General features: G+C 35.0%; 2 protein-coding genes and 2 long non-coding RNA genes across 4 annotated transcripts; 2 read left to right on the forward strand and 2 right to left on the reverse strand.

The window, feature by feature from the left end:
- Window positions 1-5496: 5496 nt before the first annotated feature.
- LOC143055307 (zinc metalloproteinase dpy-31-like) lies at window positions 5497-74810 on the forward strand. The gene is made up of 16 exons (XM_076228445.1): window positions 5497-6186; window positions 29718-29825; window positions 31222-31399; window positions 33045-33186; window positions 34353-34422; window positions 35055-35258; window positions 36074-36209; window positions 36751-36885; window positions 37353-37450; window positions 38591-38742; window positions 39370-39488; window positions 40827-40986; window positions 41781-41869; window positions 42853-43066; window positions 43667-43792; window positions 72592-74810. The coding sequence occupies exons 1-16, from the start codon at window positions 5983-5985 to the stop codon at window positions 72683-72685; spliced, it is 2229 nt and encodes a 742-aa protein (XP_076084560.1). The 5' UTR covers window positions 5497-5982; the 3' UTR covers window positions 72686-74810.
- A 1693-nt stretch (window positions 74811-76503) lies between these two features.
- LOC143055309 (uncharacterized) lies at window positions 76504-78586 on the forward strand. The gene is made up of 2 exons (XR_012971979.1): window positions 76504-77134; window positions 78292-78586. It is a non-coding gene; the product is annotated as an uncharacterized LOC143055309 (long non-coding RNA).
- On the reverse strand, window positions 78289-111934 carry LOC143055308 (neo-calmodulin-like). The gene is made up of 5 exons (XM_076228446.1): window positions 111776-111934; window positions 106015-106042; window positions 105244-105387; window positions 82599-82853; window positions 78289-79225 (listed from the first exon to the last, which is right to left on the reverse strand). Exons 1-5 carry the CDS (start codon window positions 111776-111778, stop codon window positions 79137-79139), a joined length of 519 nt encoding a protein of 172 aa, XP_076084561.1. The 5' UTR covers window positions 111779-111934; the 3' UTR covers window positions 78289-79136.
- A 1225-nt stretch (window positions 111935-113159) lies between these two features.
- Window positions 113160-118839, reverse strand: LOC143054321 (uncharacterized). Its single transcript, XR_012971641.1, has 3 exons — window positions 118744-118839; window positions 116703-116787; window positions 113160-114523 (listed from the first exon to the last, which is right to left on the reverse strand). It is a non-coding gene; the product is annotated as an uncharacterized LOC143054321 (long non-coding RNA).
- Between the last annotated feature and the right edge of the window lie 25340 nt (window positions 118840-144179).

The following is a 144179-nucleotide window of genomic DNA, read 5'->3' on the forward strand; positions in this document are numbered from 1 at the left end:
GTGCAAGTGAAAGGAACTTTGGACTGTTACCATCAATATACAATGGTCCGAGTAGTCGTCTTATGAAAATATAAGAACAGAAACGAAGATGGGGTTCAGGAAGAGTTAGAAGATGACCGAACGAGTCATAAACTGCCATTTGGGCTCAAGTTATAATATACTGAAATTTGTGCGTTTTAACACATTCATCATTTTCCTAATAGATATAAATAAATTAAGCCATATTTGAGTACCTTTTTTATTATTCGAAGGTATAATCCTTTGAAAATCAAGTTTATACTAAAACGTAATTGCTATGTTCGTCTTACCATTTGCCATTTCGGGGTCTTTCATAGCTGACTATCCGGTATGGGTTTTGCTCATTTTTGAAAGCCGTACGGTGACCCGTAGTTGTTAAATTTTGTGTAATTTGGTCTCCTGTGGAGAGTTGTCTCATTGTCAATCATACCACATCTTCTTTTATATAAAAGATAAAGAAATCATTAACCTTTTTATTTTGAAATACGTCACTTTTACCGATGTTGCCAAAATTCTGACTTCAAGACGTTATCAATTTAAATTATAGTCATGACATGGAATTTTAATACAATCATCGACCAGGTGTCTCAACATACCGTAAATGAAGCGTCTGGTATTAGTCAATAGGTGAATATGAGAAATAAGTTCTAAGTACAACATAGAATGCTATTTCTAGAACTTATATTACCCTTTTTGTATTTTGCAAAATAATAACATTCCTTTTTAGTATGATCATTTTACAATGATGACAGATGACGTAGTTAGAAAGCCTACGACACATCATTTTAATACGCCATATAACAGCGGTGCTCCATAAGCAGGAGTCTAAAAAAGCAACGCTATCTTCCCACGGCTGACGTTTTTTATAACCAGATGTTGAAGGCGTTTGATTTATACCTGTTTTTTTACTATCTCGTAATGGTACCGAAGCAAATTAAGCTGCGTATAATTGAATATTCATTACTTTCATAACTACATTTTTACTTGTACTAATTTGCGACAAGACACTGACGAAGTCGCTGACTCAGACGCCATATTAAATCAATAATAATGTAGTAGAATAAATGGCGAGTTTATCGCCGAAAATAAATAATTTATGTACCTTCTGTTTTAATTAATACTTTAGATGCTAATATTGGTTTTCAATTGGTTATTTCGTGTTTAAATGTATATAAAAAAAAATACAATCCGAAGGAATAAATATGCAATTTGCATCAGTACATTTATATATGAGTGTTATGTCATTGCATATTGTTTAACATCATTAGTCTTTACATGATAACATCATTCCATTTTGATATAAATAATGATTAAGTTCTTTTCTAGCAAACCATTTCATTTTCTATTCTAAATCTTAGCTCAAGAGTTGGAAACGAACCAATTGTAAAAGATCGTAAAATCGATTAAAACAACACATGCAAAGCTAGTTAAAAAAAAAATATTGTAAAAATGTATATTCTATAATAAAATTAGCGGTACCAATTTTCTTGCACCAGATTCGCATTTCGACAATTCATGTCTCTTCAGTGATGCTATAAACTGTATTGCTTCTGAATAAAAGTATTATTGTAGTTTTCAACCGCTCTTTTTAATACAAAAGAACCACACACACGATATGTCAAATTGTTGTGTGTTCTCTTTAAAAAAAAAAAAAAAATATACAGCTATAAGCAGTACAAAATAACTGATTTTGGAAGTTATGCTGCATTTGTTTGCACCTGTCCTAAGTCAGGAATATGATGGTCGTTTGTTGATGTGGTTCATAAGTGGTTTTTTTTTATATAGATTATACCTTTTGGTTTTCCCGTTTAAATTGTTTTACACATGTTATTTTTGGGACCCTTCATATAGCTTCCTGTTCGATGTGAGCCAACTTGAAGTGTTGAAGATCGTACTTTCACATATAACGGTTTACTTTTACAAATTGTGACTTGGATGAGAGAGTTGTCTCATTGGCACTCATACCACATCTTCTTATACCTATGATATTCAAATACAAATGAATATCTATTACACAAATTCTATTTTCGACATTTGTGCCATGCAAGCTTATAAACACACACGCACAAGTATATACAACAACCACAAACAAGGCAATATATTATCCTAAAAGTACGATAAAAGAAAAGATCATTGTTTTGAAAAAGACCTTTACTTGATTTGTTTTTATCTGGTCAAAAAATATAAGAATTGTTGCATGTGTTTGTATATTCAACGACCTTTTTGACTACCTTAGAAAAATGTAAACAGCTAAATATAAACAGGCAGGGGCAGATCTTTTAATTTTTAAAATGGAGTTCTAACCATATATCCCCATTCAAAAGCATCGATTGTGAACACACTATGTATTCTAGTTTGTTAATATAAATGTGGTATAAGTATAAACAAGAAGATGTGGTATGATTGCCAATGAGACAACTCTCCACAAGAGACCAAAATGATACAGAAATTAACAACTATAGGTCACCGTATGACCTTCAACAATGAGCAAAGCCCATACCGCATAGTCAGCTATAAAAGGCCCCAAAATGACAACATCAAACAATTCAAACGAAAAAACTAACGGCCTTATTTATATATAAAAAAAATTTAACGAGAAACAAATATGTAACACATAAACAAACGACAACCACTGAATTACAGGCCCCATACCTGGGACAGGCACATACATATGAGTGCCAGTGAGACATGTCTTCATGAAAGTCACAATGTATAAAAAGGGTTGTGCTTTAGATCCAAAAAATGCAATAAATCTAACAGAAAGAACGAATGAAATCGAAGATACCTAGTATAAATCATATACGTGTAAATTCGAAGATACCTAGTATATATACTGTAAATTCGAAGATACCTAGTATATATACGTGTAAATTCGAAGATACCTAGTATACATACGTGTAAATTCGAAGATACCTAGTATATATACGTGTAAATTCGAAGATACCTAGTATAAATTATATACGTGTAAATTCGAAGATACCTAGTATATATACTGTACGTGTTTGCGGTCATCATGACAGATATATTGACTGATTCAATGTTTCTGTGTCTTTTTAAGATAGCGACATGTTTTCTCGGTGATATTATTAAGATGACAGAATAGTTGTCTAATCTAATTCATTATCGTTTACAAGGATTTATTAATAATGATAAATAATAAATCCTTGTATACGGAAATAAAAAAAATATATTATAAATTCAGTACAATAAGGACATCAAACGTTTATTGCATACATCACACGTAAGAAGTCTAAGCTAAACATGGTACTAAAAAAAATAAAACAAGAGTGTGTCCATAGTTCACGAATACATGTACATGTACCTCACTCGCACAATCGTTTTCTATGTCCAGTAAATTTTGTCCAATTTGTCATCAAAATTAGAAAGATCATATCATACGGTACATGTGTACTAAGTGTCAAGTTGATTGGACTTCAACTTCATCAAAAACTACCTTGACCAAAATTTTAACCTGAAGCGGAACAGACGAACGGACGAACGAACGGACGCAGAGACTGAAAAAAATAATGTTCATAAATGGGCCCGCATAACAATGTGAGGGATGAGACTGACTGCGTTCGAACGGTATCTATTTCTTCCGCGCATGCATTATTCGTTCGTAAGAGTAGAAAATACAGTAGTTGCTATATCGCTGTTAACGTCTATGTCGTGTTGATATCTGTTTGAGAGTTGTCTTATTGGAAATCGTACCACATCTTCTAATGCTTATACATGTATCTAGACCAGAAACACGAAAAATGTGCTAATCAGGGCAAAAGCATAATATTAGTGTAGTAAAAACTATTATTGCATAGCAATATAATATTTCCCACAGAAAGTAAGCGTGCAATAAATTCCAATATTGCACTAGTGCAATACATCTTCAAAATTAATGACGACATAAACGACAAAATCTTAGTTTAAACCAATTTTTACATTCAAATATTATATTGCTATATACAATAAAAGGGTTATTGCATGCATATTGGGGAATATTGTCCCTCGTAAAAATATATTGCACTCGCAAGCTCGTGCAATATAAAATTCTACTCGGGACATTATTCCCCAATATTCTTGCAATAACCCCATATTCTCGCATTCGTTTACTACACACGCGTTCCTTATTTATAAGATTTCGCCGCTAATACCTTTAATAACTTTAAAGCAGGGGAAAATGGATGCTTTGTTTTCTGACTGGACTTGTCAATAGCGACGGTACATTCAGATTTAGACCGGGATACTAGGCTAAAAATATAAGTTTCCCTTAGAACTAAAACAGCTAAGAAGTATGTTTTGATATACATTTACAAAATTAAGATTATTAGTTCATTATGAACAATGCGTGGGTACCTCTTTATAAATAGTTTATCCTACCTTGTTTAAGAAATATGCTTTGGAATCTTTCAATAGATTACTGAATCTCGAATTTAAGTTGGCCTATTACAATTAAACTATTATATTCTAATATTTGTGCGTTCATTTCAACTAGTTTAATAGTTGCACAAATAGAATTTTACCTGGATTAATATCTTTTAACTGGTACCTTAAAATGCAAAACAGAGTACCAGTTATGAAGCGGCAAAGTTTAACGTTCAAAATACATATTACTTGTAACCTAGGACTGTTTCAATTGTTTTCTAGTAAGTTTTGACCTTATAAGAAAACTGATTGATAACCACTGTTGTTACAAGTGACTAAGCAACTAATTTTCTCAGGTATAATAAAGTTGATATTTTAACTAAGAGAAAATGCTGTTTTCCCTGATCTCTCTATTAAGACAGCTAGGACATCGGTTTACCACACAAGAACCAGTTAACACAACATAGTTTAGGAATCGGATACGGTTTATGAAAACTATCAATTATCCTTGAAAATAACATATAAACTTCGTTTCGACACAATGTGTCAATTTGATTTTAAAAATGTCAGAAAATGATGTAGTCGAATTTATCTTATACAAAGATTTTTCTGTTGTTTAAATTTATGTTAAATTAATGTTAATTTGCAGTGGGTGTGTATAACTTATCTTTAAATAACAACGTAAAAATTCTGTCTTTGATAATTGTCATTAATTAGTTTTCTCTTTCAAAGTTGACAAAAATATTTGTATCTCTATACCTTTAACGTAGGCAAATGTCCCACCTAAAACGATAGCAAAATGAATATGCTATTATGTGGTTTTCTTGTAACTTATGTCATTTTAATGTACATAAATAAATATAGAATAGTAATAACATAATGTGTCGTAAATTATCATTTCAAGATAAAAAAAATAATACATAAATTAGTTACCATCTATGAGGTTTGTATGCCTCTTGTAGGCTGTTTAGGCCTCAAATAAAAGACGAAAATAAGTAACTCTCTGCACCATTCGCAAAAATTCCCGCGAGGATAACTCAACCATAAAATTAAGAAACATTGTGACAATAAGTAATTAATAACTTCAATGCGTTAATTTTCTATCTTACAAGTATACGTAAGAAAAGTTTCTCCAAGACTGAAGACAATGTTAAGAAATGATAGTAAATCGAACACAAGACAAATACATTAATTTTCGGATTTCCGACATGTAAAACTTTCTTGCATAGAAAACTATCCAATCGGAACAGTGGATATAGCTATTGTTTTATGAAAACTATATTGTGGGAGTGGACAAATAACTAATTAATAACCAAATCAGGAGATGGAAAAATTGTTCCGTTAGCTTTGCAGGACGGACTTGTCATCCATTCGTGACCTCCATTGAAAAGGTGTTTCGACTTCCGAATGTTGACTCACAGTCTGTGACGGGCCGAAGGGTAACTTCTGTAGATATATAGATAAAATTCACTTGTTTTATTCCCCAAGCCTAAAACTGATCGAACTGATCTACTACTATATCTTACAACGTGTTTAAAACAACAGAATTTTTTTGTTTTAATATTTTATTGAATATAGTACTATACAACTTATATATATACAACAATGCTGAATTTCATACGAAACTTCTTGCTTAGGAATGGATTATTTTTATTTATTTCAACAATTAACTTTGTGTATCTTGCACCTATATATACATCTTATACAGCAATGAACAATTCTGATGGACAGACAAATTTAGTTTTGTCACGTGAAAATCATACGAACATTTCTACAATTCTGTATCCAAAGGATATCCATCTTTTAAAGGTAAGAACACCTCTTTTGTTGGTCCTTACGTGATAGTTAAAAAAAAGTGCGCCTTCGTTGATGCTTACTTTTGATGATTTTTTTTTTAATTCTGAACATTTGCCAAAAGCATTGATGCATATGCAATTTGTATATTTTTTTTATTGAAATTATTAATGTGATAAATAATGATATGCAGTACTCATCATTTAACACATTAATTATTTCAATGAAAAAAATGTATATGTTTTATCAAATGGCATACTTGATGTATGTATTTTGAAAGTTAAGAGTTCAATGCAATGCTGTCATTTCCGTATAATTGATCAAATAATAGTTTGAATCAATAACTTAGTTATTATAGACAAATTACAAACTGTATGCATTCAGTTGTAATAAGGGAACGAGCAATGCGAAAACAGTACAAAGAACATGACTGGTTCAATTCAATTTATATCAATTGCACGGGTACATTCTACCAATTGCTGAAGGTAAGAAGAGAATCAGATAACAAAATTTTTTTAATGTGGAAAAAGAACACGAAAGAATTAACACACGAAAAAGTTTGTGTGTTCGTGTGAAGAAACCTAAACAGAGAGAAAAAGAGAGCGAGCGAGAGGTGACAGAAAAACAATATACCGGGTAGATTAAAAAAAAAATTAATGAATAATCAAATCATTCACGCATATACATTAATGGGAAGTAAGAATGCATATTCCATTTGAAATAAAAAGAAGTAATATTGAATTTCATCGACTTTAGAAAAACAAAGGCTTTCGTTTTATTGGTGCTACATCTATTTGGTATAAAAATTATAACAAATAAGATCCAATTTTAAAAGATAGGCTAATGTCGAGGGACTTTATAAATCAAAAGAGCCGGTTCTTCTGCATTTACCCTTTCTATACAAATAGCTTCTACTTAATGCAATTAATTTTCAAGCATATTCAGTTCTGTTTACAGGGCTGATATGTATAAAACTGCTTAACTTAAGATATCCAACCGTTATACTATTTTATCGTAGGACATGTAGAAAGGGTCGTCCGTTCGGAACAAATTTGAACTTCGTAGCTTTTGCGTACATGTCCAGATCACTACGTGCAGTTCGTATTTTCAGGCACTTTTTTCTTAAGATTTATCTATCCAAACGATTGTTCAAATGCCCTTTAGAGCGGTATTTTGCTTGGTATCTTCAGTAAATAAATTACAGAAAATAGTCTAAACTTTTCTTTGGAAGACATACATGTAACCAAATGTAAAATCTAGTTGTGAATATCTTTGATCAGTCAACAAGCTTTCAATTGCATTTATAAATTCTATGTATTCAAGCGACACCATTATCATGATTATGGAAAATATAAATCGAAAATAGAGAACGCAAGGCCAATGTTTTTTTTATTTAAAACTATTTGCAATTAAACAATTCTGATATGATATTAACAGATATCTAAATTAAACCAAAATATAGTCTTTTCTAATGCTTGCATCTAAAATCCTTTTTTTTTTTTTTTTTTTTTACAGATATCTAAATTAAACCAAAATATAGTCTTTTCTAATGCTTGCATCTAAAATCCCTTTTTTTTTTTTAACAGATATCTAATTTAAACCAAAATATAGTCTTTTCTAATGCTTGCATCTAAAATCCTTTTTTTTTTCTTAATCTGCAGTTGAATGTTAATAAAATTGCATTAGTTTAATATTATTTTGCACATTCGATATATAAAATTCCATCTATGGTGTCATTATTACAGTATGTAGAATTGTTTTGTTTTTCATCAAAATTTGTTTATACATTTATTTACATTTTGCTGTCATGATATGGACACGCCATCATCCAATGTGACCGAATATTGTGTTGGAATTTGTTTAATTTGCATTAATGCAGTTAAACGAAATATACAAACAAAACTTGTATGGGTAATAAAAACTATTGGAAAATATTTACACTTTAACTAAAACAAAGTTCTTTCTGAAATTCAACACTATTTAAAATCGATAATTGCTAAAATATATGATTTGATTTAATATACATGATAACCAAATTATAAAACTAAAGTTATGTCAAACTGAATTAAAACGGCAAACTGAACGTCTAAACAAAGCTCTTGCTAAAACTCAACACCATTTAGAGTTGATAATTTCAAAAATATAAGATTCGATTCAAAATGTACATGTATGATTACCCAAATATATGTAAAACTAAAATTACTGAAGGTAAAGGAGAACCGACACGACTCCATCTCGACACTTAATGAATAATTTTTGACAAACTTGATTTTGGACATATTTGTGGGTGAAACTTGGACATATATTTGGTTGAAAATTACGTCGAACTGGTCATTTATTCGTGTAACCTTTAGTATGTCAAGATGCTAAATTTACACGTATGTTATCAACACATTTGATCACGTTATCAAAGCGCCATTAACTTAACAAGATTGACAATAAAGATAACTTCTGATAAATATCAGGGTTTACAATTTTTTTTTGTCATAGAAAAGTGTGATTGAGATTAAAAAGAAATAGAAAACCCAACATCATACTAAAATAAAAAACATCTACCTAAAATTTATTATTTTTAACTACACTGATTCATCAGAAAGTAAAGACAGTCTTGACACACTTAGTAAATAAATACACAGCAATAAATGAATATAAAAGAAATGCAAGCTGTTTGGGCAACGATATTTTCTCAGTTAATACATCATTTGATTTTTGGGAATGTTTTTCTTCTTCTCTCCTTAATGTACAGAAAAACATCAACTGGTAGATGACCACTTTCTTTGGTGGTGGCTTTAGGACGTAGGGATAGAGGTTAGTCTTAAGTCAAAATTAAAATAACTTTAAAACATCGGTCAATTGAAGAAAATGTACGATATAGTCGCATTGTAAGTTTCAACATTGCTAACGTAACAAATAACACTGTTTTGCATTTCTACTGCCTAAGAATTTCCACCCACTCAAAATCCAGTGAGATCTAGCAGCCGAAAATATATGTCTTTTAATATCTAACTAACGTTTTTATTTGCCATACTATTATCATCTTTCTTCAGCTCTTGCAACAACTTTTTTGGTGATCTGTGGGTAGCCTGTTGCAAACCAAAATGTCTGGCCCTATCCAATATACCCTATGTTGCAGTGGCAGTCCAAATTTCACGGAAAGCCTCTAATACAAGATCTACCCATTGTATCTAATGTCAATTTATTATCGTCATAAACATGCATGAAATAATTGCAACTAGACTTTGAGCAACCAACAACCAATCAACCAACCTTTCTTCAGATACTATACAGTGAAACCTGACTAAACCAAATCCTACATAAACAGAAAACCTGTCTAAACCAAACATGTTCTTAAGCACCGTCTTATCAAATTGCAAGCGTTCTGAACCTGATAAAACCGAACATTGGCCAAAACCGAGCAAATCGTAAGTCCCGAAGAGGTTCGGTTTAAACAGGTTTCACTGTATTATGAATTTCTGATATTTCCAAGCGTTTCTTGGATGGTTTAAAAATTTAGTGATCGAATCGTCCACGCAAAAGCGTCATTTTAGAACTTTTATTTTTACATTCTGATTTCTAATCCTGACGTTACTTTGTATCCCTCTACAAACTCTTCGGTTGCCTGATTGATCGATATTTGCTTAACGTCCAGTGGCGAATATTTCATGCATATTCAGTTCGTTTTTTTTAGCTTCACGAGTAATTATATAACTAGAGCAACTGCAATTATAGGGTTTGTCCCCCATTAAAAGACATATGATGGGCTCATATTTTCTCTGTTAGTGTGTTTATACATGTACTTGCCGACTTACTTCTATGAAGTAAATTTGTGTTTTGGAGTTGTTTGGTTTCATTACCTAAACTAAAGTTTACGGGAAATAAATATAAAATTAACTTAATGGCGCATTACATTACCTTCGGTATAGTTATATATATCCTTTTACTTATCTTTTAAGGAAATACAAACACTAGCATATTTCAATTCACAAATTTGTTTAATGAATGGATTTTATTTTCATGTCATAATGTACCATTACAATATTTTCATAAAGTTTATTAATAAAACAAAGTAAAAATAATTTAAAATTTCCCTTTTTATTATATACACAATACAAAACGTCAATGATAAGGAAGTACGTGAATGATTATGACGTCATCAGCCGGGATATTGAAATCCCGAAATATCTCGTTATAATCTGGACAAGTTGCATCTTTGCACTTAAGAAAAAAGTCCCTTATCATCAGGGAAGTTAATCTTTGACAAATAGGTGTACTTTTTAGTATAATTACAACCTTAGAACAATTGAAAATTATGTAAATGGTGTGTTCATGTTCCTTCAATAGGGAAGCAATTATTTAAATGTGCACTGTTATGAATCCAGTAAATACGTTGTATCATATATCTCAGCTGGTATGTTGTTATTTTTTTAATTCTAACTAATTGCACTATTGCCGAATGTTATTTTTTCATCGTCTTATGTTGTCCTTTCTTTAAACCATTCATTGTTTTGGTTTGATATTTATCGAGATTTTTTTAAATTTCAAGTATTATTATATTGCACTTTTTGCCACATGTCATTTTTTCATCGTCTTATGTTTTCCTTTCTTTAAACCATTCATTGTTTTGGTTTGATATTTATCGAGATTTTTTTTTTCAATTTCATGTACAAATATATTAACTAGTTGCACTAACGCTACATGTTAGTTTTTCTTCATCTTATTTTTTTTCTTAAAACCATTCATTGTTTGGGTTTTGGTATTTATCGGCTTTGTATTAACATTTAATTTCATGTTCGTTTAATAAAAAGAAAAATGAATGTGGTTGGGTTTTTTTTGCAAGTTACCTGCATGAATTTATTTTATCAAACAAAGCATAAATATGTGTGGGCAGATTGTCAGGCTTGTCCAATTTGGCTTTGTAAACCTTAGCATATATATATATATATATATATTTTTAAATATATTTATTATTGGTGAGCTCGTGGTTGTAAACTATTCTCTAGTGCGAGGAGACGTTGGTTTGAATCCTGAAAGGCTTGCTAATTGCAAGTTCTGGTCGTGATATGTATGATATTTGCCATTGGACATTAAAGCCTTATTTAGTTTTATAGTCGGGTTTTTCTCCTTTTACTTGCACCTTTCCGAGTTAAGTTAAGTTTGTGTACCCTTTGCTTTTATTTGCGGTCTCTCCTTTATTTAGTATTGAGGTTGCATACAAGAAACCTTGCACTCATTGCGCAAACACCGATGTTTATTGATTTACATTTGACCTATGTTTATTTTCGGTCCACCGTGTACTTTTTTACATAATACAATTTATCAACTTTTCGAATCTTACTTGTCCATTTCTGACGTTCAGTTTGAGTACCCTTTGCTTAAAATGTGGTCTTTTTTTAATGAAATTCATAACAGTGTAGCTATGGCCATTCATTGACTGGGGGAAATTAGGTGAACGTTCGTCTGTAATGCCCACTGCTCACGACGTACTTATCACAGAAATTTAAACTGTGAGGTCACCAAAGGTTCTAAACGCCTAAATAAAATAATTAAAAATACTATTCAGGAATAACCTTTGTAATTTGAAAAAAATTAAAAATGGCCTTCAACACGGAGTCTTGGCTCACACCGAACAGCAAGCTATAAAGGTTGAATACTTAAAATTCTTTACTTGATTTTTTGTTATGGTTTGACCATCAATTTTTCTAATATGATATCGCACGTTCTTTCAGATTATTTTTTTTTACTTAATTGGCTTTAAAAATTACAATGCATGATGTCGTCTGTTTATGTAGTTCATATGTGTTTTTCGTTTCTCGTTGGTTTTCCCGTTTGAATGGTTTTACACTAGTAGTTTTGGGGCCCTCTATAACTTGCTGTTCGGTGTGAGCCAAGGCTCCGTGTTGCAGGTCGTACCTTGACCTATAATGGTTTACTTTTATGAATTATTACTTGGGAGGAGAGTTGTCTCATTGGCACTCATACCACATCTTCCTATATCTATCTATATCTATACATTTTTTTTCAACAAAAGAATACATCACAAGAATATAAGTTTTGTAAGAAACGTGAGAAATTGTGTTGGACTTGAAGATAAGGCAAAGTGACAAATATCTGAAAGAATGAATGGTTTTATGGTATTAAACAAAGAAATCAAATGATTTTTTAATTATCAGAACTCTTCACAAACAAAACCCACATGTATACGCATTGAATAAATAGTAGGCCATTCTTAAATGATCACACCGTAGAAGTAGTTGTGCTCTAAATCAATGAGATATTTTGTGAATTAACCCCATCAACTTAATAGTTTTTTTTTACAATGGATAAACCTTTTTTTTTTATTATTATTAAATAATATCATCTCTGAACATTATTATTCTTATAAATGACACGGTTGTATGTGATGATAATAATAAATATTTAAACCAAATTCCTTTCAAGCTTTGTAAAAAGAAAGTTTCATTGCATGTATCGGAATGTGTAACAAGTGAATATTTCAATCCCCACTGGAAGGCCTCTGACAGACTGGGTGAGCATAAAATCATAGCCGTTGACAAACAAGTTACAACCTACAAACGTTTTATTGTCGACCACACTGTTATGCAATTAATTCTAAGCATTGAGATTTCATACAAGAAACCTTGAACTGAATGCGCAAACGCCTTCGTGTATTACTTTACATTTGATGTATACAACAACGTTTCCGCATTGATTTATTTTATTGCTTGACATTTATTATAATTATTAATTATTTCATAATTACACTAATTGTTTTAATTAACCTATCACTTAATTAATGACTTTTCCTTCTGTGTCAACTTCTTACTGACAAGACATGAGAGAATCAATAAACAACATCAAAGTCTGTAGCCATTTTGTTTGATATTTTGACAGGAGTTGTAAATAAGCGTTGGCCATCTTGGAAAGACGGAAGTCAATTTAAATTATTTCCCTTTCATGCTAATTTATACAAGAGGAAAACAAACTTTTTCCTTTTGTATCAGTTGCAAACAGATACAATTTCCAATAATCGACAGTATACAATACTATCATGAATAAAATATTACAGAAAATGATGTAACGGATATATTCATGTTCCACATTCAAATTTCATGGATTGATTGATACTACTATTTCTTTATCTCCTTTTAAGTAAATTTTGACTTTAACAGTTCGATTTCTAGATTCTCGAATAGAGTAATTGATTGGTCGATCGATTGATTATATTAATTGATTGATTGATTGATTGATTGATTGATTGATTGATTGATTGATTTATAGGTTTTAACGTCACTGTCAGTTCAATAGGATCAAACGTGCATGGTGACCATTTGTTTTGTCATTTCTGGAGAAAACCGGAGAACCCAGAGGGAACCGCATCTACCATGCGAAGGGACCGACCGAGTGGGGTTCATACTCACATCTTAAGTGAACGGGCTATAACTAGATCATTTTATGAATATGTGCACGTACTAAAATTTAAAAGTACTTGAAAATTGTTTTTTTGGAACAATCATATTTTTATTAACGGATATCCAGGTGTTACTGACCGCTAGAATTACTAATTAGGCATCAATATTCGACAGGTGCATGCAGTTCTTTGATTTTAAAATGGTCACTTATGTTTTAACCCACATCAAACAAAATGCATAACTTTGTTTATTTATTTTTTTGGCATAATGTACTTCCTAAGTTAAGAGATTATATGCATTTTTAACTATGATATAAAAATATAAGTAGCACTTTTAATACAATAATATTCGATCCCGACCACAACTGTCAAACTTGCTGACAGTTTTGACAATACAATTCCTCATTTACTGCTGTACTAAAGACCTAATTTGCATAAATTTTATGAATGAAAAATACGCATTTGGTTTACATCTGTGGAAAGCCATGAGAAGGAAATCCTAACCTTATATTAATTAGATCAATCAATAAAATAATTAATGGACATTTATAGTACACGACGAACACGAGGTTCATTGGAGTATAGCTTGGAATTATGAATATGTTTTTTATAGTTTCATGTATATATTTTTCTCGAACGTTTACATGATAATAGCCGGATGTGTTTAGTTGTTTACATCCGTGTCCTTGGGTCTGTTGTGGAGTTAAATCATTGGTATTCTTACCACATTTTCATTGTTTATCGATATCTGTCTCATTTGTATTCTTACCTTTTTTCATTGTTTGTCAATAGTTGTCTAATTGGAAATCAAACATGTACCACATCTTCTTTGTTTGTCAATTCTGTAGTTATCTCATTGGCATTCTTACCACATATTCATTATTTGTCGGTTGTTATCTCATTGGCATTCGTACCACATTTTCATTGTGTGTCGATAGTTCTGTTATTAGAAATCATACCAGATTGATTTTGTTTGTTGATAGTTTTGTCAGTCTAAATCATACCACGTCTTCTTTGTTTGTGAATAGTTGTCTCATTGGCATTCTTACCATTTTGTCATTGTTTGTCGATAATTGTCTCATTGTAAATCATACCAGGTCGTCTTTGTTTGTGAATAGTTGTCTCATTGTCATTCTTACCATTTTGTCATTGTTTGTCGATAATTGTCTCATTGTAAATCAAACCAGGTCGTCTTTGTTTGTGGATAGTTGTCTCATTGGTATTCTTATGTTTTTCACTGTTTGTCGATAGTTGTCTCATTTGAAATCATACAAAAGTACGGAGATTTTGTATGGTTGTCATTGAGACACCTAATTCTAAAGTACCTGTACAACCCGTTGGTGTTGTTTCAATGCATTATCCCAAAATAATTTTTACAAAGCTATATCCAGGCGCGGATTCAGGGGGTGGGGTGGGGGGTTCCTAACCCAAGAGGTTTTCAACTACATGTCCCATTCAAATGCATTGATCGTCAAAAAAGGGGGTTCCAACCCCCGGAACCCCCCTTTTTTTGGACGATCAATGCATTTGAATGGGACATGTAGTTGGAACCCTCTTGGGTTAGGAACCCCCTTTTTAAAATGATTGGATCCACCCCTGTATATCTCATTCACTAAGACCATGAAATAAAAGATTTACTTGAATAAACCAGGAAGCAGGTACAATCTAAATTAAATGCTTAGCCAGGTACAAATATACATATGCATATATGACAAAAAACAGTACATAATTTTGGGCGATTTACAAGAATAAATAAATATAATATTTTCAATATTTTCCGTCTTTGAACACATGAAGATTGATAGCATTGGGTGGGCGGTGCATTTACTACAATTTGATATTCCTTTTACATTTACTTATTTGATTTCACAACCATGCTTATAAATCGATTTTGCAGGAACTTCTTTACATAATTTATGTCCACCTAATTTGCTTCAGTTCTTTGTAGGGTTTATGTTGATAAATGTTTAGTTTTCAGTTGTGTGTGCCTTTAAATCCGATGCATTTGTTTGCACCTAAGTCAGGAATCAGATGTTCGGTAGTTGTCGTTTGTTGATGTTGTTCATTTTTACATCTACTTAATACTCATTGTGATTTTCCCCCTTAACTTTAGAATATGTATTGCAAAAAAGTATCTATTTTATTTCAGACTTATCTTGAAGGCTAGATCCGATTTGCTGATATCCCACACTTGACATAAAAGTAAAATTATCAATGGTATACATTTACCTCAGACATCAAGCCATCATCCGGATTCTAAGTTCCAAGTTGATGATGGTTTATTGTAAACATGACCACTAAACAAGACCACAATGAAGTTGTATTTTTTTTTTCATTCAGAACTATAGATACGGATGCAGTATACAAAACTGCGTCAATTAATACATGTAGCACATTTGAAGAGAAAAAAGGATGTACAGTTTCTATCTATAAACGTATTACGAAAGCAACCATGTAAAAAATAAACCAAACACGTCTGACATTTGTAAATAGCAGTTATATAAACCTTGATTAATTACAACTTATGTCGAAATCTATAATAGGGAATTTTTAAAAACCCTTAATATGTAGTATTCATTGTTGTTAAGTACAAATGCGGTTCCTTTAAACTACGTGACACCGACTTTTAGCAATCCGTGCACAAATTGGCAAACGTCATTCAATCGGCAGACTTCGGATCTTTTCGGCAAAGCTCGGAAAGTGTATACACCGGTATAACAGGTACATTTAGATAATATGATAATGCCCATGTATGCTATGAACTAATATCGGCATCTTTAAGGGAATTTAAAGATACATTACACTAAGCATCAACCCTTTTTATAAACAACAGTCTAAATAAATTACAAAGCTTTTCAACATTCAAAAAAAAAAAAAAAAAAAATGTTCGAAACCTGGCTTACGTCTTATATGCTTTGGATAAGAAAAAGCATCTCTAATAAGGTTAATAATATACGAGCAATAAATTGTTATGACAGGAAAAAGATAGCAGCAATACATTAGGACATTTCTCGGTTTGACTACCTACGGTTTATATAATGTAGGTTTAACCTCTTTAATCAACAAAACAGATGCAGTTAGTATTTAAAAAAAAGCACTTGTCAATCTTTCTTTGCATCTTCCATATACAAGAACTCTTGCTTAATACAAAATTATAAAATTCTTATTTTTGTATTTCAAAATTATGTTCAATGAATGCAAAAGTAATTGCTCGTGGTTGCAACATTACATTGAAAAACATTAGAAGAGATGGTGCTTAAAGAGTACTTAAAAATTAACATCAACTCTCAGCTTTTATCAATTATATTATCAATAAAGCTACCAAGTTTAGGAACTGTTCATCAAATCATTTGGCTAACGTTTATGTATTATTCAGGTTTAACCAACTTATGAAGTCTTCTGTTTTACAACCAACATTCAGTGATACATTCATTGATTTACCTTATTAAGTACTGTGGATTCATCATTATTCGTTGGAAACCAATTTTCGTGGGTTTCGTGGGTCCAGTTGAACCACGAATTTAAATGTTCAACGAATATCATATTTTCAATAGGTTTTGCATACAAAGATTAGCAAAATCACGAAATCAAATATCCACGAATATGCAAGTTTTCAGGAATCCACGAAAATTGAGACCCACGAAAATAAATGAATCCACAGTAGTTCACCCCTACTGGCTGTTCTGTGTTCAAAGTTCATTGATGCATTCCGAATAGATGAAGATAACTACATGTATCTTGGACTTTTGTTGATTTCCCTTGACCTGTCATGACATACAAATAGTCTGTGACGTCATACAAATAGTCTGTGACGTCATGTCAAGATAACTATCTTGGACTTTTGTTGATTTCCCTTTCCCTTGACCTGTCATGACATACAAATGGTCTGTGACGTCAAGTCTACTCAGCCTGTCTAGAAAGTAAACCTGTAGCCCTTTTCACAAAAAAATCTTAATAGTAAAATTAATCTTACGATATTTAGTTGAATTGCTAAGGAATATAAGATTTTTTGAGGGCCTCAAATGCCGACCGGCATGAAGAGGATAGGTGAGGGTGAGGTGATAAGATTTTTTGTGAAAAGGGGTACAGACTTGTCCCTTTTTCATGCCACCTATTGAGATTTGTTTGACGGGTTTAATTTAAAGTTATTTGAATATGAAATCAAAATTATGAAAACATAATGATGGTTATGAGTATTTGTTTTTGTTAGAGACATTTGCACAATCATATAAAAGTCTAAGATTTTTCTCTTATATCTATGGACAGCAAATGTTAAACTGTATGGAAAATGCAATAACCATGTTTTTTTCAAATATAATATAATTTATTTTTTTCGAAAAATTGACGGAGAAATTAACGGATAGCTTACGGAGAAATTAACGGATAGCTTTACGGGGGAAATCCAATGCATATAGCCTAAGACAAGTCCAAGTTACACTAATTGAAGCTGCTTTAACAATCCAGAGGAGTTATACAAATTAAAATCTAAAGGAGATATAAATTAAAACAAAGAAGAGCTACAAAAAATTTTCAGGAGTTGTAAAGAGAAAGTGCAGAGGAGTTACAAAGAAAATCTACAGGAGTTACCAACTATAACACACAAGTTTAAAACGTGAGAAACGATCTTTTTCATGGAAAAAAACAACTACTCGACCTTTGATATAAATGTCAATAAGGCATTAATTATATAAATAACATAGCATTACATCACGAGCAAAGTGCTTTAGTAGGTTAAATGCATTGATTTATATTGTCAAACAACCATGGTTTTTTTTGCAATTTATAATATTTTACGCAATAAAATATGTAAAGTTGTTATGTTTGGCACACATTCTTAATGATGTATTATATAGTTAATTTTAAATAGTTTTTTTTCTTTATCTCGGGAGAAAGTGTTTTGATAGAATAAAATAAAGACATGCTATTCTGCCTTTGTAATTAAACTTACAAAATAATTAGGGAAATGAACATATTTTGACAGCTCCTTATGGTTTGACAACTAAACGTACAAAAAATCATGACTTTTTGTGCTAATTGTTAAACATTATTATATTATTATTCAAATTAATTGCATTTATTCTCCAGACACAAACTAAAGTAACGGTTTGCTCCCGAAGGAGGTACTATTATGAAAGCCATGATTAGGCTCCTTAAATCGCAGACACACACAAATAAAAGACTGAATGTATTTGGGAATATGTCAAAGAGACAACAACGTAATTTGGTCATAATTATGCTTACTCGTAGACGCCATCTTCGAAAAAAGAAAACGTCTCATGCAAACGTAAATTATTATCAATGTTCAATTAAAATGCATTCTTTCCTTCATTTGTTCATAAAACAATATGTGTGGTCTTATATTTTCCATTATAAATTAATGATATATCTACTTTTTCTTACTTTAGAAACATTTTTTTCTTTTATATATGTAAACCACTCGTTAATTAAATTATGGTGTGTTTTACGACTTACTGTAATAGGAAACCTATATTCGGGACAACGAATGTCATTGAATCATAAGAAGAACAGATTTTGGTGTTTGTTCAATTTTTACATTTATTAAGCCGTTAGTTTTCTCGTTTGCATTGTTTTACATTGTCATTTCGGGGCCGCTTTTTATAGCTGACTATGCGGTTTGGCTTTGCTCATTGTTGAAGGCCGAACGGTGACCTCTAGTTGTTAATTTCAGTGCTATTTTGGTCTCTTGTGGAGACTTGTCTCATTGGCAATCATACCACATCTTCTTTTTTTTTCTACGCCTGTACCCTATTATTCATGGTACTGGTCAAGCCTCGATAGTTTATTTATATCAACTTTACAATCAAACTTGAAAAAAATGCATCTGCCAGCCTTGCAAATTTAAAATAGCAATATATCAGTAATTTCGTGCGTCCGATTCGCACATCTAAATGTATCCTAATCAGCAACGCGTAAACACTAACATTTGAAAGATAAAGACGTGCAAGATCAAACACGTGAAATGACACAAATAAAAATGAACAAAAATGTAAAAAGCAATATATATATCTATCTCTATGGATACCCATTGACAGAAATACCATAACAAGCAGATAATAATAATAATAATAAATGCTCATATTTTGTGTAAATATATAGTGTTATATATGTTGCAGGTATAAACAACACAATAATTATGAAAAGTTATATATCAGTCTAACTATCCTTGACCTAATAGCGGTAATATCCGGAGTCCACAAGAAAAAACACGGTGATATCAATTTCCGGAGTAACAAAATTGATAATTACCAGTAGAAGTGTGTGACATTTTACAACACATATAAATGTAACATGTCAATCTGTCGTACGACTAACGAGGACATGATATATATGTAGACTAATTAAATCATAATATATTAGTAGTACTGAGACACTTTAAGAATGACATAGGTAAACTAAACAGGAAGAGCAAAAATATAGGGGATTTCATTTTAAACAGTCTGTAAATACAGCCACACAAGCAGAATTGTACAATGTCATGCTACTTATATAGGTATATACATTTATGTATGACAGTCCAAAATGTTTCCTGTACTCTTTTAATGATATTGAAAAACATTGTCAGGGGCATATCCATGTATTTTCCAAAGGGGGTTCCCCCAATCCAAGACACAAAAAGGAAAAAGGGGTTTGGGGGGGGGGGGGTGACATAGCATTGATCGTAAAAAAAAAGAGGGGCTTCAACCCTCGGACTCCCCTCCCCTTTTGCATCCGCCGCTGATTATTGATCTTGAATTTTTTGATAGGAACCAATAGGAGAGGTGGGTAGGAGGGGTCCTGATCCCGAAATCCTGTCTTAAAAACACGTAATCCCTAGGTCCTGAATTTTAATAAATATAAATCCCCACATCCCGAAATTCGATAAAAGAATTCCCAGATCCCGAAAGGGTCAATCACAAATTCCCAAGCTTAAAAACACCCGATCCCGAAGTCCCGATAACGGTCCTATCCCCCTCATAAGATGAGCTACATGTACAGTTAATGTAGAAGACTTCAGTTTCAAATAATTAAATGTGTTATCTCCTCCCCCTTTCTCGATTATCGACCACACACGTTTGACGGATTTGTCGGACGCTAGGCGTCTTTCAAGGGGAGGGGCAATATAGTATGCTATATTCTATATCTTGAAAAATGACCGCCACGAAATATAAAAAAAGTGATAAACACCAAACAATCAATCAATTGTATATATACATATTATTCTGAACTTTTCAGTGTGAAACTTTCACTATTTATTATAGTGATAAATTGAAATAAACACCAAGTTCGTGTATCATCGTACATATATGTGCGGATATAGACGGTACTAACCAAGCGGGCATGATCGAATTTTGAACTGACCCAGGAACGAAAATCTTTGTTTTGATTTATCAGCATTCAGTGTACATTTCTCAACATTCCTGCTCCCAACATATTAGGAGGAAAATGCTATCATTGCTTTAGACCAAATTGTCAATTCATCAGGAGGAAAATGAATATCATTGCTTTTGATCAAATTGACAATTCTAAGAGGGGCGTAAAGGGGGGAAGGTGTATCTGCACCGAAGAACGCGAAATAATATTTCCATTTCACGATGAACGAACAATCAAAAATTTCTTGCACGTTGATCTTTTTACCAAGTTCACAAAAACACGGGGGATAATTAAACTTTTTTACGACTGCACGTGAAATGAAAATGGCAAAACATGTTGCATGAATATAACCCTTTATCACCCTCTTAACAAAAATAAAAAGCAAAGAAGATACGTAATATGAATTAAGACATCAAAGTCAATCGATATAGACTTTAAAGACAGTCAAAACATGTATAGTTTTTAAATATTGTCTTTATTGATGTTTACAATAAAATTAGACTGTTATCTTTACTCAAGGAATTCATGGCCAAAGGGTAGACGAAGGATAGACATAACTGGATTATATCAGCCAAGGCCGTGTTTCTTTATATATATATTTAAAAAATTATTAAACAATAAATCATAGTATATTTGTACTAAATAACGCGAAGCTGCATTTTGACTCAAAATCTTTAAATTGGTATCGCACATCAAATGTTTTCTAATTTGGGTATTCGACAAAATGTGTTTTTACTAGGCATAGCATCTTTGTTGCAGAGGCATTTCTTAGCCTGTTTTGGATGTATAAAAACTCGGACACGTCCTTTCAACTTAAGGTGGTACCTAACACTTTCACTAAAATCAATTTGGCTCGTTTAATATTCATAAAATTTTGAAAAAGAATTTACTTAGACCCTTTGACAAAAATATAAAAATTTCAAAAAATTTGAACCAACCATTTATCAGAAAAATTACACTGGTTATATAGCAGTTTGACAAACATTAATTTTGATCATTGAGAAGCTTAATATCCTCTTAACAACGCAACGTAATTAAAACGTTCAGCTGATTTTACAGAGTTATCTCCCTGTAGTGTTAGGTACCACGTGCACCTTAATTTATGGATTACGACTTTCACTTCGCAGCTTCTTATCTATCCTTAGAGAAAAACACACGATTGTTTTAGTCCCATGGTCAATTTGTAACGCCAAAGTCACATAGTCAAGTTGTACTGAAGTGACATGGTTAAGTTGTATTGAAGACACATGGTCAAGTTGCACACTAATGTAACATGGTGAAGTTGTACTCAAGTCACATGGTCATGTCGTACTCAAGTTGTTCTTAAATCACATTGTCAAATTCAATAAAACTACGATGTAAATTAAATGCAAATGTTTTCAATCTTTGATTGATATCTTGACTGACAAAATTTTGAAGAGGTCAAATCAGAATTAGCCTGAAAACGGAAAACTATAATCACGTGTGCAGTGTTTAATTACCACACTTAATGATTTTATTTCTTTTTTAAATGTCAGTAGACCAATGATTGTATCTTGTATGTTTAAGATGGCAAATCTTTTACTATAATATGTTAAGATTCCGCATACATTATATTTTAATGAAGTAGATATCTTAAATAATATATTTTGAGAACTGAGAATATTAACCTAGTAACTTTGTGTTTGAATGCATGTATTTGAAAGGTTAATTGCGTTTGCACTGAAATAATGACTTTATATAATGTTGTATTTTTTTCTTCAATGATATTTCCTTTTTGGTTAATTTTATAATATTGCTGTCAATCATAAGAATTATTTGGTTTTTCCAGTGTTTATATTTATCTTTAGTTTTCAAAGTGCAAAATAAAGTCTTATCATGGCAGCCATGAAAGAGGATCTGGTTGGGGGTCATTTATTTCTATTTGAGATCTTTAATGTTTTAAGTCATTTTTCTGTATTCTTTATATGTTTTGCCCACTATTCTCTATGTTCTGTACTTTAGCACCCTATTTTCTATGTTCTGTACTTTAGCACCCTATTTTCTATGTTCTGTACTTTAGCACCCTATTCTCTAATATGTTCTTTATTTTAGCACCCTATTATTCTGTATTCGTTATTTTTGTACCCATTTGTCTCTACTCTTTACATTTTTGTCCTTTATTCTCCATTTGTGGCTTATTATTCTGAATTTCTTATTTTTTTTAATCCTAATTTTTTCTATTCTTCATATATTTTGCCAATTATTCTGCACTTGTTGCCTATTATTCTGTTTTTCTAAACTCAATTTTTCTCCTTTCTTTATATTAATTCTCCTTTATTCTGAAATGTTTACCTTTTTACCCTATTTTTCTATATTCTTTATATGTTTTGCCCATTTATTGGAACTTTTTGTCTAATAATCTCTATTCGGTAAACCCCAACTAGACCCTCATAAAAAGCGACTGTTATAAATAAAGAAGACGAATAAAAAAACAAATATGATGTATGCTTTGCTTGCATACAACACGTGTTTTTGCTTTGACCTTCATCAGACACGTTCCAGACCAAAAGTAGGAAAAACCAAAGTTTTTAAACGTTTTTAGATCAAAACTAAAAGGGTATGTAAGTAAAAGTACATATACATTTCAGTGGCGGATCCAGAGGGGGGGGGGTTCCGGGGGTCCACACCCCCCTTTATTTTGGCCGATCAATGCATTTGAATCGGGACATATGTTTTGCACCCCCCTGCACCCCCCCCCCTTTGCCCTGGGCTAGCACCCCCCTTTCGAAAATTCCTGCATCCGCCACTGCATTTAGCGTTCGTAGCGATTTTCTGATGTTAACCAATCGACAAGCTCATCAAACCATTTGAGGGCCAATGATGTCTAAATACCAGAATACACGTGGTCCCACATGACTAAAGGTGGCCTAAAAAATATAGAAAAATAAATCTAAGGTCAACTCTGCCTATGATTTCGAAACTAATTTAACAACAGAGAATTTACTCGGTATGATATCTTGATTGATTGTTATTTCCTGGCGTCCAGTGGCACATTCTGCAAAAATAAATCATGAAAAGAAATAATTTATAAATATTCACCAAATAGTTACGTTTTGCATATTTGAGGGTTTGGATGGGGTTAAATGATTAAAGAATAATGCCCCTTAAAAATAAAGATAGAGAATAACGGGCAAAAAAATGAAGATAAGGGAAATGCGTGGTCAAATTTTTTGAAGATTAGAGAAAAAAAGGGGTTGAAATTAAATGTTTTCTGAATAACAGACCCCCATCCAGACCCTCATATTTACCATTGAAATAACGAACTTTTTGGGGAAATAAAATTCAAAAATTATTAAAAAAAACATGTTGATATGAAGGAGAATTTTTCACGCGATTTGATTATATGAAATAAACACTCATGTATGCCTGACTGATAAAAAGAAACTTGACCTTATTTAGAATTTCTATATTGAGAAACAATGTCTTCATTAGCTAATTTCCTGTTGATATTTGACCGACACCATTTCATATATAGCCCATTTGACACGATCACCAAAAGATGAAGTTTATGATTGATAAAATAGATTATACACCATATATGTATTTCATCCGAACCTCTGTATCATAATAAAATGACGTCACAATGAATGTTTGTCATCATCTCTGCTATGTCTAACATGTATAGTGTAAAAGTCTTATTGATGTTGACCGTATTATACTATATAAAAAGGAACAAAACATATGATTAAAAAGACAAGTGTTGTATACACCAATGGAAGAGTAACATTAAAAAATGCAATATCACAATAGTACACACTTTTATAAGTTTCTTTGTTCATTGTATTAAAAGTGCAAACTTGATTAAATTTTTATGGGTTTTCCAATTGTAAAACACAATCCCACAAAATCAACTAAGGTATGTTAAATGAGATCCTTAAAATAGTTTGTTAAATACCGCGCTCAAAAACCATTCAATTTACACCTTTGAATTATTCGAGCTACTTTTGTAACTGCCTAGAGTCATTACAATGTTACTGCGATGTCCAGGTGACAACCTGTTATCTCTGATATTAGTGTAATGGAAGAGATAGTATCAAGCAATTTGTATATTTAAGCCTAGGAATGTAATGGAGTCTGGTCTTTTATAATTTTGTCCTGAACATGCATGAAATATTTGCCACTGGACGTTATTAAAACATAGATCAATCAACCATCCTTTTTTTTACCATTTGATATAAAAAAAATAAGATGAGGTATGATTGCCAATGATACAACTCTCCACAAGACACCAAAAATGACACAGAAATTAACAACTATAGGTCACCGTACGGCCTTCAACAATGAGCAAAGCCCGTACCGCATTTTGTTAAAGATGATTCTATAATAGTAAAGCATAATATAATTACCATTAATTAATTGCTATGAATAAATGGAGATGTTCGACTGACTCATGAGTGAGACTGCAAACCACTAAAACAACAATCTAGATGAAAAATGTATATATAATATGGCCTTCAACAATGGATATAACACTTCATCGTGAGTTCAAAGCACTTTTATGGATTCTCTTTTATCTCGAATGCTCAAACTTATACATTTGAAAGCCAGGGATGCATAAGTACGCTGCAATGTTGGGATCTATATGATAAAAAAGGGACAAAAATAGACAAAATAATCTACGGTTTAACGTTGAAAGGTGTCATTACATTAATAATTTTGATAATACATTTAAATTAGTATCGATAACATTATGTTTTTATAATAAGGATTATTTCGTAAATTTACACATCTGTTAAAAAGTAAGTCTGAAAACATGTACATCTACTGCTATAGTATAATTACGAAACAAGAATATTCCGGAAAAAACTATCAGAAGTCTGCTGATACAAATATGGACATTTTACAAAATATTATGAAATATAAAATAATATGCTCTTTAAAGTATTATAAATTTAATTTTGCTTCGGAGCCATTCTGAAATCACTTGTTCAGAAGTGTCTAGTATTTAAACGAGCGTTTCTATGAAAAGTTTTATATCAAAACTTCCCGGTTAAGGAAAACCATTTCTGCATACAGGAAAATGATGTGTTTATATTACATCATTTACATATGAGTATAATGTAGTATATTAATACTTTACATCAGTTTTATTTTTTGGACATTGATCTTTGGATAACCAATTGACAAATTGTCCTTTCTGTCACGCCCCTAGTTTTAATAGTCAAAAAATGCAAAGAACTACCATTCGAGAACCATTCGAACTGAATTATTAGTATTTTCTAGTATTTTTTAATGATGGTTATATCTTCGCTGTCACAACAGTTGTTCCAACGCCTCACCATACGCCCAAATTAGTATGTAGAACCGTTCGAACTATTTTCTAGTTTTTCTTTTTGATGGTTTGATCTTTGCTGTCACAACAATTGTTCCATCGCCTCAGCATACGCCCAAATTAATATTTATTTTAAGGTCATTTGTTGGTTCCAGATATTCAGGCGATAAGAGGTCATACGCACTGACGACTTTTGTATTTGTACTGGCTGATTGGTTGTTTCTTACAAATATTTTGATGTTGTGCTGTTCAGTTTGGTCTAAAGGAATCCTAAACATTGTTTGCTCACAAATAAATTAGAAATAATTCTCAATATTGCAATGAATGAAAAGTCAGTTACAAGCGTCATTTTATAATAATAATCTTTATGGTCATATAAACAAATTAAAACATGTTTGAGATTATAATGATCGTCATGACTTTGATTAATGTATCGTGTATTAGGCAATGTCCAAATAGTTGAAAAATGACAGTTTCCAAATTAGTCGAAACAAGGTTTAGGTCTTTATTTGTTTCTTTATTCTTCTTTTTCGTGTTTTTATTAACATTTACTTGAATTTTCCATGCAATAGACAGCTTTCGAGTTCGATGCATTTCCGTCAAAAACTCTGGTTTTAGTGAACGTCATTTGTGCGTTTAGGGGCGTCGTCACTTCCATTCCAATGTTGAGCGAGTGGTTGGAAAACTATAATTCTATATTGTACGAATTATTCGGCAAATTGAATTCTCAAAATTGACAATCAGCATTGCTGTCATTAGGGAATTGTCATTAAGTACCTACAGAACATCCATTATTTCTAGTTTATCCTGCACAATGACGATCACTAAGACGCTTGATGAACGTAAATAGTGCAGGCATACAGGCGACCCCCTCTATCTGGTAAATGACGTCATAAAGGCGCGTATAATTGACGAGTTTTTTCCGGTGACGGATGAACTCGAAAGTGGTCTATTTCCTGCATTTGGTGCATTTAATTTCATTGTAAGAAAGGTAATTTTGTATATAATGGATGATTTAACATCTTTGTAATAAAAACGACTGATTATCAGGAAAGCACTTGTTTTAATGATTTATAAAAGATAAAGTGGTGTACCTTGAACTTCGTTTCCAAGAGTTAAAAAAAAAAGATGTTGCCCTAAGCAGGTAAAATCAGGTCATTGGAATATTTATCTGTTGCAAACAGTTTTGTAAGTTTACGTGCACAATTGATTTATATCTAGAGTTTTCCTTATTTTTTTACCATTGTTTAAGATGTATAAAAAATGAGAAGTTAATAAGGACTTAATAGAATAAATAATTATAAGTGCCGCCCACTTTTTTGATTTTCGAACTCTTGTTTATGTTTTATAAAAGATAAAGTGGTTTACATTCATTTCCAAGAGTGAATAATGTTGCCTTAAGCATATAAAAATCAGGTCATTGGAATATTGGAAAGGCCTATTTATAAGTCTTATTTATCTATTGAGGGTGTGAGATCTTTAGATGACAAGATTTATAGATATTTGTGGTGTTAGATCTATTATCTGATCTGTCTTATTTGACACGTAGATAGAGTGGGGGAGTGCATAGATTTAGTGTATGTGATGACAGATTGGGAGGATTTATCATCTTAAAACAGAAGTTAAATGGGAGATTAATGAAAATATGACACTTTGATATTGAAGGGTTTTTTTTATAAATGTTTCGCTCGAGAGAGTGATCGCGACTAGTATCATCATTTAACTAAATAGCGAAATACATGTAGGAATGACAAGTGGTTCATTGTCATGATTTGGTTTACTTGTTGTCCTTTTTAGGTAATAGCTCTTCATCTTTTTAATAAGCTTTGGATTTTCAAAAAGTTTGGTCTCGAGCACCACTGAAGAGACATAGACTATAGAAATGCGAATCTGATGCAAACAAATGCAACATGATAGTCCAATGACTGTTCCTTGACCTCAAATGTGTTCTTTTGTATTGAGCTTGTCTTTGATTTTTATTCCATTGTTTCTTAAAACTATCATATTAGATAGATGTGGGAGTGCATATATTTAGTGTATGTGATGACAGCATTGGAGGATTTATCACTGTAAAACAGTTAAAGGGAGATTAATGAACATATTACACTTTGACATTGATGTTTTTTTTATATAAATTTGTTTTAAAATGTCGCGCGAGAGAGTGATCGCGACTAATATGATTATTAGATAAAGGTAACATGGTCGTGTTCAAGAGGAACACACCGCAATAACAGAACGTTGAAGTACAAAAAAAAAAAAAAAAAAAAAAAAAAAAAACAATATTAAACGTATAATAACGAAATACATGTAGGAATGTAAAGTGCTTGCTTTTGTCCTAGTGTGTTGATATAAAAAGAAGTGTGGTATGATTGCCAATGAGACAACTCTCCACAAGAGACCAAAATGACACAGAAATTAACAACTATAGGTCACCGTATGGCCTTGTCTTTGATTTGTATTCAACTGTGACGTGTGTTTCTTCAAACTCTGAATGGGGAGATTGTTATTCATATACTAAAACATAGGTTTTAACATATAACATATACATAAATTACATGTTCTATAAAGAGTTTTTGATTTTGCATTTCGACATATTTTCAACAATCATTTGATCATTTATAGTATAAAGTAGAATCACTAAAATACTGAACTCCGAGGAAAATTCTGAACGGAAAGTTCCTAATCAAATGGCAAAATCAAATGAAAAAACACATCAAACGAATGGATTACAACTGTCATATTCCTGACTTGGTACAGGCATTTTCTAATGTAAAAAATGGTGGATTGGACCTAGTTTTATAGCTATCTTAACTTCTCACTTGTATGACAGTCGCATCAAATTCCATTATATTTACAACGATGCTTGAACAAAACAAACAGACATAATAGGTAAAAATGTCAAAAATACAGCAGTCAACATTGTGTCACTAAAAAAAACAAAAACCAAATATAAGTACAAAATGGCATATTGATCAAGCATAATTATTAGCAAAAATTTAAGACAAGAATACACTCTTTCCTTGTATCAAAAGAAAATGCTTAAATAGAGAGAACTAGAATTTATACCACTTTCATCTTTTGTTTAAATTTGTTAAATTGATGCAAAATGTATCATTTTTTTTGAGCATGTAAAATGCTTGAATATGACTCCAATCTTCAATTTTGCCGGTTTTTTTTGCCAAGTACGACTTTTTGAATCTAAGCTGTTTCTGATAATACAACCGTGTCACGTCTTGTAATATTGACGTACAGAATTATGATCTTTTTGACTCGTCTTGTAATATTGTATCAAAATCGGCTTATAAAGTAATGTGTGCTCAGAATATATATTCGTCCTTTTTTCGTCGACCCTACGAGTGAAAAAAACATGCATTGGAAATACTTTGAAATATAAATATTTTTTCCAATAATTAACTTCTTCATGAGACAATATATATACATCAAATTAATGTCAATTTCTTTTTTAAATTATAGGTGTCGCCACTAAATATAACAGATGGACTAACCATACAAGAAAAAATAGTTGTAGTTAATTATTTATCTGCTATAGAGCAGAAAGAAGAGAAGGAGCATCATTTAATTGTAAGTATATGAAAAGTCAGAAAAAAAAAGTAAAATCAAAACGGAAAGTCCCTAATCAAATGACAAAATAAAAAGACAAAACACATCAAACGAATTGACAACAACTGTCATATTCCTGACTTGGTACAGGCATTTTCAAATGTAGAAAATGGTGGATTGAACTTTGTTTTATAGCGCTAAACCTCTCCCTTGTACGACATCAAATTTAATAATATTGATAATAATGCATGAACAAAACAAACAGACATAACAGGTAAACATGTCAAAAATAAAAGGTTATCAGTCTAATTCGGTCTAATATAGTATATTGATTCTTGTGCACTTGCAAAGTACCAAAAAGCAAAAATAAAACACCCCACAAAAAAAAAAAAACACAAAGAAAACCAGCAAAAACGATGACATCGATAATGTTGAAAAAGTTCTTCGTCTAATTTGAAAGTAAAATAGCAAAAATATCGAACTCTAAGGAAAATATAAAACGGAAAGTGCTTCAGAAAAATTGGCTAAATCAAAAGCTCAAACACATCAAACGCATTGCAAACAACTTTCAGGATCCGTGGTACCGGCATTTTCTTTTTGTAGAAAATGGTGTGTTAAACCTGCTTTTCATAAGTTAACTTGAAAATTTGATTTATAGCTAGATTTTTTTTATTGTTTATATGTGATGTACGAATTGAGAAGTTATTGAGGGCTTGAAAAGATAAATTATGATTGGGGACGCCCACTTCTTTTAATATTTGACTTCTCAAAAAGTTTGGCTAGATATTGCGCAATATATCAGTAAAACCACATGCAAAACAAACCGCACATGGGGATCGTTATGACTGTGGTATGCGTTAATGATTTGCTCGTCATAACGATGTAGGATATAATTTTACGGGATGATTCTAATCTTTAATAAAAGCATGAGCGCTTTTGTGCGTAAATTGCAGAGGCAGGTAACCGGGAAAACAACAGAAGAAGCATTCTTTATCTCTATACCTACGGCAATTTTTTATCTTTATACAGAGGTTTTAAAAATGCCTTATTGCATGCGTAATTAAGTATTTGTCAATACTTAAGAACCCGGAAATACAATATTTACACAACAAAATAATAATTCTCTTTGAAGGTGATGCATCATATTTTGAAACCCACAACAAAGCATTTTTGTATACGCAACTCCTATTATTTTAGTAAATATTTGAATTACTAATTTGATTGATATAAACTGTAAAACAATTTCTAGGATCTTCCGTTTGACGTGCTCGCTTCTCCGGAAGTTATTCTATCCTTTCAATGTTTTCTTTATACATTTTATCTGGTGGCGACAGGTCCCAAGTTTGCCCTTTAGAATGTTGAATAAATATAAAAACATAAATATAAAAAAAATGCTACAACTTTATTCTTCTTTTAGACGAAATCCACAACAGATAATACAGTTCCATATGTTTTTGAAGAAGATATAATATTGACTCCAAAACAAGCTCAAATTATTTATGAAAGTAGAAATCCTCGACAAAAACGAAAGTTAAATACAGATTTACATCGACATTGGCAGCTACCGATACAGTATGCATTTGACGGATCTCACAGTAAGTAACAGCTAACTGTACAGTTTGTATTCATTTGGTAGCAAGAGTAACAACTAGCTGTACAGTAGGAATTCAATTGATATCAAGATTAACAGCTACCCGCATAGTATGAATTGAATTGAATCGAAGTTACAGCTGACTGTACAGTATGTATTCAATTGATATCAAAAGTAACAGCTAACTGTACAGTACGAATTCAATTGATATCAAAAGTAATAGCGAATAATACAGCGTGCATTCAATTGATATCAAAATTAACACCTTACTGTCAATATGCATTTAATTGATTTCACAAGTAACAGTAAGATATACAGCGAACATGTAATGGATCTCTGAGTAAATACACCCTATCTGTATACTAGAATGCATGTGATTTATTGCGATTTTAAACGTATACAGTATATGCAATTAAGATGGTACCCAACACCTTGACTAAAATTTATTTGGCTCGTTTATTTTCATAAAATTTTGACAAAATATTTACTTTGACCCTTTAACAAAAATATAAAAATTTCAAAAAATTTGAACCAACCGTTTTATCAGAAAAATTACACTGGTTATATAGCAGTTTGACAAACAGTAATTTTGATCATTGAGAAGCTTAAAATTCCTTTTACAACACAACGTAATTAAAACGTTTAGCTGACTTTACAGAATTATCTCCCTGTAGTGTTAGGTACCACCTTAAAGGATACCAAAATCAGAAAGTTTTCCTATGCACTTGCTATATTTCATTCATTCGGCAATCCTCGGTAGAATCCGCTAATCTCCTTGTTAGGTAAGGGTACGGAATCGGCCGAGTTGAGACGAATGATATTTCATTATACACTATACACACAATGAATTCCATAGTTAGACACTGTAACGTATACAGTATGTATATAAAAGATCTGATAGTAAAATTCACCTAGTAAATTTGTTTGTTTTGTTCACACATCGTTGTCAATATAATGGAATTTGATGCGACTGTCATACAAGTGAGAGGTTTAGCTAGCTTTAAAACCAGGTTCAATCCACCATTTTCTACATAAGAAAATGCCTGTACCAAGTCAGGAATATGACAGTTGTTATCCATTCGTTTGATGTGTTTGAACTTTTGATTTGGCCATTTGGTTGGGGACTTTCCTTTTTGAATTTTACTTGGAGTTCAGTATTTTTGTGATTTTACTTTTTTCTAGTATGAAGCAGCAAACTGTTGCAAAATAAGTAACGTTACATTTAACTATACAGTATACGCATTTAATGTATCTCAGTTAGTAACCGTCACCTTTACAAAAAACAATGATTGATATCGTGATAATAACAAGAACATTATAAAATTATAATATACATTCGATAGACCACATACTTAGTAATTCATTTTTCGTAACAAATTCGAAATGTACGTGTACCTCCAGCTGTGTTGCCAAGCTTTTTTTTTTTTTATTTTACTTTGAAACTTCTAAAGTAGGCGTATGCTCCACATTGGTTTTATTCGTAAACGAGTTTGAAAAATTAAAAGAATAAAGAACAGTCATGCTTTAAGCTAAGCAGTATAATATTTTTTTTAACTAACACACCTAAATTTTTATTTCATTTTTTTATTCTCCAAAATTAATTTTACAAAACAATATTTAATTTAAAAATTTTTTTTTTTTTATTTTAGACGAATCTGAAAAAAGTATTATAAGACGTGCTTTAAGTTACTGGGAGAGTTATACCTGTATTACTTTCGAAGAAATAACATATAAAGACAACTCAAGTGTGAATGAAAACAAAGTTTACATTGTTTTCACAAGCAACGAAGGGTGAGTATTTTGATTTATGATAGACGTATGTATTTAAGAATTTTGGAAGAATCAATTAATACAAGAATTTTACCCATTTGATTTGTAAGCAAAAAATCCCCTCCCCCCCCCCCCCCAAAAAAAAAGAGCAAACAACACTCGCTAAAATCACTACATTTATATGACAATGAGTTTATTTTTCGTGCTCTTAGGCCTGGTTACTAATAAAGACCGTAAGTCTTTTTTTTACCAAAAAAAAAAAAAACTTAAACAAATTGGCAAGTAAGAGTTATTTCCCTTCTTTGAAACTAAAATCTCCCTTTATGTACCAAATGTCAATGAATACCACAAACATTCCAAAATCACTGAAGCATTAATGACTTCTATATTTCTCACATTTGAGATGGATAGATTTATGAAATATCATTGACCTATTAGTAAAATATTTAGCTTTTATAATGATAAAAAATCAGGTGACGACGATGACGCTGAATGCGTGTTTTAAATCATTAGATATTATCAATGGTCTGCCATCCGCGACATTCTTTGCAGGCTAGACAAATAAAAAACAAAAACAAAAACAAAACAGATTAAAACAAAGCAAAATGTTGTTAACATACATGCAAGCGGTATAAAAATCCTGAAAGTAAATTTGTCAATTCATTTGCAATTAAATTCGACATTTGTCTCGTTGTGTCGAATATATAATTATAGACATTATGCCTGTAGGTGTTATCCAATATTGAGAGCATTTTTTGCACTGATTATTTATATTGTAAATATAACTTACTTGTGGTATATGAAGATATTTTAAACAGTTACACTGTAACGTACCTGTTTGTTTTACCTTTTTCATAGTTGTCATTAAAAATATAGTTATATTTGTTAATTTTTTACCTTGAAAATAAGAGATATGATGTGCTAATTTATTACACTTAAAAAAAAATAGTCTGATATAGACTTAATTTATTTATTCTTTACTTTATTTAAACAAGTTTAATCTATTCTTTATTAGTTTTGCCCATTATCCTTACATTCAAGTACCCCATTTTTCTCTATTATTTTTTATTTTTGCCTTGTTTTAATTCTATTATTTTACCATTTATTCGACAAGAAGCCCATTCACATCTATTTTGTAAACACCATCCAAACCCTCATTAAAGTCCATTAAAACTGTACAATTTCAGTTGCTGGTCATTTGTTGGAAGAAGTACGTATCGAGAGCAAAAAGTTTCCATTTTTGAAGACTGTATATATGTAAGTGACAGTTATATAAACGATAACAAAGAGATCAAATTGTGTTATGAATTCTTGTGACATTATGAAACATCGAGAAATCGTTGCAATGTATATCCAAACACTAATTTCAATAGAAAAGGGACAAACATATGAACCGCGTCAGTAAATATAGACAATTTTTTTACCATATATAATATGAAATAATGTTATTGTGCTTAAATCTGTGTTCCTAATATTTGATTTAGCCTATATAGACCACACAAGAAGCAAACATGATAGCCATTTGATATTTGTTTTGATGTTTAGATGAGGAGGAGAATTTGTTGATGTGCTATAAATATGAACCACGTTAAAATTATACAGAATCATGATATGATAGTTCTCCATGTAGCGGTACACACGATAATTCTTCTTTTTATTATTATTATGCCCAAATTTATCATCGGAATTAATTTAAAAACATCTGTTTGATAAACAGATAATTTTGATAGCGGTTTTGTTTGACAAACATGCAATATATTACAATACTTATAATCAGTGTTAGATATATAGATTAGACCGTTGGTGGAGAGTTGTCTTATTGGCACACGTACCACATCCTCCTATATGTAATTAGAACTATGTCATATATTAACTGTCTTATATTTTAGGAAGGCCATGTTCTTCACGAAATTGGTCACGTGATAGGGTTTTGGCATGAACATGCCCGACCTGACAGGGAGGAACATATACAGGTACAACAGAATGCCATCCAATATGGAAAACAATACAACTTTTTACACATCTCTTGGAAGGATCTAGACAACAAAAATATGCCTTATGATGTTGGATCTATAATGCATTATGGTTCGAGAGTAAGTTAAAACTACACGATATATACAACAAATTGTTTTAGTTCATTAAAAATTTCACTAGTAAATAAGTTTTAGTCTTAAAATGGCCACGCTTTTGTCTATCTAAAAGTAATCTAGAAACTCTGATCCAATTAAAAATATACAAGACGTTTTGGAAATTAATTTTTGCGATTTTGTTATTGTTGTAAATTCAGTACTGTTCAGCAATTTGGCTTGCAGTCATTTCTACACCGTCAAGCTTTTCAGACAATTCAAAATGTTAATGTTTTAAACATGTAAAAACAAGTATCCGAATGTTCGGAAGAAAAAAAAAATTGACTGCAATACTGAATATGGTTTACTCATATATCATTTACAGGGGACACTGACTCTTTAATGCAACCTGTCTCGCTACTTTTGAGTTCATGCAATTTCTCAGTTTATATGTGTTGCATTGATTTGTCTATTTAATCAATTAATGACACTTAAGCATCGATGAACTACTTCCATCCTTAAATTATTGAACAGTCTTCAGATCTAAAAGACCGGTTCAGTTCAAAATTGGTTTTATATCTTAGGAATATATTGCACTAGATATATTTGGCAAAACGTCTCGGAATTTTAGGTCCTCAAAGCTTTTTAACTTCGTAGTTTATTGGCCTTATTGTAACGTGTTTTGATTCGAGCGACACTGAAGTGACTTTTGTAGACAATATATGTGTCTGGCGTATAAAATATTTATCCTGATATCTATGTTGAGTTTTTTTAAGTTCAAAAATTGCTATTATATAATGTATAATGTTTTAACTGTCTATAAACTCATGGTAACATTGTAGGCGTATGCTGTTGACAATCAAACTCCAGTCCCACCAACAATTATTACAAAAGATCCATTATTACAAAGAGCACTCGGACAGAGATTCCAACTTTCGTTTTACGACGTAAAGTTAGCAAATGCTGCCTACTGCGCGGGTAAGTAAAATCCCTAATCAAATGGCAAAATGAAAAGCTCAAACACATCAAACGAATGGATAACAACTGTCATATTCTGGTACAGGCATGTTCTTATGTAGAAAGTGGTTGATTGAACCTCGTTATAAAGCTAGCTAAACCTCTAACTTGTATGACAATCGCATCAATTCCATTATGTTGACAGCTATGTGTGTACAACAAAGACACAATAGGTAAAAATGTCACAGATAGGGGAACAACGGCAACACGAACCCCACCAAAAACTTTGGTGATCTCAGATAACACAATTATTGAAATAAATTGAATTTTCGAAAACAAAAATTGACAACTGACTTTAAAATGTACTTAATGAAAACCCAAACCGTGTTATTTTAAATTCAGTCAATTACAGTATTAATTGACATGAAATGTTTATGTAAAATATGGCTATCGTTTATCATTTATAACATAGGTTCATTGTTTTTCGATTTTTGTCTATGATGTTTGAATCGTGTTTTTGAGCTTATTATATAATATTTATTATTTTAATTCTGTATTTCAGACAAATGTAACAATACCAAATTGGCACAACCATGTCAACATGATGGCTACCAAGATCCCAAGTTATGTTCTAGATGTCGTTGCACAGAGGGGCTGGGAGGAAATTACTGTGAAACAGCTGCGCCATCTATCGGAGGTTAGTTTGATGTGTAGATTGAGAGAATGTCTTAAACATTCTCCTTAAGAGCACTTTTGCGAATTTTAGATCCGCGTTATTCTTGTTTTTGTATCGACCCCTTCATGTTTCTCATTTCCTGTTGTATTCTATGTTTTAATTCGCCGTTTCAGAATCTAATGCATCCTAGGTTATATTTTCAAAAGTGTACACCAAAACGTCCCGATTGGATAAAAATGTCATAAACAATGGAAATTTAACCAATGACGTGACGTTATTTTCATTTTTGGGTACGAACAATGAAATAACCCATGATACTTTTAGATTCTGAAACAACCAATTGGTCTATATGGTTCTAATATGCAAATAGATTTACGAATCATAAATTTCTACTTGAACTGTAACCTGTAACTTCCATCACTGCTTCTATACTTACTTGTGAAATTAATGTAAATAAAACTATCTACGACTTAATTCAATAATTTCAGATACGTGTGGTGGCGTTATAAATCTGACTGGTTCCCCAGTACCGATTGGATATCCTACGTCCTATCGTTTCGGACAACAGTGTAATTGGTATATAAAGGTACGTCTTCTCTTAGAATTCTATTTAGGGAACCAATATGTACACCTAACTGCTTTATATGTTGTGATGTTATGTTATTATTTCAGAAAAGGGAGAAGGTTTGGTACCATTAAAACGTTAAATCCAGCTGCAAGTGTTTGCACCTGTCCTAAGTCAGGAATCTGATGTACAGTAGTTGTCGTCTGTTTACGTAGTTCATACGTGTTTCTCGTTTCTCCCATGCATACTACATATCCTTTTGGCGGATAGTTCAACAATGTTATGCAAAGCTCTATTCTTACGGTATGAAACTATCAAACGCTAAACTTGACTGCAGTTTAGTGTAGTCTTGATACTTTTCTTAGTGTAAATTTCCATGATGGGTGATTCCTGACATTTATCTTGTCGAAGCATGCCGTCTCGCCCATTTTGGAAGTGTTGCAATTCCACCAGTTTCTGCTTTTAACTTTGGTTAGTTTCTTTCCGGTTTGTTTGTGGTATTTGAACATCGGTTAACTACTGTTGCCTTAATTTTTTACCAGATGATAAGGCATTAAAAAGCGATCTATAAGGAACTTGATTTTGATTTAGATATTTTGCATTGATTAAAGAAAAATATATACGTCAAAATCGTACGTAGAATAGTGAATTTAGCATTGTTTGTCAGTTAAGTATTATATAATAATCTTGTTTCTGTAAACGGTTTGGCTTAATGAGACATAATTTTCACTTACATTTTATAAACTTATATCTTTTTTTATATCCTATATATCAATGAATGCTTCGTATCCGTATGTTTGTCGCATATTAAAATCATAACCTGTTTCAATAAGCGATTGGTCTTTTTCAGTCATAATTTTCACATACATTTGATGAACTTGTGTCTTTTTTAACATATATAGCAATTACTCCTTTGTAACCACTTTATGTATATAGATGATTGATATAGTTAAATATAACAAATTTTGTAAGACTGCAAAGATTATTTTAACAATGATAATGAAGTGTTCATTTAAATTTAAAAATGTAAAAACTTTTGAATCAACTGCTGGCTTTATATAAACTAGCAAAGCTTTGTTTATTTTTATTTCACATTCCAATAAAGACATACTAGACAAATACCAAATCAAAATTTTATGAATCAACAATTCTATTCTTCAGGCACCGAAAAATTCCAGAGTATTTTTCACGATAACCCCTCCTCGTATCATGGAATATCCGCAGTGTGTGAGTGATACCAATAATAAGTATGTCGAATGTCTGAACTACCTAGAAGTTAGATATTCGCACAACATTGCTACAACAGGTGCACGGTAAGACATATATGCATAGTGGGATATAATGATATATGTAAAATAACAAAAATATCGAGCTCCAATAAAACGTCAAAACAGAATGTCCCTTAACAAATGGCAAAATCAAAATCTCATACACATCACACGAATGGAAACAACTGTCATTTTCCAGATTTTGTACAGGCATTTCCTTGTGTGGAAAATGGTGGATTAAGACTGGTTTTATAGCTAGCTTGACCTCTTACTTGTATGACAGTCGAATAAGACACCCCGTATATGATAGGTGCGTTCAATCTTAATTGACTAGGATTGTCAGTTCTTCTGCCGAAGGTCCGTATTTTTCTCTGCACTTCGAATTCCTCTACCAGTAAAAATTAACCGCAACGAATTAGTTATAGATGAATACGATGCTAAATAATTAAAATTTTGCCTTAAAAGGTTGCCAAAAAATATTAGAAGAGTAGTGGTTACAAACATTATGATAAACGTTTACTTTCAATTTTATTCTGGGAAATATATAATAAAAAATTTAAAAGTAAAAGTATTGTTATATCATAAATAACATATGAATTACACAGGTTTTTATACATACATCTTTAGTTTGTTCAGTTTCTTTTTAAATTAACTAATAAAAATTAATTTCAGAATTTGCTGTTCCTATTTAGAATCTACAAAACCTATTATATCGGAAGGTAACGAGATGCTGGTGCTATTACGGGCAAATGCAGCAGGATCGTATGGATTCCAGGCTAAAATATGGGCAGGTATTTACATTTAGAAATATACTAACTTAAAGGCTTTTCTTATCCTATGCATCAATTACCTCAGCCGTATTTTGCAAAACCTTTTGTTTCTTTTGGGTCCCCAATGCTCTTCAACTTTTTACTTGTTTGGCTTTCTAACATTTTTGATTTGAGCGTCACTGATAAATCTTGTGTAAACGAAACGCGCGTCTGGCGTATTAAATTATAAGCCTGATTCCTTTGATAAATAATTAGAGCTGTTTATAGCATTCAAATGACAAAAAAGAAAACATTTGCACTTTGGAATCACTTGTCTACTGTATAAATCTTTTGGAGAATTAGAGCTTTGTTACTCCGAGATAAATTCAAAAAGGAAAGCCCCTAATCAAATGACAAACTCAAAACCTCAAACACATCAAACAAATCGAAAACAACTCTCATATTCCTGACTTGATACAGGCATTTTCTTTAAATAGAAAATGTTTGATTAAGATAGTTCTTGAGGCATGATATCGTGCAGTGAGTTTTGAAGTTTGATACACCTGATAAGAATCTATGAATGATAAAATTGGAAACAAAAATACCAATAAGTTAAACGTAACTTGATAGATGTCTCCTTGGCACTCATACCACGTCTTCTTATATCTATTAATAAGTCAATAGGAGTTCAGCCGAGGTTACCACAGTTCATTTATAAACAAGACATTTTCATAATTCTTTAAGAATTCAATGAATCTGCTTAACATTGCATACGATAACAATGTTCAGGTAAATGATAAAGTTCTATGTGACTTGGTGAATATGTATTAAGCTAAGTAGAAAACAGTTGCCACAAAACCAGGTTCAACTCACCATTTTTTTCTTAAGATGTCCTATTCCAAGTCAGGGAAATGGCCATTGTTATATTATAGTTCGTTTCTGTGTGTGTTACATTTTAATGTTGTGTTTCTTGTTGTGTCGTATCTCTCTTATATTTGATGCGTTTCCCTCAGTTTTAGTTTGTAACCCGGATTTGTTTTTTTCTCTCGATCGATTGATGAATTTCGAACAGCGGTATACTACTGTTGCTTTTAAGCATAACAATCAAATGAAAATTGTGTTAAAATTTGCGAACACATCTCTTTAATCATGAATACAAAAAGATAGTAAGTGTACATCAATTTTTCAAAACAAGTCGAGAAAATCCTCAGAGTAGTTCAAAACATCATACCAGCCTTATTATAAGTGAATAGATATAAGAAGATGTGGTGATAGTGCCAATAGGACAACTCTCCATTCAAGTCATAATTTATAAAAGTAAACCATTATAGGTCAAAGTACATGAATACTAATTATAACAATAATAACCGACCTTTTCAGAACCATGTGGAGGCTGTGTTACCGGAACAGAGTTAAGTCATCGGCCTTGTTCTAGGAATGTGCCATACGTCTGTGAACGTCAATGGAATTATACAGAGTGGAATCCGTGTCCCAGCGGAAACTGGTGGTGGGCTGATAATAAAGACTGCAATAAACTTGTGTAAGTTAAAAGTTACAAAAAATTAATCTTATATTATAGCACACTGCTGCATGATTTCTAAACACTTGTTATAATTTATCAACATATTTTAATGTAGTGAGACAAATAGTGTCATATGTAAAGCATGATCTATTGTCACTAGCAAAGCACATGAGATCAACTTTGTTTTTGTTGGGGTATTGCTTTTATTTTAATTAATAAGTCTTGTATTAGGAAAACTTTTAAATATAAAGAATAATATAATATATGATATGAGTGCCTATGAGACAATTCTCATATAAAACGTTAACAATTATATGTCGAAGTACTGGCCTTCAACACAGAGCCTTGGTTCACACTAAAGAGGAAGCTATACAAATTAAAATCACAAAAATACTGAACTCCGAAAGACCAACAGATGAATAATAGAACACAACATAGAAAACTAAAGACTTAGCAACACGAACCCCAATAAAATAAAAACTTGTGGTGAACTCCGGTACTCCGAAAGGGTAATCTGATTCTGCTCCACATGTGGCACCCGTCGTATTGCTCATGTTAATACATACCCGGGAAATATTCTTATTCGTTAGGTCACATTCATGAAAAGGGTAGGGGATTGTAGTCTCGACGTAAGGAACATATCCGATATCATCTGTGGAACGGTTATTCCATAACTGTTAAAAAACTCGTGATGGTGTATTCAAATGCTTTATCACTTCTGGTTTTTTTAAGACTGTTGGCTTATTTAAGTACTATAATTCAACACAATTTTTGAAGGAAGTTGAGTATAATTTTGTTTCCTTCTATTACAGGAATAAGACAGCTGTGAGGTCTGGACTTTGCCATAGATCTGAACTTTTCTGCTGTAATGGCTATCAATTAAATGGAACAGATTGCATCAGTAAGAATTCAATACATATAATATTAAGGAAGTGATTTTGTATCATTCTTTACTTTCAACATAGCAATACTTTCAAGTGTTTTTTTTTTAAACTTAGCTTAAATTATATTTGCCGTATTTAGAAAAACATCAAATGAAAAAGAAGGACTATTACTTAGAAATACTATTTATTGACAAGTAAAAAAAATAGTCAAATATAAAATATTCTAGCAGAGACATAAATAATACATTTATTGGTACTGCATGCCAGAGCCGGTCAGAACAAGTATGTAAAACTTGGGTCTGTTCATGTGAACATATTTAAATAAAGGCAACAGTAGTAAATCGTTGTTCGAAAATCATAAATCGATTGAAAGAAAACTAATCCGGGTTGCAAGCTAAAACTGGGGAAACACATAAACTATAAGAGGAAACAAAGGAACAACAGAAACACTGAATGCAACAAAAACAAACGCCAACATACACAGGTACAGATTATTTGATAACAACTGCTATAATCATAACTTGGTACAGGACAAGATAGGATTAGCAAAAATAAAACGCCATATGTTCATCTTAAACTTAAGTTATATAAAAGAAAGATATATTTTGCGTTTTACTGTGCGTATTACTGAGTGTGTTTCTGTATATATTTTGGCTAGAGGTATAGGGAGTTGAGATCTCACAAAACATACTTATCCCCGCCACATTTTTGTCCCTGTCCAAAGTTAGGAGCCTCTGGTCTTTGTTAGTCTTGTATTTTTTAAATTTAAGTTCATTTCTTTGTTTTAGAGTTTATAGTATAACGTTCATTTTCAATGAAGTAGTACATATTTTTATTTAGTGCCAGTTGCGGCCCAACGCCAGGATCGGGATTCTCTCGGTATGTTGAAGACCCATTGGTGGGCTTCGATTGTTTTTTGCTCTTTGGTCGGGTTATTGTCTCTTCGACATATTCCAAATTTCCATTCCCATTTCTATTCTCACTTTTACTATAATTGTAGAATCATCGTCAGTGGCCAATATAAGTATAGTTATCCAACCTGGTGCAGTATCAACAGACTATATTGTACCCACACACGATCCTTCTAAGGATAAAGAGAACGATCCTTCATCGGGATGGGGAAACTGGACCACGTGGTCGAATTGTTCTACTGCATGTGGTGGATGTGGAAATCAAACTCGTCAGCGGCTGTGTTACGATCCACTTTTATGCAGGTAGGCTGAATAAAAATGGCTGTAACGATGAATTTGTACTGCGGGCTGATTTATTGTCTTATTACCTTTTAATGAACCAATAGATTCGTTACTAGTTTATTATCTACTTTAGTTTTTAAAAGGCTACTATATATTGTGATAAATAGAACAATTACGATTGTTCTACAGTTTGCTTCCTTCACATATTTTATAAGTATCAATCTACTAGTCTCAATGAAGCTTAAACAACCAATGTGACTTATAAGATTCAATTCTCCTTCAAGTACCGTATAGCGGGTTATTTTCGCGGGTGTAAAATTTCGCGATTTTACTTGAAAACTGTATACGAAATATTTTTGCGGATTAAAATCTTTTATCAATACCTTTGCATGTACATTTATAGATTGGCAGGATTTATTTTGGCGATTTCGTTCTATCTGCGAAAATAAGCGAAAATTTTCACTCCACGAAAATGAGCGAAAATACTGCTATACGGTATCTTCCGCTTCTTTGTCACGATTATTTCTTATTAATTTGATATCTTTTTTGACCTATGGGATTCGATTCAGTTTAATTATCTTCTGTCACTTTTGTAACTATTAATTGTTTTTTGAATTTCAGTGGAAAATCAATAGAAGTAGAAACGAGAAGCTGTAATAAAAATCCATGTACTCAAGTCAAGTTTGGAACTCGAACCATATCAAAAGTGGTTGTGTGTAATCCCATTACATTACAAAAATGTACAGTGTAAGTATATTAACCTGGCATTCCTTTCGAAAACTGTATAGTGATCTATAGTAGAAAAACTATGGGGTATGGGGTATCCATCCATTAGACAAAAAAGTAAAGGAACAGTGGTTTTATTGCTGTTATTCATCTCAAATTCACAGTGAGGTCTTTCAACACAGAGAAAAAAAAACATTCACCTCATTCCAAGTTTAAGACAAAATATCTGTAATGGAAGACAAAGCTGTATAATCACTCTGCTGGTTTCCTTTTTCATTGTAAAGTTGAATACCTATAATATTAACATTAATGAAAGAAACATAACTCTAAGTTGTATTTTAAAAACAACTGTCGTACACTATTGACTTTAATTCCCCATGCGTGTTCTTGTTGTGTGTGAATTGTATCAATGATAACTGTATATCTTTTGTGTTTCGAGGTATGAATTGAATGTTGGAAAATATTGTTTTCTAGTGATAAAATTTACGTTCTTTTCTTTACCGTACACTATAATTACGAAAACAAAAACTCAAATATGTTAAAAGTGAAAACCAAATAATGTCGTTCTTTCTATCTAAATACCATACATGACATATATTAAGAATACTAAATCTCAAATTAAAATAACCAAATTATTTTCTAAGGATATTTGATGCACTAAAATTAAAATATATAATCTTATTTGTTCTGTTTTGTGAAGTATATGATTTTAACTGTTCTGTTTAAAAAGAAAATAATTGATTGTTCCTAGGTATTTGAATATTTATGTGCAACTAAATCCAAACCTAAATCCTATTAGATATGGAAGGTAACACCTTGCATTTTATTATCTTAAGCTTGTTATAATGGAAAATTGTGCAATTTATTCTCCATGTCAGCTAGAATTATTTATTTAATCTTCGACCTTAATGTCATAAGTGTTTTTCACTGCGATGATTCTGTCAGCAATTCATACCATATCCGAGGGTCTGAATTGCAGGTGTGTGTATGGGGAGGGAGGGTGTCCTTTTATTATGTATTTTTAGATCACCTGGCCCGAAGGGCCACGTGAGCTTTTCCCATCACTTGGCGTCCGGCGTCCGTCGTCGTCGTCGTCCGTCGTCGTCCTGCGTTAACTTTTACAAAAATCTTCTCCTCTGAAACTACGGGGCCAAATTAAACCAAACTTGGCCACAATCATCATTGGGGTATCTAGTTTAAAAAATGTGTCCGGTGACCCGGCCAACCAACCAAAATGGCCGCCATGGCTAAAAATAGAACATAGGGTAAAATGCAGTTTTTGGCTTATAACTCAAAAACCAAAGCATTTAGAGCAAATCTGACATGGGGTAAAATTGTTTATCAGGTCAAGATCTATCTGCCCGAAATTTTCAGATGAATCGGATAACTCGTTGTTGGGTTCGTGCCCCTGAATTGGTAATTTTAAGGAAATTTTACTGTTTTTGGTTATTATCTTGAAAATTATTATAGATAGAAATAAACTGTAAACAGCAATAATGTTCAGCAAAGTAAGATTTACAAATAAGTCAACATGACCGAAATGGTCAGTTGACCCATATAGGAGTTATTGCCCTTTATAGTCAATTTTTAACCATTTTTCGTAAATCTTAGTAATCTTTTACAAAAATCTTCTCCTCTGAAACTACTGGGCCAAATTTATCCAAACTTGGCCACAATTATCTTTGGAGTATCTAGTTTAAAAAATGTGTCCGGTGACCCGGCCAACCAACAAGGATGGCCGCCACGGCTAAAAATAGAACATAGGGGTAAAATGCAGTTTTTGGCTTATAACTTAAAAACCAAAGCATTTAGAGCAAATCTGACATGGGTAAAATTGTTTATCAGGTCAAGATCTATCTACCCTGAAATTTTCAGATGAATCTGACAACCTGTTGTTGGGTTACTGCCCCTGAATTGGTAATTTTAAGGAAATTTTGCTGTTTTTGGTTATTATCTTGTATATTATTATAGATAGAGATAAACTGTAAACAGCCATTATGTTCAGCAAAGTAAGATTTACAAATAAGTCAATATGACCAAAATGGTCAGTTGACTCCTTTAGGTGTTATTGCCCTTTATAGTCAATTTTTAACCATTTTTCGTAAATCTTAGTAATCTTTTACAAAAATCTTCTCCTCTGAAACTACTGAGCCAAATTAATCCAAACTTATCCACAATCATCTTTGGGGTATCTAGTTTAAAAAATGTGTCCGATGACCCAGCCATCCAGCCAAGATGGCCGCCATGGCTAAAAATAGAACATAGGGGTAAAATGCAGTTTTTGGCTTATAACTCAAAAACCAAAGCGTTTAGAGCAAATCTGACAAGGGGCTAAATTGTTTATCAGGTCAAGATCTATCTGCCCTGAAATTTTCAGATAAATCGGACAACCCGTTGTTGGGTTCCTGCCCCTGAATTGGTAATTTTAAGGAAATTTTACTGTTTTTGGTTATTATCTTGAAAATTATTATAGATAGAAATAAACTGTAAACAGCAATAATGTTCAGCAAAGTAAGATTTACAAATAAGTCAACATGACCGAAATGGTCAGTTGACCCATATAGGAGTTATTGCCCTTTATAGTCAATGTTTAACCATTTTTCGTAAATCTTAGTAATCTTTTACAAAAATCTTCTCCTCTGAAACTACTGGGCCAAATTAATCCAAACTTATCCACAATCATCTTTGGGGTATCTAGTTTAAAAAATGTGTCCGGTGACCGGGCCATCCAACCAAGATGGCCGCCATGGCTAAAAATAGAACATAGGGGTAAAATGCAGTTTTTGGCTTATAACTCAAAAATCAAAGCGTTTAGAGCAAATCTGACATGGGGTTAAATTGTTTATCAGGTCAAAATCTATCTGCCCCGAAATTTTCAGATGAATCGGACAACCGGTTGTTGGGTTGCTGCCCCTGAATTGGTAATTTTAAGGAAATTTTGCTGTTTTTGGTTATTGTCTTGAATATTATTATAGATAGGGATAAACTGTAAAAAGCAATAATGTTCAGCAAAGTAAGATTTACAAATAAGTCAACATGACCGAAATGGTCAATTGACCCCTAAGGAGTTATTGTCCTTTATAGTCAATTTTCAACAATTTTTATAAAATTTGTAAATTTTTACTAACATTTTCCACTGAAACTACTGGGCCAAGTTCATTATAGATAGAGATAATTGTAAGCAGCAAGGATGTTCAGTAAAGTAAAATGTACAAACACATCACCATCACCAAAATACAATTTTGTCATGAATCCATCTGCTTCTTTTGTTTAATAGTCACATAGACCAAGGTGAGCGACACAGGCTCTTTAGAGCCTCTAGTTTACTTTTTATGCCTACTATAATTTGTATACTGTGCGCCCATTACTTTTGTTCTTTGTTCTTTATAATTTTGTCTTTCATTATTCTCTATACTTTATTTTTTTTTTACATTTTTCTGTTATCTGTATATTTTTTTCGTATTATTCTCTATAAACCCCAATCCACCTTCCACCTTCATATCCGGCATTAAGTATCCTATAAGCAAATCGAATAAACATAAATGTATATTTTATTATTGAGAAACGTCAAGTGTAAAAACGCATTACAGATGGCTCATAATTTGTTACCGCCAGATTCGTATTTCTTTTGGCCGTAAATGTTGCGTCTTTTCTTTAAATTGGATAAGAAAAGGGCTCTATTTGTCCATTGTGCACTATGGCGGAAATAAACCAGACTCAAGCTAGCGACCAATTCTAGCGACCAATCAAGCTAGCGACCAATTCTATCGACCACTTAAGTTAACACTGAGCATAAACACATAACAGAACCATTTCGAGATATGTCTGAAAATAACAAAATGACATTATACTACAACGTTCTACTAATATTTAATACATGAGGTATCGCTATTGATAGAAAAAATACATACTAAATATACTTTGAAAAGGAAACATTGCAAACTTTAGGAAACACCTATTAATTTTGTTTCAATTTTATTTTGGATTCCAACAAAAAAACATGAGTAGCGTGCTTGCTTGCTGGAGGCTAATATTCTAAATCAGTTATTCAGTTTTTGAAGACTTTATATTACATGGTATTATACATTTATTTCAAATCGAGATTTTTGTTTTAACTAGATATACTGTTTCCAGATTAGATATTTAAAAAGAAAAACCTTTATGGTCCAAATACCTCATATGGTCCAGCCCGTTGATAATAAAACGAATATAATACTAATATGGTCCTATCATACGCGTACGGTCAGACCATATGAGTATACGCATATGGTCATGACCGCACGCATATGGTCCAAATATTGATATGGTTCGGAACATATTCGTAAGTATTGTAAAACAGAATAAAAAAAATTAAGTACAGCCGTTCAAATGTCAACTTACGGTGAGATAAATAAAATGTTTAAGTGAACAAGGAACTAGAAAAATATCGACTTTCAGGTTTGAGGGGAGTGGTTCTCGAAACAGTATAATGGGTATAGTCCAAGGCACTTCAGATAATACTGAAAGCAGTAAAACAAATAAAAATATAATAAGAAAGAAAAAAGAAAATTTATTCAATGCAACATTCATCATCAAGTCAAAACATTTAAACTACGTTCAGCCAGATGCATTTTTTAAAATCTTTAATATTTATATACAACAGATTTATTACATATTACTCAAAAATATCACAAGAATGTTTTAAATATAATGACATATATAATCAACACGAAAATTAGAAAATAAATGTTATGAATCCTTCGGTTGTTCTTTAAAAAGTGTTGCTCAAAAATATTTCTCATACATCTTGCATCACACAAGTATTCATACAGAATAGTTATATAATGTTTTATACTGTATAAGGTCAACTTTACTGTTTAACCTCTTAAGTAAATTCCTTCTGTGAAGATACAACTTTTTTTTTCCAAGTTTCCACCTTTATTCAGACATTATGTAGCATGTTATCAATAAAGTGTCCGATAAAGACAAAATAGTAATAAGTTGTCTAACAGATAACATTTATACATTATTCCTTATTCAATACATTCTTTTTAGATAAATTATTCGTATTTTTTTTATCAATTACACAATGCAATGTCAAGAAATTTTTTTGATTTAATGACAAAAACTAATGTTGTGTGAATATTCTTTCTTATCTTCTCAAATGTAATCAGATTAAGTTTTAAATATAGCTCGTTGAATTTGGGTATCAACTTGTTTTTATGTTACCTTTATTCAATCATTCAACATATATACATTAATAAATCAATTATTATATATTACAACAAATGGAAGTTTTTAACGACCTTGACTGGCTATACAGCCCTTGCACGGTCAGTTTATATTACACATGAAGATACATTTCTAATATTATTATTTCAAGTATTGAAAAAATGGTAAGCAAAAGTAAATAACATTACAAAATTATAACAAACGTCAAATAAAAAAGGATCTGGAATGTCAGTCATGTTCAATTATTGAATATCAATTAGAATGAATAAAATGAAAATATAATATGATATAAGCAAATAAAAAACAGTCGAAAATAATTGATAACTGAAAAGGGAAACAATCTAGTCCTATTACATTAATTTTTATAATAAATTACGATATCGCCCCGATCAAAGTAGTATATCAAACAAAATAGTTACTATGCATATTTAAGTATAATATTTACTAGTAGTTCATTTTGGTATCAAATGAAAGCGTATTCACTTAGGATCACTAAAGACCCGTGTTGAATAATAATCAGAAAAAAATTAATAAAAAACAGGGCATATTCCCCCCGTTGTAGAGTTGGCTTAGTACCTGTTTTTATTCTGGAATTTCTGGGGAACCAGAAGACATCAATACACAGTTAGGATTTTGGTTTCGCATTTTGGCCCCTGTGGATTTTTTTATATATGAAACTTGTTGTGCAATAAAATTCATTTTCAGACAGCTGACTACTAATTTAGCCTTCAAAGATAGTTTATAAAAACATCAATGTTCTTTTTACATGTTTAATAGGCTATTTTCTGTTTGACTTTCCGTATTTTCATAGCTATACCAGCCATAGGTCCAGAAATTAATGTAATATTTCTAGTGCACTTTCCCACCCGGGCATTTTCATGAATAAAAGGGTCTGGGACAAGCTTTCAATCCCACTAGGTGTGGGTAAAAACTTTGCCGTAGGGAACTGTACAGAAAGAGTGTAAACATGAGCCCATACCCATTACTGTATAGGTACCTCAGACTTTGGATGGACAGTGAAGTCTTCAGGTGCACTTTCCCACCCTGGAATTGATACGAGTTGAAGATATGGATAAAATCTATCGATCTAACCACCTGCGGTCAAAAACTTTGCCGTAGGGGGGTAGCAGTAAAGCCACTGCTGCCACCACCCGTAATGGACAAAAATGAGAAATTGGGTATGGGGTTGTCAGCTTCTGGTGCACTTTCCCACCCGGGCATTTTCATGAATAAAAGGGTCTGGGACAAGCTTTCAATCCCACTAGGTGTGGGTAAAAACTTTGCCGTAGGGAACTGTACAGAAAGAGTGTAAACATGAGCCCATACCCATTACTGTATAGGTACCTCAGACTTTGGATAGACAGTGAAGTCTTCAGGTGCACTTTCCCACCCTGGAATTGATACGAGTTGAAGATATGGATAAAATCTATCGATCTAACCACCTGCGGTCAAAAACTTTGCCGTAGGGGGGTAGCAGTAAAGCCACTGCTGCCACCACCCGTAATGGACAAAAATGAGAAATTGGGTATGGGGTTGTCAGCTTCTGGTGCACTTTCCCACCCGGGCATTTTCATGAATAAAAGGGTCTGGGACAAGCTTTCAATCCCACTAGGTGTGGGTAAAAACTTTGCCGTAGGGAACTGTACAGAAAGAGTGTAAACATGAGCCCATACCCATTACTGTATAGGTACCTCAGACTTTGGATGGACAGTGAAGTCTTCAGGTGCACTTTCCCACCCTGGAATTGATACGAGTTGAAGATATGGATAAAATCTATCGATCTAACCACCTGCGGTCAAAAACTTTGCCGTAGGGGGGTAGCAGTAAAGCCACTGCTGCCACCACCCGTAATGGACAAAAATGAGAAATTGGGTATGGGGTTGTCAGCTTCTGGTGCACTTTCCCACCCGGGCATTTTCATGAATAAAAGGGTCTGGGACAAGCTTTCAATCCCACTAGGTGTGGGTAAAAACTTTGCCGTAGGGAACTGTACAGAAAGAGTGTAAACATGAGCCCATACCCATTACTGTATAGGTACCTCAGACTTTGGATGGACAGTGAAGTCTTCAGGTGCACTTTCCCACCCTGGAATTGATACGAGTTGAAGATATGGATAAAATCTATCGATCTAACCACCTGCGGTCAAAAACTTTGCCGTAGGGGGGTAGCAGTAAAGCCACTGCTGCCACCACCCGTAATGGACAAAAATGAGAAATTGGGTATGGGGTTGTCAGCTTCTGGTGCACTTTCCCACCCGGGCATTTTCATGAATAAAAGGGTCTGGGACAAGCTTTCAATCCCACTAGGTGTGGGTAAAAACTTTGCCGTAGGGAACTGTACAGAAAGAGTGTAAACATGAGCCCATACCCATTACTGTATAGGTACCTCAGACTTTGGATGGACAGTGAAGTCTTCAGGTGCACTTTCCCACCCTGGAATTGATACGAGTTGAAGATATGGATAAAATCTATCGATCTAACCACCTGCGGTCAAAAACTTTGCCGTAGGGGGGTAGCAGTAAAGCCACTGCTGCCACCACCCGTAATGGACAAAAATGAGAAATTGGGTATGGGGTTGTCAGCTTCTGGTGCACTTTCCCACCCGGGCATTTTCATGAATAAAAGGGTCTGGGACAAGCTTTCAATCCCACTAGGTGTGGGTAAAAACTTTGCCGTAGGGAACTGTACAGAAAGAGTGTAAACATGAGCCCATACCCATTACTGTATAGGTACCTCAGACTTTGGATGGACAGTGAAGTCTTCAGGTGCACTTTCCCACCCTGGAATTGATACGAGTTGAAGATATGGATAAAATCTATCGATCTAACCACCTGCGGTCAAAAACTTTGCCGTAGGGGGGTAGCAGTAAAGCCACTGCTGCCACCACCCGTAATGGACAAAAATGAGAAATTGGGTATGGGGTTGTCAGCTTCTGGTGCACTTTCCCACCCGGGCATTTTCATGAATAAAAGGGTCTGGGACAAGCTTTCAATCCCACTAGGTGTGGGTAAAAACTTTGCCGTAGGGAACTGTACAGAAAGAGTGTAAACATGAGCCCATACCCATTACTGTATAGGTACCTCAGACTTTGGATGGACAGTGAAGTCTTCAGGTGCACTTTCCCACCCTGGAATTGATACGAGTTGAAGATATGGATAAAATCTATCGATCTAACCACCTGCGGTCAAAAACTTTGCCGTAGGGGGGTAGCAGTAAAGCCACTGCTGCCACCACCCGTAATGGACAAAAATGAGAAATTGGGTATGGGGTTGTCAGCTTCTGGTGCACTTTCCCACCCGGGCATTTTCATGAATAAAAGGGTCTGGGACAAGCTTTCAATCCCACTAGGTGTGGGTAAAAACTTTGCCGTAGGGAACTGTACAGAAAGAGTGTAAACATGAGCCCATACCCATTACTGTATAGGTACCTCAGACTTTGGATGGACAGTGAAGTCTTCAGGTGCACTTTCCCACCCTGGAATTGATACGAGTTGAAGATATGGATAAAATCTATCGATCTAACCACCTGCGGTCAAAAACTTTGCCGTAGGGGGGTAGCAGTAAAGCCACTGCTGCCACCACCCGTAATGGACAAAAATGAGAAATTGGGTATGGGGTTGTCAGCTTCTGGTGCACTTTCCCACCCGGGCATTTTCATGAATAAAAGGGTCTGGGACAAGCTTTCAATCCCACTAGGTGTGGGTAAAAACTTTGCCGTAGGGAACTGTACAGAAAGAGTGTAAACATGAGCCCATACCCATTACTGTATAGGTACCTCAGACTTTGGATGGACAGTGAAGTCTTCAGGTGCACTTTCCCACCCTGGAATTGATACGAGTTGAAGATATGGATAAAATCTATCGATCTAACCACCTGCGGTCAAAAACTTTGCCGTAGGGGGGTAGCAGTAAAGCCACTGCTGCCACCACCCGTAATGGACAAAAATGAGAAATTGGGTATGGGGTTGTCAGCTTCTGGTGCACTTTCCCACCCGGGCATTTTCATGAATAAAAGGGTCTGGGACAAGCTTTCAATCCCACTAGGTGTGGGTAAAAACTTTGCCGTAGGGAACTGTACAGAAAGAGTGTAAACATGAGCCCATACCCATTACTGTATAGGTACCTCAGACTTTGGATGGACAGTGAAGTCTTCAGGTGCACTTTCCCACCCTGGAATTGATACGAGTTGAAGATATGGATAAAATCTATCGATCTAACCACCTGCGGTCAAAAACTTTGCCGTAGGGGGGTAGCAGTAAAGCCACTGCTGCCACCACCCGTAATGGACAAAAATGAGAAATTGGGTATGGGGTTGTCAGCTTCTGGTGCACTTTCCCACCCGGGCATTTTCATGAATAAAAGGGTCTGGGACAAGCTTTCAATCCCACTAGGTGTGGGTAAAAACTTTGCCGTAGGGAACTGTACAGAAAGAGTGTAAACATGAGCCCATACCCATTACTGTATAGGTACCTCAGACTTTGGATGGACAGTGAAGTCTTCAGGTGCACTTTCCCACCCTGGAATTGATACGAGTTGAAGATATGGATAAAATCTATCGATCTAACCACCTGCGGTCAAAAACTTTGCCGTAGGGGGGTAGCAGTAAAGCCACTGCTGCCACCACCCGTAATGGACAAAAATGAGAAATTGGGTATGGGGTTGTCAGCTTCTGGTGCACTTTCCCACCCGGGCTTTTTCATGAATAAAAGGGTCTGGGACAAGCTTTCAATCCCACTAGGTGTGGGTAAAAACTTTGCCGTAGGGAACTGTACAGAAAGAGTGTAAACATGAGCCCATACCCATTACTGTATAGGTACCTCAGACTTTGGATGGACAGTGAAGTCTTCAGGTGCACTTTCCCACCCTGGAATTGATACGAGTTGAAGATATGGATAAAATCTATCGATCTAACCACCTGCGGTCAAAAACTTTGCCGTAGGGGGGTAGCAGTAAAGCCACTGCTGCCACCACCCGTAATGGACAAAAATGAGAAATTGGGTATGGGGTTGTCAGCTTCTGGTGCACTTTCCCACCCGGGCATTTTCATGAATAAAAGGGTCTGGGACAAGCTTTCAATCCCACTAGGTGTGGGTAAAAACTTTGCCGTAGGGAACTGTACAGAAAGAGTGTAAACATGAGCCCATACCCATTACTGTATAGGTACCTCAGACTTTGGATGGACAGTGAAGTCTTCAGGTGCACTTTCCCACCCTGGAATTGATACGAGTTGAAGATATGGATAAAATCTATCGATCTAACCACCTGCGGTCAAAAACTTTGCCGTAGGGGGGTAGCAGTAAAGCCACTGCTGCCACCACCCGTAATGGACAAAAATGAGAAATTGGGTATGGGGTTGTCAGCTTCTGGTGCACTTTCCCACCCGGGCATTTTCATGAATAAAAGGGTCTGGGACAAGCTTTCAATCCCACTAGGTGTGGGTAAAAACTTTGCCGTAGGGAACTGTACAGAAAGAGTGTAAACATGAGCCCATACCCATTACTGTATAGGTACCTCAGACTTTGGATGGACAGTGAAGTCTTCAGGTGCACTTTCCCACCCTGGAATTGATACGAGTTGAAGATATGGATAAAATCTATCGATCTAACCACCTGCGGTCAAAAACTTTGCCGTAGGGGGGTAGCAGTAAAGCCACTGCTGCCACCACCCGTAATGGACAAAAATGAGAAATTGGGTATGGGGTTGTCAGCTTCTGGTGCACTTTCCCACCCAGGGATTGATACGAGTTGAAGATATGGATAATAGCTTTCAATCTAACTACCTGCGGTATCAATCGTATCAATCCCTGGGTGGGAAAGTGCACCTGAAGACTTCACTGGCCATCCAAAGTCTGAGGTACCTATACAGTTATGGGTATGGGCTCATTTTTCAGTCTTTCTGTACAGTTCCCTACGGCAAAGTTTTTTCCCACACCTAGTGGGATTAAAAGCTTGTCCCAGACCCCTTTATTCATGAAAATCCCCAGGTGGGAAAGTGCACCGGAAGCTGACAACAACATACTCAATTTCTCATTTTGGTCCATTATGGGTGGTGGCAGCAGTCGCTTTACTCCCATCCCCCTACGGCAAAGTTCTTTACCGCAGGTAGTTAGATTGAAAGCTAGTATCCATATCTTCAACTCGTATCAATCCCTGGGTGGGAAAGTGCACCTGAAGACTTCACTGGCCATCCAAAGTCTGAGGTACCTATACAGTTATGGGTATAGGCTCATTTTTCAGTCTTTCTGTACAGTTCCCTACGGCAAAGTTTTTTTCCCACACCTAGTGGGATTAAAAGCTTGTCCCAGACCCTTTTATTCATGAAAATCCCCAGGTGGGAAAGTGCACCGGAAGCTGACAACAACATACTCAATTTCTCATTTTGGTCCATTATGGGTGGTGGCAGCAGTCGCTTTACTCCCATCCCCCTACGGCAAAGTTCTTTACCGCAGGTAGTTAGATTGAAAGCTATTATCCATATCTTCAACTCGTATCAATCCCTGGGTGGGAAAGTGCACCTGAAGACTTCACTGGCCATCCAAAGTCTGAGGTACCTATACAGTTATGGGTATGGGCTCATTTTTCAGTCTTTCTGTACAGTTCCCTACGGCAAAGTTTTTTCCCACACCTAGTGGGATTAAAAGCTTGTCCCAGACCCTTTTATTCATGAAAATCCCCAGGTGGGAAAGTGCACCGGAAGCTGACAACAACATACTCAATTTCTCATTTTGGTCCATTATGGGTGGTGGCAGCAGTCGCTTTACTCCCATCCCCCTACGGCAAAGTTCTTTACCGCAGGTAGTTAGATTGAAAGCTATTATCCATATCTTCAACTCGTATCAATCCATGGGTGGGAAAGTGCACCTGAAGACTTCACTGGCCATCCAAAGTCTGAGGTACCTATACAGTTATGGGTATGGGCTCATTTTTCAGTCTTTCTGTACAGTTCCCTACGGCAAAGTTTTTTCCCACACCTAGTGGGATTAAAAGCTTGTCCCAGACCCTTTTATTCATGAAAATCCCCAGGTGGGAAAGTGCACCGGAAGCTGACAACAACATACTCAATTTCTCATTTTGGTCCATTATGGGTGGTGGCAGCAGTCGCTTTACTCCCATCCCCCTACGGCAAAGTTCTTTACCGCAGGTAGTTAGATTGAAAGCTAGTATCCATATCTTCAACTCGTATCAATCCCTGGGTGGGAAAGTGCACCTGAAGACTTCACTGGCCATCCAAAGTCTGAGGTACCTATACAGTTATGGGTATAGGCTCATTTTTCAGTCTTTCTGTACAGTTCCCTACGGCAAAGTTTTTTTCCCACACCTAGTGGGATTAAAAGCTTGTCCCAGACCCTTTTATTCATGAAAATCCCCAGGTGGGAAAGTGCACCGGAAGCTGACAACAACATACTCAATTTCTCATTTTGGTCCATTATGGGTGGTGGCAGCAGTCGCTTTACTCCCATCCCCCTACGGCAAAGTTCTTTACCGCAGGTAGTTAGATTGAAAGCTATTATCCATATCTTCAACTCGTATCAATCCCTGGGTGGGAAAGTGCACCTGAAGACTTCACTGGCCATCCAAAGTCTGAGGTACCTATACAGTTATGGGTATGGGCTCATTTTTCAGTCTTTCTGTACAGTTCCCTACGGCAAAGTTTTTTCCCACACCTAGTGGGATTAAAAGCTTGTCCCAGACCCTTTTATTCATGAAAATCCCCAGGTGGGAAAGTGCACCGGAAGCTGACAACAACATACTCAATTTCTCATTTTGGTCCATTATGGGTGGTGGCAGCAGTCGCTTTACTCCCATCCCCCTACGGCAAAGTTCTTTACCGCAGGTAGTTAGATTGAAAGCTATTATCCATATCTTCAACTCGTATCAATCCATGGGTGGGAAAGTGCACCTGAAGACTTCACTGGCCATCCAAAGTCTGAGGTACCTATACAGTTATGGGTATGGGCTCATTTTTCAGTCTTTCTGTACAGTTCCCTACGGCAAAGTTTTTTCCCACACCTAGTGGGATTAAAAGCTTGTCCCAGACCCTTTTATTCATGAAAATCCCCAGGTGGGAAAGTGCACCGGAAGCTGACAACAACATACTCAATTTCTCATTTTGGTCCATTATGGGTGGTGGCAGCAGTCGCTTTACTCCCATCCCCCTACGGCAAAGTTCTTTACCGCAGGTAGTTAGATTGAAAGCTATTATCCATATCTTCAACTCGTATCAATCCCTGGGTGGGAAAGTGCACCTGAAGACTTCACTGGCCATCCAAAGTCTGAGGTACCTATACAGTTATGGGTATGGGCTCATTTTTCAGTCTTTCTGTACAGTTCCCTACGGCAAAGTTTTTTCCCACACCTAGTGGGATTAAAAGCTTGTCCCAGACCCTTTTATTCATGAAAATCCCCAGGTGGGAAAGTGCACCGGAAGCTGACAACAACATACTCAATTTCTCATTTTGGTCCATTATGGGTGGTGGCAGCAGTCGCTTTACTCCCATCCCCCTACGGCAAAGTTCTTTACCGCAGGTAGTTAGATTGAAAGCTAGTATCCATATCTTCAACTCGTATCAATCCCTGGGTGGGAAAGTGCACCTGAAGACTTCACTGGCCATCCAAAGTCTGAGGTACCTATACAGTTATGGGTATGGGCTCATTTTTCAGTCTTTCTGTACAGTTCCCTACGGCAAAGTTTTTTTCCCACACCTAGTGGGATTAAAAGCTTGTCCCAGACCCTTTTATTCATGAAAATCCCCAGGTGGGAAAGTGCACCGGAAGCTGACAACAACATACTCAATTTCTCATTTTGGTCCATTATGGGTGGTGGCAGCAGTCGCTTTACTCCCATCCCCCTACGGCAAAGTTCTTTACCGCAGGTAGTTAGATTGAAAGCTATTATCCATATCTTCAACTCGTATCAATCCCTGGGTGGGAAAGTGCACCTGAAGACTTCACTGGCCATCCAAAGTCTGAGGTACCTATACAGTTATGGGTATAGGCTCATTTTTCAGTCTTTCTGTACAGTTCCCTACGGCAAAGTTTTTTCCCACACCTAGTGGGATTAAAAGCTTGTCCCAGACCCTTTTATTCATGAAAATCCCCAGGTGGGAAAGTGCACCGGAAGCTGACAACAACATACTCAATTTCTCATTTTGGTCCATTATGGGTGGTGGCAGCAGTCGCTTTACTCCCATCCCCCTACGGCAAAGTTCTTTACCGCAGGTAGTTAGATTGAAAGCTATTATCCATATCTTCAACTCGTATCAATCCATGGGTGGGAAAGTGCACCTGAAGACTTCACTGGCCATCCAAAGTCTGAGGTACCTATACAGTTATGGGTATGGGCTCATTTTTCAGTCTTTCTGTACAGTTCCCTACGGCAAAGTTTTTTCCCACACCTAGTGGGATTAAAAGCTTGTCCCAGACCCCTTTATTCATGAAAATCCCCAGGTGGGAAAGTGCACCGGAAGCTGACAACAACATACTCAATTTCTCATTTTGGTCCATTATGGGTGGTGGCAGCAGTCGCTTTACTCCCATCCCCCTACGGCAAAGTTCTTTACCGCAGGTAGTTAGATTGAAAGCTAGTATCCATATCTTCAACTCGTATCAATCCCTGGGTGGGAAAGTGCACCTGAAGACTTCACTGGCCATCCAAAGTCTGAGGTACCTATACAGTTATGGGTATGGGCTCATTTTTCAGTCTTTCTGTACAGTTCCCTACGGCAAAGTTTTTTTCCCACACCTAGTGGGATTAAAAGCTTGTCCCAGACCCTTTTATTCATGAAAATCCCCAGGTGGGAAAGTGCACCGGAAGCTGACAACAACATACTCAATTTCTCATTTTGGTCCATTATGGGTGGTGGCAGCAGTCGCTTTACTCCCATCCCCCTACGGCAAAGTTCTTTACCGCAGGTAGTTAGATTGAAAGCTATTATCCATATCTTCAACTCGTATCAATCCCTGGGTGGGAAAGTGCACCTGAAGACTTCACTGGCCATCCAAAGTCTGAGGTACCTATACAGTTATGGGTATAGGCTCATTTTTCAGTCTTTCTGTACAGTTCCCTACGGCAAAGTTTTTTCCCACACCTAGTGGGATTAAAAGCTTGTCCCAGACCCTTTTATTCATGAAAATCCCCAGGTGGGAAAGTGCACCGGAAGCTGACAACAACATACTCAATTTCTCATTTTGGTCCATTATGGGTGGTGGCAGCAGTCGCTTTACTCCCATGCCCCTACGGCAAAGTTCTTTACCGCAGGTAGTTAGATTGAAAGCTATTATCCATATCTTCAACTCGTATCAATCCATGGGTGGGAAAGTGCACCTGAAGACTTCACTGGCCATCCAAAGTCTGAGGTACCTATACAGTTATGGGTATGGGCTCATTTTTCAGTCTTTCTGTACAGTTCCCTACGGCAAAGTTTTTTCCCACACCTAGTGGGATTAAAAGCTTGTCCCAGACCCCTTTATTCATGAAAATCCCCAGGTGGGAAAGTGCACCGGAAGCTGACAACAACATACTCAATTTCTCATTTTGGTCCATTATGGGTGGTGGCAGCAGTCGCTTTACTCCCATCCCCCTACGGCAAAGTTCTTTACCGCAGGTAGTTAGATTGAAAGCTAGTATCCATATCTTCAACTCGTATCAATCCCTGGGTGGGAAAGTGCACCTGAAGACTTCACTGGCCATCCAAAGTCTGAGGTACCTATACAGTTATGGGTATGGGCTCATTTTTCAGTCTTTCTGTACAGTTCCCTACGGCAAAGTTTTTTTCCCACACCTAGTGGGATTAAAAGCTTGTCCCAGACCCGTTTATTCATGAAAATCCCCAGGTGGGAAAGTGCACCGGAAGCTGACAACAACATACTCAATTTCTCATTTTGGTCCATTATGGGTGGTGGCAGCAGTCGCTTTACTCCCATCCCCCTACGGCAAAGTTCTTTACTGCAGGTAGTTAGATTGAAAGCTATTATCCATATCTTCAACTCGTATCAATCCCTGGGTGGGAAAGTGCACCTGAAGACTTCACTGGCCATCCAAAGTCTGAGGTACCTATACAGTTATGGGTATAGGCTCATTTTTCAGTCTTTCTGTACAGTTCCCTACGGCAAAGTTTTTTCCCACACCTAGTGGGATTAAAAGCTTGTCCCAGACCCTTTTATTCATGAAAATCCCCAGGTGGGAAAGTGCACCGGAAGCTGACAACAACATACTCAATTTCTCATTTTGGTCCATTATGGGTGGTGGCAGCAGTCGCTTTACTCCCATCCCCCTACGGCAAAGTTCTTTACCGCAGGTAGTTAGATTGAAAGCTATTATCCATATCTTCAACTCGTATCAATCCATGGGTGGGAAAGTGCACCTGAAGACTTCACTGGCCATCCAAAGTCTGAGGTACCTATACAGTTATGGGTATGGGCTCATTTTTCAGTCTTTCTGTACAGTTCCCTACGGCAAAGTTTTTTCCCACACCTAGTGGGATTAAAAGCTTGTCCCAGACCCCTTTATTCATGAAAATCCCCAGGTGGGAAAGTGCACCGGAAGCTGACAACAACATACTCAATTTCTCATTTTGGTCCATTATGGGTGGTGGCAGCAGTCGCTTTACTCCCATCCCCCTACGGCAAAGTTCTTTACCGCAGGTAGTTAGATTGAAAGCTAGTATCCATATCTTCAACTCGTATCAATCCCTGGGTGGGAAAGTGCACCTGAAGACTTCACTGGCCATCCAAAGTCTGAGGTACCTATACAGTTATGGGTATGGGCTCATTTTTCAGTCTTTCTGTACAGTTCCCTACGGCAAAGTTTTTTTCCCACACCTAGTGGGATTAAAAGCTTGTCCCAGACCCTTTTATTCATGAAAATCCCCAGGTGGGAAAGTGCACCGGAAGCTGACAACAACATACTCAATTTCTCATTTTGGTCCATTATGGGTGGTGGCAGCAGTCGCTTTACTCCCATCCCCCTACGGCAAAGTTCTTTACCGCAGGTAGTTAGATTGAAAGCTATTATCCATATCTTCAACTCGTATCAATCCCTGGGTGGGAAAGTGCACCTGAAGACTTCACTGGCCATCCAAAGTCTGAGGTACCTATACAGTTATGGGTATAGGCTCATTTTTCAGTCTTTCTGTACAGTTCCCTACGGCAAAGTTTTTTCCCACACCTAGTGGGATTAAAAGCTTGTCCCAGACCCTTTTATTCATGAAAATCCCCAGGTGGGAAAGTGCACCGGAAGCTGACAACAACATACTCAATTTCTCATTTTGGTCCATTATGGGTGGTGGCAGCAGTCGCTTTACTCCCATCCCCCTACGGCAAAGTTCTTTACCGCAGGTAGTTAGATTGAAAGCTATTATCCATATCTTCAACTCGTATCAATCCATGGGTGGGAAAGTGCACCTGAAGACTTCACTGGCCATCCAAAGTCTGAGGTACCTATACAGTTATGGGTATGGGCTCATTTTTCAGTCTTTCTGTACAGTTCCCTACGGCAAAGTTTTTTCCCACACCTAGTGGGATTAAAAGCTTGTCCCAGACCCCTTTATTCATGAAAATCCCCAGGTGGGAAAGTGCACCGGAAGCTGACAACAACATACTCAATTTCTCATTTTGGTCCATTATGGGTGGTGGCAGCAGTCGCTTTACTCCCATCCCCCTACGGCAAAGTTCTTTACCGCAGGTAGTTAGATTGAAAGCTAGTATCCATATCTTCAACTCGTATCAATCCCTGGGTGGGAAAGTGCACCTGAAGATTTCACTGGCCATCCAAAGTCTGAGGTACCTATACAGTTATGGGTATGGGCTCATTTTTCAGTCTTTCTGTACAGTTCCCTACGGCAAAGTTTTTTTCCCACACCTAGTGGGATTAAAAGCTTGTCCCAGACCCTTTTATTCATGAAAATCCCCAGGTGGGAAAGTGCACCGGAAGCTGACAACAACATACTCAATTTCTCATTTTGGTCCATTATGGGTGGTGGCAGCAGTCGCTTTACTCCCATCCCCCTACGGCAAAGTTCTTTACCGCAGGTAGTTAGATTGAAAGCTATTATCCATATCTTCAACTCGTATCAATCCCTGGGTGGGAAAGTGCACCTGAAGACTTCACTGGCCATCCAAAGTCTGAGGTACCTATACAGTTATGGGTATAGGCTCATTTTTCAGTCTTTCTGTACAGTTCCCTACGGCAAAGTTTTTTCCCACACCTAGTGGGATTAAAAGCTTGTCCCAGACCCTTTTATTCATGAAAATCCCCAGGTGGGAAAGTGCACCGGAAGCTGACAACAACATACTCAATTTCTCATTTTGGTCCATTATGGGTGGTGGCAGCAGTCGCTTTACTCATATCCCCCTACGGCAAAGTTCTTTACCGCAGGTAGTTAGATTGAAAGCTATTATCCATATCTTCAACTCGTATCAATCCATGGGTGGGAAAGTGCACCTGAAGACTTCACTGGCCATCCAAAGTCTGAGGTACCTATACAGTTATGGGTATGGGCTCATTTTTCAGTCTTTCTGTACAGTTCCCTACGGCAAAGTTTTTTCCCACACCTAGTGGGATTAAAAGCTTGTCCCAGACCCCTTTATTCATGAAAATCCCCAGGTGGGAAAGTGCACAGGAAGCTGACAACAACATACTCAATTTCTCATTTTGGTCCATTATGGGTGGTGGCAGCAGTCGCTTTACTCCCATCCCCCTACGGCAAAGTTCTTTACCGCAGGTAGTTAGATTGAAAGCTAGTATCCATATCTTCAACTCGTATCAATCCCTGGGTGGGAAAGTGCACCTGAAGATTTCACTGGCCATCCAAAGTCTGAGGTACCTATACAGTTATGGGTATGGGCTCATTTTTCAGTCTTTCTGTACAGTTCCCTACGGCAAAGTTTTTTTCCCACACCTAGTGGGATTAAAAGCTTGTCCCAGACCCTTTTATTCATGAAAATCCCCAGGTGGGAAAGTGCACCGGAAGCTGACAACAACATACTCAATTTCTCATTTTGGTCCATTATGGGTGGTGGCAGCAGTCGCTTTACTCCCATCCCCCTACGGCAAAGTTCTTTACCGCAGGTAGTTAGATTGAAAGCTATTATCCATATCTTCAACTCGTATCAATCCCTGGGTGGGAAAGTGCACCTGAAGACTTCACTGGCCATCCAAAGTCTGAGGTACCTATACAGTTATGGGTATAGGCTCATTTTTCAGTCTTTCTGTACAGTTCCCTACGGCAAAGTTTTTTCCCACACCTAGTGGGATTAAAAGCTTGTCCCAGACCCTTTTATTCATGAAAATCCCCAGGTGGGAAAGTGCACCGGAAGCTGACAACAACATACTCAATTTCTCATTTTGGTCCATTATGGGTGGTGGCAGCAGTCGCTTTACTCCCATCCCCCTACGGCAAAGTTCTTTACCGCAGGTAGTTAGATTGAAAGCTATTATCCATATCTTCAACTCGTATCAATCCATGGGTGGGAAAGTGCACCTGAAGACTTCACTGGCCATCCAAAGTCTGAGGTACCTATACAGTTATGGGTATGGGCTCATTTTTCAGTCTTTCTGTACAGTTCCCTACGGCAAAGTTTTTTCCCACACCTAGTGGGATTAAAAGCTTGTCCCAGACCCCTTTATTCATGAAAATCCCCAGGTGGGAAAGTGCACCGGAAGCTGACAACAACATACTCAATTTCTCATTTTGGTCCATTATGGGTGGTGGCAGCAGTCGCTTTACTCCCATCCCCCTACGGCAAAGTTCTTTACCGCAGGTAGTTAGATTGAAAGCTAGTATCCATATCTTCAACTCGTATCAATCCCTGGGTGGGAAAGTGCACCTGAAGACTTCACTGGCCATCCAAAGTCTGAGGTACCTATACAGTTATGGGTATGGGCTCATTTTTCAGTCTTTCTGTACAGTTCCCTACGGCAAAGTTTTTTTCCCACACCTAGTGGGATTAAAAGCTTGTCCCAGACCCTTTTATTCATGAAAATCCCCAGGTGGGAAAGTGCACCGGAAGCTGACAACAACATACTCAATTTCTCATTTTGGTCCATTATGGGTGGTGGCAGCAGTCGCTTTACTCCCATCCCCCTACGGCAAAGTTCTTTACCGCAGGTAGTTAGATTGAAAGCTATTATCCATATCTTCAACTCGTATCAATCCCTGGGTGGGAAAGTGCACCTGAAGACTTCACTGGCCATCCAAAGTCTGAGGTACCTATACAGTTATGGGTATAGGCTCATTTTTCAGTCTTTCTGTACAGTTCCCTACGGCAAAGTTTTTTCCCACACCTAGTGGGATTAAAAGCTTGTCCCAGACCCTTTTATTCATGAAAATCCCCAGGTGGGAAAGTGCACCGGAAGCTGACAACAACATACTCAATTTCTCATTTTGGTCCATTATGGGTGGTGGCAGCAGTCGCTTTACTCCCATCCCCCTACGGCAAAGTTCTTTACCGCAGGTAGTTAGATTGAAAGCTATTATCCATATCTTCAACTCGTATCAATCCATGGGTGGGAAAGTGCACCTGAAGACTTCACTGGCCATCCAAAGTCTGAGGTACCTATACAGTTATGGGTATGGGCTCATTTTTCAGTCTTTCTGTACAGTTCCCTACGGCAAAGTTTTTTCCCACACCTAGTGGGATTAAAAGCTTGTCCCAGACCCCTTTATTCATGAAAATCCCCAGGTGGGAAAGTGCACCGGAAGCTGACAACAACATACTCAATTTCTCATTTTGGTCCATTATGGGTGGTGGCAGCAGTCGCTTTACTCCCATCCCCCTACGGCAAAGTTCTTTACCGCAGGTAGTTAGATTGAAAGCTAGTATCCATATCTTCAACTCGTATCAATCCCTGGGTGGGAAAGTGCACCTGAAGACTTCACTGGCCATCCAAAGTCTGAGGTACCTATACAGTTATGGGTATGGGCTCATTTTTCAGTCTTTCTGTACAGTTCCCTACGGCAAAGTTTTTTTCCCACACCTAGTGGGATTAAAAGCTTGTCCCAGACCCTTTTATTCATGAAAATCCCCAGGTGGGAAAGTGCACCGGAAGCTGACAACAACATACTCAATTTCTCATTTTGGTCCATTATGGGTGGTGGCAGCAGTCGCTTTACTCCCATCCCCCTACGGCAAAGTTCTTTACCGCAGGTAGTTAGATTGAAAGCTATTATCCATATCTTCAACTCGTATCAATCCCTGGGTGGGAAAGTGCACCTGAAGACTTCACTGGCCATCCAAAGTCTGAGGTACCTATACAGTTATGGGTATAGGCTCATTTTTCAGTCTTTCTGTACAGTTCCCTACGGCAAAGTTTTTTCCCACACCTAGTGGGATTAAAAGCTTGTCCCAGACCCTTTTATTCATGAAAATCCCCAGGTGGGAAAGTGCACCGGAAGCTGACAACAACATACTCAATTTCTCATTTTGGTCCATTATGGGTGGTGGCAGCAGTCGCTTTACTCCCATCCCCCTACGGCAAAGTTCTTTACCGCAGGTAGTTAGATTGAAAGCTATTATCCATATCTTCAACTCGTATCAATCCATGGGTGGGAAAGTGCACCTGAAGACTTCACTGGCCATCCAAAGTCTGAGGTACCTATACAGTTATGGGTATGGGCTCATTTTTCAGTCTTTCTGTACAGTTCCCTACGGCAAAGTTTTTTCCCACACCTAGTGGGATTAAAAGCTTGTCCCAGACCCCTTTATTCATGAAAATCCCCAGGTGGGAAAGTGCACCGGAAGCTGACAACAACATACTCAATTTCTCATTTTGGTCCATTATGGGTGGTGGCAGCAGTCGCTTTACTCCCATCCCCCTACGGCAAAGTTCTTTACCGCAGGTAGTTAGATTGAAAGCTAGTATCCATATCTTCAACTCGTATCAATCCCTGGGTGGGAAAGTGCACCTGAAGACTTCACTGGCCATCCAAAGTCTGAGGTACCTATACAGTTATGGGTATGGGCTCATTTTTCAGTCTTTCTGTACAGTTCCCTACGGCAAAGTTTTTTTCCCACACCTAGTGGGATTAAAAGCTTGTCCCAGACCCTTTATTCATGAAAATCCCCAGGTGGGAAAGTGCACCGGAAGCTGACAACAACATACTCAATTTCTCATTTTGGTCCATTATGGGTGGTGGCAGCAGTCGCTTTACTCCCATCCCCCTACGGCAAAGTTCTTTACCGCAGGTAGTTAGATTGAAAGCTATTATCCATATCTTCAACTCGTATCAATCCCTGGGTGGGAAAGTGCACCTGAAGACTTCACTGGCCATCCAAAGTCTGAGGTACCTATACAGTTATGGGTATAGGCTCATTTTTCAGTCTTTCTGTACAGTTCCCTACGGCAAAGTTTTTTCCCACACCTAGTGGGATTAAAAGCTTGTCCCAGACCCTTTTATTCATGAAAATCCCCAGGTGGGAAAGTGCACCGGAAGCTGACAACAACATACTCAATTTCTCATTTTGGTCCATTATGGGTGGTGGCAGCAGTCGCTTTACTCCCATCCCCCTACGGCAAAGTTCTTTACCGCAGGTAGTTAGATTGAAAGCTATTATCCATATCTTCAACTCGTATCAATCCATGGGTGGGAAAGTGCACCTGAAGACTTCACTGGCCATCCAAAGTCTGAGGTACCTATACAGTTATGGGTATGGGCTCATTTTTCAGTCTTTCTGTACAGTTCCCTACGGCAAAGTTTTTTCCCACACCTAGTGGGATTAAAAGCTTGTCCCAGACCCCTTTATTCATGAAAATCCCCAGGTGGGAAAGTGCACCGGAAGCTGACAACAACATACTCAATTTCTCATTTTGGTCCATTATGGGTGGTGGCAGCAGTCGCTTTACTCCCATCCCCCTACGGCAAAGTTCTTTACCGCAGGTAGTTAGATTGAAAGCTAGTATCCATATCTTCAACTCGTATCAATCCCTGGGTGGGAAAGTGCACCTGAAGACTTCACTGGCCATCCAAAGTCTGAGGTACCTATACAGTTATGGGTATGGGCTCATTTTTCAGTCTTTCTGTACAGTTCCCTACGGCAAAGTTTTTTTCCCACACCTAGTGGGATTAAAAGCTTGTCCCAGACCCTTTTATTCATGAAAATCCCCAGGTGGGAAAGTGCACCGGAAGCTGACAACAACATACTCAATTTCTCATTTTGGTCCATTATGGGTGGTGGCAGCAGTCGCTTTACTCCCATCCCCCTACGGCAAAGTTCTTTACCGCAGGTAGTTAGATTGAAAGCTATTATCCATATCTTCAACTCGTATCAATCCCTGGGTGGGAAAGTGCACCTGAAGACTTCACTGGCCATCCAAAGTCTGAGGTACCTATACAGTTATGGGTATAGGCTCATTTTTCAGTCTTTCTGTACAGTTCCCTACGGCAAAGTTTTTTCCCACACCTAGTGGGATTAAAAGCTTGTCCCAGACCCTTTTATTCATGAAAATCCCCAGGTGGGAAAGTGCACCGGAAGCTGACAACAACATACTCAATTTCTCATTTTGGTCCATTATGGGTGGTGGCAGCAGTCGCTTTACTCCCATCCCCCTACGGCAAAGTTCTTTACCGCAGGTAGTTAGATTGAAAGCTATTATCCATATCTTCAACTCGTATCAATCCATGGGTGGGAAAGTGCACCTGAAGACTTCACTGGCCATCCAAAGTCTGAGGTACCTATACAGTTATGGGTATGGGCTCATTTTTCAGTCTTTCTGTACAGTTCCCTACGGCAAAGTTTTTTCCCACACCTAGTGGGATTAAAAGCTTGTCCCAGACCCCTTTATTCATGAAAATCCCCAGGTGGGAAAGTGCACCGGAAGCTGACAACAACATACTCAATTTCTCATTTTGGTCCATTATGGGTGGTGGCAGCAGTCGCTTTACTCCCATCCCCCTACGGCAAAGTTCTTTACCGCAGGTAGTTAGATTGAAAGCTAGTATCCATATCTTCAACTCGTATCAATCCCTGGGTGGGAAAGTGCACCTGAAGACTTCACTGGCCATCCAAAGTCTGAGGTACCTATACAGTTATGGGTATGGGCTCATTTTTCAGTCTTTCTGTACAGTTCCCTACGGCAAAGTTTTTTTCCCACACCTAGTGGGATTAAAAGCTTGTCCCAGACCCTTTTATTCATGAAAATCCCCAGGTGGGAAAGTGCACCGGAAGCTGACAACAACATACTCAATTTCTCATTTTGGTCCATTATGGGTGGTGGCAGCAGTCGCTTTACTCCCATCCCCCTACGGCAAAGTTCTTTACCGCAGGTAGTTAGATTGAAAGCTATTATCCATATCTTCAACTCGTATCAATCCCTGGGTGGGAAAGTGCACCTGAAGACTTCACTGGCCATCCAAAGTCTGAGGTACCTATACAGTTATGGGTATAGGCTCATTTTTCAGTCTTTCTGTACAGTTCCCTACGGCAAAGTTTTTTCCCACACCTAGTGGGATTAAAAGCTTGTCCCAGACCCTTTTATTCATGAAAATCCCCAGGTGGGAAAGTGCACCGGAAGCTGACAACAACATACTCAATTTCTCATTTTGGTCCATTATGGGTGGTGGCAGCAGTCGCTTTACTCCCATCCCCCTACGGCAAAGTTCTTTACCGCAGGTAGTTAGATTGAAAGCTATTATCCATATCTTCAACTCGTATCAATCCATGGGTGGGAAAGTGCACCTGAAGACTTCACTGGCCATCCAAAGTCTGAGGTACCTATACAGTTATGGGTATGGGCTCATTTTTCAGTCTTTCTGTACAGTTCCCTACGGCAAAGTTTTTTCCCACACCTAGTGGGATTAAAAGCTTGTCCCAGACCCCTTTATTCATGAAAATCCCCAGGTGGGAAAGTGCACCGGAAGCTGACAACAACATACTCAATTTCTCATTTTGGTCCATTATGGGTGGTGGCAGCAGTCGCTTTACTCCCATCCCCCTACGGCAAAGTTCTTTACCGCAGGTAGTTAGATTGAAAGCTAGTATCCATATCTTCAACTCGTATCAATCCCTGGGTGGGAAAGTGCACCTGAAGACTTCACTGGCCATCCAAAGTCTGAGGTACCTATACAGTTATGGGTATGGGCTCATTTTTCAGTCTTTCTGTACAGTTCCCTACGGCAAAGTTTTTTTCCCACACCTAGTGGGATTAAAAGCTTGTCCCAGACCCTTTTATTCATGAAAATCCCCAGGTGGGAAAGTGCACCGGAAGCTGACAACAACATACTCAATTTCTCATTTTGGTCCATTATGGGTGGTGACAGCAGTCGCTTTACTCCCATCCCCCTACGGCAAAGTTCTTTACCGCAGGTAGTTAGATTGAAAGCTATTATCCATATCTTCAACTCGTATCAATCCCTGGGTGGGAAAGTGCACCTGAAGACTTCACTGGCCATCCAAAGTCTGAGGTACCTATACAGTTATGGGTATAGGCTCATTTTTCAGTCTTTCTGTACAGTTCCCTACGGCAAAGTTTTTTCCCACACCTAGTGGGATTAAAAGCTTGTCCCAGACCCTTTTATTCATGAAAATCCCCAGGTGGGAAAGTGCACCGGAAGCTGACAACAACATACTCAATTTCTCATTTTGGTCCATTATGGGTGGTGGCAGCAGTCGCTTTACTCCCATCCCCCTACGGCAAAGTTCTTTACCGCAGGTAGTTAGATTGAAAGCTATTATCCATATCTTCAACTCGTATCAATCCATGGGTGGGAAAGTGCACCTGAAGACTTCACTGGCCATCCAAAGTCTGAGGTACCTATACAGTTATGGGTATGGGCTCATTTTTCAGTCTTTCTGTACAGTTCCCTACGGCAAAGTTTTTTTCCCACACCTAGTGGGATTAAAAGCTTGTCCCAGACCCTTTTATTCATGAAAATCCCCAGGTGGGAAAGTGCACCGGAAGCTGACAACAACATACTCAATTTCTCATTTTGGTCCATTATGGGTGGTGGCAGCAGTCGCTTTACTCCCATCCCCCTACGGCAAAGTTCTTTACCGCAGGTAGTTAGATTGAAAGCTATTATCCATATCTTCAACTCGTATCAATCCCTGGGTGGGAAAGTGCACCTGAAGACTTCACTGGCCATCCAAAGTCTGAGGTACCTATACAGTTATGGGTATAGGCTCATTTTTCAGTCTTTCTGTACAGTTCCCTACGGCAAAGTTTTTTCCCACACCTAGTGGGATTAAAAGCTTGTCCCAGACCCTTTTATTCATGAAAATCCCCAGGTGGGAAAGTGCACCGGAAGCTGACAACAACATACTCAATTTCTCATTTTGGTCCATTATGGGTGGTGGCAGCAGTCGCTTTACTCCCGGCCCCCTACGGCAAAGTTCTTTACCGCAGGTAGTTAGATTGAAAGCTATTATCCATATCTTCAACTCGTATCAATCCATGGGTGGGAAAGTGCACCTGAAGACTTCACTGGCCATCCAAAGTCTGAGGTACCTATACAGTTATGGGTATGGGCTCATTTTTCAGTCTTTCTGTACAGTTCCCTACGGCAAAGTTTTTTCCCACACGTGGTGATGTTTTTTTTTTCGTGTCCAACGTACATTCTTTCGGAAGGCCTCGCAAGCTTCATACGGTAAAGTTCGCCACCGGACATGGCTCAACTGGAAGGTAATAAATCAGAGCAGGGACCACTGAAATGATGTTTTTGGGGTTAAAACCTTCTGGAAATTGAATCCCACCTACACTTTATCAATAGCACCCAAATATCAAAGAAAAATTCCTTGGCTCTGACTCCAAATACGGACAATTTTATGTTAAGGGGGTCCTGAAATCTTTCGAAAGCTTCCGATGTGCTATCTTTTAACCTTTTCTAATTAACCGGACCAAATCACTACTTTACTTTAAAATTCATGACCCAATTTTTTTTTTTACAATGTGCTTTAATCCCCCTTACTTGCTATTTGAGGCATAAAACATGAAGAAATACATTTGGAAGGGGTATAAAAAAAAAATGACAAATAACACACTGTCCACACTAAGGACTATATTCGTGGACAACGAAAAATCAAAGGACGATAACTGTGTACTCGGACCATTTGAGAATGCCTATTGTATAGAAAGCCAGTATATAATAATTCTTTCGAACATAAGATATTTCTTATTTCGTTTATTTTAAAGCTTATACATTTTACACAGGAACGAGTTTAAGTCAACTCACATTAAATAGTTATTATATGCTACGCATACAACAGTAAAGACCGTAAGGCAGCAACCATTTGATTTTCTGGGGGGGGGGGGGGGGGGGGGGGATTTTTTTTCTGGACAAATTTTTTTTTTTGGCGAGAAGTCGAAAAAAAATTTCTTTCAATTTTAGCATTACATATAGTGGCAGCTGAGGGTGAAACAAACAATTTTTTTTTCTCAGGATCAGAAACAAATTATTTTTTTCTCCTAAAACTGGAAACAAACTTTTTTTCCCAAAAAAATCCATAGCCACCCCCCCCCCCCCCCCCCCCACCCCCAGAAAATCAAATTGTTAAATTGTTGCTGCCTAATGTTATCTGATTGTAGGTTTGTTCGTTCGTTCGTTTTTCCGTGTATCCATTGATTTAGATTGAATCTAAGACGACATTGTAGTCAGATCAAGTTGAAACTAGGTACACATGTTTATTAAAATATGTTCTTTTTAAAATTATTTACGGTTCTCTGAACATGGAAAATAATTATGCGAGCAAATCATCGTAGACAAACACTGTTGTTTTTTTCTAATTTAATTCGTTTACTTTTTATTCTCATTTCGTATCCGTAAATTACTCGTATATAACGATTATGTGATTGGGGGATATACGATCCGTTTTTAATAGTTTATTTGCAATCCATGATTTTTGTTTACCATCTCGGTTAAGAGTTTGGAAAACCGAGAAAACGTAAAGAAGACCTCAAAATATAGTATATGTCCTTCTCTATAGAGTAAAATACGTAGAGGAGCGCACTTTCCATTCTATAAATACATATATAATAACATAAAGTATGTGTTTATGTAGGGGAATAAAAATAGTTCGCTAAAAAGATTGTTCCTTTGCTTTTTGTGTATTTTTCGCTGTGCATTTGCTGATTAAAGATACCCAATCTCCTTTGTTTTTCTATAGAATTACGATATTTTGACTTTTTACGATTTTCTGGGACGTTCTCCCTTTACTGATTTATATTGATGCAGACATTTAGCAAGCAAACTAGTCAGTACATTAGGCTACAGACGACATTGATGTTGTAGTGTCCCTTCTGACTTGATATGATGGATATCTCTAGTTATTTAAAGGTAAAAAACAATATAAACCGTAATGGTAGCCATATTCTATTTTTAACAGAACGTTGTTTCATTATGTCGTTTTGTGGTTTTCTCATATACCACATTATGATTCTTTGACAAGTTGATTCTCATTGTGTTCTTTAGTGGTCGCTAGAATTGGTCGCTAGCTTGATTGGTCGCTAGGATTGGTCGCTAGCTTGAGTCTGGTCGGAAATAATTGTATTCCCCATTTATGGGCATTATGTTTTCTGGTCTGTGCGTCCGTCCCTCCGTTCATCCGTTATGGTCTTATGATCATATTATCATACAAAGTTGAACAGCATAACTTAATTTTGTATATTTTTGTCTATTGTAGATACGAGAAAGAAACATATCCATTCATATCGGAAACATGTTGTACGGGATATGCAAAGAATAGCAACGGCACATGTGCAAAAACTGGAACGTGAAAATCATTTTACGGAATGAAATAAAAGTGCTCCTTGTGATAAAAACATAACCAACACAATCCATTTCAAAATATGTTTTCATTCCGTATATTTATGTAGGTAAAGTAACATTGTGCAAGACAATCATTCATTTGTTATTATATGCATTATAACTATCATAAATTACGCAGAAATTGGTGCTACATTATAACTTAAGTATGTGTTCTTTTAGTTATAGCAAACCATTAAAATTGGTTAGTTTTCAATGGTTCTAAAAACAGTTTAGAATATAAAATAGTCAGTTTTAAAAACAATATTTAGCGAGTGTAAATTAAGGGATAACAGTATTGTAATTAGAAATTTGCATTCATCAATCTGAGCTTAAATGGTTACAAGGTTAGTGAACAATATGGTTGTACATTAAGTTTATATATAAATGTGTGCATATCCAATTCTGTACAGTTGTCTCAAAAGGCATCTGGCAGAAAAACTCTTTCAAATTATTTATTTTTTATTTGACGTCTGTGATTCAGCGCGCAATTTAAAACGTAGATAGTTTGAATGATGCCTAGATTTTGTGGCGTCAAAAACTTGAATTTAACGTTAAAGAATGCTGCATCTAAACGAAGCATACAACCATTCATAGTATTTATAGTTATTGACTCAACATGGCAATGAATATAAAAAAACTGACCTTTTTCGAATTATGATAATATGTGCATGTTAAGAAGGTAGACCTAGGTTAAGGGAAATAACTCTTAAAATCATCAGTACGTTTATGTCAACCATTTTCATCAAAATATTCTAAGCTTCTTTGTTACATAGATTATTTCCAATCTGTTTCAGGTAAATGCTTAAAATACATTGATGAACTTGACTTTTACAAACGCTTGACTGATTTAATCTCCCTTAACCTAGGTCTACCTCCTTAAAACATAGGAGAAACACCCAAAAGTGGAATGCGTAGATCTAGTTAGAAATCCATTTTAGTTTGTGTTGATATTTATTGCCTTTAAATCAAGCCGTGTTTAGTTTGATTGGAGGAAATACATGTAGATTTCTCATTGAATATTCCAGAAATTATTTTTTTAAATATTACACATTCATGAGATATTTTCACTTATGTCATATTCGCTAAACAGAAATATGTCATACAATAGTCTCTCAGGAGCCTGTTAGTCAGTGGTTGTCGTTTGTTTATGTGTTACATATCTGTGTTTAGTTCATTTTTTGTACATAAATAAGGCCGTTTGTTTTCTCGTTTGAATTGTTTTACATTGTCATTTCGGGGCCTTTTATAGCTGACTATGCGGTATGGGCTTTGCTCATTGTTGAAGGCTGTGCGGTGACATGTAGCTGTTAATTCCTGTGTCATTTTGGTCTCTTGCGGAGAGTTGTCTCATTGGCAATCATACCACATCTTCTTTTTTTATATCCAAACATAGAATGTCGTATCTTACTTTCATAGTCTTTGAACATAGAATGTAGTATCTTACTTTCATAGTCTTTGAACATAGTATGCCGTATCTCACTTTCATAGTCTTCAAACATAGAATGCAGTATCTCACTTTCAAATAATAGTCTCCAAACAGACATATGCCGTATCTCAATTTAAAAATCTCCAAACAGAAGTATTCCAAAAATACAGCTATCAAGTATCCCTAAATCGTCTATAAATAATTTAAATATGTAATTTCCTTATTTCAACTATCGCCCATGTCGCATTTTATCCCAGTCTTTCCTCTATTATGCATATATCCTGTAAAGTATTCAGTGAATCGGAAGATAAAAAGAATTCAACAACGGTTCACTGAATGTTTCATAAAGAAGAGAATGAGCAGAACATGTGAAGTCTATTGATAGCCTTACAATATATTTTATTATTTATTTTCATCAAGTTGATTTTTTAAATTAAGAAAATGAATTGTTATCAATTAGGTTGTATTTTATCTTGCAATCGGTACAACTCGGAATCGATCGTAACTCCATTTTGGAGTACCGAGGCTAGCCGATTATTTTATTTTGTTATTACTTTGTCTGTCTCGTTAAGTTAAAGAGAGTTAATTTATTGCATGAATGTGTATCTGTGACAATAATTTTATATTATGATATTGAAGTTTTTTGTAAATAAAGTTATATTTTCATAGATGATTTTTGTTTAAATTGATCCTTGTATTCAAGTGGCATATCTTTAACGCTATTAATGTTTTGCGTTAATGTGTAAATGAATACTAGTGCCTAACCAGAAGATTTGGTTGTTGTATATGTTTAATCATTGCCATCGCACATACTAGTAACACCAGTCATGGTACTCACTCGTTTTGCATACGAAATAAAGATTATTACCAATACTGTACAACAGACCAACAGCAAGAACATACAGGAGCCTGTAATTCAGTGGTTGTCGTTTGTATATGTGTTACATATTTGTTTTTCGTTCATTTTTTTTACATAATTAAGGCCGTTAGTTTTCTCGTTTGAATTGTTTTACATTGTCTTATCGGGGCCTTTTATAGCTCACTATGCGGTATGGGCTTTGCTCATTGTTGAAGGCCGTACGGTGACCTATAGTTGTTAATGTCTGTGTCATTTTGGTCTTTTGTGGATAGTTGTCTCATTGGCAATCATACCACATCTTCTTTTTTATATATCCCAGAAGAAAAAAAAATGTGAATCCAGTTTCCTTTTTCGTGGTATACAAACCCTTAGCCTATCTAGACAATTTTTCGTATAAGTAAAACATACATAAATCAAAGGCAATAACAATCAAAACCAAGGAGTCAACAAACACTCACAAAACCAAAGGACATTTACATCAACAGTTATAAATAAGAAACAACACGAACTCTTCTAAAAACTCCCCTAAAAACCACTCAAACTGCACATCCAAGCAACATGTAACGCCGAATAGACATAACCGACCATGCGAGACACAAATGGGTATCCAAGGTAAACAATCCCTAGTAGTATACAGACATAATTACTAACAATTGGAAAATACTTAAATATCAAGACCATATAAGCATACTTGCATGTAGTCATTTGAACTATAAATTTACCAATAGGACAGTTTCTCATAACTTTCACAATATTTGACTGTAACCATAACATACTTTATCATTGTTTATATAATGTAGATTGTTAACACGCCGGTTGTGAGTTCAAATCCAGCACGGACAGGTGCACTCGACCCCATATCTTAATTGACTTTATTGATTGTCGGTGGTTGTCTCTGGCTTCTTCAACCAATAATTATAACTGACCACCACGAGCACAATAATGTTGAAAGTGGCGTTAAACAAACACCAATCAGTTGTTATAGTGTAGAGACATGTATCTACTGTGGAGGACCGTAAATTGATTTTATTCTTTTGGACTTTAATACATATACCTAGCACTGATTTCTATTAAAAAAAGAATACATCACTATCAAGACAATTGTATTGTCTAAAAGTACAAGCTTTCATTTCAGCCGTCACTAGTGATCGTCTTTGTCCAAAGAAGTGAATTCTCCAATTTTTGAAATGTTAAGTTAAGAACAGCAATAAAATGTAGCGTGTTTGATTTATTTGCCATTTCATATTTGTTTTTCTTTATTATAATATTGTGTTTTTAGCAAGCCCCCCCCCCCCCCCCCCCAAAAAAAAAAAAACAAAAAAAAACAAAAAAAAAAAAACAAAAAACAACAGCAAGTAAAATATATACTTTTTATTCATGCTAGAATTAGTTACAACTTATGATATAAAAAATAAACAACATAAATAATGGACGGAGACAACATAACAATAAAATAATTCTTCAAGTTTTTAAGTCATATTTCACTGGGATGTATTGAAATTATCAGTGTAAAGATTTAAATTGTATCAAAAATCTTGAACTTATGTTTAATAGTTCATTTATTTGTAGCATATTTCCAGAATCATGGTAACTTTTGACTGCTTTACAAAATGTCTACTCTAAAATGATTGTATTGTTCGTAGTTTAATAATAACAAGGCGCATGGGAAACAAAACAAAACGTCCGACTCTGATTGCCTCAACAAGTAAAAATATCAAAAGGAAGTTTTCAAAAAAGAAGCAGAAAGCTTTGAGAAGGCTTTACAAGTAATATCAATAATATATTCTTATCAGGGGTATAAAATATTATTCGTAACTATGTTAATTGGGATCTACATTGAACTTTATTGTTACAAAACATGTAGTAGTAAAAATCTATTATAAAAATCATGAACTGTAATCAAAATTTATAATTTATAAGACATCAGTAGATTGCTCATCACATTCGACACATTTTTTTCAGTTGTTCATCGATCATATTCGATTGCAAAAATACACAATAACATTTAATCGATATCATTTCAAATAATTTTATGCAATGTAGTTTGTTAAACTAATTTTTAAATACAATAATGTTTGGATTGTCGATGAAAAGGGCAAAATGGAATCATGATTAATTAATGTTGTCTTTAAGGCCTTAATTAAAATATTGTTTGTTTGCCCTTTTCCGACCCTATGTTTTGAAACAGGGTAGGTAGGTAGGTAAAATATTTTATTTTTTTCTCCAAAAAAATAAGTTGGCTCGGTATATTTTTTTTCATGGGTAGGCAGGTAGGTATAATATTTTATTTTATAGATACAAAATCTGCATAATGTCATTTTTGTCTGTTTTGCTTTTGCTAATAAGTTTCTGGGACTACGTTTTGAAAAAAAATATCATGTAGAATGTGAAGTTAATTCATATGCACTACTATTTTGTTTTCAAATATCAAAATATAGAGCTGTGCCGCATATTTTCAACGTTTATATATGCCTGGAACTTTGAAGAGTTTTAACTCGCACTAATATTCTGTACTGTACGCTTATACCTCTACCTAAAGATTTTCTGTAAGAGATAACTTTGTCCTGGTAAAATATGTCCTGGCAGACATACGTTACTAGTAGAAAAGGTCCCTAGTGTTTAAATTTCCGTGTGTGCCTATGTTTCCAATAAAAATGCTACAAGACTTAAACTCAATTGTCACGTATTTTTCATCGCATTTATAAATGATCTGTATTGAAAACTTGGGCTATTTTACTGCCAAATATTCTCAACTTTACAGGCTTTTGTAACCTTTGGTTCATGTCAGATATAAATAATGTAGCAATGCTGGTCGAAGGCATTGTTAACATAATCATCCTGATCTACGGATGACAAAAGGCCATCCCTACATAGAATACAACGTCCGTTTACACAAAATAGTTTGTACACACGTTGATAATTTTGTATTAAACAAACTTTTTTTGTAAATGAACCCTGCTCTTCAAGTATAAAAGATACAGAGTTAACGTACGTCATGCGTTCAACATCCATTTCAAACAAATGCTTTGAAACTCTAAATGCAAGTGTGCATGTCAAACGCTCACGTGATACCAAACGGACTAAACCTTATACGATAAAGATAAAACCCGAGGATTCCGGTAAAAAAGTTTTGAGCGGGAAATACAAATATAAGATTTTTTTGTAGGAACGAAAAAATAAAATAAAATAAAATCTTGCTGGTAAATACAAATAAAAGATTTTCAGGAGGAACGAATTGATAGGGTCGGTCGGTAAAGGGCAAACAAACAATATTTTAATTTAAGCCCAAGTGAGAGGTTTAGCTAGCTATAAAACCAGATTTAATCAACCATTTTCTAAATAAGAAAATGCCTGTACCAAGTCAGGAATATGACAGTTGTTATCCATTCGTTTGATGTGTTTGAGCCATTTGATTAGGGACTTTCCTTTTTGAATTTTCCTGGGTGATTTGACTTTTTAGTCCAATATACGGCAAAAAAGGCGCTATGGGATCAAACATCTCTATAGCTAAGAAATAAGACAGTGATGGGACAAATCAAAGAAAGCGCTTCAGACGCACGAAGCATTATTTTCTAAATAAACAAATTCTATTCGAAAAATCTCTTATCGGATGGTCTATATTATCGATATTTTCAACTATCAGCTTTTCGACACAGTATGAAGCCTAAGTGAACTCGTTCGTTGTGGTTTCTCGAAAAATAGTTTCACATCCTTCATAGCAGCTGTTTTTTTCTAGTATCAGTAGACACACTATATGTTAATTTGAAAATTGAAAATGCATGAGAATATCCTAGAAGTTTTATAAAGTTTTTGCTAAATTCATGAAATACTTGATATAGCTGTCTGTAGACCCTCGCATTTTGGTATCAATATTTTAAAACCATTTCAACAACATAAGTTGAAAGAAACAGCTATGTGACAAATATTTCATGATAATGTAAATCCACCAATTAGTTCATTTCTAATATAAAAAAAAATACCCATTTTTCTTAACATTCCAAAAGTTCAGATTACTACATTTTTTCACGAATGTCATCATATTACATGTACATCATTGTCTGATCCTGAAAATGTCTATCATTAATGCTCTATAAAACAGTCTATAATTAAAGTCTGTAAATAGAACATACAACAGTTATGTCTTGTTTTTATTTGTGTTATGATTTTTCTTCGAATGACCCATTGGCTGTTTACTAATTGGCTTCGTAATATATTTGGTGAATTCTGAAAGAAAAAATAATGGACATATGAATTATGAAAAATCTAAAAAATGGAATTTATTATGGTTGGTGTCGCTCAGTCGTTTGTTTTCTATTTTCTATTTGTAAACTGTTGTTTGTATTTTAATCTTTTTTTTGTCATCTTTGTCAGCTTTTCTTCGACTATAAGTTTTATTGTAGATTAAGCATTCCCGCCAAAATGTTACTAAACAAAGGAAAGCATGCTTTGGTAGAACAAAGGAGCTGAGATGTAATTCACTATGCCGTTCCTCTCTTTTGTTTATGAAATGCTCATAATTTCAATCTTGTACAATTATTACGGCTATAGATACGACGCATTACTCTGAATATTGCTTAATATTTAGGTTCAACCGGTTCAAAATATTCAGACCGTACTTTGACCTATAATGGTTTACGTTTACAAATTGTGAATTGGACGGAGAGTTGTGTCATTTGCACTCATACCACATCTTCTTATATATAATTACTGTTTTTGCAAATACATTTGTATGGAGAGTTGTGCCATTGACGCTAATACCATATCTTCTTATATATAATAACTGTTTTTGCAAATACATTTTTATGGAGAGTTGTGTCATTGGCACTCATACCATATCTTCTTATATATAATTACTGTTTTTGCAAATACATTTGTATGGAGAGTTGTGTCATTGGCACTCATACCACATCTTATATATAATTACTGTTTTTGCAAATACATTTTTATGGAGAGTTGTGTCATTGGCACTCATACCACATCTTATATATAATTACTGTTTTTTGCAAATACATTTTTATGGAAAGTTGTTTCACTGGCACTCACATCACATCTTCTTATATATAATTACTGTTATTGCAAATACATTTTTATGGAGAATTGTGTCATTACCACTCATACCACATCTTCTTATATATAATTACTGTTTTTGAAAATACATTTTTATGGATGTTGTTGCTTTTTCAACTTCACTGAACGTGTTAATAAGATAGATTGACACTTGATATAATAAATTTTTCATGATGTTAATAGTGTATTCATTTCAATGTAATATTATAAACTTAAAAACAAACGATTATAATGCAATCATGGTAGAGAAAATCGATTAGATTGTGTTATTATAAATGGATAGTCATCTCAATGCAATTAAAGAACCATTCATACCTCTAGAAAGTGCATAGTTTATTAAATGGTGTAGGACGTAATGGGCAATTATTGGTTCTTCAACTAAGGTGATTTTAACATGCACAATGAACCATTTCAGAATTTCTATGTACATGTGCATCCGAAACATTCTAGGACAAGATAATGTAAATAAGAAGATGAAGTATGAGTGCCAATGAGACAACTTTCCATCCAAGTTACAGTGCATACGAATAGATATAGAAAGATGAGGTATGAGTGCCAATGAGACAACTCTCCATCCAAGTTACAGTGCATACAAATATAGGAAGATGAGGTATGAGTGCCAATGAGACAACTCTCCATCCAAGTTACAGTGCATACAAAGTTTAGTATTGTAGGTAATAGTACAGCATACAACACTTTGACTCCAATCGAACAAAGAGCTATAAAGTGTCCCAAAAATGACAAGTGTAAAACAAATGAACAGGAAAACCAACGGTCTAATAGAAAAACCGAGAAATAAATAACAACCACTAAACAACAGGCTCCCAATTTAGTACAAGTTCCTTAAATGCAGCGGGTTTTAATATTTTTAATTGTTTAAACAGGTGCCAACCTTCATCATCCTCAGATGGACCGTAAGGGTAAGGAGATCCCGTTCCACAGTGGCAACTGTTGTGTTCCCCATGCACAATGAACCATTTCAAAATGTCTATGTTCATGTACACCAAAAACATTCTAGGACAAGATAATATAAATATGAAGACAATTAGACAACTCTCCAACCTAGTCACAATGTGTAAAAAGTTCACAACTATAAGTCATATTACAGCATTCAACACGGAGACTAGGCTCACACAGAACATCAAGCTATAACGGGTCCCTTAATGACTATAGTGTAAAACAAACCAGCATTAAAAAAACAACGGTTTAATTTATAAAAAAAAAAACGATAAACGATAAACACCTATGAAGCACACCTACAAACAGTAACCACTGAACAACAGGCTCCTAATTCAGTACAAGTTCATAAAATGCAGCGGGTTTTAATGTTTTTAATTGTTTAAACAGGTGCCAACCTTCATCCTAACCTGGCAGTATTGCAACATTACAACATCAAAAGACACACTGTAAAATTCAATTTAAATGGCCAAACTCGATCAAAAAGATATTTAAACAAAAACAAGTACCCTACACTAAACGAATGAGTTTGATCTACAAAATGTATCTAATGTCTGAAAAGAAACTGAAAAGAAGCAATAACGATTTGCTAGTAGTAGAATATACTTCATAAAGTAAGAGGAATTGGAGGATACTAATATCAATATATCAAGAACCGAAAAATAAAGAAAAGTCAGACAGCACAGCAGCATGTCAACAGAAAACAAACCAAACATCATGGAAAATTCTACAACACAAAAACTCATTACATACAACACACAGCCATCCCACCCAATAGAAGAAACAATCAAAAACGGATAAGGGTACTAAACTAGAACCAATTTGTGTCCCCTTCCCGGACGATTTATAAAAAACGAAACAAGAAACGCCTTTAAATTTCATTATTCTCCATTTAATCAATCATACATGTATATACAAAACCAACCAACTTGTGTTTACTTTTCTGCATTGGCTAGAGGTATAGGGGGAGGGTTGAGATCTCATAAACATGTTTAACCCCGCCTCATTTTAGCGCCTGTCCCAAGTCAGGAGCCTCTGGCCTTTGTTAGTCTTGTATTATTTTTATTTTTAGTTTCTTGTTTACAATTTGGAGTTTAGTATGGCGTTCATTATCACTGAACTAGTATATATATTTGTTTAGGGGCCAGCTGAAGGACGCCTCCGGGTGCGGGAATTTCTCGCTGCATTGAAGACCTGTTGGTGACCTTCTGCTGTTGTCTTCTCTATGGTCGGGTTGTTTGACACATTCCCCATCTCCATTCTTAATTTTATTGTGATCTGTTGTTCTGTAGTTGTCGTTTGTTGTTGTGGTTCATACGTGTTTTTTTTTTCTCTTTTTCTTATATGGATTAGGCCATAGGTTTCCCGTTTGGATGGTTTTACACTAGTCATTTTTGAGGCCCTTTATAGATTGCTGTTCGGTGTGAGCCAAGGCTCCGTGTTGAAGACTTAACTTTGACCTATAATGGTTTATTTTGATAAATTGTGACATGGATGGAGAGTTGTCTCATTGACACTCATACCACATCTTCTTATATCTATTGTGCATGAATCAGAAAATATAAAAACATACCCTTGTAATCAATTTTGCCATCTTTGTTAGCATCTGCTATCTTAAACATCTGCGCTAACTCCTCTTCGCTGAGTACCTCCCCTAATTGTGTAGTGACCCTCTCAAGTTCTTTGACATCTATCGTCCCATTTCCATCTTTGTCAAATATTTTAAATGCTCTCTTTAAAGTTTCTTCTTGATCCTCTTTCCGAGTCGCATCTCGTCTTATTATTTCCATTAACGCCACAAAGTCTTCAAATTCTATTACATTATTTTCTGAAATATAAAAATTTAAAAAGGAAGATATAATAAATATGTATACTTTTTTAAATAGTTGTACTCCCATGAAAAGCATCAATATATATCTGAGAAAATAACTTTTAGTGTATATGTATATATGACTGAATTCATTGTAAACATTTAGGTCCAAATTCTTAGCAGTAGAGTCCTTATTGTAAGGATTTGGGTCCTTAATTATTGTATGCATTTGGGTCCATAGTCTAAGCATGTGAGTCCGTATTGTGAGGATTTGTTTCCTCACTTATTGTAAGCATCTTGGTTCTAATTGTAAGCATTTCCCCCTTAGCGTAAGCATATGGTCGATACTGTAAGCATATGGTCGATATCGTAATCATATGGTCGATATCGTAATCATATGGTCGATATTGTAAGAATATGGTCGATATTTTAAATATATGGTCAATATTTGACAGCATAATAATGGTCAACATTGTAAGCAATAACTAGTCTAACCCCCTCACATTCTGTATGTACCTGGACAAATTCAGGACTCTGTAATTCAGTGGTTGTCGTTTGTTGCTGTGTTACATATTTGTTTTTCGTCCATTCTTTTGTACATAAATTAGGCCATTAGTTTTCTCGTATATGTCAATTGGGGCCTTTTATTGCTGACTATGCTCATTGTTTAATGCCGTACGGTGACATATAGTTGTTAATTTCTTTGTCATGACGGTCGATACTGAAAGAAAACTTATTGAACAGTATAGTTAGTTGATTGTAACCGCAATTTCACCACTCTTGTCCTAGCTTTTCATGAGGAGGTACCCGAAGTAGCCAGAAAGAACCACCGATTTTCCAAACGCACATATATAGAATTGCCGCATACAATCTAGAAATTATTAAGTGTTAAATAAACCACCAGGCAGAAGCTAGCGAACAATAGCTAGCGAACAATAAGCCAGCGAACAATAAGGCGATATATCGAGAAACCAAAAAACAGAATAAGACAACAACGGCCGTTAAATAAAAAAATATTTAAAAAGGCAGAAAATCAGTTAAAATATAGCAATTTAAACTCAATTTTGAAATGGTTTTTATCCAATCTATTGATTAAACAAGTCGCATAACTTTTTAGGCTGATATTCAGTACCACAATAACTATGCATCTATCAACGGATTATTTGTAGGTGTAGGGCCACCTATGCACCCTCTTCAATTTAGAACGTATGTAAAAGTAGTCCTACCCTGTAAAATATAGCACCTTTTATGTCATTGTTTAATCTAGAGCTCAAAATTTGAAAAAAATGTCAAAACATTAGGAGGGTCGGCCTATTCCAGGGCTTCTAGAGAAAAATAATGAGGGGTGTCACGGGGAATGACTATATAGGTCTTGTAGAGAAGAAACAGGCGCTTCTTTTGCGCTAGGTATCGAAGGGCGCTATGTTCAAAAATCTGAAACTAGAGCTCAAAATTTGAAAAAAATGTTAAAAAATTAGGGGGGTCGGCCTATTCTAGGACTTCTAGAGAAAAATAATGAGGGGTGTCACGGGGTATGACTATATAGGTCTTGTAGAGGAGAAACAGTTGCTTCTTTTGCACTAGGTATCGAAGGGCGCTATGTTCAAAAATCTGAAACTAGAGCTCAAAGTTCGAAAAAAATGTTCAAAAAATGGGGGTAGGATCGGCCTATTCCAGGAGTTCTAGAGAAAAATAATGAGGGGTGTCACAGGTTATGACTATATAGGTCTTGTAGAAGAGAAACAGGCGTTTCTTTTGCGCTAGGTATCGAAGGGCGCTATGTTCAAAAATCTGAAACTAGAGCTCAAAATTTGAAAAAAAATGTCAAAAAATTAGGGGGGTCGGCCTATTCCAGGGCTTCTAGAGAAAAATAATGAGGGGTGTCACGGAGAATGACTATATAGGTCTTGTAGAGGAGAAACAGACGCTTCTTTTGCACTATATATCGAAGGGCGCTATGTTCAAAAATCTGAAACTAGAGCTCAAAATTCGAAAAAAATGTCCAAAAAATGGGGGTAGGGTCGGCCTATTCCAGGAGTTCTAGAGAAAAAAAATGAGGGGTGTCACGGGGTATGACTATATAGGTCTTGTAGAAGAGAAACAGGCGCTTCTTTTGCGCTAGGTATCGAAGGGCGCTATGTTCAAAAATCTGAAACTAGAGCTCAAAATTCGAAAAAAATATCCAAAAAATGGGGGTAGGGTTGGCCTATTCCGGGAGTTCTAGAGAAAAATAATGAGGGGTGTCACGGGGTATGACTATATAGGTCTTGTAGAAGAGAAACAGGCGCTTCTTTTGCGCTAGGTATCGAAGGGCGCTATGTTCAAAAATCTGAAACTAGAGCTCAAAATTCGAAAAAAATGTCAAAAAATTAGGGGGGTCGGCCTATTCCAGGAGTTCTAGAGAAAACTAATGAGGGGTGTCACGGAGAACGACTATATAGGTCTTGTAGAAGAGACACAGGCGCTTCTTTTGCGCTAGGTATCGAAGGGCGCTATGTTCAAAAATCTGAAACTAGAGCTCAAAATTTGAAAAAAATGTCAAAAAATTAGGGGGGTCGGCCTATTCTAGGACTTCTAGAGAAAAATAATGAGGGGTGTCACGGGGTATGACTATATAGGTCTTGTAGAGGAGAAACAGGCGCTTCTTTTGCGCTAGGTATAGAAGGGCGCTATGTTCAAAAATCTGAAACTAGAGCTCAAAATTCGAAAAAAATGTCAAAAAATTAGGGGGGTCGGCCTATTCCAGGAGTTCTAGAGAAAACTAATGAGGGGTGTCACGGAGAACGACTATATAGGTCTTGTATTTGCGCTAGGTATCGAAGGGCGCTATGTTCAAAAATCTGAAACTAGAGCTCAAAATTTGAAAAAAATGTCAAAAAAATAGGGGGGTCGGCCTATTCTAGGACTTCTAGAGAAAAATAATGAGGGGTGTCACGGGGTATGACTATATAGGTCTTGTAGAAGAGAAACAGGCGTTTCTTTTGCGCTAGGTATAGAAGGGCGTTATGTTCAACAATCTGAAACTATAGCTCAAAATTTGAAAAAAATGTCAAAAAAATAGGGGGGTCGGCCTATTCTAGGACTTCTAGAGAAAAATAATGAGGGGGGTCACGGGGAATGACTATATAGGTCTTGAAGAGGAGAAACAGGCGCTTCTTTTGCGCTAGGTATCGAAGAGCGCTATGTTCAAAAATCTGAAACTAGAGCTCAAAATTTGAAAAAAATGTCAAAAAATTAGGGGGGTCGGCCTATTCTAGGACTTCTAGAGAAAAATAATGAGGAGTGTCACGGGGTATGACTATATAGGTCTTGTAGAGGAGAAACAGGCGCTTCTTTTGCGCTAGGTATCGAAGGGCGCTATGTTCAAAAATCTGAAACTAGAGCTCAAAATTTGAAAAAAATGTCAAAAAATTAGGGGGGTCGGCCTAATCTAGGACTTCTAGAGAAAAATAATGAGGGGTGTCACGGGGTATGACTATATATGTCTTGTAGAGGAGAAACAGGCGCTTCTTTTGCACTAAGTATCGAAGGGCGCTATGTTCAAAAATCTGAAACTAGAGCTCAAAGTTCGAAAAAAATGTCCAAAAAATGGGGGTAGGGTCGGCCTATTCCAGGAGTTCTAGAGAAAAATAATGAGGGGTGTCACGGGGTATGACTATATAGGTCTTGTAGAAGAGAAACAGGCGTTTCTTTTGCGCTAGGTATCGAAGGGCGCTATGTTCAAAAATCTGAAACTAGAGCTCAAAATTTGAAAAAAATGTAAAAAATTTAGGGGGGGTCGGCCTATTCCAGGGCTTCTAGAGAAAAATGATGAGGGGTGTCACGGAGAATGACTATATAGGTCTTGTAGAAGAGAAACAGGCGCTTCTTTTGCACTATGTATCGAAGGGCGCTATGTTCAAAAATCTGAAACTAGAGCTCAAAATTCGAAAAAAATGTCCAAAAAATGGGGGTAGGGGTCGGTCTATTCCAGGAGTTCTAGAGAAAAATAATGAGGGGTGTCACGGGGTATGACTATATAGGTCTTGTAGAAGAGAAACAGGCGTTTCTTTTGCGCTAGGTATAGAAGGGCGTTATGTTCAACAATCTGAAACTATAGCTCAAAATTTGAAAAAAATGTCAAAAAAATAGGGGGGTCGGCCTATTCTAGGACTTCTAGAGAAAAATAATGAGGGGTGTCACGGGGAATGACTATATAGGTCTTGAAGAGGAGAAACAGGCGCTTCTTTTGCGCTAGGTATCGAAGAGCGCTATGTTCAAAAATCTGAAACTAGAGCTCAAAATTTGAAAAAAATGTCAAAAAATTAGGGGGGTCGGCCTATTCTAGGACTTCTAGAGAAAAATAATGAGGGGTGTCACGGGGTATGACTATATATGTCTTGTAGAGGAGAAACAGGCGCTTCTTTTGCACTAAGTATCGAAGGGCGCTATGTTCAAAAATCTGAAACTAGAGCTCAAAATTCGAAAAAAGTGTCCAAAAAATGGGGGTAGGGTCGGCCTATTCCAGGAGTTCTAGAGAAAAATAATGAGGGGTGTCACGGGGTATGACTATATAGGTCTTGTAGAAGAGAAACAGGCGTTTCTTTTGCGCTAGGTATCGAAGGGCGCTATGTTCAAAAATCTGAAACTAGAGCTCAAAATTTGAAAAAACTGTAAAAAAATTAGGGGGGTCGGCCTATTCCAGGGCTTCTAGAGAAAAATGATGAGGGGTGTCACGGGGTATGACTATATAGGTCTTGTAGAAGAGAAACAGGCGCTTCTTTTGCACTATGTATCGAAGGGCGCTATGTTAAAAAATCTGAAACTAGAGCTCAAAATTCGAAAAAAATGTCCAAAAAATGGGGGTAGGGGTCGGCCTATTCCAGGAGTTCTAGAGAAAAATAATGAGGGGTGTCACGGGGTATGACTATATAGGTCTTGTAGAAGAGAAACAGGCGCTTCTTTTGCGCTAGGTATCGAAGGGCGCTATGTTCAAAAATCTGAAACTAGAGCTCAAAATTCGAAAAAAATATCCAAAAAATGGGGGTAGGGTTGGCCTATTCCAGGAGTTCTAGAGAAAAATAATGAGGGATGTCACGGGGTATGACTATATAGGTCTTGTAGAGGAGAAACAGGCGCTTCTTTTGCGCTAGGTATCGAAGAGCGCTATGTTCAAAAATCTGAAACTAGAGCTCAAAATTTGAAAAAAATGTCAAAAAATTAGGGGGGTCGGCCTATTCTAGGACTTCTAGAGAAAAATAATGAGGAGTGTCACGGGGTATGACTATATAGGTCTTGTAGAGGAGAAACAGGCGCTTCTTTTGCGCTAGGTATCGAAGGGCGCTATGTTCAAAAATCTGAAACTAGAGCTCAAAACTTGAAAAAAATGTCAAAAAATTAGGGGGGACGGCCTATTCTAGGACTTCTAGAGAAAAATAATGAGGGGTGTCACGGGGTATGACTATATATGTCTTGTAGAGGAGAAACAGGCGCTTCTTTTGCACTAAGTATCGAAGGGCGCTATGTTCAAAAATCTGAAACTAGAGCTCAAAGTTCGAAAAAAATGTCCAAAAAATGGGGGTAGGGTCGGCCTATTCCAGGAGTTCTAGAGAAAAATAATGAGGGGTGTCACGGGGTATGACTATATAGGTCTTGTAGAAGAGAAACAGGCGTTTCTTTTGCGCTAGGTATAGAAGGGCGTTATGTTCAACAATCTGAAACTATAGCTCAAAATTTGAAAAAAATGTCAAAAAAATAGGGGGGTCGGCCTATTCTAGGACTTCTAGAGAAAAATAATGAGGGGTGTCACTGGGAATGACTATATAGGTCTTGAAGAGGAGAAACGGGCGCTTCTTTTGCGCTAGGTATCGAAGAGCGCTATGTTCAAAAATCTGAAACTAGAGCTCAAAATTTGAAAAAAATGTCAAAAAATTAGGGGGGTCGGCCTATTCTAGGACTTCTAGAGAAAAATAATGAGGAGTGTCACGGGGTATGACTATATAGGTCTTGTAGAGGAGAAACAGGCGCTTATTTTGCGCTAGGTATCGAAGGGCGCTATGTTCAAAAATCTGAAACTAGAGCTCAAAATTTGAAAAAAATGTCCAAAAATTAGGGGGGTCGGCCTATTCTAGGACTTCTAGAGAAAAATAATGAGGGGTGTCACGGGGTATGACTATATAGGTCTTGTAGAGGAGAACAGGCGCTTCTTTTGCACTAAGTATCGAAGGGCGCTATGTTCAAAAATCTGAAACTAGAGCTCAAAGTTCGAAAAAAATGTCCAAAAAATTGGGGTAGGGTCGGCCTATTCCAGGAGTTCTAGAGAAAAATAATGAGGGGTGTCACGGGGTATGACTATATAGGTCTTGTAGAGGAGAAACAGGCGTTTCTTTTGCGCTGGGTATCGAAGGGCGCTATGTTCAAAAATCTGAAACTAGAGCTCAAAATTTGAAAAAAATGTAAAAAAATTAGGGGGGTCGGCCTATTCCAGGGCTTCTAGAGAAAAATGATGAGGGGTGTCACGGAGAATGACTATATAGGTCTTGTAGAAGAGAAACAGGCGCTTCTTTTGCACTATGTATCGAAGGGCGCTATGTTCAAAAATCTGAAACTAGAGCTCAAAATTCGAAAAAAATGTCCAAAAAATGGGGGTAGGGGTCGGCCTATTCCAGGAGTTCTAGAGAAAAATAATGAGGGGTGTCACGGAGTATGACTATATAGGTCTTGTAGAAGAGAAACAGGCGCTTCTTTTGCGCTAGGTATCGAAGGGCGCTATGTTCAAAAGTCTGAAACTAGAGCTCAAAATTTGAAAAAAATGTCAAAAAATTAGGGGGGTCGGCCTATTCTAGGACTTCTAGAGAAAAATAATGAGGAGTGTCACGGAGTATGACTATATAGGTCTTGTAGAAGAGAAACAGGCGCTTCTTTTGCGCTAGGTATCGAAGGGCGCTATGTTCAAAAATCTGAAACTAGAGCTCAAAATTTGAAAAAAATGTCAAAAAATTAGAGGGGTCGGCCTATTCTAGGACTTCTAGAGAAAAATAATGAGAGGTGTCACGGGGTATGACGCTTCTTTTGCACTAAGTATCGAAGGGCGCTATGTTCAAAAATCTGAAACTAGAGCTCAAAGTTCGAAAAAAATGTCCAAAAAATGGGGGTAGGGTCGGCCTATTCCAGGAGTTCTAGAGAAAAATAATGAGGGGTGTCACGGGGTATGACTATATAGGTCTTGTAGAAGAGAAACAGGCGTTTCTTTTGCGCTAGGTATAGAAGGGCGTTATGTTCAACAATCTGAAACTATAGCTCAAAATTTGAAAAAAATGTCAAAAAAATAGGGGGGTCGGCCTATTCTAGGACTTCTAGAGAAAAATAATGAGGGGTGTCACGGGGTATGACTATATATGTCTTGTAGAGGAGAAACAGGCGCTTTTTTTGCACTAAGTATCGAAGGGCGCTATGTTCAAAAATCTGAAACTAGAGCTCAAATTTCGAAACAAATGTCCAAAAAATGGGGGTAGGGTCGGCCTATTCCATGAGTTCTAGAGAAAAATAATGAGGGGTGTCACGGGGTATGACTATATAGGTCTTGTAGAAGAGAAACAGGCGTTTCTTTTGCGCTAGGTATCGAAGGGCGCTATGTTCAAAAATCTGAAACTAGAGCTCAAAATTTGAAAAAAATGTAAAAAAATTAGGGGGGTCGGCCTATTCCAGGGCTTCTAGAGAAAAATGATGAGGGGTGTCACGGAGAACGACTATATAGGTCTTGTAGAGGAGAAACAGGCGCTTCTTTTGCGCTAGGTATCGAAGGGCGCTATGTTCAAAAATCTGAAACTAGAGCTCAAAATTTGAAAAAAATGTCCAAAAAATTAGGGGGGTCGGCCTATTCCAGGGCTTCTAGAGAAAAATGATGAGGGGTGTCACGGAGAACGACTATATAGGTCTTGTAGAGGAGAAACAGGCGCTTCTTTTGCGCTAGGTATCGAAGGGCGCTATGTTCAAAAATCTGAAACTAGAGCTCAAAATTTGAAAAAAATGTCAAAAAATTAGGGGGGTCGGCCTATTCTAGGATTTCTAGAGAAAAATAATGAGGGGTGTCACGGGGAATGACTATATAGGTCTTGTAGAGGAGAAACAGGCGCTTCTTTTGCGCTAGGTATCGAAGGGCGCTATGTTCAAAAATCTGAAACTAGAGCTCAAAATTTGAAAAAAATGTCAAAAATTAGGGGGGTCGGCCTATTCTAGGACTTCTAGAGAAAAATAATGAGGGGTGTCACGGGGTATGACTATATATGTCTTGTAGAGGAGAAACAGGCGCTTCTTTTGCACTAAGTATCGAAGGGCGCTATGTTCAAAAATCTGAAACTAGAGCTCAAAGTTCGAAAAAAATGTCCAAAAAATGGGGGTAGGGTCGGCCTATTCCAGGAGTTCTAGAGAAAAATAATGAGGGGTGTCACGGGGTATGACTATATAGGTCTTGTAGAAGAGAAACAGGCGTTTCTTTTGCGCTAGGTATAGAAGGGCGTTATGTTCAACAATCTGAAACTATAGCTCAAAATTTGAAAAAAATGTCAAAAAAATAGGGGGGTCGGCCTATTCTAGGACTTCTAGAGAAAAATAATGAGGGGTGTCACTGGGAATGACTATATAGGTCTTGAAGAGGAGAAACGGGCGCTTCTTTTGCGCTAGGTATCGAAGAGCGCTATGTTCAAAAATCTGAAACTAGAGCTCAAAATTTGAAAAAAATGTCAAAAAATTAGGGGGGTCGGCCTATTCTAGGACTTCTAGAGAAAAATAATGAGGAGTGTCACGGGGTATGACTATATAGGTCTTGTAGAGGAGAAACAGGCGCTTCTTTTGCGCTAGGTATCGAAGGGCGCTATGTTCAAAAATCTGAAACTAGAGCTCAAAATTTGAAAAAAATGTCAAAAAATTAGGGGGGTCGGCCTATTCTAGGACTTCTAGAGAAAAATAATGAGGGGTGTCACGGGGTATGACTATATAGGTCTTGTAGAGGAGAACAGGCGCTTCTTTTGCACTAAGTATCGAAGGGCGCTATGTTCAAAAATCTGAAACTAGAGCTCAAAGTTCGAAAAAAATGTCCAAAAAATTGGGGTAGGGTCGGCCTATTCCAGGAGTTCTAGAGAAAAATAATGAGGGGTGTCACGGGGTATGACTATATAGGTCTTGTAGAGGAGAAACAGGCGTTTCTTTTGCGCTGGGTATCGAAGGGCGCTATGTTCAAAAATCTGAAACTAGAGCTCAAAATTTGAAAAAAATGTAAAAAAATTAGGGGGGTCGGCCTATTCCAGGGCTTCTAGAGAAAAATGATGAGGGGTGTCACGGAGAATGACTATATAGGTCTTGTAGAAGAGAAACAGGCGCTTCTTTTGCACTATGTATCGAAGGGCGCTATGTTCAAAAATCTGAAACTAGAGCTCAAAATTCGAAAAAAATGTCCAAAAAATGGGGGTAGGGGTCGGCCTATTCCAGGAGTTCTAGAGAAAAATAATGAGGGGTGTCACGGAGTATGACTATATAGGTCTTGTAGAAGAGAAACAGGCGCTTCTTTTGCGCTAGGTATCGAAGGGCGCTATGTTCAAAAATCTGAAACTAGAGCTCAAAATTTGAAAAAAATGTCAAAAAATTAGGGGGGTCGGCCTATTCTAGGATTTCTAGAGAAAAATAATGAGGGGTGTCACGGGGAATGACTATATAGGTCTTGTAGAGGAGAAACAGGCGCTTCTTTTGCGCTAGGTATCGAAGGGCGCTATGTTCAAAAATCTGAAACTAGAGCTCAAAATTTGAAAAAAATGTCAAAAATTAGGGGGGTCGGCCTATTCTAGGACTTCTAGAGAAAAATAATGAGGGGTGTCACGGGGTATGACTATATAGGTCTTGTAAAGGAGAAACCGGTGCTTCTTTTGCACTAGGTATCGAAGGGCGCTATGTTAAAAAATCTGAAACTAGAGCTCAAAATTTGAAAAAAATGTCAAAAAATTAGGGGGGTCGGCCTATTCTAGGACTTCTAGAGAAAAATAATGAGGGGTGTCACGGGGTATGACTATATAGGTCTTGTAGAAGAGAAACAGGCGCTTCATTTGCACTAGGTATCGAAGGGCGATATGTTCAAAAATCTGAAACTAGAGCTCAAAATTTGAAAAAAATGTCAAAAAAATAGGGGGGTCGGCCTATTCTAGGACTTCTAGAGAAAAATAATGAGGGGTGTCACGGGGAATGACTATATAGGTCTTGTAGAGGAGAAACAGGCGCTTCTTTTGCGCTAGGTATCGAAGGGTGCTATGTTCAAAAATCTGAAACTAGAGCTCAAAATTTGAAAAAAAATTCAAAAATTAGGGGGGTCGGCCTATTCTAGGACTTCTAGAGAAAAATAATGAGGGGTGTCACGGGGTATGACTATATAGGTCTTGTAGAAGAGAAACAGGCGCTTCTTTTGCACTAGGTATCGAAGGGCGCTATGTTCAAAAATCTGAAACTAGAGCTCAAAATTCGAAAAAAATGTCCAAAAAATGGGGGTAGGGTCGGCCTATTCCAGGAGTTCTAGAGAAAAATAATGAGGGGTGTCATGGGGTATGACTATATAGGTTCTAGAGGAGAAACAGGCGCTTCTTTTGCGCTAGGTATCGAAGGGCGCTATGTTCAAAAATCTGAAACTAGAGCTCAAGATTCGAAAAAAATGTCAAAAAATTAGGGGGGTCGGCCTATTCCAGGGCTTCTAGAGAAAAATAATGAGGGGTGTCACGGAGAATGACTATATAGGTCTTGTAGAAGAGAAACAGGCGCTTCTTTTGCACGGGAAAACCAACGGTCTAATCTATATAAGCAAAACGAGAAACGAGAAACACGTATATATTACATAAACAAACGACAACTACTGTACATCAGATTCCTGACTTAGGACAGGTGCAAACATTTGCAGCGGGATTAAACGTTTTAATGGATCCAAACCTTCTCCCTTTTTCTGAAACAATAGCATAACATCACAACATAGAAAAACACACGATAAAATATCAATTGGTAGACTTAACTCAATCAAAAAACGTATGATTACACAATGAACGAATATATTTGATCTGCAACATCTGAATACAAATGCATAGTTAATTAAATATTAGAGACAAAAATTCATGAACAAAAAGCTAACAAACAAATTTAAACAAAGCCATGGCAGGACATCACTGAGAAATATTTAACCCTTCGAAAATATTGATCAATATTCACTTTAGAAAAAAACCGGTTTTAAAAAAAATAATTATAATCTTGAAGTTTATACAAATGTAGTAAGAATAATGCTATGTTCAATTTTGTCGAAAGGAACTAAAAACTTTTAATGAAAAACTCAACTGTCAGACAAGAACGCGAAAACCAAAAAAAACATATCATAGTCAGCAAAGACTAATTTGCAATTTCTTGTCATATAAAGTCATAATTTCCCCATCCGAATAACATGATAAAAGAGTTTGTAAAATGTGTTATGTAAATACTGATAAAAAAATGCTGATTACTGGCTGATTTTCTTTTTCAAGGGTATGTCGAAAAGAAAACGACGAAGATAAAAAGAACTTTAGTGCGAATGGCAGCTGGTATATAACCAAATTGGAATTGAAATTAAAAAACACTCTTTATTTTTTTATGATATAATTTGTTAAAATAGAACTAGTTAAACACTATTTAAATATCACCTGAGTTTGATCAATAATTATCGACTCGATAAGTTCTTATCTGCACATGCAGCTACTGTACCCGTACACAGCAAAACATGTGTTTCATCCTCATTGTTTTCAACACTTTAAATAACCAAGTTTATAAAGTTATGTGATTGACACCTTGAAATAGGTCCTCCACAACTCATAACAGCAGCAAGATGGCAGATTATCAGCATGAGAGAGGCAGGAATGTCGCTGTGACAATTGCACTATAAGTCGTTTAGAGAATAAAAATTAGGCAATACACGATATAAAAGACTATCCGAGACCAAAAAGACCCCCTATGCCACCTGCTAGGGAAAATCAAGCATGATGAAGCTTAGTCAGAAAGAAACCCATTGCATACAATACAATCCTGAAAAGAGAGAGGTGGGCATACAGGAGCCTTTTAACAATAATTGTTCGAGATTGAACCATCTCTACTGGTTACTGTGCGATAAGACCATTTCAGGGACGTTTGCTTACGAACAGACACACAGTTATCCGTATCAAATGTAGTGCAGAGCTCGCCAAAATTGGAAATTAGCATCTTGGAGGAAGATCCAATGTTCAAATGGAATTCGTTTCATCTTCCTTGGCCAGATCGTAGCCCGGATTTGAACCATATCGAGCATATTTGGGACACTATTGGGCGGAAAGTGCACAAAAGGACACACCAGTTCAAACACATCATGAAATAAACAATGCCCTTCATCAGAAATGGTTGCTGCTACCTTTACATTACTTTATTAGCCGATTCATGGCAGGAATCAAAAGACGTTGAGATGCGGTAATTCGTTTGATTGGAGGCTGCGCACAAAGTACTAATTCTTTGGCGTATAACGACCAACCATGATGCGAACAGTCATCTGAAGATTAATTTTGAAATACCTGACATTGTAAAGTTCGACTACAGTAAAAGTTGAAAAATGCATTTTTTGTACAAAAAACACTACATTTTGTTATTAAAATTGTGGTTGCCAATGTTATCATAAACTATGTTTCAATAATATCCTACACATATTTTATTATATTTCATCCAAAAAAAGAGGCTGATTTTTCAAGTTTTAAAAAATCAAGGTGCTGCAATACTTTTTTCCATGTGTATATATAATACAGCCGTGCGTAAGATGGGTCCATTAGGGTTGTTAACTAAGCGTCTTTTTGAAATAAGTCACTCGCCTATTGCAAATAAGCAGTCGATGCTCAACATAAGAATACAACGACTCGCAACTATGTGAGTTAAAGAACATAGGTTGTTAACTATGCACTATATAACCGACTTCATCTAGTCAGCCGTTTAACAAACCTCATCTTCACAAAAGTACAAATCGGTCTAGGTGTCTCTATAGAAAAGTTTGTTAAACGGATAAAATATTTCGACGTAAATTCGAGAAACGATGCTTGATCGTTGTTCGTTTGAGTGAAACTTGAATTACAGTTCTGTTTCAACAAAATAAAGAATTCACGTTTATTCTTCGCATCATTTATGTTTTACTTGCCAATATGACTAAGTGCCGCCCAAGACCAAGAAGTTGTGATGATCCAGGTTGCTTTTCATTCCATATTCAAGTCAAGCATTTTCATAAAACTATGGACGGAAAAGATTACCGAATTCAACAACAAAGAGATCAAAGTACTATGTATAATACACTGCGTTGATGTCTACTCTATCGATCCCGTAAGATTTGAGGAAACTCGAGTTTTTCTCGATCACTGAGATCATACCATGATGGGGAAGATGAACTAATACTTTAAAGCCAAATATATTCGCACTTGCGTGATTGGTACTTTAGATGATCTCTTAACCAACAAAAACACCAAACAGAGACCGACTTAGGACATGTGGCCGCAACTTATAAGAAATATGAAAGATAATAAGATGAAGTGTAACTTGTATGCAGACATACTAATTATACAGCAGGGTCAGTTCCGCGTGATTACCAATTCCAGAATTTTAACAATGAGGAAAAACAGGGTTCCCGAACTTCTGAATACCGCGTATCGCATCTATAATCGTATAATTGGGGTGATGTAAATGATCTCTTGGAAAAGGTATTCTCAGTCATTTATTTCTTGGTTCAAACAATAAGACATGGAGTCACAACCTCTATTTTCAAACACAAAGGTTCGTGGTTCCATCTCCGTTTCTGGGAGACAATTTCAGGGACCAAATTTTCGGCTCTTCATTCACACCATTTGCGAGTATTATCTTCTGGAACAACGATAGTCTGTCGGAAGGATACGCGACTGATCACGTGTTAAAAGAGAGCCATACCACTTGCACGTAAAAGACAACTTGTTAGCTTCAAAAAAAGAGCAGGCTAATGGCGGTACAAGGCAGCACTCGCACAATAAAAGTAGAAAGGGGTATGATTACTAGTAATTTAACTCATAATAACTTGTTTCCGAAATAACTATGATTAAACTAACATCTCTAGAAGGTCTATATTCTTGATGATTCTCCAAGACTGTAAAGGTTATGAGAATGTAAAGGTTACTACTTGTAACCAATGATTCAGCGGTTTTCTCTGATAAATCAGAGTAACTACTATGAATATATGCTGCATTCTATTAAACAAGAGATGTCGACGTGCATCAATTTAATTTGCGTGCATGCCGGTGCTATTGAGAGGAGTGACTTGCGGGTACACATTGTCTGTAGGTGAAATTATGATATGTATTCTTAAAAAAACGATTGTATTGACGGGTAAGTTATAACTAGATGATTGTGAGGATTGAATAAAAAAAATATAATTTGACGGATTTCTTAATCTTAACGAACATTTACGGATTTGTTTGCTAAATCTCTTCCACCACCTTTTTATAAGAGGAATATTCTGCAATTTTATCATGATGACCTATATAAATGTCATTTTTTGTGAGTATGAATCTAAAATTTCTCAATTTTTATATCGAAACTATCCAGTTATGTATCCAAAATTCTTCTAAAGTCTTGTAAGTGCTCGTTCATTTCCGGAACAAATGGCTTTTAGCTTTGTATTACTTTTCCTTTCTTAAAATAGAAATAAAGGACTTCTTAACTATGTGAGAGATGTATTAATCATAGAAAGATGTCAAAGTGACGTGACATTACATTGAGTGTGGCACATAGTAAACGCCATGTGTGTGGTATTTACGAGAGGTATGAGTATGATGCAACGTATTACCCTCAATTTTTAAGGTTTCAATATCTACTCTAGTTTGTCTCAACACATCTCACTCCGTGAATCTATTCAATTTCTCTTTCTTGTTCTTCTTGTTTTGCTTACCAAACATTCATCACCTGGATCTCAGCTGCCGTTTTATTTTCGTGAAGTTAACAAATCAATGGTTCTGCATGTTTGAATTTGTGGTCATACTTGTCCAGCTTGTTCATTATTTTATTTTCACGTTCTTTTATTGCTGCATCATATTTTATTTGCATCCATTTTATATCCGTTTCATACGTGCTTTTGAATGAACCAACATTTCATTACAGAATCCGAAATGGCCCTCAGAGGTTTCAGGATGGTGATATTGTGGTAATTCATGTTCCAGTATCTGAAGAAACTATTCTTGATCGTCCTTTTTATCAATGACCCTTTCTGTTGTTACTTTCCCTGAAAAGTATTATTCAAGTTGGATGACCGTTTCCGATGAATTTGGGCTCTTTTTGGTGAGTCGTCCAAGTTCGTCCCAAAGATGTCCCATTGGCGATAATCTGAAGACAATACTGGCCACGGCAACACTCGAATGCGATTATTCTCCAAAATTCATTAAAATGTGTTTACAACGGGCGTTTTCTGTTTAAAATGTAGTTTAACGATGCCTTCGGAGAAACGGGAGAACTAGTGGAGCCAGAATTTCGTTCCTATACCCTTTTGCATTTAGGTTTCCTTCACTAATTGTCAGATCGGGGCGTTCCTGGTAGGTTATCCATTCCATACCATTAATTCGCCACCCTAAAGCCAATTTGTTTCCTGTACGCACGCATCAAAAAGCATGCCTTGTACCGGCGGCAGACCATGTCTCTGCCATCGATAAATGTCAAGTTGAATTCCGATTCAGCGGTAAAAAGGATTAGTCTCCATGTTAGTCTATGTCATCGAATCCGTACCCTCTCCATTCAACTCGCGACATTCTTCGATTCTGCGTAAGGATAGATCACTTCAACGAACGACGAGCTCTTAGGCTGCCCAGATGAAGTCGGTTACAAACTGTTTGCGCATATAGCCTATTTTTGTTTCTTCCATGAGTTTCTCCAAATCGATTACGGAGATAAATAATGCGGATTTGCCAATCTTCACATAACTTCGTTTCATGTGAGTTGAAACCTCGGGGACGTTAAAATGTTGCACCAGTATCTCTAAGACGAGTCTTTAGCGCCTTTCAAAGTCATTCTAGAGACATTAAATAGTGCTCGATACATTTAATGATCAAAAGGACAACTCAGTTCCATCTCTATAAAGGTAAATGGTTGAAAAAATGCGTATTTGTTTGAAATCGGAAAATTACGTAAAGTTATCTTCGAATTTAAAAGAAAATACTAAATGATCATGAATAGATTATTCAGGTCATTTGTTTTAATCGTGAAAATATTACAAACTAATATATTAAATATATTTTACTTAAAAAGCAAAGTAATGTTTCTTTTTTTATATATACACATGGAAAAAAGTATTGCAAAATATTGATTTTTTAAAACTTGAATAATCAGCCTTTATTTTGGATGGAATATGATAAAATATTTGTAAAATAATATTGAAACATAGTTTATGAAAACATTGGCATTTTAACGAACAAAAAATGTTTGAAAAAAAAAATATTTATCTAACCACAATTCTAAAAACAAAATGAGGTGTTTTTTTGTACAAAAAACTGCATTTTACAACTTTTACTGTAGTCGACCTTTACAATGTCAGACATTTCAAAATTAATCTTAAGATGATTGTTCACATCATGGTTAATCGTTATACGCCAAAGAAATAGCACTTTGTGCGCAGTCTCCATTTAAACGGTCAACCACCACTTAACGTCTTATGATTTCTGCCATAAATCGACTAATTTGTTGCTTAGGTAGCAGCAACCATTTCAGATGAAGGGCATTGTTTATGTCATCACGTGTTTGGACTGGGGTGTCCTTTTGTGCAAATTACGCCCAATAGTGTCCCATAATCCTTGATATGGTTCAAATCCGGGCTATGATTGGACCAAGGAAAATAAACAGAATTCCATTTGAACAATGGATCTTCCTCCACGATGCTTATTTCCAATTTTGGCGAGCTCTGCACTACATTGGATACGGATAACTGTGTGTCTGTTCGTAAGCAAACGTCCCTGAAATTGTCTTATCGCACAATAACCAGAAGGAATGATTCAATCTCGAACAATTATTGTTAAAAGGCTCCTGTATGCCCACCTCTCTCTTTTCAGGATTGTATTGTATGCAATGGGTTTCTTTCTGACTAAGCTTCATCATGCTTGATTTTCCCTAGCAGGTGGCATAGGGGGTCTTTTTGGTCTCGGATAGTCTTTTATATCGTGTATTGCCTGATTTTTATTCTCTAAACGACTAATAGTGGAAAAGTGATGACCGACAATACGTACAGTTGTCACAGCGACATTCCTGCCTCTCTCATGCTGATAATCTACCATCTTGCTGCGGTTAAGAGTTGTGGAGGACCTATTTCAAGGTGTCAATCACATAACTTTATAAACTTGGTTATTTAAAGTGTTGAAAACAATGAGGATGAAACACATGTTTTGCTGTGTACGGGTACAGTAGCTGCATGTGCAGATAAGAACTTATCGAGTCGATAATTATTGATCAAACTCAGGTGATATTTAAATAGTGTTTAACTAGTTCTATTTTAACAAATTATATCATAAAAAAATAAAGAGTGTTTTTTTAATTTCAATTCCAATTTGGTTATATACCAGTTGGCAATCGCACTAAAGTTTTTTTTATCTTCGTCGTTTTCTTTTCGACATACCCTTGAAAAAGAAAATCAGCCAGTAATCAGCATTTTTTTATCAGTATTTACATAACACATTTTACAAAATACTTTTTTCCATGTGTATACATGTACCTCTATTTTTATCAGACAACACCCGCACGTGGACGAGGGTACTTATACCGTCTTTAAGGTTGTGGCGCTTGTATTGTCATTGATAAAGTTAACTGGTCTGTATGTAGTTTTACTATCATACTTTTTTAACAATGCAGTATTCTTTGCTGATTTTGGTTATCTGGTACAAAACCTCCGATATGAAAAAAACTTTTCAAAGAATAAAAAGTAGACTGTCTATTAAGTATAAAAGTGTATATAGAACTTTAGGTTATATACCAGCTGGTATTCGCACTAAAGTTCTTTCATCTTCGTCGTTTTCTTTTCGAAATACCCTTGAAAAAGAAAATCAGCCAGTAATCAGCATTCTTTTTATCAGTATTTACATAACACATTTTACAAACTCTTTTATCATGTTATTCGGATGGGGAAATTATGACTTTATATAACAAGATTTTGAAAATTAGTTTTTACTGACTCTGATATGTTGGTTTTTTTTTTTTTTTGGTTTTCGCGTTCTTGTCTGACAGTTGAGTTTTTATTTTTTTTAGTTCCTTTCGACAAAATTGAACATAGCACCTTTTGAAATCTTACGCAACCGATACGCCTGTTTTCCCTTCACAGGACATTCATTGATATATTGTAGACGAAATGCGCGTCTGGCGTAAATATAAAATTAAAATACTGGTATCTTTGATGAGTGAAAACTTAAAATGCAACCTCTGAGTCGATGCCACTGCTGGTAAAGATTTATTTCCCCGAGGGTATCATCATCCCAGTAGTTGGCACTTGTGTGTTGACTTGGCTTATCATTAATATAATCTTATAAATTAACACCGCTTTGAATTTTTGAAAAAAACTAAGGTTTTTCTACACCAGGAATAAACTGTCTTACCTGTATTTGGCAAAACTGCTAGGAATGTTTGGTTCTCAATGATCTTCAACTTCGTCCTTTATTTTGGCCTTTCAACCATTATTTTGATTCGAGCGTCACTAATGAGTCTTTTGTAGACGAAACGCGCGTCTGGTATTGATGATGAGTTTTTTTTTTTTGTTATGCCGCTGCTGGGTGACCCCCCTAATGTTTTGACATTTTGTTCAAATTTTGAGGTCTAGTTTCAGATTTATGAACATAGTGCCCTTCGATACCTAGCGGAAAAGAAGCGCATGTTTCTCCTCTACAAGACCTTTATAGTCATACCCCGTGGCACTCCTCATTATTTTTCTCTAGAAGCCCTGGAATAGGCCGACCCCCCTAATTTTTTGACATTTTTTTCAAATTTTAAGCTCTAGTTTCAGATTTTTGAACATAGCGCCCTTCGATACCTAGTGCAAAAGAAGCGCCTGTTTCTCTTCTACAAGACCTATATAGTCATTCCCCGTGACACCCCTCATTATTTTTCTCTAGAAGTCCTAGAATAGGCCGACCCCCCTATTTTTTTGACATTTTTTTCAAATTTTGAGCTCTAGTTTCAGATTTTTGAACATAGCGCCCTTCAATACCTAGTGCAAAAGAAGCGCCTGTTTCTCTTCTACAAGACCTATATAGTCATACCCCGTGACACCCCTCATTATTTTTCTCTAGAAGTCCTAGAATAGGCCGACCCCCCTAATTTTTTGACATTTTTTTCAAATTTTGAGCTCTAGTTTCAGATTTTTGAACATAGCGCCCTTCGATACCTAGTGCAAAAGAAGCGCCGGTTTCTCCTTTACAAGACCTATATAGTCATACCCCGTGACACCCCTCATTATTTTTCTCTAGAAGTCCTAGAATAGGCCGACCCCCCTAATTTTTGACATTTTTTTCAAATTTTGAGCTCTAGTTTCAGATTTTTGAACATAGCGCCCTTCGATACCTAGCGCAAAAGAAGCGCCTGTTTCTCCTCTACAAGACCTATATTGTCATTTCCCGTGACACCCCTCATTATTTTTCTCTAGAAGCCCTAGAATAGGCCGACCCCCCTAATTTTTTGACATTTTTTTCAAATTTTGAGCTCTAGTTTCAGATTTTTGAACATAGCGCCCTTCGATACCTAGCGCAAAAGAAGCGCCTGTTTCTCCTCTACAAGACCTATATAGTCACTCCCCGTGACACCCCTCATTATTTTTCTCTAGAAGCCCTAGAATAGGCCGACCCCCCTAATTTTTTGACATTTTTTTCGAATCTTGAGCTCTAGTTTCAGATTTTTGAACATAGCGCCCTTCGATACCTAGCGCAAAAGAAGCGCCTGTTTCTCCTTTACAAGACCTATATAGTCATTCCCCGTGACACCCCTCATTATTTTTCTCTAGAAGTCCTAGAATAGGCCGACCCCCCTAATTTTTTGACATTTTTTTCAAATTTTGAGCTCTAGTTTCAGATTTTTGAACATAGCGCCCTTCGATACCTAGCGCAAAAGAAGCGCCTGTGTCTCCTCTACAAGACCTATATAGTCATTCTCCGTGACACCCCTCATTATTTTTCTCTAGAACTCCTGGAATAGGCCGACCCCCCTAATTTTTTGACATTTTTTTCGAATTTTGAGCTCTAGTTTCAGATTTTTGAACATAGCGCCCTTCGATACCTAGCGCAAAAGAAGCGTCTGTTTCTCTTCTACAAGACCTATATAGTCATACCCCGTGACACCCCTCATTATTTTTCTCCAGAAGTCTTAGAATAGGCCGACCCCCCAAATATTTTGACATTTTTTTCAAATTTTGAGCTCTAGTTTCAGATTTTTGAACATAGCGCCCTTCGATACCTAGCGCAAAAGAAGCGCCTGTTTCTCTTCTACAAGACCTATATAGTCATTCTCCGTGACACCCCTCGTTATTTTTCTCTAGAAGTCCTAGAATAGGCCGACCCCCCTAATTTTTTGACATTTTTTTCAAATTTTGAGCTCTAGTTTCAGATTTTTGAACATAGCGCCCTTCGATACCTAGCGCAAAAGAAGCGTCTGTTTCTCTCCTACAAGACCTATATAGTCATTCTCCGTGACACCCCTCATTATTTTTCTCTAGAAGCCCTGGAATAGGCCGACCCCCCTAATTTTTTGACATTTTTTTCGAACTTTGAGCTCTAGTTTCAGATTTTTGAACATAGCGCCCTTCGATACCTAGCGCAAAAGAAGCGCCTGTTTCTCCTCTACAAGACCTATATAGTCATTCCCCGTGACACCCCTCATTATTTTTCTCTAGAAGTCCTAGAATAGGCCGACCCCCCTAATTTTTTGACATTTTTTTCAAATTTTGAGCTCTAGTTTCAGATTTTTGAACATAGCGCCCTTCGATACCTAGTGCAAAAGAAGCGCCTGTGTCTCTTCTACAAGACCTATATAGTCATTCTCCGTGACACCCCTCATTATTTTTCTCTAGAACTCCTGGAATAGGCCGACCCCCCTAATTTTTTGACATTTTTTTCGAATTTTGAGCTCTAGTTTCAGATTTTTGAACATAGCGCCCTTCGATACCTAGCGCAAAAGAAGGGCCTGTTTCTCCTCTACAAGACCTATATAGTCATACCCCGTGACACCCCTTATTATTTTTCTCTAGAAGTCTTAGAATAGGCCGACCCCCCAAATATTTTGACATTTTTTTCAAATTTTGAGCTCTAGTTTCAGATTTTTGAACATAGCGCCCTTCGATACCTAGCGCCAAAGAAGCGCCTGTTTCTCCTCTACAAGACCTATATAGTCATTCTCCGTGACACCCCTCATTATTTTTCTCTAGAAGCCCTGGAATAGACCGACCCCCCTAATTTTTTGACATTTTTTTCGAATCTTGAGCTCTAGTTTCAGATTTTTGAACATAGCGTCCTTCGATACCTAGCGCAAAAGAAGCGCCTGTTTCTCCTCTACAAGACCTATATAGTCATACCCCGTGACACCCCTCATTATTTTTCTCTAGAACTCCTGGAATAGGCCGACCCTACCCCCATTTTTTGGACATTTTTTTCGAATTTTGAGCTCTAGTTTCAGATTTTTGAACATAGCGCCCTTTGATACCTAGTGCAAAAGAAGCGCCTGTTTCTCTTCTACAAGACCTATATAGTCATACCCCGTGACACTCCTCATTATTTTTCTCTAGAAGTCCTAGAATAGGCCGACCCCCCTAATTTTTTGACATTTTTTTCAAATTTTGAGCTCTAGTTTCAGATTTTTGAACATAGCGCCCTTCGATACCTAGCGCAAAAGAAGCGCCTGTTTCTCCTCTACAAGACCTATATAGTCATTCCCCGTGACACCCCTCATTATTTTTCTCTAGAAGCCCTGGAATAGGCCGACCCTCCTAATATTTTGACATTTTTTTCAAATTTTGAGCTCTAGATTAAACAATGACATAAAAGGTGCTATATTTTACAGGGTAGGACTACTTTTACATACGTTCTAAATTGAAGAGGGTGCATAGGTGGCCCTACACCTACAAATAATCCGTTGATAGATGCATAGTTATTGTGGTACTGAATATTAGCCTAAAAAGTTATGCGACTTGTTAAATCAATAGATTGGATAAAAACCATTTCAAAATTGAGTTTAAATTGCTATATTTTAACTGATTTTCTGCCTTTTTAAATATTTTTTTATTTAACGGCCGTTGTTGTCTTATTCTGTTTTTTGGTTTCTCGATATATCGCCTTATTGTTCGCTGGCTTATTGTTCGCTAGCTATTGTTCGCTAGCTTCTGCCTGGTAAATAAACCTACTGTTTTTATCACATGACTTAATGAAGTACTCGATTTCTCTTTGTGTTGGATTCTCACCAACTGCTCTCAACAGTGTACCAAGTTCTGTTGCACAAATGCTGCCATTCTTGTTCTTGTCAAAGATGTCAAACGTTTCCCGTAAAGCTAAAATCAAATTATCGAAGGTACAATATTCATAAAACTCTTAAATATGAACTGAGTATCGTGACACGACAACTAGAACTCAGAAAAGGAAACCCCGCCCTTTAGATTCAATCTAATATCTCCCCGTTAAGGCAGCAACCATTTGATTTTCTGGGGGGGGGCTATGGTTTTTTTTGGAAAAAAAAGTTTGTTTCCAGTTTTTGGAGAAAAAAATAATTTGTTTTTGATTCTGAGAAAAAAAAATTGTTTGTTTCACCCTCAGCTGCCACTATATGTAATGCTAAAATTGAAAGAAAAAAATTGTTTTCGACTTGTCGCGAAAAAAATAGATTGTTTTTCGCCGCAACCGAAAAAAAAAATTTGTCCAGAAAAAAAAACCATAGCCCCCCCCCCCAGAAAATCAAATGGTTGCTGCCTAATATGTTAAATTTGGGATAAAATTTCCTGTATGGAAATTTTCTCAAAGTGTTCTTTACATGCAATTATTTGGCTAAATAAACACAAAACAACTAAACTATATGAGGTGTCCTTTGAATATATTTCTTATTGGTAAAATATTTACAGAATTACATGAAAAAGTATATTTTAGTGTAGTATTATACATGTAGTATATATATATATAAATACCTTCTAAATCTTCGTTGCATGATTGTGTCTGAAACAATAATATATAAAAAGACAATCAGTATTTAGTGTTAACTATTTAATATGCTTTCCAGCATCAATTTTCTTTTTGAAAACTTTCTAAACGAACTATTTTCGGGTATGGATTCGATCTTCCATTACATGTTCAATACCTACAATTATAGGGGTCCTTGGTTTTTATATATTATTCAACATTTGCGTCATTTTTTTAAAATATTTTTTCCCTAAAATTCTCAATTATTTATTATTTTAGCACCCCATTTTCTCTATTTTTTATTTTTTGGCCTATTTTTCTCGAATCTTTATTTGATAGGTCAATTGTTCTGTAGATTTGGTCCATTATTTTCTATTCTGCACACCAATCCAGTGCTATTGAATGGTCAATTGTTCTGTAGATTTGGCCCATTATTTTCTATTCTGCACACCAATCCAGTGCTATTGAATGCAAGAATTTGTGCATATTGCCTTGACACCATAATCTGACTTTTAAATTTTGCCTTACTTTACTGACTGTGAAATGACTGCACTTACGTATTTTTAAATCACACGATTACAAAGTTACTTTTAGTAAGAAATCAAAATTCGATCACAAGTAAAATTCCAAACTCTAATAGAAGACCAATATTCAAATTAATTCGAATAGTTCAACTCCTCTCCGTATCCGATTTTCACCCACGCCAGGCTACAATAGTAGATAAGCGGAATTTAACGAACGAAATATTCACATTCAAATTGAGGAAAATATTGAGTAGATCTACATATAGTTATACTGTAGCATCTCATAGGTTACTCGATGACCAATGACAAATATGTCATGCATTTTCAGGACGAAGATTATTAAAAGATACATTGTAAGTTCAAGAGGCAAAGCTTGAAATTCGACTAGGAAAGAGGTTACATGTATGTTGTGAAGGGTCGAAATTTCCCAGTCACCTCCACACATAACAAAAAACCGCAGGCAAATGTTGCATAAGTTCTATCACGTGAAGAGAATGTGGGGGTTCTATTACCCCATCATTTTCCCCCTTATTTGCTATTTCCCCGACAAACGAGACTATAAAAATCGGGGGGCCCTAAGTTGCTTCCCGAGGCAACTTAGGGTTGATGTAACAAGTGATAATAAAAAAATGTGTTTAAAATTATAAAAAAATCCCAATCAATGCATGATATAGGAAGTGTATGTATATATGTTTTAACATCAAACACAGAAATCTTGATCCTCTCTGAGCATGACTTTAATTGTCGACCGGCAGAAATGCAGGGGACTATATTTCTGCAACCCAGTCGACTTTTGGGATGTTTTATTCAGGTTTACTCACTTCACCTGTAAAAGCATAGTTATAACTAAATGTTGTATCGAATAGTACATGTATGTAAATGTATGCTACTGTACTGAATGTTTATTCTGAATGATGAACTTAACGAACTTTAACAGTTTAAACATTGAATGGTTGCTGTTTGTCTAAACCTCCAGTGGCAACTATTTCATGCATATTGTGGAGTGTAAATAAACAATGAATTCAATAGGTATGTCCTTCAAAGTAGGTAGACCAGAACGAATGAAGTGAAATACGATTGCAACTGGATACGGACGGTATATTGTATTGGGGTATAATTAAATTTTCAAAAGACTTTCGTTAAGAAAATTGTTGTAAGTGTTTCAAGAGTACAGAGAGCACTGATAGACTCACAACACCAGTTATCGAATTTAGTGTCCCCAGTCCGACCCAAAGTGCAAAAACGGGCGCATGGGCTTACTGCCAGTTTATAGTAGATGGCCGTAAATGGTAAAATTTTAAAGAACGACCATTTAACTTCAAAGGGGGTATGGTATGTTTATTTTCCTAAAAAGATATTCTGATCCCAAATTTGACGAAAGAATATATTCTGGTCAAGCAGGAGACAAACATTTTTAAGAATCCACATTTCCCCCATACCTTAGAGTGTTAAATTTTGAAAAACAAAATAATTTGTGTAAATAGCGTCGAAAAAATAAATATTTACCATACCACCTTTTTTTAAAAGCTAAATGGTTCAACAAGGTTGCTCCCTAAAATTTTCCACAAACTATTAAACCAATGTGGTTTAAATAACAGACATTCAATACGAAACGCAAAAGACTTAATAAATATACTTTTAAAATGAATTTGAAATATTTTCAAGGTCACAAAATAATCAAAATAACTTCGATAATGTTCGATGCTTCAAGGAGTTCAATGAAATTTAAATCAACACCTTACGAGATATAAAAAAGATTACTCATGCAGAACGATGTCATGATATGATAATACTTGCTATAGAATTTCAACTTTTCAAGCTTTTGACAAAAATATTTAATTTGATATGTATATATAGAGAGAATTTTCAATGGTTAATTGCAAACAAACAAACAAAATTTGACCCTTCTGTGCGCTGAGGGTATGCATACTCAAGGTGAAAGCTTATTCTATGCGGCTGAAGAATTAAGTCATACATCGACTTGCTAGGCCGTATGGTAATTGATTCAATTGTTTCTCAGTCGGTTTTTTGGAAAGTGTTGGAAATTGATGCAGCTTGATCTGGTGTCAAATGCTTCATATGATACATTTTATGTTCATTACTTTTATTTTTTGTATTAACGCACCATTCCATCCCAAAACAATAATATTTAGTAACTTGGCAAAGTTTAAGTGTAAAATCTTAATGCTTTTATGCATAAATTTGTATTTCAAGATTAGTTTTCTAATATACAATGTTGAAGCAGACAAAAAGGCGAAAAATAGTGTAAAAGTTGAAAAGGCCGAGTTGCGAGTGATTTAGGACAATTTCCATCATGCCTTTTAGGCCGAGTCTACACTTATATTTCGGTTGTAAAACCACCAATTTTTCTTCTTGCTACATTTATGTTTACAACTTGACCATAAACTACTGAGAGTCAACCAGGTTAAATTATTTATTTATTTAAGTACAGTACTGCTTTTTTTTCTTCTGTTTCTTCCTATATGTTGGTGAAGTCTTTTACGCCAGACTTTCATACGAATAACAACAACGAACGTATATTCCCAGGGATAGACTAGTATACTTTTAACCCGCAATATTATCATATATCCAAATTAGATACATACCTTAAATATTACAGAATAATGATATTTTATCACAAAGTTTCATATTGTAAAACAGACCGTGTAAGACCCTCATGGGTAGTGAAATTCGTTAAAAACCACATATTGTAAAAATTTACTAGAGAGTTAAAAAAAAAAACATACAAATAAATAAATTAAAATGTTGCCATTTTACAATGTTATTTCATTACTTCATTATGATCATACATAATTGATAACCTATTTATTAATTCCACATTAATTTTGTACAATGGTTTGTTTGTGGTCGTAATCGCTCCAGAGTATTCATTTCCCAAATCAGATCTGTATTATATTATGTATATTGAACTACTGAAGTCAATGCAACAATGCTATCGATTAACCTTAAATATCAATATTATGATAAAATACTTAAAGAGAGGATTAAACTCAAGTGGATGTATCACCTTTCAACAGATGTGTATACAGGTACTACAGTGAAACCTGATAAAACCGAACCCTGAATAAACCGAAAACCTGTCTAATCCAAACTTGTTCTGAAGACCAATCATATCACATTTTATGCATTGTGAACCTGATCAAACCGAATACCTGCCAAAACCGAACAAAATCTCAAGTCCCGAAAGGGTTCGGTTTAGTCAGGTTTCACTGTATGTCGAGTGGGTTACAGATCTTTGAGATCTTATTTAAGTCCGCATCGAAAAAACCCAACAGTGGCGCTTAAAAGTGTTGTTAAAACTGACAGCAACAATCAATCAATCAATCAATATTCTTTCAGTTTCTAGTGATCCTTCATTGGCATATGTAAGGTATTCGCCGGATTTATGCCAATACGGACAGTCCAAAATCGCTATGTTCGCATATTATCAAATACCCTCCTTTTCCAAAAAAAGTATAATGTTTATGTCAAAACTAACTAAAGAACCCGTATTAACATAGAAACAAATTTTGTATACGGGTCAATATCTTTATTTGTTTTTACATAGGCGGTAATGGTAAAAAAAAATCTTGTAGCTCAGTCCATATCGTAAGCTTGAATATGTATGATAGCTCGTTTCGAAATGTGACATTTTCACTGTGTGGTTAAATTTTCGGGGTACGAAGTGAGATTACCTTTTCCCGTAAATTAGCATACCCCGAGCATCCTTTCGTGATGCGCCTCTTCGTGGTAAAAAATCCCTTTTTAACAGAATTAGTTCTTTGAAAATTTAAAATTTTGAACACATTCAACAACTCCACAGTTCTTACACATTTATTCTATGTTCCTCTACTTTCCTACTCACCACAAATGATTAAGCTCAGACATTTGTAAAAAATCGAAACATGTCCAATATCACTACACAGAGATATTATTGTTTACACAAACCTTTTGAGTTCCTGATTTCGAGGCGCATTAGTTGCTATTGACCCATATGTCTGTCACTTGGACAGTAACTGTATATCAATTAGACAACAATGTCTAGACACGTCTTTAGATTGTTGTCAAACTCCTGTCATCATGAGTGCATTTGACTCTGTTACTTACATACTTTTGACGTTTCAACCACAGTAACTAATTACTATATATACGAGATATTTACGGTGTGAAAGGTGAAACAGTATTCGTATCATTGCATGTTTTGCAAAACTAAATCAGAGCTTGAACGTTCCAGATAAGTACAAATTTTCGACGTAAAAATTAACATGAAGGTTAACATGGTTAAAAACTCTCATTGTGAAATAAAAAGCTATCATATTTTTTCCCCTGGAACCTTGGAACAAACTCGGGCGAATCTGTTGATCGACTTTAAAGTTTTCCTGCTCCCAATTGTAACTAATTCTACATTTGGTTTCCCAAGCTTTCTTCGACAACCACTCCAGATAAAGATTCAATGTCGTTCAACCTACAAGTGCCTTAATTTCCTGTTGACATACATTTAATAATCTGATTATACACTAACAGTTATCACAATTCTCAATTTCTCATTCGTGGTAGCTACTATGTTAACCAGACTAGACGACGAGAACACCGAAGAGTAGAAACAGTGGAACAATTTACATTAACAGAACTGGCCGATTTGATACTGATGTTCCTCAATCCCAATCCTTACCAGCGCATACCCTTTTCACTTGAAGCAAGAAAATACTCTGAGCAAAACGCACAAAAGAGAAAATCTGCACATTGATACAATCTGTGCCAACAGGCCTTAAGATTGAGGATTGATGACCCCCCTTTTTTCCACGATGTCCATGTCTTCCCTTTAATTCGTATATGTCCAATAGTTCAAATCATGCCTCTTACGATATTACACATACAAAGTGTATTGAAGAAAGAAGTAGGTCTGTAATTTTTCAGTACAAATAAAAACAAATTATGGAAATCGGTCAAATATTGATTTTCTATAAATACTTTCAGTTTGTAGTTTTACCTTATAATACTATGATATAGTTTAAGTTATATCCATAATACGAGATCATACTATAATTTAGGTACACTTTCAGTAAACACACATTTTTTTATTTTAATTAAACATAAAAATAACTTATCAATGTGGATTTTTTAAAAGATGATGAATAAAGTCATTTCGGTGCCGTATATAATTCGACATTCCACTAGTTCACTGTGACAACAGGTAACTAATGCGAAGAACAGGTAAAAAAGAATAATCTACATCTTTACTTACCATTTTCTAGATATCCTCTAACTGATTCTTTCCAAATATCCACAAATTGAAAAATTATATTGGGTTATCAATAGTGAAAATATCAATAACTGCGAAGAACAATGACCGTGAAATATTGCACAGGTAAGCTGAGGTATGTTTTTGTTTACATGTTTCTACCTTGACCCGTTGTAAGATTACTTCTGATTGGATAATAAATTCTTTGTGTGTGAATCTAGTTACGGATATAGCTAGTATGATAATCCGGATAATCTTATTACATGTAATTGAATGAAACAAATGACACTGTTTTTACAATTAATAAAAAAAAAAAAAAACTATTTCATTGATGAATGTATTTAATACCCTGACACGTATTTTGACCCCGATACGTATTTTGACCTTTTTACATGTAAAACCTGATATTGCAAAATACATTTTCAACAGATTTATGCCCCACCTTGGGACATTATGATTTAGGTCTATGCGTCTGTTCGTCCGTCAGTTCGTCCGTCCGTCCGTCCGTCTGTCCCTCTTAAGGTTAACGTTTTTGTTTAAGGTAGTTTTTGATTATGTCGAAGTTTAATCAACTTGAAACTTTATTACATAATATTTCTAATTATGATGCCAAATTAGAATTTTGACCCCTTACTATTTCACTCTCCACTGACCATAGAAAATGATAGCACAAGTGTACTATTGACAAATTCTTGACAAAATGTATATCAATGTTTCGACAGGCGCCTGGAGAACGGACTCTTTTCTGTAAATAAAGAAACAAAATATCTAATATTTTAACAAGGAATTGTAGAGAACGACATGTGTTCACTTTTTTAATCTGCTCTTGCCCTTATCCATGAGGGATATCAAAATAACCGTAGTTTATATATGATGCTTGTCTATCCTTTGTCTCATGTGCCTTTTGTCCACTATTATGTCTAATAACTTGATTGCATGGTATTGATGTCCCGTCATGGAAAGCAAAACTAGGAATAACAGCTCAAGTAAAACTGTGTGCAAAAAAATAAATAATACAATTGTTTTCATTTGACCCCAATCAGTAAAAAAAACTACACTAACCATGACACAGTGATTTTGTACAAACTATTTTAGCTGTCTAAGACTGCCAACCAGTCTCATGATTGTTTTAAGTTTTATATTTTATGCACACTGTGCATGTATGTCAGAATCAGTATCTTTCTGTTTTGTAAGAGTGTAAATAGTATACATCACCTATGGTGCAGGTTGGTCATGACAAAGTTATTTTGAACAAGCCCACTTTGACCCCGACACCATTTATATATCATTTGGTACACACACACTTTAACCAAGTGAATGATTTTGTATAATCACGCATAATAAAAAAAAGTCAAAGATATTTAAAAAAGTTTATGTAATAACAGTTTCTTTTACAATGATAATGGTACATTTATTGCTAAATCAATAAATGAGAATGAAAAATTTGTTATACTACTACTAGATACTAAACTAAGTTACATTAATTTCTTCTTTTCATCTTTTTCATTTTCTGTGTCTTCAATTGTTTTAGCCAATTCCAGAAGCGCAATGTCAATTGCGTCAGGGACATTAGCTTTTGGAACAGAATATTGCATTCGCTGAGAAATAATATCTAGATTTCTTTGCAGTTGCTTAACAACGCTTGGATTAATTGATCTTAAAATATCTCCAATGTTCTTTCCTTGTAAAATATCAATTTGCTTTATACCGACTGAAAATTTGCTGTAGTCCAAGCTAGAGGGAAATGCATATGGAATAGCCTTGTCTATAAATATAACTGGGATACATCCGCATAGAATGGAGTCGTAGAATGATCGTCTGGTGCTGGATTCCCCTGGCGGATGCAGACAGAAAGTGGAGTGAGTCATCCAAGAAATAGTTTTACGAATCATAATCTCGTTGTCTCTTGCGTCGGTATTAACATGAATCATATCGTATTGTCCGTGTTTATAATTGCGGAAATATTTTCCATAAGAGTAAGATGTACTTCCGTTGAACTGAGCGGAAAGTTTTGTACTCAATGTAGATTCTTCTGGGTGCGCAACCGGAAGCAGAGCAAACACAGTTCTTTGAGAGCCATAACCCATGACACTAGCAGTATTTGCAGTAAAATGAATATATGACGGATACGGCAAGACGATCAACGATTGTGCAGCTTGGTGTACCAATAAATTTCCTCCTGCTCCCGGTTCAAGTGCCGCTTCTTTTTCAATTGCAAAGAAAGTTAATTCTTTCATGACAGGATATAAAAGATATGGACATTCAAAATCGGCTAATTCTCTGTGTATCTTTCCAATGGCTGAAAAGTGAGGTCTTTTTTCTTTAAAATAAGGTTGTTGTTGTAAGAACGAGACTAAAGCGCTTAAGAACCGGTTAAATAAACAGCTCTGGCAATCTTTATCTTTCACAATACACCGTAATGCGGTGTATGCGGGTACATAGAAAAAATCAGCTGCATCTGGGTCTAAAGTTCTGTAGGGACTATTTAACATTTTTTGATGCATGATAACTTCTAAACTAAACTGAAAGGTATCTCGTATGGACATGTCTTCGTATTTCCCCATTTTGGCGATCTCTCGGCCGAGTCCTGAAGCCGTCATCATTCCTTTTGTTACATGGTTCGTCTTCGTAATCTCTTTTACGATGTTCTCGTTTAATGCTGGCGGGAGATTGTATACGTATATCTTGTATGGAAAATCCATTTTAAAACCGGCCTTTAAATCCGCAGGGAGACTTTTTCTGTAAATTACCCTGAAATAGTTTTGTCTATTAAATTCATTATTCTTAATAAAAAATGAGGGGCTTTTTAAAAACTAGAAACATGCCCTTTGTATCCCCCCTTCAGGGGTGCGGAAATATTTGTTGTGAGCACTTGTCCCTGGGCTAGTAAAACTAAATATTTTACTTGTCCAGAAAATTTTTTACTTGCCCTGATGTTCCCAATAAATATTGAAGTATTTCTTGTTAGCTAACATATGATATTACTTAGCACTGTTGTGCATCACAAACAAATGAAATCCATTTGTTTAAATATGTGTAAAAAAAATAGGAAAGTAGGAAATGGGTGAACACCAATGGAACAGAAACCTAACAGCAAACCAACCAATGAAATGACATGTGAGGGACAATTTTGCAGCAGTTTTTGAATAAAAATTGTAGCCAGTAGGTACATATACTTAATTTGAGGACAGTGATTGAAGAAATGTGAACTAAATGATAGATAAACTATTGATTTTGTGGTGTTTTTCTCAACTGATACACTTGTTCTTTTCTTAATTATTTATTATTGTATTGATGGACTTTAAAGCGTCCCTTCTATTCACCACTTTGACAACAAATAATGTTGACCTTTCATCTATAAATAAGACAAAAACTTTATTTTCCGAATTTCCATAGATAGCAAGGGGCAATCTGATATCCACGATGTCTGAAATTCTCGCTTCCGTTTTTTTTTAAATACTCGGTGTCCTCCATTTGCATTTAAGGTTTTCTACACGACTCATGACTCTTTTTGTCTTGCCTGCCCAGCTTTTTATTAAGAATTTATCAATCTGAATCTCGATACAAAATTTAAGGAAATGACACTTTCGGTAAATGATGGATAAAACCTAATCGACGATCCCGGGTCAATGGACAAAGCCAATGCAATGTTACGCGACTCGGGTTCGCATACTTATTTTTATTTATTTTGGTTATCGACCTATTTTCGGTATCAAGTAATATTGGTCCTGTAATATTTATTGTTTTGAACATTGATGTTTTCACATGCTGAACATTGGTTTCTTTTACATAAATTAAACATCTTTATACGTTTTGAAATTAATTTTATGTTTTTGTTGGATTTTGTATATTTTTTTACTTGTCCACGGGCAACCAAGACAAAAATAATTACTTGTCCGGTTGTTCAAATGTACGAGTCGGGCGAGTCGGGCATAGCATTTCCACACCCCTGCCCTTTTTTTTTTTTATTGTATTCTAATCTTTACAGATTATTTTATTTTAGTTAAATCAGAAAAAAAAAGAGTTAAATGTACTGTATGATTTCTATAAAATGTACATTGCATAGCAATGATGTTCAACACAGTGAATTCTAATACTATTGAATCAATTCCATAATGCATTTTTTTTTAAATAATTTTCTTGTCAGACTGTTCATATGTAAGCATTTGCAGTTTGAGAAATGGATTTTTAAATCAAGGAATACCAATCTCATTCGACTTGCTGATATTTTTATTTGCATTTTAACTTCACAATTCTGATGTGATTATTTTTGGTAAACGAGAAATATAAATCACATTCTCATACGACTTGCTGATATATCTATTTGCATTTTGTATTCATAATTCATAATGCTAATGTGATTGTTATTGGTTAAAGAGACATACAAATCACAATTATTACGCACATGTAATAGCACGTGACTTATTGCAACATCTGCGATAACTTTTTGATCCTGTATTCGTGTAATATTTTTAGCTTTGAGTGCACATGACCTGTATGTGTGTACGTATTATTTGTCCTGTTCTGTTTTATAGTTAATGTTAAAACAATTGTTTAGCAGCACAGTGCCCGTATGAATGAATTAAACTTCTCAAGTTAAGATTTGTTCGGAACGGACGTTTTTTTTTATATGAATCAGTACAACATTGGCTATCTAAGATTACACCAGCCATGGCTTTTAAAGATTACGCCTAAGCCCTTTTTAGGGACGTGATAGTTTTTTTTGAAAATGTATTACCATTTTGATGGCCATTGACAAATTTACCATTTTGATAGCCATTGACAAATTTATTTGAAGATTTGAGTAATCTTTTGTTTTGTCGAGACTTAAAACTTATAAATGTATCGAAGATCGATAAGTCTTAAATTAATGGCTAGACAAGTCATTTATTCTGTATCTATGACGTGGTGATTAATAAATGTCAAATACCTGAGAAAATCAGACATCCCAGTTACCATAGTAACAGAAAATGTCACCAGTAAGATTTCAAATACCGCGTTCCACATTTTACTATCTGAAAAATAGAATATTTATCAGTCTTTATGTTACAAAAATACAACACAAGTTTAGTACTGTTTTTTTTTCAAAACAGGAGTAACACTTCGAGTGTCACTTGTGCAAGAACTTGTTATCATTCCGGGGCATCTGCATTTACAGTGGTAGATTCGTTTTCCAATCTTCTGAAGTCTTTTCATGGTTGCGTTTATTTTCTTTGGAATGTGGTCTTTTTTGTTCTCTTTAATGTATTATTATTTCCCTTTGTATCTTCAATTCCATTCCCGGAAGTTCTGCCAGGATAACCCATGCAAGCAAAGTTATGAGCGCATTTTTTTTTTTTTATAAATTTCGTTGCATTGAAATAGCATACTGATTATACAATACAGCATGTATAGTTCGTTTTGTTTTATTAATGTGGCAATTTCTATTTATTCGTATAACCTAGTATCATATTGCTTAGATACACGTGGGCATGCAAACTTGCTGTGTCAGCATAAAACCGACATGGTCTTATAAAAGGGTCTGGATGGGGTTTACAGAAGAGAAAATAATGGCCCAAAATATAGAGAATAATTGGCAAAATATATACAGAGTAGAGAAAAATGGCTTACTCAAAAATTAAAGAAGACTGAAATGGAGGACCCCTCATTCTTACCTTCTTATGAGGCTTAAGAAGTTTCAGTTGACATGACCATTTAGCAGGAAAATAGTCTCATTGAAAGTCGATTATGGGGTCAGAAATTGTCGTTTTGAATAGTGTTCAAGACAAATGTTGACCACTAAATGTCAGTTTTGTGTTATGAGATATCTGTCTCATTTACCGACACTGTACACATATTATTGATACTAAACATACATTTTACATTAAATACTTTATGCTACATTTAAAGAATTATACAATAAAACATGCACAACTATTAATTATTTACATACAGAGTACAATTTTGTACAGCGGTATTTTAAAATATTCCTGCGTCTTAGTTACAATGTGCGCAATGCACAATTACGGTTTGCGTGCTTTAAGATAAATGAGGACGGTTGTGAATTTTATAAAAACCAGACCCCACCCCCAAAATATCCCGTTTAAAAGTCGAGATAAAATTTCACAAAACAAACAATATACGACTTATATTGTCGTAAAACATGCATAAATTTCCACCATGTAACAGTTGCCCCTCTTCCTGTTTCTAATAACTCAAACAAATGATTTCCCAACAAACTATTTCCAAGTATTTAGACGCAAGTTTTCCGACCAACTAATCGTCTTTTGAAAATGCGAACCGTTACATGTAGACGGCTTTAAAATTTAGTAAGCTAGGTCTTATGAATCTCTTCATTGAAGATTATTTCTTCGTGAATGATACAATTTTGTACATTATCAAAAGACCATCAAACCAAACGCTAGATTCATTCGCATGGAATCATTAACGCTTGTTCTTTGTATACTACTACGCCATGCGCGATAATGTTGGTAATAATCTTACAAATCAGTAATAAATTTCGCGTGAACAATACATTAAAGGCATTTGCATGGATATAAACACCAACAGATACAATTTTGTTTGAGTATCAAAAAGCTATCAAACCTATCGCTAGAATTATTCGCATGGCGGCATTAACGATACAAAAACGAATTTGCATGTATGGGCACACAGACAGCTTAAAATGTTTCCGGAAACCTCCAGAAAGGTTTACTCTATGTGAAGTATCGTACGTATGGTTTTTCTTTTATAAATTGGGTCTTGGATGGAGATTTGTCTAATTGTCACTCAAACCGCCTCTTTTTATATCTAGTATATAGTTAGCAACGTTAGACAATTTGTTTAAAAGTGTTGCACGATTATTAAGTTTTAAAAAGTAACTTACAGGTATGTTTTCTAAAAAGGAATGTTTCGATGAAACAGGGGGAAATGTAACTTAGTATGTTTTCTAAAAGGAATTTTAAGATGAAACAATGGAAAAAGTCACTTACCTGTTTTAACGTAAAGAAATACAGAAAATGGACAGATCAAATATCCTACTGACAAATTAAGTAATTTCTTTGTTGCGTTTTTGTAAACGTGTAACTATTGTGGTCCTTACAGGTGTGAAGAATTAAAAACGTTTTTATTATTAATTCATTCTAATGCTAATTGATTATTTACTTTGCAGCTCACAAACAAGTTCATGGGATGATGATAAACGACAACATGAGGTTCAATACAGGATTTTGTTACACTTCTTTTTCATTCTGTTTTGTACGAAAACAAATTAAAAATATTTGCAAAATTTATTTTGTCAATGACTAGATAAAATAATGGACAAAAAGGTAGTAAGAAAATACACAGCGACACAAGTTCATGAGCCAGGGAAACACCATATGGCTTTGGATGAAAGACAGAAAAAAAAAACGCTCCATATAGCAATGTTTAAAAAAGCTAAAGATTATTTCCACAACACGTCTTTACATTTACATAATAAAAAAAGAAGATGACCAAAGGGAGTCCTCTAAGATCCTGAATATCGATAACATTCTACTCTACAAACTCAAAAATCAGTAGAAATGACTTTTCATTCCAAATGCCAATTGCTTTGAATCTTATTAAGTTCTAATAACCAACAAGAATTTGGCGCCATCAAACGAGTTTTACCGCGGCCACATTCTAGATTTACCCGTCCTAAGTCAGGAGCCTGTAGTTAGTGATTGTCGTTGGTTCCTGTTTATCATATTTTTTTTTTGTAATTTGTTTTGTTATTTATAAATTAAGCCGTTAGTTTTCTTGTTTTCTTGTTTCATATTTTTCATGTCGAGTCCTTTTAATAAGAGACTTGATATGGGAGTCTTAATGATATGCATCAAACAGTTTTACATTAGTTTACGCACATCGATCAAAATGTCATTCGTCCTAAAATACATGAAATATTTGCCACTGAACGTTTAGCAACCAACACTTAACCAATCAAAATGTCATTCGTCCTAAAATGTATGAAATATTTGCCACTGAATGTTAATCAACCAACACCTTATCAATCAAAATGTCTTTCCTCCTAAAATGCATGAAATATTTGCCACTGAACGTTAAGCAACCAACACTTAATCAATCAAAATGTCATTCGTCCTAAAATGCATGAAATATTTGCCACTGAACGTTAAGCAACCAACACTTAATCAAAATGTCATTCGTCCTAAAATGCATGAAATATTTGCTACTGAACGTTAAGCAACCAACACTTAATCGAAATGTCATTCGTCCTTAAATGCATGAAATATTAGCCACTGAACGTTAAGCAACCAACACTTAATCAATCAAAATGTCATTCGTCCTAAAATGCATGAAATATTTGCCCCTGAACGTTAAGCAACCAACACTTAATTAAACAAAATGTCATTCGTTCTAAAATGCATGAAACATTTGCCACTGAACGTTAAGCAACCAACACCTAACCAATCGAAATGTCATTCGTCCTAAAATGCATGAAATATTTGCCACTAAACGTTAAGCAACCAACACTTAATTAAACAAAATGTTATTCGTTCTAAAATGCATGAAACATTTGCCACTGAACGTTAAGCAACCAACACATAACCAATCGAAATGTCATTCGTCCTAAAATGCATGAAATATTTGTCACTGAACGTTAAGCAACCAACACCTAACCAATCGAATTGTCATTCGTCCTAAAATGCATGAAATATTAGCCACTGAACGTTAAGCAACCAACAGCTAATCAATCGAAATGTCATTCGTCCTAAAATGAATGAAATATTAGCCACTGAACGTTAAGCAACCAACACCTAATCAATCGAAATGTCATTCGTCCAAAAATGCATGAAATATTTGCCACTGAACGTAAAGCAACCAATTCTTAATCAATAGAAATGTCATTCGTCCTAAAATGCATGAAATATTAGCCACTGAACGTTAAGCAACCAACACCTAATCAATTGAAATGTCATTCGTCCTACAATGCATGAAATATTAGCCACTGAACGTTAAGCAACCAACACCTAATCAATCGAAATGTCATTCGTCCAAAATGCATGAAATATTTGCCACTGAACATTAATCAACCAACACTTAATCAATGGAAATGTCATTCGTCCTAAAATGCATGAAATATTTGCCACTGAACGTTAAGCAACCAACACTTAATCAATGGAAATGCATCGGATACGATTTCGAAACAATAATACAAAATTAATTCAAATTATTTTGTAAAAAAATAATAAAGGAGGACATTAATTCTATTAAATCTGAGAGACAATACGTTTTAAGACCTTCGCCAGAATATTGAAGTTTAGGTTACCAAAAACACAATTGCTCATTTGCAATATTAATTTTAATCCATTTGTCGGCAAAAGACTTACACAACAGACATCTCTCATGACGAGAATATATTTTTTTCTTTTGTATTGATGAGTTGCCGTTTAAAAAAAAAAAAAAAAAAAATAGAACCCCACTGTTTAATCTTAATTAAAAAAATCCATTAATTACATTTTTGGGAGGATAAAATATTTTCTTTGGTCAGGAGGTTAAGTTAACTTAAATTTTATATCATTAAAATGGACCAATTTTGAACATTGTCATAGATTACATTTTAAACTAATGCAGATTAATCTTCTAACATTCTAAATTCTAGTGTATATAAAACAAGTATGTTGTATGATTGCCAATGAGACAACTCTCCATCAGTTTCAGTCAAAAAAGTCTCATGATATATTTCCTATACATTTTTACATTATTTCTAGACTTTTGTCACAATAAATGTTTCAGCGGAAATTTTATAAATTCCCTTTCAGGAGCCTCTACAACATGTTACTTCTACTAATGATATAAAACGTATAGCCACATCATAATCTTCTCGATGAAGTCTTCATGACTGTATATTATTTCCATTCACAGTTTTTAATATCAAATTGTTTTGAATTAATGTGCATATTGGTTAACCATAATTTATAATATCAACCTGAAGGTCACTCGTCAGACACTATATATTCAGTGTCTAGGGAACGACTGTTACACGTAAAATTAGAGAACAAACATTTAACTCCCCAAAAAATATTTTAAGCCAAAATTTGTCGAAAAAAATGGCGTTCAAACAGATGACAGAAAAAAATATTGTGGGTAAGCAGATGACACACAAAATGTAATTGGCCAAGCAGATGACGAACAAATATTTGAATTCAGATTTTCCCAATACCTTACAGTGTTAAATTTTGAGGATAAAAAAAATTATTTTGATTGAAAGCGTAAAAAAACTCAAAAAAAAAAGAAGTATCCCCTTGAAGATTGCTCCTTTAGTGCCAGATAATACAGATACTATAAAATCATCTAGTTTCTGACATTTCTTTTTCTAAATTACTAAGTTCACTGTTATACAATTGCGTTGAAGTAAGACTATTTAGTAACCTACTATATATTGAGGTAGAGGTGAAGAGCCCCATATCCAAGCAATTATACCATGCAACATTAGTTTAAGCTACAACGGTACCGTAGATAAGTCCATCGCGGAAAGGCACTATCCAACCGTAGGTATAATTATATATTGTGTTAATTGTATAGCCGAGTTCGCAGAGTATAATAGTTATTTTCTCCTTGAAGCTAGGTTCACACTGCCGATCAGACCAACTCGATCAATCTCGATCAAGACAAATTAAGCGATCGGGAGACTGGTCTGACCCAATCGATAAGAATGTTCGGGGTGGTCTACCTTGGTCGTCATCGATCTGTCTTTCTACCCGAGAGTTTTTGACATGTCAAAAACATTCGAGTAAGAATCGAGAAGCTAGTCACTCGAGAAGAGATCAAGAATTCGTCGAGTAGCGATCATACCACATCTTCTTATTCTTATAAATCCGTTTAATTATATTAAAGGATTTACGGAACCACACAAAAAAGTATTGTTTGTATATAAACATATCGTATGTGCTCAAACATGTCAAATATGCAAACATTAAAATTATAAAATCTTCTCCATAAAGTATTGTTCCGTTATATGCAAGTACTGTCTCATTGAATATACCAGACTGATGTTTCTAATGAAAATGACGCCGTTCCTCCTATTTAAAAAAAATGTATCTTTTTTGCAACTGGTCCAAATACACAGTTATCGTCCTTTGATTTTCGAATATAGTCCCTAGTGTGGACAGTATGTTACATTTTGTACTTGCCAATATATTTTATACCCCTTCCAAATTTATTTCTTCATGTTTTATGCCTCAAATAGCAAGTAGGGAAATGAAATCATACTGTCAAAAAATTGGGTCATGAATTTGAAAGTCAAGTAGTGATTTGGTCCAGCTAAAAAAGGTTATAAATTATCATTTCGGAAGCTGTCGAAAGATTTCAAGACCCTCTTAACATAAAATTGTCCGTATTTTGAGTTAGAGCTGATAAAGTTGTGCTAAAATTTTGATATAATTTGTCCCAAAAATAGTGTAAAAATATTATTCAGAAAGCGCAGGTGGGATTTTTTAAACCTTCAACCTTTAAAATAATTAATAAAAAATGTCCTTTATTTATTCAAGATTTAGTTGTAATAAAAACAATTCATATAATTACAGGTATGTGAATACTACTGAGGTACCTAGACCTAGAACCTCAAGTTATTGTAAAAGATCCTTTAGATTTGAGGCAACACAACTATGGAACTCCCTTCCTAATGAGGCTAGACTCATGACTTCTTTTGACCAGTTTAGAAATTATATAATTCCTGGTGTGGGGTCAAAAATGTAACTGCAGTTCATGTCGTTTCCATCCAGTGCTGTCTCAAAGCTGAAATTTCTTTGTTTCTTTTTATAATGGCCTTTTGCTAGATGCTTTTATGCATTTATTGAATATATCTGCCACCAAATGCTAGTGCTTATATTTATTTTTATTGTTTTAATGCTTCTAGTTTGTTATTATTTTATGACCTTCAAGTGATTTGCTGACTCCCCTGTTTAATGCACATAGAGGCCCTTGCCACATGAACTTTGATTCTGGAGGCTCACAGATAAAATATATTTGCTTTCATTGTACTTGCATGCTTTTTTCTTTTTGATTTGATAGTATTTGCATGATGCTGCATGATTTGTTTATGTGATAGTTAAAGAGCTCACCAGTGCTCATGTTTTGTCTGTTATTGTGTATATATATGCCGACTCTAAATACAATTTACTTACTTACTTACTTACTTCATTTATTGTCGAAAAGAAATGCACTACGAAATAACTGTAGTCTCGGAACCAAGCCGTTCACAGATTTTTAATAATCTAATATGCAGTAAACTTTATTTGAAACCCATTCGTACAAATAGAAAAGTTTTTAATTGAAGTTCTTATTAATGTCATGTAAATATTACAATGCTGCTGTCAAGTGTTAAAAGAATGTTTGTCAAACAGTCATTTTAACGAGATGCTAAATTTTCAGATAAAGAAGAATAATAGACTTCAATAGCTAATAAAATCTCGATTATCCCATAACACCCATTTTTCTTTTCATAAAAGACTTCAATAGCTAATAAAATGTCTTTTACCATAATTCAAGCAGATTCTAGATTATTTTTCTTTCGACTTGAAAGATATGTTATTAATCATGTCAGGACCGAATTACCTATTCCTATATAGTTGATAATACCTGACCATGAAGCAGTTCAACAACAGTGGTATAGACCCAGTGATATGAAAGTGAAATAACTTGGTCTTGGAAAAAAGAGATGGATAATAGAAAGCATTCAAATTTATAAGTCGAGGCCAACTAACAACCCCATGGCAAAAACGGGGGAAAACGATCAAAACAAACTTTCCTTTATTTATTACTGAAGAGTATTTTTCAACTCATTATATTTAGGAAACCATTAAGGTAAGAAAAAGTATACGACAACAGTATGTTTTGGTGAATCCGTGAACCATTTTTATTTATGTTAATTGGTATCCTCTTGGCCTTTATTTTCCTGAAGAGAAAAATACAGTTTCTACTTAATGAAATTGACTGTTCTAAATAAAGACAACAAAAGTAACCACTATTTAAAAGTAATAAATCGATTAAGCGAAAACCAATCCAGGTGACAAACTAATACTGAGGGAAACATATCATCACAAATACTTAAAATTTTCTATTAAGAATGTATCTTCCTCATGTATTGTACTTTTTTCTTCTGTGGGTTTGTTTTTAACTTTGTTTGTTTTATAAAAAAACCAATCGGATTGAAATCAGATCTTTTAGATTGCCCCTTTAGATTTCATATAATAAAATACCCCAAATTACTTTCTTTATTTATTTTTTAACATAATAAATCATGACTGTGGTAAAACTGTGCAAACAAAGTGCAACATATACATATGATAAAGTCAAGCTTTGAATGATCACTAGTCTATAAACTAAATAAATAAATTAGGAAACATAACAGCAAACATCTAATATAATAAAATTACAGACTAGGGTTATAATTTGTGACATTCAAATATATAATATGTAGTTAAAGACCGATAAAACAATGAAACAAATGAAAAATATCACTTTAATATACATTTATTATGATTACAACAACACAATAACTATAACTAAATCTGGAAAAAAGTCCGTGATATAAAAATGAAATATTTGAAAAAAACAAGCGTTAATTTCATAATGTGATAGTTCGACTGCGTGTGGATTTGTATGTCGGATGATACATTCATATCAGATACGCTTATATTGTCTATTCACCTTGATTTGTCCGTTATAAATATAGATATAGATATATTTTATGTATTAAAGTGCATCATTATACAATATATGATATAACACCACAATTACAATTCAGTTACAGTATATCAGCCAGCCTTAAGAGGCTTATGCAACTCTAACAATATTCATACAAGAATATAAACATACAAAGAAAATATAAACTGTAAATTCTAATGCAACATTGTTTGTAACGTTCATTTTGATTAGATAATGTCACAAATTTTTATGGCATCAATTCACAATTGATGCTATGTTAACTTTCGCGCAAGCGCAGACGACGTATGACATATTTAAAATGTATCATTTAACGTTGTTTTTATGTCAGTTTCATTAGAATAGAGATAGCAGTATTGTATTTTAAGCTTCGTCGGCATCAATTGGTGATTTGATGGTCGCAAATACCCGTTTACTGTTTCCGCTAACGCGTCGCCTGATAAATTAATTTGCGACCATCAAATCACCAATTGATGCCGTCGGAGCTTAAAATACAATACATTAAGCTCCTTATTCATCTGTCTGAAATCTGAGTTTATCATAATTTGTTTAAACAACTATTGTTTCTCTATGTCATTGCATAGTGGCAGTTTTTAATCTAAAAAGCAGAACTCTCATTTAAAAGTAGAATGGTATGTGACGTCTACATTTACATATACTGGAAAATCATAGAAAGGAGTTGTTTCCCCTAGTCCTCAATAATTTATACAATTTAATCAAACGTTAAGATAATAACAGTGAAATCTGTTTAAACCGAACCATTTAGGGTCTTTAGATTTTGTTCGGTTTTGGCCGATGTTCGGTTTTATCAGGTTCACAACGCAAATTATTTGATTTGACGGTACTTACGAACATGTTTGGTTTATACAGGTTTTCGGTTTATACAGGATTCGGTTTAGCCAGGTTTCACTGTATTCAAATATGTGTAGTGCTACATAGATAATAATACATGGCAAAATCCGTATCATTTGTCGTATCATCCCGAGACATCAATATCAGCCCAAGGGCCTTTAGGCCCGAGGGATGATATTGGTCGAGGGTGATACGGCATGTGATACGGAATTTTGCCATGTATTATACGCTTTATCATATATTTCAACAGAAGAGTATTACATTATATGAACTGTTTTCTGATCCATGGCACTGGGTTACCTTCAGTTCTACTTTTGTCTTGTTTCAAATGCCTTAAAAGAACTGCTCAATTACTTATCCGAAGCACCTGGGTAACCTTACAATTTGCGTGCTGTTGTTTTAAAAATATTTTGTTTATTATTGTATTTATTTGTGTGTTTTGTATTTTTTATAGTTGCATTTAGTGTGCCAAAAAATATGAAAACTTGACGTTCGTGACGTCACATACCAAATCAATGACGTCATTTAAAAAAATTGACCTATTTTGAGGAAAATTTTTCTTAAGCAAAAAAAAACAAACCAAAACTGACTTTATGTAAAAAAAAAGAAGGGGTGTGATAAAGGGTATACGATAAAGGGTGCGCATCAAAGTTGCGCGATATGGATTAAACAGCAGGCTATTTATCAAATATGCAAAACTACTGTATTTACTACTAAACATATGATAAATGTAGATTATGTCTGCATAGATTATTCTATAGATCACTAACAAATTGAATTCAAATATATAATGTAAAATGAATCCTTTGATGACTGTGTAATTCTACGAAAATAATAGGCATACGTTGCTTATATATATATTTTTTTTAAATTTATCATCACAGCACATTGAATCAACTTGAAAAAGTGCATCAGTTTTCAGGAAGTATATTCAAATGCTTTAAAACTATACATTTGTCAACTTAGAATAATAATAAATGTAATTTATAGAGTATACCTTTGAGGGACATGCACATTATTCACTTTTATCAGGTGAGTGTTCATGAATGGGAGATAATTATGATAAATTAACTCAATTTGACATTGTGATTTTGTCAATGAATAAAATTATTAATTGTTTGTACTGACAGGAATAATTGGAGAATAAAATGATAACAAACATATATGAATGAAGCAACATTTTTAACTATGCTTTTATAAGCGATATTCCTTAGCAAGAATTCCAAGCTTAAAACACTTCTACAAGAATATAGATGTTGTTGAATATGTTGTTATATAATCGCTTTAAACTACTTCTGGCTTTGTTTCAAGTATAAAAAGTAAAATCACAAACATACTGAACTTCAATTCGGAAAGTCCATAATCACATGGCAAAATCAAATAACAAAACGTATAAAAAACGAATGGACAAGAACTGTCATATTCCTGACTTGGTACAGGCATTTTCAAATGTAGAAAATGGTGGATTAAAGTATTGTATTAACATACTAGACCTCTTTCAAGTTTGTTACATTTCCGGCAAAATTTAATTGAAATCATTTCTTTTCTGTGTTAAAGGGCATTGTCACTTCTTCATATTTTGAGTGAGGGGTTGAACAAAAATGATGCTATATTGCACGAATTATTCGACAAATTAAATTCTTATACTTGAAAATCTGCACTGCCTTCATTAGGGTACTGCTTTTGAGTAGCTACGGAGCAAACATTATTTCCTGTTTATCTGGTACGATGACAACGCTTGCAGAACTTTAATATTGCATGAATACAGGCGGTCTTCTCTTTATGGTAAATGGCATCGAAATGCCGCGCATAATTGACGACCTTTCCAGTGAAAGACATAAATCGAAGTGGTCTATGAATGAAGTAACCAGTATCTTGCACTATTAGCTTCGAGCAGTCGTTTTTTTCATATTGATTTTAGAATTATAAATATGCAAAGTAATTTATAATATACAAATTCAAGTTTTATACTTTATAATCAAAATGAAATGTCAAATTAGATTAAAAGCCATCTGAACAACATTGATGCTTTTTTATTTCTCGCATATGAATGCACATAGCCAATTTGGCCAAACACCAACAATGTCAAACCACGTAAAGTTGTATGCTATTTGAATACCAACATGTCCATCGTTACCATTTGGTTGATTGTTTTCTTTGTTCCAGTTGAAATATGTCATTGGTGTACCATCGTCAAAAGTCCACTTATTGTGTACAATGGTGTCTGTTCCTTGAATGCAAAGTTGTGTAACTGGAAGATTTGCTGTAAAAAAATTGACAACTAATGTTATCATGGTTATGTGCAAGTGCACCGTTAATTTTATGACATTTCACCTAACAGGGGTTTTGTTTTTTCTCCAAACAAATATTGCACAATTTGGGAGATAAAATCAGGATATATATATGTCTATCAATCAAGTATTTGTAGAACGATTTGTTTATGATTACCCAGTAACAAAGCTATTGAACTTCTAAGTATGTTAAAATACTATCTATTCGAAAGAATAAATGAGGAAAAGATGATGAATAAATGATCTAATTGTAACATGAATTCTTACGAAGCTTAAAATATAGAAAATGAATACAATATTGATTTTATCTCAGAAAACAAGAATTAGTGTTATTTCTCTGTGCCCATTTATCTTTACAAAACACCAGTAGTCACTAGAACACACACACGACATCGCGGTTCCGTGACTGAATTTAAGTGTTTTCGCCTTATTTTATCATGGATTTTTATTATCAGTATTGACACGTCATTCTAATTAGGAGGTGCACAAAATATCTCTCGTTGAACCAGTCACAATTTTCTCACTACAATAGAGTAGTGGTACATGTACTCCAGATAGTGAAGGGTAAAGAAGAACTTTAACCGTGAAATACACCATTTGTACACGTGACATATACGTTTGGTATCAGTATCGGATTTGACCCAAACTTGTTTATTTATTGGTAATATTGAATACGCAGAAAACAAAAGGACCGGGAATGGTGTAATTTTTAATCAACACCATTACCCTATATTGTAATATTAGGTATATGTAAAGTTTAATTCTTTGATTTGTCGGTTGTATTTCTTGCCGTATATATAAAAAATTGGACCTCGTAACTGTTTTATTCAAGATATAATATTAAGTATTTACATTTTCATTATGAGGGAAAATATATGAATATAATTCGTATAATACCTGATATAAGTTCGACATACTTCTGCTTTTGTTCAGTATCGACTCTCATCAACTCAGAATTGGCGTTGTCACACACCTCATTGAATTTGTCGAAGTCTGTGGGCAATGCATCGTAGATTCTGTAGCAAAAGTCTAAATCTCTATAGTGAATAAATCCGTCTCCCGCTGTACAACGACCACTTCCTATAAATACGAATATCCTTGTATATGTGATAAAGATTGATCCGTACAAAGTTACATTTACCAATGAAGAAATATAGATTGATAAAGCAAATTTTGTCCTCTTGCGCAAATTTTGCTTATGATATCAGATGAAAAGTATAGTAAGAACGCAGTTTAAAACAATACGATGAAGAAAGACGAAGAAAGAAGAAAACAACAACATTGTCAAAAGAACTAAGATTGAACAAAACGTTACTTTAACCCACAGACTGACTAACAGTCTGCACAAAAGGAAAGTTGTTGCTGTTCATGTGGTCATCTTCAACACTGAATAACTTCACTTTTTAAGATTAAAATGTCCCCTTGTAAACAGGAGCAGACCACATAATTGTAAGATTTGAACACTCTTTTTATAATATAGTATGTATAATATTCAATATAGAATGGCTATTCTATTCAATCATCTATGCTTCTAAAGAGCACCAAATCTTACCCAAAACATTGATATTCGTCAACTGAAAGCCTACATAAGAACTGAGTAGAAAAGAAGACAAATATGTTTATATTTCACGTATTGAAAACAAACACTGTTTGTTTTTAGTGTCCAATGAACTCAAAACCGTTAACTTTTTTCTAACAGTTTACCTTGATTATTATCCTGTTTCTGGTCTGTTGAGGGACGCTGTCATGTTGCAAGTTATACGATTTTCCACAAGTTTGTATACCTTATTACCGAGGATAATATTGAGGACGAATATTATGCATTGAATCTGTTTTTGGAAATACCGAATTTAGTCTTAATCGTATTTGTGCTATTCTACATACGACGTAAGGTCAGGCATATGTTTGTATCTGCACAAATATCAGTAATAAAGTGACGTTGCTGATTCGTTGTTTTTTATGTTTTAATTCATAATGTTTTCATTAAAGTCTTTAAAACGAGCAGTTTCCTAAAAGATAATTCTGTGTTTGTTTTGAAAATGACGTCATCAAAGACCCATCAAAACAACATCTGATAAACAAATTTAATAATACTTTTAGATATTTGGATGATATTTTGGCTCTCAATAATGACGACTTCAGTATGTATATTAATGAAATTTATCCTGGTGAACTTACTTTAAATAAAGCTAATACTAACAATGACCACTGCCCTTTCCTCGATCTTGATATCTATATCACTCACGGAAAGCTGAATACTAAAATTTATGATAAAAGGGATGATTTTTCATTTCCTATCGTTAATTATCCGTTTTAAGATGGTGACGTTCCATTGTCACCATCTTACGGTGTTTATATATCTCAACTTGTACGATTCGCTCGTGTATGTAACAATGTTTTAGATTTTAACGAGAGAAATTTATGTATTACTGAAAAATTATTACACCAGGGTTTTCGATATCACAAACTAGTCAAAACATTTACTAAATTTTATCATCGGTATAAAGACATCATTCGTAAATATAGCTCAACATGCAGACTTTTTATACGTTCAGGTATTTCACATCCAATTTTTTATGGAAATATTCTTTATAAAGCACAAAGGTGTCAGTATTCACCTCATAAACTTACAAAACCTTTGAATAGACTTATTAAGAAGGGATATAATTACGATACTGTTGTCAAGTCATTAAAGATTGCATATTTTGGCGTTAATATTGAGTCACTGATAAGGTCTTTGCGTCGGAACTAAACACATTTATTCTAAAAACAGTTGTTGGCATGACACGGGTTATGTTCTTCTCATATATGTTATGATGGTATGATACTAAACCCCTTACGGGAAGGATTGTGCCTGATGTTCATATGATGAAATCATAATCTTTCAGTCAGTTTAATCGAAGTCTGGAGCTGGCATGTCAGTTAACTGCTAGTAGTCTGTTGTTATTTATGTATTATTGTCATTTTGTTTATTTTCTTTGGTTACATCTTCTGACATCTGACTCGGACTTCTCTTGAACTGAATTTTAATGTGCGTATTGTTATGCTTTTACTTTTCTACACTGGTTAGAGGTATAGGGGGAGGGTTGAGATCTCACAAACATGTTTAACCCCGCCGCATTTTTTGCGCCTGTCCCAAGTCAGGAGCCTCTGGCCTTTGTTAGTCTTGTATTATTTAAATTTTAGTTTCTTGTGTACAATTTGGAAATTAGTATGGCGTTCATTATCACTGAACTAGTTTATATTTGTTTAGGGGCCAGCTGAAGGACGCCTCCGGGTGCGGGAATTTCTCGCTACATTGAAGACCTGTTGGTGACCTTCTGCTGTTGTGTTTTTTTATTTTGGTCGGGTTGTTGTCTCTTTGACACATTCCCCATTTCCATTCTCAATTTTATATATAATTTTTTTACAAAAGCACCAATATCGGAATCTTTCCTTAGTTCAGTTACATTTTCACCATAAAGTGTATAGAATATTGTTTTCAACAAATGTCACTATATAATCAGCTGTAAACAGGACATCGTAAAGTTTTCTAAAGGTTTGCTGACTTTGTTTCCTTTCATAGGAATCATCTGCCTCATATTAAGCCTCACTATGACTACAAAGACACATCTTAGTAAGTTTAAGATTCTACCTTGCACTTGATACTAAACACTATACAAAATCATAATGAAATTAAAATGAATACTCACGATCCTCCGTTAAATAGTACTTCCATCCTGTGCCTGCATAAGATGGTATAGTATGTCCAAACGCTATCGCGTGCAGAATACATTCTTTTGATAGCGTATTATAAAAGTACGACAGACAACGCGTAGCATGCAGACATATACTCGCGCAATCCAAAAGTGATTCAACAAATGTCTGCTGGACTGCATTTGCAATATGGTAGTGTCCATTGTAGCTAGGGTCATTTAAAGCATGCTGCTGTAATAATCCATCAGAAAAACATAATAAATAACAACAGAGGACAATTCTTCGTAGATTCCACATTTCACATGAAACACTGAAACAGTTTGATAGAAACTGAGTCGTTGACACCAATAGTTACTGCTTTTGAAGTATCAGAACAATGAATATATGACGGTTTGAAAATGGTTATAATTACTGCTTCTGTATTTTTATTTGAATATCTTTGAAAATGGATATAACGACTGCTTCTGTATTCTCATTTGAATATCTTTGAAACACGGTTATAATGACTGCTTCTGTTTTCTTGTTTGAATATCCTTTTAGAAACTTGTTTGACTAAGAAATGGCAAGACCAATACATATTTGATTGGTCTTGCTTAAACAATATCTCTGTCGATCAAATGAGTAAAGTAAGATCACTTAAAAACTTCACGAACAAACAAAATTGCATAAGGAAAGTGTAATGTCAATATTATTCAGTCCCTTTATAGAAATGAAAAATGAAAAATATCCGTTCCTTTTGTTGGCGAGCTATATAAAAGCATTATAATGTCTATTGTCTCATTTCAGTTAAAAATCTAAATGTTTATCTTATTGTTTGATAAAAAGCAAATCACGAGGATTATGTTATATATAGAATACATCAATAAAATAACAATGCAGTTTAAAAAAACCCCAATGTCAAGTACTTTGGTTTAGTATCTGAATTAACAAAATGTTTAAACAAAATATTTGATGAAGCCATGATTTAACTAAAACATGTTATCACAGTGTCTTTTACAATTAAAACGATACTTCGCTACATCAATAAAATTAAAATTAAAATTTGTTATGTTACTGATTACTCTACACTATCAAAGTAATCATTTTATAAGTTTCCTTTTTATCTTTTTCATATTTGGGGTCTTCAATCATTTCGAATACTGTAACTAGAGGCCATTCGAGATAAAAATCTAGGAATTTTAGTAAACCATTGGAAAATGAGGAAATATTGGATAGGAAAAGAAAGTTTAAAATGCAGAGGGTAACCTACGGCCCCCAAAAGGATTGTTACAAGGGCAGTCCAATTTCCCCTGATGTTTGCATCACTTGGCACTCGCTGTTGGCAATCATCGGACTTAATGAGAAAATTTGATCGGACATGTGTATGTAAATGTGCATCTCGTTCAGCACAAAAGTTGACATGATGATACAGTTTGTTAACGTTCTAGTTAGATAGGTAACAGTTCTTAGAAAGACATAGCATCTTACCTGGGCACATTGTTCTGACTCAAAATTGTTGGATGCTTGGCGGAGAAGCATCAAATACAAATTTAAAATTCTATAGTTTGACCCAGGGGGGGGGGGGGGGGGTTTCGAACAAACGACCTCTCGCAAGCGGGACAACCACACTACCACAAGATCACCGCGGGATGTGTGTAACATTGAAAGATTTACAACCATAGTCATTCTTCACATAACAGTAAAACCAATTTCCAACCCGATTGTTCAAACAGGAAACTATTTATTTCAAGTTCTCAGCTTAATATAATGTAAATATATCAATACTGTTGTTAAATCAATTCCGTTTCCACTGATGTTAAAACGGACTCAAAAGAATTGATTTCTATGTACGCTGTTTGATGAAGTATACATACAGCAGAGTTAAAAGAATGTTTGTCAAGCAGTCATTTCAATAAAATGTTCTCATTTTTTTAACATCAGATAAGCAGTGTATCTGGAGAAAAAATTGTGTATCCTCTTAACAATACAAGTACGGATTATGAAACGTCATCTGACAAGGAACAATCTGGAACACAATATAATTACCCAAGAACTTATACATGTGATATATGTTTTTATATAATATATTTTAAAAAGAAAGTAAATCTTGTTGATGTCGTTTTTTTGTTTTTTATTAAATTACACATTCCTACAATTCCAACAACACGATTTGAATAGATTCAGATTAATACGACATAAGTGTAAAGTAGTCAAACATTACAGTAACAGTGTATTTTGAATCATTAAATGATGTTTTATCAAAATTGAAAGTTAACCAAAGATAATCAAAATTAGAAGTTTGTATTAAGGTTTATAATTTTGAAGACATTATAATATATTTGGAATGATAATTAACAAATGATCGTGATTAAGTTTGGTTTCAGTACGAACTCAATAATTCAAAGAAAAAAAAAATATAATCCATCAGCGTTTAAAGATAAAACACATCTTGAACCTATAATGATAAATTTGTTAAATGAAAGAATACATTTGTCTATGCGGTATGGGCTAAGCTAATTATTGAAGGCCGTACGGTGACCTATAGTTGTAAATTTCTGTGTCATTCGATCTCTTGCGGAGAGTTGTCTCATTGGCAATCATACCACGTCTTCTTTTTTTTTTATATTGTGTCAAATTGAAAGAAGGCAATAGAAGAATTGAATAGTTTTAAAACCGAAGAGTAAAAAACAATGCCTTGAATATTATATTGTTGACTTGAGTTACATTAAGGAAGCTGGCTTGTCATGTTTTGGAATTTTGGTCAGATTTTCGGAATCCTCTGGTTTTATCCATGGGAATGCATAAACAAATTTTGCCCGGTGACCCCCATTTTTTTTTTATAATTCTTTTACATGTATAGTTTTAAGCTGTCTGTTAAAGTCTTTTAAAATTTTAATTACTTTTTAATAGTTTTTGAGGACTTTAACTTGTCAATGATAAAGTTATGAAAAGTCAAGAGAGAATATTTTCCCGCCAAATTTTCAATGGCTATTATATCGAAAACGAGCACGGCAACATATATATTTTTTTTGCTCTATTGATTCCTTTATTAATACCCTATCAATATAAACTAGTCTTTTGAAAAGTTAATTACTTTGAAACTGAGAAGCGAACTCCCTTAACATGAAAACAAACAGATATGCATTGACGTTTGTTTTTCTACCATAACAAAATTTATCTAGAGCGTATGCTTTTTCAACGACAGAAAATACATCTAGAAAATGATACAAATATATGGCCTTCTAACAACATCCAGCAACTACGTACACATTCACTTACAAGTACTGAGTGAAATTCTGTCTGGTAGACGATCAAACGCAAAATATGAAAAGGTCTATAATCTTCTTTTTTATAATATTAAAATGGATGCAAACATGTTGACGAGTTTATTGGTATAAAGATATAACCCCAAAAAAACCCAACCAAATATTAGATAGGTTATTCGTGATAGAATTCCAACTCTATGTGGTGGTGTTTAAAACATTTTGTGATAGTTCAACACTCGTAAATAGTAAAGAACATTCCAAATCTCCCTTAACATGTTCAAGCATATTGTGATGTTTACGATGTGAATGTGCATTTCAACAACTTACCCAGCCCTTACTAAAACATACCATTTCATGATGACGCTATAAAAAAATCAACAGTAAAGTGCAGTGAAGAGTTTTATTGAGATATATTAAATAGTATTTTTGTACAGTAAATATTTTAAATTCAAGACTGTTCTTTCGTAATTTCATCGTCTTTCACATACAAATATGCAACTGTTATTCACCTGTTTATTCAATGCTACCCAATAGGCACCATTATTAATGTCCATACCAAGATTGCCTTTCCCACTTAGCGGTTGCTTACGGTTAAATTGTTTCCAGTTTAAGAACGGCATAACTGTTCCATCGTCAAACGTCCAAGCACCATTTGCATCTATATTGTCCGTACCTTGCATACAAACGTGGCCTGTAGATAGGTTAGCTATTCAAAGACAAAACATTTCGTTATATAATGATAAGATGAAAGTGATAATGCAGAGTTGATAAAAGTGATAATGCAGAGTTGATAAACTGCCATGCATTTGCACTTGTTAACATGTCTTTACCAAATAACATATTTCTAAAGTCTTTGCACTACATCCGTTATATATGTACTAATTGTTACATGTATGTAGCCACACTAAAAGATATATATTTATTTGTTAGTGAATGTTTGATTTATCTAGCCTCTAGTTACCGAGAGCACCATTACAAGTTTAGTAGTACTTTGTGTCATTTGTCCTTAATTATGTTAGTTATTTATGTGCATCATGACGATCTTGTTAATCCAGCCATATCCAACTTATTTGTACAGTTTGCTGTAACGTTTTGTAGTCACAAAATTGTTTTAGGTGAGGAGAGGGTAGTATACGCACACACATCCTTAACCACGCAACATAATATATGTGTCGGTCTAAAATCAGAGGCATGAATTCAAAGGTTGCCGTTCGTTGTTGTTTATCATGTGTGTATTTTTCTCATAAATTAGGTCGTTGGTTTTTTCCGCTAGAAAAATTAAACATGTCAATGCATGTTTTTAGATGATAAAAGGGAAGGGCTGCAGAAAAAAGTATATTGACCTATATTTGTTTAAATCCGGTTCATTCGTTTGAAAGATTGACTCACATGGCAGTCTTAAAACATCGTACTTATTGAATTGAAGTATTGAATAATGGTGAAAATACAGAATTATATCACGTAATTGTCTTGGAAATTAGACCTGTGAATGCTTATTTTTTTAATTTAAATATATATCAGTAATCTATAAACTACTTTCAAATCATATAACAGGACTAGCAATACAAATATTCAAAAGCATAAAAGCGAAGTTTAAAGAAAGGAATGAAACCAGAATACGAATGGACTTCTAAACGTACTTCGTTGACGATGCCGAGAACTTTGTAATAAAAAAGTAAGAAATTTCGAATCAGTAGACATTAGATACGATTGATAAACTTAGAAAATAGAAAAAAACACACCGTAATTACTTTACGTATAAATATATCAATGCTTTAAGTCTTAGATTTATGATTTTTTATAAACTGTGATTAGCGTCGAACAAGCTCTCAGTACTATACATGTAAATGCGATTACTCTCATATATGGACTTAGTGTGGTTCTGTTTTGGGAATGTATCCAAGCTGTAAGATGCTATTCTATTTGTAACTATCTAAAGAGATAACGCTTTCCAAATGATTTGTATAGTTTTTTTCTAATGGTATGTTGTAACACCACTGTCCCAGGCTTGGAGAGGAAATGAGCACTCACAAACATGTTCACAATTATTTTCATTTACCTGTGTATATTATTGTATATGGTAGCTTTTATTCAAGGTTGTTATTGTATTTTTTAAAATAGTTTAATATCTTTCAGAGGTATACTTCTGTAGCATTTATCGTTTTTTTTATATATTAGGTTTTCCCCGTTTGAATGGTTTTACATTTGTCATTTTATGGGCCTTTTATAGCTTGCTATTCGGTGTGGTCTACTTTTACAAATTGTGACTTAGATGGAGAGTTGTTTCATTGGCACTCATGCCACATATTCTTATATCTATTTAACCCGCCTCAATATGTATGTGTCTTTTATAGGTTAGGAGCATGTAGTTCAGAGTTTGTCCTTCGATCTATGTCTGTCATTTAATTTTTTCGTAATCTGCTATTTCATAAATTAGGCAGTTGGTGTTCTCAATCAATCAAATCGTTTTTCATGTCAATCATACAGTATGTTTTTTCTTTATTCATTGTTAAATGCGGTACGGATGCCTATAATTGTTTACACTAACTTCCTTTAGAATTTGGTTGATAGTTGTCTCAGTGGCAACCATACCTCACCTCCGTACTTTTATATCAGAAACATTGTCGTCGCATGACAATTTATAATCTGATTCAAGGAAGGCAAGACACGTGTGTGTAGTGAATCATAGCACATAAAAGACTATGATATGAATACCTCAGTTATACAGATGTGTGTATTGATAATTAACAATACAACAGACATCTACAACTTTGTACAAATATACAATTTCTTTTAAACTGAAATTTAGAAATAGGACAATAAGATCTTTTAAATCTAAGGAGATATTTAAAAAAAACCATGACAAAAAAAAAAATTAATATCATGCTTAAGAGAATAAAAAAAAAACCTAATGATATCAGGTGTTCCGGAAGGTTAGAAACTCCTTCAGCACATGTGGCTTCCATCGTCGTAATCATGTATAAACTACAAATTATGGATGTCACATTCATGGAAAAGGACGGAATTCTTGTTTTAACAACCGAAACATATCTTTTTAATATTTGAAAAATAACTGTCATCTCGTGATGATGTCTGTAAAATTTTCGAAGTCATGACTTCAATTTTACTACTTTGATTCCTTACTTTTAGAATATTTTAGTTTTAAATCATGTAAGTGATGTTTACAAATAAATGCAATAAAAAGAAACACAAAGGGAGTCTTAGATTAATATCTTCCTTTTTAGCATCAACACTATCGAGAAATAGATTTATGGTAAGTGAGGCAGGTTAAGGAATATCGTATCAAATGGGAGATATACTCTCTATATTTAGGTGCTTCTAGAATTATGTTACATAGGAATTGGGAAGATGAAATCATCAAGCTTTGTTATAAACTTACGCTCTTTGTCCTTCGATGTATGTAAAGCAGCGTTATCCTTTATTTCAAGTTTGATGGTTTAGATGCGCTTAGCATAGTCATTATATATAAACTTTGAATTAATAATTGAGATAACATCATATATAGAGCGGAAAGTTAAGCTGGATCAAAATTGAAACAATAACTATGGGTCACTGTGATAATTTTTAAGCAAGAAGTTTTACAAAATTGTGAGAATTTCTAGATTTGTTCAATGAAAAACAGTTGTCGGTTGAGAAAAAAAAATCTAAGAGATAGATTTTAAAATAAAATACTATAACAAAGGATAAAAAAAAAAAAAAAATCAGATTCCACCAATCGTCCTATTGAGAACTTATATTTTACATTACAAGATCGAGGCAAACAGTTACTCTACCTGAAGTGATAATTCTAGCTTTTCTTCACTCTTCTTAATACGCATCTTTATAAAGAATGGATAAAGGAACAAGTCGAGGGACTGTTGGATACAGTAGGAATGTCGATAATTTGTTGAAATACACGTCACGGAAATATAACAAATATGTTTTCAATCCAGAAATCAATCGTATTGGTAATATACATTTCAGCGAATTTGTTGTTTGAATCAGTGTGGGAATTGGTTTGTGTACCCCTTTTCGAAACCAAGACAATTGTTTCTGGGCTCCATTTCATTAACACAAACAAATTTGGATACATTTTTAAGATCAGAATTTGCAATACATGCGGAAAGGTTATGAGATTTGAAACTGTAACAGAAATTAAGAGTTATTTAGAATCCACATTAGATTTTGTAAGCTCCTGAACAGACGTTTGGCAATACCTCTCAATACCGGCTTTTATAGTTGATTTTATTAGTTTGGAAAGAGGTTTGGTTTAATACCACTTAACATATCCTGCATTAAAGGAAGCTCGTTAAACTAATGTATGCACATTATAGACAATAACTAAGTCACCAGTGGAATAAGGCGGATAAGATATGAATTGATACTAACAATAATCGCAAATATTGCCTTTCATTTCGTTTATTTATAATATATTAATCAAAATTGAGAATGGAAATGGGGAATGTGCCAAAGAGACAACAACCCGACCATAGAAAAAAACAACAGCAGAAGGTCACTAACAGGTCTTCAATGTAGCGAGAAACAATGTAGCACCCGGCGGCGTCCTTCAGCTAGCCCCTAAACAAATATATACTAGTTCAGTGATGATGTACCAAGTCAGGAATAATGCCACTGTTATATTATAGTTCGTTTCTGTGTGTGTTACATTTTAACGTTGCGTTGTTTTTTTTTTTCTCTTATTTTTGAGTGTAAATTCACATTGCGATAAGACGTGTCACGGTACTTGTCTATCCCAATTCATGTAAAACTATTTGGTTTTGATGTTATATTTGTTATTATCGTGGGATTTTGTCTGATGCTTGGTCCGTTTCTTTGTGTGTTACATTGTAGTGTTGTGTCGTTGTTCTCGATCCTCTTATATTTAATGCGTTCCCCTTAGTTTTAGTTCGTTACCCCGATTTTGTTTTGTGTCCATGGATTTATGAGTTTGAACAGCGGTATACTACTGTTGCCTTTATAATGAACGCCATACTAATTTCCTAATTGTACACAAGAAACTAAAATTAAAATAATACAATACTAACAAAGGCCAGAGGCTCCTGACTTGGGACAGGCGCAACAATGCGACGGGGTTAAACATGTTTGTGAGATCTCAACCCTCCCCCTATACCTCTAGCCAATGTAGAAAAGTAAACGCATAACAATACGCACATTAAAATTCAGTTCAAGAGAAGTCCGAGTCTGATGTCAGAAGATGTAACCAAAGAAAATAAACAAAATGACAATAATACATAAATAACAACAGACTACAAGCAGTTAACTAACATGCCAGCTCCAGACTTCAATTAAACTGACTGAAAGATTATGATTTCATCATATGAACATCAGACACAATCCGTCCCGTTAGGGGTTTAGTATCATACCATTATAACATATATGAGAAGAACATAACCCGTGTCATGCCAACAACTGGTTTTTGAATAAATGTGTTTAGTTCCGATGCAAAGACCCTATAAGTGAATCAATATTAACGCCAAAATATGCAATATTTAATGACCTGACAACAGTATCGTAACTATATCCCTTCTTAATAAGTCTATTCAAAGGTTGAATCTTTTCAAACACATAACAGTCACAAACCAGATATGTAACGTACGAGAAACGGAAACGTACCGGACAGAACGGATGTCGAACGTACATCCAACGGATGAGTACCGCATAAAACGGACACCTAACGGAAGCGTACCGGATAAAACGGACGAACAAGGTATACGGAAAAATTAAAGGCGACAATAATGATACATGTAAATCGCTTAAATATTCAAATGTTTCTGTGTAACTGGTTTTGGTTTGTTTTTCAAAATGCCGCAAAGGGGCAGTGTTTGGCCCGAATAAGAGCTGATTGACTGTTTAGACGTGCCCTTACTTTAATATCGATTATGAATAATAAGAATTCATAAACCTTAAGGGTGTAAAAAAGTTATCCATTAGGCATCCGTTGGAGCTATCCGTTAAGGTGTGACCGAGGCTTAATGGATAGCTCGATCGGATAACTTTTTTCAATTCGTTCATGTCCGTTAGACGCCCGTTCTTACCCGTTAGACGTCCGTCCATATCCGTTGCATGTCGGTTTAGAGTACGTTTGATCAGTCGACGTCTGTTCTGTCCGGTGGAAAATTTTGAGCATGTTCAAAACTTTGAACGGACGTCCAACGGATGAAATGTCCATTGAACGTCCGGTAGGCGTTCGTTTTGTACGGTGCTTGTCCGTTTCGTTTCTGTTTTGTATCTTTTACGTGCCCGTTATACCTCTGTTGGAGATCTGGCAGATAAATTCACCAACGGACTTCTAACGAACGTCTAACGGATAAAACGGATGTTGAACGAATATGAAACGTTCGTGCTATCCGGAAAGGTGTGACCGAGGTTTTAAGTCAAATGCATTTTGTGAAAATATACTTTTTCACCTTTTTGGTTTTTTAAAATGTTGTTTGTAATGATTAAACACCTCTACCAGGAAATTTGTTTTGCATGCACATGTTTAAAAAATGTATTTTTTTATCTAACGCAATCATATGTCATGTATGTTTGAACGTTGTTTTCATTTTAGACATGTATATATACATATATATCTTACAAATGATTTGATTTGCATAGGCACTAAAATGAATACTACCAACATGCAAAAAAAAAAAAAATCAAATGTACATGCTACTTAGGCTGCAACGTAGTTACCATACCGAATAATCATTTTGAAACTGCGAATAAACGGAGACTTGGTTTTTAGACATGTCTGTGTACTAGTATTAATTCGCTCTGGTAAAGTCTGTCTTTTCATTTCACCTTTGTATATAGTTTAAAATATAAAATTAAATTTCGAGTTGTAAACTTTATGCTGTATAGGAAAAACTAAGACAAAAGTAGTATTCCGCTGTTCATAAGTCCTAAATCGATTGAGAGAAAAAAAACCTGGGTTACCAACTAAAACCGAGGGTTACATATGAACATATATAACAGGTACATCACATCAATTATGGCGTTATTGTTGGGGACATTTTAAAAATAATAAATGCTTAGTTTTGCTTACATGTAGCTCCAACAATATATTGTTGTTTTTTCTCGGAGTCTACTCTGATTAATTCTGCTCCAAATGATCGACATTTCAATTTCAGTACATCGAAGTCGGTTCGAATTGGACCATTGATATTATAACAAAGATGTAAGGGTTCGTGATATGTAAAATTATCCCAAGGAGGACATCTTCTTTTACCTGAAAGAAACATAATATTAACAGTTAGGTTAAACAAAATAATCTTAGAAGAAACATCTCTCATGATCTAATAACATTTACAATTAGTCTGTATTTGTAAAACTACACAAATAAACGCTTTAAATCGATGTTAGTCATTTTTGTAGCAGACATAATTTATTATAAAGAAAACAGACAAACAAAATACAGATTTTGAGAAAAAAAATGTTGTTTTTAGAAAGGTAGGTTAACTTGTTTTTTCCCTATTATGTGAGCAACATTATAACGTTTAATAAACGTTATATCAGGCATTTTTTTAGATTTAAAATAGTCTACAACACAACTTGTGTAATTACGACGACAATCATAACTTTAACAGCAGTTTATGGCAAACATTTTCAAGATTATTTAGGACTCATCAATGTAACGGAGGTTATGCAAATAAAAAAAATAAAGATGCATGTAAACACGATCATACCAATTGAAATTCTTGTACATTGTTATAGATACCAAATCAGTTCATCAATTATCTCTAATAAAAATCAAAAGGTGATGTCAATCATAGACGACATCATTGATTTACGTTACGGAGGATAGAAATTTAAGGAAAAAAAGTTTTTTTTCTCTAACAGGACCTTACTCTTTTAAGATAACGATTTACTAAGAAAAATGTTTAATTCTGTTGTCTTGTTTGTCATTTCATTCTAATATTTACATTCATTTATATGTTTGCTGTTGGTAAGAACTGGAATTGTCCGTTATGGAGGTTTTAAATGTCGTTACGGAGGATAGAAATTTTCGAAATGAAACTATTTTGACTCCAAAACTTCATAGTTGAGTATAATATATACATTATGGTGTGAAGGAAGATGGCATCATATGTATAGAGCTAATAAAATTAAGTTGAACAGTATTTGGTTTAGGTAAAACATATTTTTGAGTGAAAGTTCATGAATCGTTACGGAGATTTTGACAAGAACAAGTCCATTTGACTAAAAGAAACATATAACTTGATAGAAAACAGTTTTTTAGTTTGTAATGTCAATAAATTGTTTAGAAAAGTTGGCATTAAATAGTTAAGTGTTACTATGTATCAGCATTCAGATACTGGTTTGATATCAACCTCCGTAACAAAGATGGGGGTGTGGATTAATACAAGCATAAAAAATACATACATGTACAAGTGATTCAAAACATAAATAATAGGGTTTTTCCTGGAAAGTTGTATTATGAAACTAAAATATTATACAGCATAACATTTCATTAGTTTAAATTTATTACTAAATAAGTTGTGAAAACTACTTATTTGAATTATTTTTTAAACACTATATTAATTCAGACCTTAAAATTGGTATTTGCTTTCAATATATACAGAATAATACGTATACATCAGTTTGCTATGGTGGTAAATGTAACCCATTTCACATGAA

This window comes from Mytilus galloprovincialis, chromosome 12, assembly GCF_965363235.1.
Source record: "Mytilus galloprovincialis chromosome 12, xbMytGall1.hap1.1, whole genome shotgun sequence".
Classification (NCBI taxonomy): Eukaryota; Metazoa; Mollusca; class Bivalvia; order Mytilida; family Mytilidae; genus Mytilus; species Mytilus galloprovincialis.

Bases quoted from the DNA above. Each gene is read 5' to 3' on its own strand.
- LOC143055307 (XM_076228445.1), top strand. From the start codon at position 5,983: ATGCTGAATTTCATACGAAACTTCTTGCTTAGGAATGGATTATTTTTA. The intron at 35,259-36,073 runs GTAAGTTAAAAC...GTAACATTGTAG, and splicing joins TAATGCATTATGGTTCGAGA to GCGTATGCTGTTGACAATCA. The intron at 39,489-40,826 runs GTATTTACATTT...CGACCTTTTCAG, and splicing joins CCAGGCTAAAATATGGGCAG to AACCATGTGGAGGCTGTGTT.
- LOC143055308 (XM_076228446.1), bottom strand. The intron at 105,388-106,014 runs GTATTTATATAT...ATTTGATTTTAG, and splicing joins ATGCAACGAAGATTTAGAAG to CTTTACGGGAAACGTTTGAC. The intron at 82,854-105,243 runs GTAGGTTTATTT...TTTATATTTCAG, and splicing joins TAAGTCATGTGATAAAAACA to AAAATAATGTAATAGAATTT.